Below are 144179 nucleotides of genomic sequence, written 5' to 3' on the forward strand. Positions count from 1 at the left end.
TCCTTGGAAGCCCAGTGTCTCAGCAGTATCTTACAACCGTTAACACTTTTAATTTACGCCATTATCGGCCCTGCCTGTGAGCTTAGATTACCTACAAAGGCACAAAGTAACATTCGTTTGAATTTGGCCTTTAGTGCTGGCCTGCCCCAGAGCTCTTCCTTGCATGCTGAGCGTGTAGAAAAAGCCTCGCAGGTCTTGACACTAAGTGTGGGGGAGTGGATTTGGGTGTAGTGTACCTCTAACCCAGAGTTAATGAGGACCCTCTGGGCTTTTCCCTTCATTGGTGTGAAGGGAAGTTTCTTTTAAAAAACACTGAGGAACAGCTCCATGCTACCCAGAGGGAGGAAGTGCTGGAGTGTAAAGTAGGTTTTGTATTCTTGCATGGTTCATGAGGTCATTATTGTGCAGGGCATGTTGATGCAGTTGGTGAGAATATAAACAGATGCTTGTTAATATTAGAATGATAGAAAATATATGACTGTAATAATAAATAAGGAACCAAAAAAAAAAAAAGGCAGAATAGCCATGGAATATTTTAAACTGGATAAAATTAAAACGTCACAAGAAATAGCATGTTTCCCATTTTGTTTGAAAGTGAAATATGCATGTGTGAATGTAAAGCAAATATTGACACTCCATGCCTTCCCAGTGTTTCATTTGTCACAGATGTAGAGGCAGTGGATTAGTTCAGGCAATTACTCCGGGTAGGCTGCGCCCCAGCTTTGCTCATTAATTTAGCCTAATTACCTAAACATATTTAATGGAGGGATGGGTAAGTGATAGATGGAGTAAGTGACTTCAGATCAAATGGGTCTCATTAATTGGTCCTTCCTTAGCCTCCTGTTGCATAGAGGGGTCTGCCAAGTCAAAAGCAGACATCTTTCTGAAAGACTTAATTACACTAAAGAACATTGCTTATGCTGCACCGCCTATATGAGATACAACAATGTGGTGGAGGAGAGCAAAGAAAAATAAAGGCAATGGAAAAGATTTGTGTACATTGTGTAAAATAATTAGATTTTCCTTCTTCCCGAGTGAGCACAGGAATGAGTGGTTTTATTTCTGCCCTTCCAAATAAATAATTCATTTTATGTCCAATTCTTCAGAAAGGCCCGTAAGACACTGTTTGACTTGATTTGGAAGCATTTTTTTTCTCCCTTCCCAGCAGAGCAGAGTTCCAAAACAGCACTAAAACCACCTAATAGACCTCAGTAGCACAATATATTTATTGATTTTATTTTTTTATTTATTTTTTTGCATTGACAGATTGTTCTCTTTCTGCTGAAAAACAAACCAAAATAATATACTTTGTATAATCATATAATATAATAATATAATCATAACTAATATCTTGGGCTTATTGAATATGGTAATCACTCAAAAGAATTACAAATTACAAAATAATTACAAAATAAAACGAAAAAAAATGTTTTCAATAAAAGTCGCTTAAACTCACTACAGCTGAATTTAATAGATCAAAAATACAGTAATATTGTGAAATATTATTACAATTTAAAATAACTGTTTCTGTTTTGTATGTTTTGTAAAATGTAATTTATTCCTTTGATAGGAAAGCTGAATTTTCAGCATCATTACTCCAGATTTTCTGTCTATCTATCTATCTATCTATCTATCTATCTATCTATCTATCTATCTATCTATCTATCTATCTATCTATCTATCTATCTATCCGTCCGTCCGTCCGTCCGTCCGTCCATCCATCATGCAGTTTGTTTATTGCACATACCTTCCTCATTAGTTAAGCCATATGCCACTTACTAATATAATTTTATTGTTGTTATTGTTTCAAATGACAGTTTGATATGCATCCATTTTGCAGGAACAGGTAAGTCATCTGTGATTATGTAAATCCATGCAATATCCAATATAATGTCATATGTTTGATTTAAACATCATCTTCATTTTTTCATCATGCAAATCGAGCAAAGCTTTACAAAAAACTCCTCACAGCAAGACAAGGAACAGTGTTGCGTGAGGAAGTGCAATATTGTGACTATAATCAGTGTTTATGGAAATGTGCTGACACGTATGATTAATGCAGGGTATGGATAGTGAATGCTGCGGACTAGGCATGTTTTATCTAGTATATATCTGAAATGAACACTAAGCACTTCACCTGCCCTCTGAAACCGCAGTGAGTGACACTTTTGCACTAACACACACACACATACACAACAAATCTGAATATGGATTGTGGTTTTGATTTTGAAGCAGTTTAATGGTGCTGTCAAAACTGATAAAACATTTCAGGGCAACTTTAGGCCCCCTGCTGCTCAGGCTGTGTTTGATGACAGTATTTTTCATTCTGCATTCAAGCAGCTGTTTTTTTTGTTTTTTTTTTTTTTTTTTAACATTGCTACACTCATCTTAAAGGAATAGTTCACCCCAAAATGAAAACTTGCTGAAAATCCAAACAAACCGCTGATAAAAGCATTACAATAATCCACAAGTAATGTCCTGTGAAGTGAAATGTTTGTAATAAACAAATTCATCAATAAGATGTTTTAACTTTAAACAGTGCCGAAATACCAGTCTAAAATCTATAATAATGGTTCCTCCATTGAAAAAGTCCATTCCTTGTTCTATTCTCAAATCAAAATCCACAGACAGAAATATTTAGAGCTGTTTTCGCTTGTAAATAGTGCTTGATCTGTGCATATTTCTCCCCTGGTTCAGACAAGATTACTTTTTACTGGAAGAAGCAATATTACAGATTATGGACTGATGATGGATTTATTTATTAAAAACGTGCAGCTTTTCTCTGATGCATTGGAGTCATATCGATTACTTGTAGATTATTGTTTCTATTAGTTGTTTGGACTCTCATTTTGACGGTACCCATTTACTACAGAGGATCCATTATGAGCAAGAAATGTCATGCTTCATTTCTCCAAATCTGTTCTGATGAAGAAACAAACTCATCTACATCTTGGAATGCCTGAGGGTGAGTAATAACATATAACAACAATAACAGTGCATGGTGAATCTTAATCACAGTCCCAGTAGCTTCCTAAAATAACAAAAATAAGTACAAAAAGTACATTACATTTCTCATCTATGTACTGTGTTTTTTGTACTTATTTTTCTGTTATTTTCGGGAGCTACTGGAACAGTGATACAGAAAAATACATCATGCCTGAGTCTGTAAACAGGACATTGAAGATGAGGAGAAAATACTGTAGCAGTATTAAAATGGGCCGACTTTTTCTATCAGTCCTTCTATAGGTAGATCTTGTCTTTCATAAAGGCTGAGGTCAGGGATCTTGGGCTTAAAAAAGTTTATTGAACACTGCTTTAAAGGAGGAGTTTGTCTAACTTGTGTTTTAGCTTGTTTAGCAAACTGAAAAGGTTATATAAGTTCTATATATTCAGTACAATTGAAGAAATTTTAGAAATGTTATCACTCAAACAGTGAATTTAAACATACTTTATACTTTTTCCACACCGTTAAAGTTTTTCAGGACTGGAAAGTAACAAACGCCAGGATTTGAACTTGGGATGCACTTAGTATAAATGCTTACTATAAATGATGCTTTAAGGTTCAAAACAAGGTTCTGTTTGTTTGTTTGTTTATTTATTTATTTTGAAATAAATTATTTATAGCTACTGTATATAATAACCTTTCTGTGTATATGTTTCATAAATCTAAGTAAATTAAAAAAAAAAAAATGTAAATAAACATTTTTTTGCATTTTTTTTAAATGCAAAACTATAATAACCTTGCCTGTCACATGAGAAGTGAGAGGCTTTGTTTTGTAAGTTGCTAATTCTTATTGCAGAGGTGTATTGACTAGTGCTGTGCTGTCACCTGCATCTCTGATACTGACAAGCAGTGGGTGGCAGCTCTTACGGATCTTGACTTCACTGAGATGTATTACCATCCCAGCCAGGCTCTGCCTTTCTGTGCTCCTGCTCTGTGCCAGCTTACAGGCTTTACAAGCCCTTCCTGTGCCTCGGCTCGATAATTTGCACGTCTGCCCCGTTCAGCTCAGTGCTGACACACACACTCAGCACAGCTCCTTGTGCAGTTAGACCTAAACGCTCTGGCATTACGCCCACGCCAAAATGCCATTAATGCCCGTATCCAGTTCACATAATGGACAGCTGTAGACACAAAATGGCCAAAGTAAGTCACAGGTGAAACCAAGTGGGAAAATGTCCAACAGCAGTTATAGTGCATGTTTTTAAAAGCCCTACAAAATCGCTTGATGTGTGCAGTTTTTGCTCACAAAAGCTTCACTTATTGGATACAATAAAAACTGTAATATTATAAAATACTGTTACAATTTGAAATAGCTGTTTTCTGTTTTAATATAATTTTGTAATTTTTAAAATATAATCAAGTTGAAAGGACCATTACCCCAGTCTTCAGTGTCACACGATTCTTGAAAACAACAATTATTAACAATTTTGAAAACAGCTGCTGGTAATATTGCTTAATACTTTTTGTGGAAACTGTGATTCTGGGCTGCAGCCGAAAACTTAGGCAGCTGCCTTGCTGCCTCGCTGCCTTATGAGGCAATGACTTTGCAGGCAGCATTTTTGCACGAAGGCACCTCACGAAACTGATTTCGGACAGGCTTCTGAGGCAGCGTAACGGTTTAATGATCTACAACAAAATAGAACGAGTTTTGGTGATAACTAAACGAATATTTAATTACTATAATACTAATTTCTCGCTAGAAATAACATCAAAAGTGCAAAAAGTTAATCAGAAATATACATTTACACACAAACTGACCACCAAATGCAACTTTCAGATGCCATCTTTATTTTTTAGCTCAACCGTCACGGAATGGAACGCATAGGATTGTGGGATATCAAAGGCAGCGAAGGATACATCTATGCTGCCTTCAAAAATCAATTAGATGAAGGCATCTCAGGAGACAGGAAGTGAAGCTAACTTTGGATTCGGACGTGCCTTGACGTCTTCCTACCTTGGAATGCTGCCTCCGAAGGCAGCATTTTTCAGTTTTCGGATGCAGCCCTGGATAAGAACAGCTTTTATTTGAAATAGAAATCTTTCGTAACAGTTTCTTTACTGTCACTTTTGGTCAATTTAATGTTTCCATTCTGAATTAAAGTATTAATTTCTTAAGATTATTTATTCTTAATTATTCTTATTCATTCATTCATTCATTCAACCTAAAGGGAATGGGTTTTTTTCTTGTTTTTTTTTTTTTTTTTTTTTTTATAAGGCTGATACTGATGATTATTTTTGGGAGACTTCAATGTGTGAAATAGAGTTTCACAATCATTTTCCGAAGATGCCAGATTTTAAATGGTGAATTCTTTTTTTGGTCGGTTTAATTGTGTGTATAATTTGTGTGCTAATTAATTGCTAATGTTTAGGAGTACAAGTGCAGATGGCTTTAAAGCTAACACACATTGGCTAAAAGACATACAACTCAGATTTGTATTTCACAGAGTTTTAAACCTTAAAGCACCATATTGAACCTGTTTTCAGCAGATGGGTTTGATGTGCAAGTAGCCTCAGCCTGGCATTTGAAATGGTGCATTCCCAACCCCCCAAAAAACACCTCGGTCACACTGCGCTATCAGACACAAGAGAGCGTCACTGATGTGGTATGTTGCGGATCAGAGGTATGGGGCTACAAAGGAGACAGAGATAAAGTAAATAAGAGAAAATGTGTTTAGTAAGCGGGACATGATAGGGCTTATCTCCTTGTTTCTGCACTAGATGGCTGACTCTAGTTACACGCTGATGCATCGTACATTCTTCTAGCTCACAGAGCTAAACGAACTCATGACACACACTCCTCCCATGAGGGTTAAACGCAAATCAATTATTCAGAACTGAGACCGGAACGCCCTCAGTAAGAGGACTATTGTTTTGCAGATGTCATCAGACATTTATGTGACATTACAGGTGGAGAACCAAGAGGATCTTTTCCTTCCTTCCTCTGGTTGTTACGGACAAAAATGGCTGATACCGAGATACATGTCATCCTTGTCAGCTGATATCAGCAGTGTGGGTCAGGAAACATGCATAAATGAACTCCGGCCATTTTGACCTGAAGAGGATTTTCATTTTCCGATAAATGAAAGTTAATGGTATTGCATTGGACTAAAACATACTCACAGAAGGTATACCAATACTTTTTGTACTTTTTTGTGATTGTTTCCCCCCCTACTTGTTGCACTTGTGATGCTTTGGGTTAAAAATGACCTATGGCCTATAAAAATTGCTTATAAATTTCTTATTATGCTATATTATTAACAAATATTGGATGCAATCTTTTTATCAATTTGTTTTCTTTCACTTGTTTTGCATTTCTTTTTGGATTTAATTATTCACAGGCCTCATTGATCTGACCTTATGTACTACTTTTGAGTGAACATTGCCAAAATTATCCACAAATAGTGTTATTTTCACTCAAAAACTTGAGGGCATGTTTACACTTGATATTAATATGTGTTTCGGTTGATCAGATCATAAGTAGAAGATGGAGACACGCTACCTCTTTGTCTATGGGCGGATGTATGCATGGGCTTTTTTCGATCTTTAGATCTAATATTGTGAAATAAGCTCACACAATTTACTTATGAATGCAAAAGGAGTGACAGAAAATGATACCGAGAGCAGCACGATACTTTCGTTTCTGCTCTGTTAGCCACAAAACTATGCAGAATGCTGTCGGTTTGTGTTAGAATCAGGACTGGTAAGAGAACATTGCGCTTTACGAAGTTACAAAGCACAAGTTTATATCCTGTCTGGCTAGTGTGCTTGAACAACACATCCCCGTAATGTTTAGGAATTAGGTCAGTAGGCAGAAAGGAGGTGGTATTTATGTGCCTATTTGAACGCATTCAACCACATGAGCATTTTCACTACGATAGCAATTTGGTCAAATGTGTTTTCAGCTACCTCTGGAAGAGGCTAAAAACGGACAAGCTCAAAACCTTTCAGACATCTGTATTTAGCGTTGTGCACTTGTGATTGGATTGACAAAAACACATCTTGTAAACAGGGCCTTAGATGAGTATGGCCTACCAATAAGTTCCAAAATGAAATACAAAACATGTGCTAAAGAAAACAAGTTGACAAAAAAAGACAATTCAAAATTTGGTGATAATGTTGCATAATGAGAGATTTACAAGTAATATTAAAAGGCTGGTCCTTTGTGGTCCTTGCTAGTCCCAGGAACACAAACTACAGTAGGTGAAGAGTTTTCAGCACAGAACGATTAAAGGCATGTACTGTATTAAAGGGATAGTTCATCCAAATATGAGAAGTCTGTCATTATTTAATCACCCTCTCCACACTATTTTATGTGATTTGTTATGCAATTTAAATGGGCTTCAGCACTTTTGGTCTGTCAGTATTTTAGATAGTGGATTGGCCTGATAGAGAACTGCTGATTTTTGCATATGTGTGTCAATGTAGCTTGTGTGAATGTGAATTGCCACATTACTGTATATCTTGGCTGTGTGTATCTGTCTGACTCAGCTCGATGGTTTCAGAGGGCAGATGAAGTGCTAATTAGTTCAGATATATACTGGATAAAACATGCCTAGTCCGCACCATTCACTACCCAGAATACCACTGCATTAATCACATGCGTCAGCACATATTCATAAACACTCATTAAAGCCACAACATTGCACTTCCCCACACAACACTGCTCCCTGTCAACACTAGACACAGTCTTGCAGGTTGTTTTCTGAAAAGAAAGTTCAGTCATCCAAGAAATAGATTGTCTGATGAATTCAGTATAGGAAGGTAAGTATTTAAAGTTGTGATAATCGGTTCTTAACAGATTTTTTAATTATCATAATGATAAATCATTATGTACAAATCAGATTTGATTAACAGAAGAAAGAAAAATGCTAGTGTGTGTGTATTATATCACATTCTACCTGAACCCTATATTTATTTTCACAATGTTTTTATAATAATAAAAATATTACTATTATTATTATTATTGTTGATTAGCTGAAAAATAGCATTTCATAATAGCTTTATTATCATCATCGTGTTATATTGTTGAGAAAAAAAAAATTAGTTGGGGTTCAGTTAACAAGAAAATATATAATTATCAGAATTATTTCACAGACAAAATATATAAATAAATGATGTAAAAAAAAATATGAATAAAAATACCTCTATTATGAAGATAATGTGTTTTCAGGAGCATGCTGAAGGTTGTTATGTGGCTTTGCCAGTGGAACAAATTACCTCAAAGATTGAACTGCAGGCTTTTCAGGAGATTGTAAAAAACAAAACAAAACAAAAAAAAATTCTATTTGGAGGACATAAATTGACTAGCAACATTCTAAACACTCAAAGAGAGTCAGGCCAGCAAATTATTCGAGGAGGAACAAAACCTGGATTTTAAAAGAAATGCTTAACACTTTCCAAGCAATTACACTTGAACAGAGACACAATTTATCTTCAGCTCAGCCAATCAGCACCATAATCTTCACCTGTGATTCAACATCACAACAACAAAGGTATCTGTATCTGCTTCAATCAGATAAAGAAATGCAAATCTAATAAATATTAGTTAACATAGAAATCCATATCCAAGTAAATAACCTGTGTAACCAGTCGTTTCAAAATGAATTGCTTTTGCTCCAGAGCTTCATTCTGGCAGGTCTGAAAGAATATGAAATAGACATGGAAATTACAGAGTTTGCAAAGTCTTATAGCTTATAGCTGGCAAAGAGCAAAGGCAGAGACATGCAGAGCTTGGCTTAGATGGTAAGACATCTTAGGAAAGTCTTAAAGCTCGTCACCAACGCTCGCCAATATCAGACTCGAAGGTGACTGGAAAGCCTTTAACCATTCACTTCTTCACTAAGAATTAGTAACTGGCAGCACTGGAATGCTTTCAGATTCTTGAAACATCTCTGAACATATTATCTGTGCTTTAAGATCAGACATGGCGAATACACAGATATGTTGGATAGAAATTGAGTGGACCTCAAAGTGAAAAATGCAGCTGTCACACGCTGAACCAAACACAGCCTGAACAGCAAGGGGGTCTGGATTGCTTTGTCTCTTGTTTTATCTCTTTTGACAGTGCCATTAAACTCAAGCACAGGCAAAATCTCAACTCTTATTCAGATTGGAAGTTTTACATCACACGCCTCTTGTCTCCACTCTCCAAGACATATTTAGATTTGACTGATAAAATAAATAAAAGTCGAGATAAAAGAGCGTTATCTCTTCCTCAGTATTGCTGTCTGGAGTATCAACAGGCTGCTTTATAAGGGTGTCACGTACAGTGGGAGAACAGAGTGTATGAATACACTTTGTATGCTGTAGAAACTAATTATAGCCTCTCATTTATGAAAAGGCCTCGAATTCTGCTGGAAATCAAAAAGTACTTTGTTGATATTCGAGAAGTGTATGAGCCTCAGTCTGGGTGTTTTGCGTGCAGATGTATTTCATTTCGGGGATAAAATGGAGAAATTAAATTACAAAGGATATATAACCATAACGTACAGCACAAGCTATCCATTTTTAGACTTATTTACTGAAAGGTTACTTAATTACCTTCTCGGACCGAGTTCCGTATAATGAGGCTGGATCCCAAATGGATCCTCAAAGCTATGTCGAATCTGGTTTTAACAGTGTGTGTGCAAAGATTTTTAAAAAATGTCCAATGAAGAAATTGCTCACAAATGAAAATGTCTCTTGAGATGAAGTTTGGACAAAATGACCTGATAACATCTTAACATTGTGCGATAAAGCTTATTGAGCTGGGGGATATAAAGGAAAGTGGGATGCAATCTGTTCTTTGTTTAACTAGATGGGACTGTCTCAGAGGCATATATTACTCTATATCAGTATGATATAAAAAGCTGAGACCAGCAGTCATAAAACATAATTCAGAACTGGTGGCAGACGTTGGCAAAGCTAGAATCCATCATGAATAGTTCTGCACATCCTATCAGGCAATTCCAATGATTTGACTGAAAACAGGAATATTGATGACAAAAAAATGTATTATAATGTTTAACTAATAGGGTTATTATTTTATATTAAAAGTTAACTCACATGCTAAGCTTAAAATACTTTCTCTTATTCCAGCTCAATATGCAGAGAGAGAAAGTGTTTCTATATTGTGATACTGTGGTATTTTCAAAACATTTTTTTGTTTGTTTGAATATCCTGACCTGCCTGACAACAGCAACAACTCAACCAATAGTGTGAATTTGGGGCATGGTTATTTGTTTGACTGACCAATAGAGGGGACATGTTTATGAAGCCTGTTTGGGGGAGAAAAACAAAACATCTTTTGCTGTTCTTTTTGGTGACAACAGTGACGCAAAAATTAGACATGTAAATGTATAATTATAAATGTAAATTTGAAAGAAACACAGGATAATTAGAAAATGTGCCTCTACCTAGATTCTTTGGGGAAAAAAGTACCTATATATTCAATTTACTGCAGAAGAAATAAAACAGGAATGGCAGTAAAAACCAATGACTTTTTTTGTTTGTTTGTTATTAAGATTGTACAAATAATGTTTGTTATTTGTAAATTATAAAGATTGTTTTTGAGTGGTTACTTGCATATTACTATGTTATGACCTCAAAACATGTTTACTATAGTGTGTGATTTGTAAAATAATACATTTTGTTGTGTGTGTCACATAACCAGCTCCATATGTATGGCTTTTCCGATATAGTAAACTTGCTCGGTAGCACACCTGGTACAGAATTGCATATGCAATGTGAAGCACTTGGGTACAGGTCATGATTAAAGAGCTCAATAACTTAAAGCAAACTAAAATTACATGGTTGCTTTAGCAAATTAGTTTTTATTTGCTTTTGTTAACACTATTGGTAATGGTTTAGTGTATTTGGTATGGTGTTTTCAAAAACATAATAGAGCATTAACCTTTTAGTGCCACGCGGACATTTCATTTCCAACTTGCAGCGATTCGTACCACAACCAACATCAAAAAACATTGCCAGATTCATGTTCATCTCTTTATTATAAAACTGAACATGCTTCTAGAGCCACTCGTTGGATATTAAATTGCAAAAGGTACCTGAAGCAAAATGTCAGAAATGTCTAAAAAGCCTGTGTTGATAAAACTAACTAACTCAGATGTTTTTAACTATCCTTAACTAAGGATCACATTTGCAACATGCCTTTCATTTTTTAACCATGGTGGATGTCCTCAACACACTGAGAAAACAAATGTGGAAAGCGGTAAAAATTGAAGTGGCTTTATTGATCAGGAAACAAGCACAGCATTAGCATATCTGGACCTCACAGCAGTCTACAAAGGGAGGTGACCCTTACATCAAAGCAGTGATGAGATGAAGTAGAGCTCTGCTAATTCCAGAGGTGATCAAATCACAATGGTTTATCAAAGTCATGTGACACAGCAAAAGCATCATTGCATGTCTCTGTGAAGTGCTACTCTTTTTCATTGTTCATTTCTTTGCATCTGAAGCTTACATTTGTCATTGAAATGGTCTCTCCCTGATACCAAATCCCCTCCCCGCCCAACCATAGCTAAAAATGTCATACACAAACGTATTGTACATGTAGGCTACACACACACACACACACACACACACACACACACACACACTTAACAATCACACTTCTGTCACAACATTATCCAAACCCCAGTAGGCCTTTTTGATATACAGTATCAGTGCTGTTTTTGGGGAGAATATGGTGGATGCTTTCTGCTCAGGTACATTGAGATTCAGATTCACTTTGTTTTTTTGTTAAAAGGTTGTAAGACTAAATGTAAACTGACACCTTTCATAGAATTCACACAGTTTTTTACCCCTACTTCTGTTCCCACTGAATATGACAGCACATTTTTGAAAATCACTTCAAAGCAAGAATCGCAATGTCAGTGTCTGGTGACAGGATCGTTTTTCTTACCATTTGACAACAATGACAAACCTGCCTTTTGACTTAATAGCCCCCTTAAAATATATTTTTTTCTCCCTCAAAAAGGCAGCATACTTCAAAAATATACTGTTTATATATCTATATATTCCAGATGTTTGAACAAAAGTACAATTCTTGGAACATTCACACCAAATAAGAAGAGATTACTTTGAGCATCTGGCAAAATAGAGCTGATTATTACATCACTGGATCCTTAATCTCATAAATCTTTTAGTACTATAAAGTATTGAATCATCTTTTAATGAAAAAAAGTTTGCCTGTTGATGTTTTAATGTTTTCACGGACAGATCCCCACTGATACGACATAACTTTAATGTGTTTCCATTTCCCATTAGTGCCATATTTACACAGAAAATGTTCATATTTATCATTTACTTTGCAATGGTATGCATGTAACAAGCCTAGGACACAATATATAAATCTTTTAGTTTTGAACTTTACATATATATATATATATATATATATATATATATATATATATATATATACATATATATATATATATATATATATATATATATATATATATATATATATATATATATATATATATATATATCGATGTCTATTTTGTTCATAACGTCAGTATTTGGAATGTTGATAAAAGAGTCATATGTATCTAGTGCATTTACTGAACCTGTGAATCTGGGTGAGAACATTTTTAGAAACATTCAGAACATCAAAACTCGGCATCGACCTTCTCCACACAGTGACTAGAAAATAATGAGGAGGAAAAACAAAGAGTAAGGCCACATCATTAATTGCAAACAATGATTCATATGGCGATGAACGTCCCAAAATGCTAGCTGTCCTCGGCAGGGTTTTTCTCGTGTAGAACTCCATTTAACCAGAGACCGATTGTGGCGTGACTAATAATGGTTAGTGGTATGAGCACCTCCAGGTCTTCCTCAGTCATGCAGTTCTTGTCACTCCCACTGCTTTCTCCAGAGTCTCATCATCGTTCAATTAAAGACAACACATAATAATTAACAGCTGTACTTTTGGAAAGAAAAACATTCATATTCACAGACAAAATTACACATGTGTGGGCAGTCCATTGACATTGTGAACCCACATGAAAGCCGTTTGTAAAGATCTACTTCTCCTGTTGATCCACTGGTACATTTTCATCAACTTCATCTCAACATTCTTTTCTTTTTCAAATCTGTCAAACTAAGTACAGAATGTGACTAAGAGAGCTGTCGCCCGTGACATCCACCTCACACCGTGTCGACAGGGTACAGATTTAAACTTCAAACACTTCACGTTTAAAAGAACCACGGGAAAGTAATTACTCCTGTTCGACTGGTGGACAAAAGAAGGAAAAAGATGGAACCGAAAAGGAATAATCACAATGAGAAAGCTAAAGTAGCTGTCAAAGAAGAGCGTGGCAAATCCAATAAATGGGCAGTGGGCCGGGATGGAGAATGCCTCTCAGAGATGGTGTAATCCAGTGCCAGACAACGGGTAATTCAGGCCTGATGGGTGCTGCGAGACGCCCTTTTTATGGGTGGTGTGGGCGGCAGGAAGTAGTACAGTAGACTGAAAAGCTCTGTGCCTGGGTCTTTAGTTGCAGGTCCACCAATCAGGCACCAGACTTTGGACTCAAGCGGCTAAGTACGCAATATCTGTATCTTGGCCGTACGCTCATTCGGTGTGCAATGTTCTGTTTCGACCATGGCGTGGATGCAGCAGATCTTTTCGATATGTGTCTCTGTGTTCTTTCTGTTTGGTGTTTGTCTGAAAGAAAGAAAGCTGCAGTAAAGGAGAGAGGCGTGAGTTTGGTCTGAAGATGATCATGAGGGGGTTTCCATCAGCCTTGTCCTCACTGTGCTGGCTTATGAAGCTCAGGTAGGTCTACATAGCGAGGTTTCCAAGAGCAAACAACAGACCGAGCATCAAAACATCCGATAGGGGTGGGCTTGAATTTCTGGGGTCCTCTACTCTTGTGTTAGGTGGACTGCCAGGAACCTGTCAGGAAAAAAAAACAAACAAAATAATATGATATGGAACACCAGACATTGCGCAACCGGTGAATATCATGAAAATAAGTCCAGGTCATGCTTTACAAAAACATACACAGGGATAACAAAAATTCGTAAAGTAATTTTAATGTAATACATTATTGTATTGCATTAATTGAATGAGTTATTGGGATAATAATAATAATGTATTTTATAATATTAAATGTAAATGTATTTTATTTGTACTTTTTTTACTGACATTATTTTCATGATAGTACGTATAGTAGTTGACAAATGGTACCATAATGGTTCTGAATATCTTGCATTACAGTAATATAAATTATTATTATTGGTCATGAAAGTAATGTCACGATGCAAACATATTTAATTAGTTTTTATTTTGTAACTGACATTATTTTTATTAAACTACATATAGTAGTATATAGTCGACAAATACTACCATAATGTTTCTCAATATTTTCCTTTTATATTTTATATTCACATTATTCTCAAATGTGCTAGTCATTTTGTTCTCATTACAATTACATGAATGTAATATTTTCTTACATTACAGAAATACAGATTATTATTATTATTATTATTATTTTTAATCATCATGAAAATAATGTCAAAATTTAAGATGAAAATATAAATAATGCAACATTTCTTACATATTTCTCAGTTTTGGTGTAAAATACAACCTGGAAATATTCTGGACAGGGTTTGTGAGGTTCACCTAAACCCTCTCAAGCTATTGCAGTACAAGTTGAGCAAGTGACCATACAAGGGATTTGTGTGATTACAACACATTTACAATAAAGCCGTGCAGTGGTGCTTTGTCTCTGGACGCAATATTCATCAAGCCTTTTCCCCTCATGCACAAGCAGGAGATGCTTACAGATAATGCATGAACTCACTGGCTTGGAAAGTTTCATTTTTGCACTTCTTACCTCACTTTCGCAGATGTAGTCTTTTGATGGATAGCAATCAAGTTCCTGCAAGGAAATAAGGTTATCCTTCAGATATGGAATTAAGTATAATACGATGGTGTCTTGTTTGAGAGATCTACAGTATCTCTCTGTAATGTATGTCTATCTTATCTATCATCTGACAATGAGTCTTATGTGAAGTGCTATCGGGCTCACTGATATGTTTCTTTCTTTTATAGATATTTTGGGGGTCAGAACCTCCAGAATATAACAGTCTGAGAGAAGAGTTTCTAGACAGAAAGAAGTTTTAAGAAATTCCAAAATATAATTCCAAACCGTTTGAATTAGCCTCCAAAATGTGCATATTAACACATGCAAATGCATTGTAATCCTCTAAATGTGTGAGTGTTAGTTTCTGCTCTGATGGGGCTCTTCCACAGATCTGTAAAGGGTAATAAAGGGACTGATGAGGCTCTTGCAGCAGCATGATTTATCTGAACTACAGGAATATCAATCAGAATGTCAGTCATTATGTCACTCATTTTTTCTTTTAAGCTTGCACTCAAAGAGATGTCAAACAAAAAAAAAAAATCAGAGGGAACTTTGTTGAAACTAGCTGGTAGTTGGATGTTTCAATTTGAGAACCACATGTTTATTGACTTTTTTTTTTTTTTTTGTTAATAAGCTTGTTTGAACTTAACTTCATTTAATGTCAAACATCTTAGGTTACGTATGTAACCCCAGTTCCTCGAGGGAACGAGATGCTGCGTCCAAGAACGCTAGGGGAACGCCTCCAGCGTGACCGCGCTCTGATACAAATGTAATCTGTCCAAAGAATGGGCGAGACGTCACGGGCGGGTGACGTAACGGCCAGGAAGCATAAAAGCACGTGCGGTGGAACCGACGTCAGCTTCAGGAATGAAGCAACCGCTCGTAGGGATGCCGGAAGTATGGCTTCGAGACGCAGCGTCTCGTTCCCTCGAGGAACTGGGGTTACATACGTAACCTAAGACGTTCCTCTTCAGGAACTCGAGCTGCGTCCAAGAACGCTAGGGGAACAGATCCCCACGCCGCCAGACTAACAAATCCCTGCCTAGTGTGGAGGAGCACAGCTAGGGCGAGAGAAAAAAGGCCACAGGTGGCTAAGGTGAGCGGGGCCTGCGTCCCGAAGGCCAACTTCTTTAGAGTGAGTCTTGATCCCCAAGAGGGGAGAGCAGAGGACTCGAGGCTATGGAATAGCATCCTGATCCACCACACAGCAAACGCTCTCTGGACGGAGACCTCAGCCTCTGGAGGAAACATGTACTAGGGGGTGTCTACCCACTGAAGGTCACCGAGAAGGGCGCGGTAGGCCGGTATAGCCGCCACGTAAACCCTCAGGGTGGAGTGGGTTAACCCTGCGGAGGAACAGGCCTGCACAAACTCCAGAACTGTACCAAACGGGCAGTTGGCTGGGTTGAACTGGCAACCTCTGCACCATGAAGTGACACTTCACTTCAGGGTGTACAAGTCCCTTGTGTTGTTGAGAAAACATGTAACTAGGGGGTGCCTACCCACTGAAAGGCCACAGAGAAGGGTGCGGTAGGCCGGTATAGCCGCCACGTAAACCCTCAGGGTGGAGTGGGTTAACCCTGCGGAGGAACAGGCCCGCACAAACTCCAGAACTGTACCAATCGGGCAGTTGACTGGGTCGAGCTGGCGGTCTCCGCACCAAGAAGTGAAAAGTTCCACTTCAAGGCGTATAGTTTCCTCGTTGAGGGAGCTCTGGATGGAGGAAGGTCTCAACAACCTCGGCTGGGAGACCGGAAGCTATGGGCTGTGCCCCCTCAGGGGCCACACCTACAACTTCTAAAGCTCCGGGCGGGGGTGACAGACCCCGCCAGAGAGGAGATCCCTCCTGACGGGAATCTCCCATGGAGAGCCGTCGAGGAGAGAAATCAGGTCCGAGAACCATACTCGGCCCGGCCAGAACGGTGCTACCAGAAGTAGACTGACCTCGTCCCAGCGCACTCTTGCCAGAACTCCCGGGAGCAGAGCGATAGGGGAAAAAATGTACAGATGAAGCCTCGGCCACATCTGTACCATGGCAACCAGCCCCACTGGAGCTGGATGAATTTAGAGAGTACCAGAGGGGACATGCGCTGTGTACTTACCTGAGTAGCGAAGAGGTCCACCTGAGCCTGGCCAAACACTCTCCAAACACTCTCTCACCCCCTCGGGGTGAAGCATCCATTCCCCGGGCCTCAGCCCCTGCCTCGACGGGATGTCTGCTCCCACACTGAGATGCCCAGGCATGTGAACTGCTCTCAGCGAGAGGAGTTTGTCCTGGGACAACCCAAGGATCTGGTACGCCGGCCTGTACAGGGGGCGTGAACGCAGACCTCCTCAGTAGTTGATGTAAGAGGTCACCGCTGTGTTGTCAGTGCTATCGCACCAACACCGGCGATCTCTTAGGTCTGGGAGAAAGTGTTTCGGTGAAACACCGCCAGCATCTCCAGGCAGTTGATGTGCCACATGAGACGGCGAGTACTCCACAGACAGTTGATGTGCCACATGAGACGGTGAGTACTCCACAGACCGCGGGCAGGGTGAGGGATGCGTCTGTCGCTAGCGTACGCAGCGACACGGAGCTCCCAGCACCGGGCCCTGAGACAAGAACCAAGGATGTCTCCACATGTCTAAAGCATGTAGGTACTGCCGCGTGACCTTGATCATGCGAAGCTGGTTTCCCCTTGGGGAAAACCCCTTGGTCTTGAGCCACCACTGTAGGGGTCTCATGTACAGCAGGCCAAGAGGTATCACGTTGGATGCAGCTGCAATCAGACCCAGTAGTCTGTGAAACTGCTTGACAGTGAGTGACTGGCCTTCTTTCACTCTCCTGACTGCCGTGAGGATCGACTCGATCCGAGCAGGGGACACACATGCCTGCATCGTGGTCGAATCCCACACCACACCAAGATAAGTGGTTCTCTGTAATAGAGAAAGCACACTCTTCCTGGCGTTCAGTCTTAACCCCAACACTTTCATGTGAGCAAGAACAACATCTCGATGTTGAGCCGCCATCTGCTCTGATTGAGCGAGAATCAACCAATTGTGGATATGCGGATGCCTTGTAGCCACAATGGAGCTAACGCGGCATCCACACACTTTGTTAAAGTGCAGGGTGAGTGCTAGGCCGAAGGGAAGAACCCGATATTGGTGAGCTTCGCCCTCGAAAGCAAACCTCAGGAACTCCCTGTGAGTGGGAAGGATGGAGAAATGGAAGTATGCGTCTTTTAGATAGATCGTGACAAACCCGTCCTCGGACCTGATCTGAGACACAACCTGTTTGAGCATCGTAAACTTCAGTCTGCTGACTGAGCGGTTCAACTGATGCAGATCTAAAATGGGACGCCAACCCTCCATCCTTCCTGGGAACTATGAAGTACCGGCTGTAGAACCCGGAATCTCTTTCGTGAGGAGGGACCACCTCGATGGCCTCCTTCCTCAAGAGAGTACTCTACTTCTCGTTCCATTACCAGAACCTGCTCGGGGCCCACCAGAGTGGGATTCTCCCCGTTGAAATGAGGCGGAGGAGAACCAAACTGGATTCTGTAGCCTCTTTCTACAGTATGCAGGTCCCATGGAGACACATTTGGCAGTAGTTTTCACGCTGCCAAATAGTCTACTAAGGGAACCAGTCTCTCAAGACTGGCCTCTGGTATAACCAGGGCGGCTAGCTCAGTGTCCTGGAACGGCACGCCGGCAGGAGACGGCCAAACTAGCTGCTCTAGAGACCCCTGAAGGGGGTGGCGAGCAACACAGCTCCGCTACGTTTCCGGGCGGAAGAAACTGAGATGTGTGCTCGCTGGAGATCGCTGTGCCCTGGAACACCGTACGTGGCAGGGTTGGCAGACCGATCTCCTGAGGGCACTGAGGAGAGACGGGCACCGTGTATGCCGCTCTTCCCCAGAGGGGCCGGCCCTCAGAAGTCCTGGGCCATAGGCAGCAGGATGTTTTAGCCAAAGATTATCCAGCGAGAGTGACGGTCCGCAGATCCGCCTTCTGCTAGAAGGCCTCGGCCCGGGAGTGCCTCTCTGACTCCAACATACTGGGGAGTACGAGAAGTGACGCTCCCTATATGAGGAGCTGGAACACAGTTGGGGCTGCTCCGCCCAGCAGCCCATGCTGACCACATCAACCTCCTTAGAGGAAGAGAGGTAAAACATTCTGCTCTCACTCGAGAAAATCCCAAGTTTTCTTAGGCTCCTTTTACACATACACATCTAACTTCTCCTAGTTAGATGAAATAGATCATTTAATTCCTCAAAATTAGACAAGTGAACACGGTCAAGTAAACACGGTCTGATATGACAAGGATTCATGAAACGAACGAGAATGACATAATGCACGCGTTGCAGCAGTGAGCTCTCACTCAAAGGGGGAAGAACCGCACCGCGGGCTTCCAGCCCCGAGCGAGAGCGCTAGATCTGGGGATTGCAGGTGGAGAGAGGGCGAACCCGTCTCCAACCCGTCCGCCAGATCTATGTGTGGTCCCCGCGATCTCATAGCCCTCTGAGAGTAAGCATACACAGCGACAAATGCTCACAAGCGGGCAAGACTCTGACTCTGCGTGCTCTGCTCTCAAGCAGACCACACACGGACTGTTAGTGAAAAACACACAGCCTGTAATGCAATCTGCTCTCGCCCAAGTACTAGTTTTCTCTGCACAAGTGACAAACAACACTAAATAAGACTCACAACACAGATCAACAGACACACACAGAGTAGCGGTTGCTGAATGACAAAAGCTGACGCCGGTTCCACCGCACGTGCTTTTATGCTTCCTGGCCGTTACGTCACCCGCCCATGACGTCTCGCCCATCCTTTGGACAGATTACATTTGTATCAGAGCGTGGTCACGCTGGAGGCGTTCTCCTAGCGTTCTTGGACGCAGCTCGAGTTCCTGAAGAGGAACTGGTACATTGCAATTTTTGTGAAGGAGAATTTTCAGTAAATTATAGGACGACCATGCGTAAGTAAATAATGAATGTTTTCATTTTTACTTCACCCATAATGCATTGGGTTTGATCCAACTCTTTGTAAGTGGGCATAAAATAATGCGAAAATACTGTTTGTACATTTCAGTGTTTTACTTTCAGGTATTAATGAGCATATATTTATTTTATTATTTTCATTATAACTTTCCTTTTGACTGTTATAATTTTTTTTTTTTTTTTTTACTTCAGATTTGTTTTCCCCTCACCATGTGTGTTTAATAAAAAATATATATTGAAAAAGCCCTGGAGGTGTCAAAAGATTGCATTTCTGCATTTTTATTTATTATACAAAAAAAACAACAACTCTCAGTGCAAGTAACGTGGAAAATGAATACACATTGTTAATTTAAATACAGTGGGGCAAAAAAGTATTTAGTCAGCGACCAATTGTGCAAGTTCTCCCACTTAAAAAGATGAGAGAGGCCTGTAATTTTCATCTTAGGTATACCTCAACTATGAGAGACAAAATGAGAAAAAAAAAAAAAAATCCAGAAAATCACATTGTAGGATTTTTAAAGAATTTATTTGCAAATTATGGTGGAAAATAAGTATTTGGTCAATAACAAAATTTCATCTCAATATTTTGTTATATACCCTTTGTTGGCAATGACAGAGGTCAAACGTTTTCTGTAAGTCTTCACAAGGTTTTCACACACTGTTGCTGGTATTTTGGCCCATTCCTCAATGCAGATCTCCTCTAGAGCAGTAATGTTTTGGGGCTGTCGCTGGGCAACACGGACTTTCGATGGGGTTGAGATCTGGAGACTGGCTAGGCCACTCCAGGACCTTGAAATGCTTCTTACGAAGCCACTCCTTCGTTGCCCGGGTGGTGTGTTTGGGATCATTGTCATGCTGAAAGACCCAGCCACATTTCATCTTCAATGCCCTTGCTGATGGAAGGAGGTTTTCACTCAAAATCTCACGATACATGGCCCCATTCATTCTTTCGTTTACACGGATCAGTCGTCCTGGTCCCTTTGCAGAAAAACAGCCCCAAAGCATGATGTTTCCACCCCCATGCTTCACAGTAGGTATGGTGTTCTTTGGATGCAACTCAGCATTCTTTCTCCTCCAAACATGACAAGTTGAGTTTTTACCAAAAAGTTCTATTTTGGTTTCATCTGATCCTCTTCTGGATCATCCAAATGCTCTCTAGCAAACATCGGATGGGCCCGGACATGTACTGGCTTAAGCAGGGGGACACGTCTGGCACTGCAGGATTTGAATCCCTGGTGGCGCAGTGTGTTACTGATGGTAGCCTTTGTTACTTTGGTCCCAGCTCTCTGCAGGTCATTAACTAGGTCCCCCCGTGTGGTTCTGGGATTTTTGCTCACAGTTCTTGTGATCATTTTGACCCCACGGGGTGAGATCTTGCGTGGAGCCCCAGATCGAGGGAGATTATCAGTGGTCTTGTATGTCTTCCATTTTCTAATAATTGCTCCCACAGTTGATTTCTTCACACCAAGCTGCTTACCTATTGCAGATTCAGTCTTCCCAGCCTGGTGCAGGTCTACAATTTTGTTTCTGGTGTCCTTTGACAGCTCTTTGGTCTTGGCCATGGTGGAGTTTGGAGTTGGACTGTTTGAGGTTGTGGACAGGTGTCTTTAATACTGATAACGAGTTCAAACAGATGCCATTAATACAGGTAACGAGTGGAGGACAGAGGAGCCTTTTAAAGAAGAAGTTACAGGTCCGTGAGAGCCAGAAATCTTGCTTGTTTGTAGGTGACCAAATACTTATTTTACCGAGGAATTTACCAATTAATTCTTTAAAAATCCTACAATGTGATTTTCTGGATTTGTTTTTCTCATTTTGTCTCTCATAGTTGAGGTATACCTATGATGAAAATTACAGGCCTCTCTCATCTTTTTAAGTGGGAGAACTTGCACAATTGGTGGCTGACTAAATACTTTTTTGCCCCACTGTACAATGACATTGTAACAATACAAAGCTCGTTGAAAATCTATGCTTTACCCTTTAAAAAAAACAGAAAAAAATGGCATCAGCTTTTCACTAAGACTCAGACATTTTACCATTTATTATGTCCTGCAATTGTGGTTAAATTGTGGTAAATAAACCACCAATAGTATAATACAGACAGACATCCATATAGCTTGTCCGTACATATTGTCCTATTCTAACCATCTTGTTTTATTTTAAGCCACCACTTTTGGCCACCTTCTTTTAATTGGCTGAATTCTCATAAGGCCTCATACTTCTGAAGGTCTTTACAAGGAGGTGCAAATCATTCCATTCATATTGACTCATAACCATACATTTATTCCTGCATTGCACGCTGTAAAATTCTGTTCCCCCAAACAAGGTCATCAAAGCTTGTTTGTCAAGACCTGGCTGCGGTATTGTTTATGACAAAGAAGGGTGGGATTGAACTAGTGCACTCACACAGACGCAGACTCGCCCTAATCCAATAAATCTGTTTTCAATTATGTTAGAATAAAGACTGAGACCTTTCAGCCGGGCCTGGAGTACATCCGCGTGGTCAGGTTGGCATTTGCAATAAGACCACTGAGGCTTAGAGGAGATGTAATCATCTCCAGACACCTTCAAGATAGGACAGAAGTATAGTGCATTGACAATGCCAACGCCTGGTTTCGGTGCTGAATTGTTTCTAAAGATATCAAGAACACCTCTCAGCGTTTTATAATTAAATTCTTGCAGCAACATCCTGCATCTGTTTGCCTCTCACAAAGCTGCTGGTTTAATCAGGTGCTGTAGTCCAGAAAACCCAAAGGCCACATGACACATACAATGGGCAGGAGGCAGAGACTGTATCCCATTGGGATTTAGTGCCTCAATTTGTGAGCTGCTCCCTTAGTCAGCCTTCTCTCCACACAATGCTATTTACCCGAGACTCAATCGATCTTAATCTCTCCTCCTCTGATTAAAAGGTAAAGCATGAAGGACTATTAGAATGAGTGATTCCGAGATGTTTTGAAGTAAGTGCATTATATGAGCTGTTAAAGTGTGTGGGGTATTTCACTGCAAACCCCTGTGTCTTATTTATAAACAAACTAGTTTAAGCAAGCACAAAATGTTGAGTGATCATTGTAATTCAATCATTTATAAAAAAATAAAAATCCATGTAGACATACATGGCTCCTTCTATGTAAATTCTGTTCTATTTATTTATTTAATTTGTGTATTCTTCAAAAGATGATCATATGATGGAGTTTTAACCACACGTATTTACAGATGTTTGGTATAGTTGAGTGCACATTTTCATTTTAAAGAGCCGAAAGATCTAATGAATTCACTCACAACACTGATTCCTTATGGAGGGCCAAATTACTCATAATTAAATAATTAAATAAATCTTGAAATATATAAATAAATCGTTAAATACATGATGAAATAATTAAATAAATAAATGCAGAAATAAATATATAAATATTAATTTATGTATTTATTCATTTCTTCATTCATTCATTTCTTCATTTATTTATTTACTCATTAATTTCCTCCCTCCACATTTCATTTTTAGGGTTACGGTTGTCACCTCGTCACCTTTCCAACTCGATTTCTTTGGTCTTTCTAATTTAGGCGCTTTTTTCTTGTGCTTTCATACTGGCAGCGTTGTTGCGCGCAGCTGAACCGCGGCTTGTGTACTGTAAATACAGACGAGTATAATCAATTCTGTCGTATTTTCCAGCATTCTCCTCTGAACAATGTGTCATGTGCTTAGATGTATGATATGGCCAGAATACTCTGTTGCGATGCGACATGTGCCCTGTGGCATTTTTCCTGGACGTGTCCTGGCCAGTATTTCTATATTGCCTAAAATATCTAGGGTTTGGCTTTGTTTGCGTGTGCAGACCGATTGGTGTATAACATCAAAGTACTTATGCTTTCAAAATGCTCTCGAGGTACTTTGATGTCAAACACTGATCGATCTGAGCCACACTGCTTTAAGTCAAACAGACTTAATATGTATGCGTATTTGCATCACTTTGACCGCAGATCCCACCTTCTCACACACACCATGATTGGTCCATTATGTACAATGCTTGCATGTTCTTGGTCAAACTACTTTTCAGTCATTACCCTCAGCAAGCATGAAAACAGGAAAACAAAGCCAAAACTAATCCTGGCAAGGACGTGTCCAGGAAAAATGGCATGTATGGTCACCCTACCCTCTGTCCCACACACATATGTAAATAACATGCCGTATATAGGTAATTTACATGATAAAAAGTACAAGTAACAAATGCCTCTAGTGTCATTCATTTAAACAGGCCTTTGAAGTTTGGGCAAAACCTTGTGGAAGTGATGTGTTTTCATGCATTTTATTTTTTCATATGGTGATTGTGCATCACAAATGTTTTTATTACATGAAAATTTGTTATTTTTCAAGTTAATCAGGTCCATTTTGATCAAGAACAAACACTGTGGCTTTAACCCTTTAACGCGTATGATCACACCGGTGCGATCAGTCTTGGCTGATCCAAGGAGCATACGATCATACCGGTATGATTAGAACGTTCAGTGAGTCACGTCATCAATTGCTGAATTCAAATCTGCTTTCTGGCGCGGAGCCAGATCAGACGCACGAGTGCTTGTCATATTATCACAAATATTCAGTGTTTTCAACCATATAATGCTTATTTTAGGTTTCAGACATTTAAATACACATAAGTACTAGCAAAACCATACATTTATAGTTTGTAAAATACACGCTGATGTCTATGGAAGCAGCAATAATGATCCTTACAAATATAATCTGACGACATGTTTTATTGATTTACAGATTGTGTAGATAACTTTAAAGTTTACTCTGCTCTTCTCCCAGTTTAACCGGAGACTTACTTTAACGTGTTTCGGGAGGCGAGGATGAATTTACGTGTTGTTAATCCCACAGCTCGGATTCAGCGCGAACAAACATGGCGGCGCCCATCACCCGGTATAGATCAACTAACACGATCATTATAAAAGTGTTTAAACTACCAAATACATTTACTTGCACATATTTCAGAATCGGAATATCAGATATTTCATAATATAGTGAGTATAAAAAGGAAAAACGAAATAAAAGCCATCCATGTGTCATACAGCGCTATTGTGGCTGCAGTATGTCACATGATAAGCATGATGCGTCGCCATGGAAACAATAAGGCTATACATTCTAAAATAACGGTCGCCTAATAAAACTCACGCTGGGGGCTCAGCTAGAATATTTTAAACTCACATGTGAAAGGGTTAATTCAGCGTAAGATAGACTAGGCCGAAACAATCGCGGCACTGCCGCTTCTGCATGTGGTGTGAATGGGTGCCGAAAAAAATATGCGCTGCTCATGCTCTGTTTACACATGCAGCCAACATCTCCCGGATATTTTCTACTTGAATTAAAATTGTCATAGTCAACATTTTGACTGACAACTACATCTGCAAGAGTCAACAACCTTCTGGTTACGTATGGTAACCCTTGTTCCCTGATGGAGGGAACGGAGACGTTGTGTCGAGTGTACGACACTAGGGGTCACTCTTGGGAGCCCAAACACCTCTGACATATTTGAGAAAAGGCCAAATGAAATTGGGTGTGCAGAATTTGCATAGCTGGCCACACCCGGATATCTGGGTATAAATAGGCTAGTGTAGCATCTGCTCACTCGTTCTGAGTCGAGAAGCGTCTCAACCCACTCAGAGGCAGTTTGGGGTTGTGGCAAGAAGGACACAACGTCTCTGTTCCCTCCATCAGGGAACAAGGGTTACCATACGTAACCAGATGTTCCCCTTCTGTCGTTCACTTCAACGTTGTGTCGAGTGTACGACACTAGGGGTCCCTATAGTAAACGCCACAACTGTCGAACTGCGTCATGAGACCACAGGGGGGCACAGATGTTGACAAGTCAGCGACCAAAAGCACCTCTCATCCTCGTAAACTTCCAACGCCCAAGACTTAAGACCTCACTCTCCAACATCCGGGAGAGTCGCCATAATGGCAAAGGTCCCCTCAGCCGGAGCCTTTTCCCTACAGTAATACTTACCATTATATATTCAGCTGAAAAGTCTTGGTGGTGAACGTTGGGACAGTGACTATTCCTCCATGGGGGAAAGGCACTACGGAGATCACATCCTACCCGTTGGGGAGGTAACGTGAAGATCCACCTATGGACTTACAGAGGAAGTACCACATAGGGAGGATTCTGAGGTGGGCTCCGCGTAAGGGGAGAACTACCGAAACTCAGAACCTGTTGTCAGATTGAATGTCTGTCTAGGGGAACACTGAACCTCAGGGGTTACTCAGTGGAGAATACACACAAGGGGCCGCACGAGGAGCTGCTACCTGTGGAGTACTAACCCAATACCAGAGTTCACTCAAGGGGACATTAGAATGGGTTCTAATAGCAAGTTCCTCCGCCGAACTCCGCTAAGTGGAGTGCTATATGATGGAAAGGTAATCCAGAGTTCATAAAGGAACATGAGCTGGACTGAATAAGCGCATAACCACCCTGTGGGGATTAGCGCTGGCAGCAAGCCCTACACCCTACCAATCTCTTGAGTCAAAGAACTGACGTTCAGGACTCTAAAAGAAACTGGTTCCATTCGTAGATTACAATGTCTAGCAAATGTATTAGGTGTAGCCCAACCTGCAGCTCTACAGATATCTGCTAGAGAGGCCCTGTTCGCCAAGGCTGCTGATGCAGCCATGCCCCTGGTTGAGTGAGCCCTCACTCCCAGAGGGCAGGGTAGGCCTTTGGCCCGATAGGCCGTTAGGATTGCATCCACAATCCAGTGGGAAATCCTTTGTCTGGACACAGCCCTCCCCTTCTGCTGTCCTCCAAAGCAGATAAAGAGCTGTTCAGAACGTCTGAAACTCTGAGTGCGATCTAAGTATGTACGTAGGGCTCGCACTGGGCACAACAAAGACAGGTCGGGGTCCCCTTCTTGAAAGGGAATAGCTTGCAATGTTACCACCTGGTCCCTGAAAGGAGTGGTGGGAACCTTGGGCACATATCCAGGCCGAGGTCTCAGGACAACGTGAGAGTCTGCCGGCCCAAACTCCAGGCATGATTCATTAACGGAGAGGGCTTGGAGATCCCCCACCCTCTTGACGGAAGTGAGCGAGGTCAGGAGCGCCGTCTTCATAGAGAGGACACTGAACTCAACTGACTGAAGGAGCTCAAACGGAGATAGTGAGATCCCAAGAGGGAACGAGGCATGGCCTCGGAGGGTTCAACCTCCGGGCCCCTCTGAGGAATCTGATAATCAGGTCGTGCTTCCCCACCGATTTTCCTTCCACCGTGTCGTGGTTCACCGCAATAGCGGCCATATACACTTTAAGTGTTGAGGCAGACAGGTGCCTGTCCAGGCCTCCCTGGAGGAAGGAGAGCACAGACCCAATACCACATCTCCGAGGGTCCTTCCCTTGGGAAGAACACCAATTTACGAATATGCGCCACTTCAGGTCATACAACCGCCTCGTCGAGGGGGCTCTGGCCTGAGTAATGGTATTCACCACTGCTGGTGGAAGGTCTCTGAGTTCCTCCTGGTCGCGTCCAGGGACCAAACGTGAAGGTTCCAGAGATCCGGGCGCAGATGCCAAATCGTGCCCCTCCCCTGAGAAAGAAGGTCCCTCCTCAGGGGGACTCGCCAGGGAGGAGCTAATGCCACGAGCACGAGTGTGAGCCGTTGCGGCATGCCCATCTCGGGACCCGGATACAAAGCCAGTGTTGAAGTGGTCTCATATGCATCAGACCCAGTGGCGTGACCGCGGCTGAGGATGCCATATGCCCCAGGAGTCTCTGAAAATGTTTGAGAGGGACCACTGTTTTCCATTTGCGAGCCCTCAAGCATTTCTGCATTGACTGGGCACGGTCTTGAGAAAGATGAGCAGTCATCGTAACCGAGTCCAGTTCTACACCGAGAAAAGAGATATTCTGCACAGGGGAGAGTTTGCTCTTTTCCCAGTTGACCCGAAGTCTCAATCGGGCTAGGTGGTCGAGGACCATGTCCCTGTGTGTGCAAACCAATTCCCGTGAGTGAGCTAAAATTAGCCGGTCGTCAGGGATAATTGAGAATGCGAATGCCCACTTCCCTGAGAGGGGCAAGGGTAGCTTCCGCAACTTTCGTAAAGATGCGGGGAGACAGGGACAGCCCGAAGGGAAGGACTCTGTACTGATATGCTCGTCCCTCGAAGGCAAACTGAAGAAACGGTTTGTGCCTTGGTAGGATTGAGACATGAAAGTACGCATCCTTCAGGTCTATTGCCACGAACCAATTCTGATTTCTGACACATATTAATATGTGCTTGAGGGTTAACATTCTTGTGAAGGGCCCGATTCAGAACCCTCAAATCTAGGATTGGTCTGAGCCCTCCGCCTTTCTTGGGTACAATGAAGTACGGGCTGTAAAACCCCCTCTTCATCTCGGCTAGGGGGACAGGCTCGACTGCACCCTTCTGGAGAAGGGTTGCAACCTCCGCCCGAAGGACAGAAGCACTCTCGCCTCGAACCGAGGTGAATAGAATGCCTTTGTACTTGGGCGACCGCCTGGTGAACTGAATCGCATAGCCGAATCGAATGGTTTTGAGAAGCCATCGCGAGGGATTGGAGAGGCTTAGCCAAGCATCCAGATATCCTGCCAATGGTCTCAGGGGAACCAGTTTCGACATACCTCGGGCAGGGTTGCTGTGGCTGATCGGAGTGGAAGGCACAGTGGTAGGAGGTGAAACGTCCTGTAACACACACCGTGCCTTGTCCATGGTACCTGTCACATGCGCCACCGACGAATGAGGGAACATGAGTTCGCCAGCATGCATCAAGTGGGCTAGGTGACAGATTTCCTGCATCTGAACGTGAGGAGACAGAGTGTCTGTGTCCAAGCAGGTTCTGATGCATGGTGTCAGCGTTAGGCCCTCGCACATGGGAGGGCCAATAACACTGTGTGTGTGACCCAGAGAAGAAGGTATCGACTGGCAGATGGCCAGTGTAAAGCTGGATCCACCTGCCGTCCCCCCAACGGATGTGGACCCAAGCTGGTCAGATAATCCCTCCTTCCTGGGCTGCCCGTCTCAGGAGCGCCTTGTAGCCTTACAAGGGTACTTGGTGTCCTGTTACCGAGCTGGTGGTGCCACCTTCCTGTGAGAATTAGACCATTAACTGGTCTTGACTGCAGGCCCAGGCTATTGCAGCGCCTCGGCAGTCCTCGCAAGGGGCTGTCCCTGGAGATGAGCAGACACTGTCTGCTTCTTAATCGTGGAGAACTGCTGAGCGAATTCTTCCATGATGTCGCCAAGAGACCAACCTGTGAAATGGGGGAATCAAGAAAGCGAACTTTCTCCGCATCCCTGCCAGAGAGGTCCGCGGGGATCCCCCGAAGGAACTTCTCTCGCTTCCACCTGCTCTCCCCCGGGAAGCAGTCAGGGTGACTCGTGTTCCTTAAAAAAAAAAGAACGCGAGCCACGAGCGCAACGCGCTTATGGTCATGTCCTCGCAAGCGGGACATAAACCATCTACGAGCTCTGTTTCAGCGTGAGCATAACCCAACACTTAACACAATACTCACGCCGGTCGTTTAGGAGAGATGTGAACCCGCACCAGAAGAACACGGATGGAAAGGTATGTTTGTCAACACACATAAGTCCGCCCGTGAAGCTCTTTTAGAGAAATTGCTTTTAGAAGAAATTTGCTCTTAAAGATCGCCGCTGAAGCACCCAGGGGTACTCTCACAACACTTATCTGTGTATGAAAGGGAGAGACCGCTACCTGTGCCGTAGATCCAACGACAAGGAGATCAAGAGGTGAATGAGTGCTGCTTCTCACGAAGAGACGCTGCATCGGCTCCGAAAAACAGAACGAGTGAGCAGATGCTACGCTAGCCTATTTATACCCGGATATCCGGGTGTGGCCAGCTATGCAAATTCTGCACATTTTAATAAAAATATATGTAGACAAATATTTCTATTGCTGTATATTTTGCAGTATTTAGTATTGTTAGATTGCTTCATGTTGGCTATCTTCTTTCATTTAATTTGTGAACAGTGTGGAAAAGTGTACATTTTAAATTAACTTTATTTGTTACATTTATTTTATATTATAGTATATTAACATTCTAATCTGGTGCAAAACATTTAGTTAATTATTTTATAAATTTTTTACTTTTTATGTCATTTTAGTTTCGTTTATTTGTAATTTAAAATAAATAAATAAATAAATAACTAAAAGTGTGGGAAAACATTTTGATTTATTTCAACATTCTAATTTTGCAAACAACTGTGGAAAACTTATTAAATTTTTTTGTTTAGTTCTAATTTAAAAAACAAAACAAAAACAAACAATAAAAAAAACTCTGTGTGGGAAAATTTGTTGATTTATGTTAACTTCTAATTTTGCATATAACAGATAACAGTGTGACAAATATGTTGATCATTTTATTTTATTTTATTATTTTTTTGCCCTCAGAACCGGCTTACTGTGCTAACACTGTGAGTTTAGCACAGATGTGTTTTTGCACCATTGCCTGATTTTCATAATGATTTTTATAATTCCTTTAGTGAATCGGGTGCTAAAACTACCCATGCAAATAAACAACACAATCAGCAGGTGCGATTCAATTTTAGTAAATTTTCCCTATTATGTTTATATCTTCCTGTTCATGCCCATAACTGAAAATGCACTATTCCCTTAATAGTGAGTTCAAGTGAAGGAAAAACTACTACAGTTACCAATATCTAATTATTTATCAGTGTTTGTGTATAGTACATCTATTTATTTTGTTTTATGTGTCATTTCACCTGATCTATGAATGTAGTGATTGTGTTGAATTAGCGTTAGCTCATGCAGTGAACTTTCAGTGTCTCCTGTGTAAACATGCATAATTAGATGCAGGCTTAGGCAAAAGCCAGAACTGCCAGAACTGCAGCTGGCAAAGAGAGCGAGAAAAAGAGAGAGAGAGAGAGAGGGGGACACAGACAGACAGAGCGAGGGACGAAGGGACCGAAATTGTGTGTTGACAGGCGGGGATGTTGGTGGGGGGGTGAGAGAAACAGAGGACAGTGACTAAAAGCCAATTAATTAGCAAGAGCAGTGATGTGTGTCAGCTGCCTGTTGACATCAGCCCAGATCTCTGTTCACAGCTCTGCTAATGCCCTCCTCTCTCTCCTTCGCTTCTCAACATCTCCCTCCATTTCTCTTCCACTCATTCACATCTCAGCTCTTTGCTTTAGAATTCTCACACTTTTCCTGATTACACAGAAACGCACAGAAAGACACTGATGTGTAGCCTTGCACCGCTACATACGACCCTGCTCAAACAAATCAACACACAAATACTCGCAAATATCGCAAAATCATTCCTCCTGGTACACACCTCCTTCACAGGTCTTTGTGAGAGCAAACCATGCTTCGTATCAACCTTATTTTTAATGTAAGACTGGGCATGGCCATTTCTAACTTGAATGTGTGTAATAACGAATGCCCTCAAAGGTAAGAATTTCCCAGGTGCACTGGAAGGCAGCATCATTTTGTAATTCTTTCTTGTCAATTTGACAGCATTAAAACAAATTCTTTGTCATATGCTTTTATTATGGAAGAAAGGTAACACTTTATAATAACATTAGATTAGATGATGAACTAATAATTTACAAATGATTATTAAGTATTATGCAAATAGTTTACAAATCTGTTGTATGTTATCTTAAAAAATTGCATATCATGAAATAATCAAACAGATCCTTAGTAATCATCATACCACAAGGCTGCTGAATGCTGATTCTGATTGGTTGACAAACATTCTAAGATGTGCTATTGTGGTTACACTTTCTTTCAATAGTCCACTTTAGACATAGACTGTATACATAGATCACTATTCAACTGCTCCAGGCACGTCAACGCGCCTGTCATCTTAGGACGGTCCACGTGTCGTTACTCACAGTAAAAATTAATGGAATTTCCAAAATGCCACACTATATGCAGCCACTGGTTGTAAAAACCGCAGATATTTAAATTCCCGAAGGAATGGGTAAAACATTTTGCAGGTGAGAGTGTGTTGGTTTGTGTTTTATATGTATTAACGTGTATTGACAACTTTGTCTTGTTGTATTGTGGTAGTTTAGCAAAATCATCTGCTGAAGTCTATTGCAGATATAGATATTCATACATGTGTAATTATGGTTGCAAATTAACAGTCAACTTGCTTTTGAGTGTTCACGGCCCAGCTTTGACAGTTCCAGTATGGCTTAGATGCCTATAGAAACAGCCACTAATGAGGCATCTATATCTATGACTTTAGACATTCTAACTATAAGTAATTTTGATTCTACATGTCAACTAACTCTTATTAGAATATTAGTAGACTGTTGGGTTATGGTTAGGGATATATATATAATAAGTTGATGTGCACTTGTTAAGTTATAGGCATCAAAAGAAAGTGTTAGCAGATATTAGACAGCCTACTAATACTCTAATGACTGTTCGTTGACATGTAGTTGCAAAGTTACTTAAAGTTAGTAGAATATCTAAGGTGAACTATTGAAATAGTGTTACCACTATTATTTTCCAGGAAATCCATAGCTATTATTTCAGTTATTTCAAAAGTCCTTACAACCTACAACAACAAATAAACCTGCACATAATAACTTACAAATACACTGATCAAGCAAATTATTATCACTAACAATAGGATAAAAATGACGGTTTCTTTGTTTTTCCAATGAAATTGCATTTTATTATCTATTAATTTAATTTAATTTAACTTTTGTAGCAGGAACAGTATGAATAACTAGATGAACATCTGATAATTCATCATACCAATGGAGCACTGGAAACGATTTATAGTTTTTGGTGAATAGAATCATTGCCGCAGTTGTGCCCATGAGCAAGTCTTGTCACATCTACATGTAGATTCTGTGAAGGAACATCCTTCCTGCCTCAGGCACACTTTAAGTGCTATTGGACCTGCTAGATCGAGCAAAGCGCCCCCTTTGAATTTCACCTCCAAAAATCACTGTGATGCCGAACCCTGCCTGGAATTAAAACACGGTAAACAGAGCGAGACTTTACCCATTTTCTCTCTACCTGTCAGAATGAGAAAAATGGCCCATGGCAAACTATTCATCTTTCATTTGAGTGAGACCAGAAGAAAAATATGAGTTTCAGCAATGGGGTGAATCTGTGATGCGCATCTGACACGTTTCTGAATTGCTAGAGAATGGTAAAGTTTGACAATGTTTACCCTCAGGCAGTCTCTAATTATAAACTTCCTGCTTGGGTAATGCACTAATTATCATTTTTACAATAAATTAAGCATTGCTCTACTGCTCTGCTCAGCACGTACAGACATACACACACACACACACGCAAACACATGCAGTGTAAATAGTGACATGCAGTTTTGTGGCTCCACTGGGAAATTGTGAGGACATTTTTTCTGTCTGGTCTATTTGTGCTGTTTTCAGGGGTACATTCAATCATTTTACATTTTCAACTTTGATATGTCAATTATGAACCCGTCAACATCTCTTGAGAGTATTCTGCGCTCAGGTGAAAAACTCTGCAAAGCAGTGTGTGTGTGTGTGTGTGTGTGTGTGCGCACGCGCGCAATTAACCAAACAAAGATACAAATGTCAACTAATTTATTTCTTGTCTACAGCTGTTCATAGCTTAACTATTGTCAACTAGTCCAATCAAATGTTAATTAAATGCAAAGTGGCAGTTAGCATACAATATTTCTATTTAAAAATGTTGCCGTTTTTTCACTTCAATATGTATGGCTAAAATAAATGAGTAAAGTATGTAATTGATGTTCTGTAAATGCAGCTTTGTTAGTGGTGAGATAAAAATATTTACAACGCAACATGTTCAGTATTTTAATTCATTCACACAGCTGCATCTTTTACTTTCTGCATCGGTGACTAAGACACCTCCATTTCTTTCTAAGCTTATTCTTGTTGAAAAAGTACACTTTTATATATATATATCTATATATATATATAGATATATATATATATATATATATATATATATATATATATATATATATATATATATAAAATTTAAAATAGAGCATATTGTAACGTTTTCAACACTCACTTGCATGTTGATTGCAATTAAATGAAAATGTATCATTGTTTACATTTGTTTTAAGTGCAGTAGCTGAACTTTAGATTGCTTAAGAAGAACATAGGTACAGATATATCATTAATTTCATTAATAATTCTATAGTCTTTAGTACAAATGCACCTTCAAAACAATTAAGGCACTTCTTTTTCACCATGGTATTACCGACTCAGATCTACATTATCATTAAAATTTACAATGTAAATTGACTGCTTAAAATCTGACTTACGTTCAAATTCGCACAGGATGATATGATGCAGGGCTCCTCCCCAGGTTCCACAGTTGTTTTCGGGATGTTGGCAGTGGGCTCAAGGTCAGGTTTCACTGAGCCTGTAGTGGGCTGAGGATCAGACTTGGGTAGCGACCCATAGCCGAAGGCCTGGATAGCATTTCCTGTGGGAAAAGAAAAGGAAAAACACACTGATTCAAAGCACATTTTCATAAGAGAATGTTTCCGCAGGAAGTCAGAAAGTCAGAGAGACTTTAACTCGCCGGATCCCTTGAGGAGAAAAGTAAAGTGTGTCATCTTCTCCAAGTTTGTTAGGAATGAGGCATAGTTAACTGTATTTGGGGGATCAGCAGTTCAGCTAAATGCTAATTCTGCAACGCTTGCAGATTTTGAATCAGTTAATTGCTAGAAAAACAAACAAGACACATCCACTCACCATACACACACACACATGTTCGTTTTTGTGAAAAGTGGGGACATCCCATAGGCATAATGGTTTTTATACTGTACTTACTGTATGTGCTATTGCCCTACACCAACCCTACACCTAAACCTACACCTTACAGGAGACTGTGCATTTCAACTTTCCCCAAAAAAACCTCACGCTGTATGATTTATAAGCGTTTTGAAAAGTGGGGACATGGGTCAATATCCTGAAAAGTCACCTTCACCTTTTAATACCTATGTCATACCTTTGTCATTATACAAATCTATGTCCTGACTTTTCACAAAAACGCACGCACACACACACACACACACACACACACACAGGCTATCTTAAAATTATTTGAGCTGGCTTGCTGTCTACTGCTTCCATGAGCTTGTATCTATTCTATATAAAACACAAGTTCACTAACAGGCAGACTAGTGATTTTAAAAGAGTTTCATATTAGCATGTTGCTTACATCAAATCCCAGGACATTAATTGTGTCTGCCAGTTTATTATGGATTATCATGTTCTCAGTAAGGATATGTTGTATTTGATGCTACCTTACAATTCACCTAAATTGAGGTATTGTTGATTTTTGCAACAGCTGTCACATCAAAAGCTTGCCTATAAAATCCAGTCTATGAAAGCAGCTTGCTAGGTTTGGAAAGAGAGCCATGATCTACATGAAATACATGCACATTATACTGTATTCATGCTTGTTTTTACTCGAGAAATCTCTCTCAGCCTATCTCACAGTGGGATATCGGATGAACTGTCTCCTGAGCTAATGCCTGAAGCTCTGTAGCTTATTATCTTATGTTTTCGTTTTTCCGCTTTGTTATTTATTTCACTCTCTGGAAGATATTCCTGCCAAGCAATCAAACAATTTTTGGAGGAATTTCTTAGATTCTCTTTTATTTGCCTCCTAATAATAATACTTTTATTTGCCTATCTCTAATAATGCATTTTTTTTTTTTTTATAACCACTGATATACAAAGTCTGTTTTCTAACATTATTTTCCAAAAGCTGGCCTGTTCTTGTCAACTTGGCAGGAAACCGATTCACTGTAATCTATTGGTATTTTCTTTGAGCATAACTCAGATAAACTAGATGTTTTTTCCACAGCTATGAACCATGACTTGTTACACGCTATTGCTAGGTGCTAAGGCTAGAGAGCATTTGATTGGACAAAATTGTTCTTTTTATTTCATGCAAAGTATACTACAAATACATTTCCATATTTATGTGCTTAATAAAAAATGCTCTTCCATTGTACTTTTGCTAACTGTTATACTTAAAGTCTGCTAAATTGGAACAACTAATTTTGTACTTACTGCACTTTAATTGTGCAGAAGTAGAGCTGAAGCCCTACTAAAGATATTCTTAAGTATATTTGATTGTGCTAAAGTGGAACTATTGAAAATATACTTCAGGTACACTTTAAATAGCTTGCATTTAAAGACCGACATTATTCAAAGATTATACAATCCTCATCAATAGTAACATTAAAACACATTGTAGGCTTAATATTAAGAAATGTGCATTGTGCACACTCTGAATAAAGTTTAATTATAATTTTTTATAATAAGTCTCAAGCAACATGTCAGTAACTATGTTAACAGATTTGAATTTGAAATAAATGCATTTTTAATATATTACATTTTACTAGAGAACTCACATTAGCGATTTCTGTGGACAAAAATGGTCAATTGTCTGTTTCAAACCAATTTTTGGTCTTTCAATTTTTAGATTTCTGTTGGTCAACAAGGCAAATAAACTTAACAAACTTAAAATCTTTTGCGAAATCTGCATGGTAAAATCTATCGCCCTCAAATAAAATTCCCAGCTGCTTGTATTCCTACTGAAATGGCTGGATTTCTCCCACAAAAACAATTGTCGAACAAAGGTAAATTCTTAACACATTGACTAAAAGCCACAAAACAAATTTGTATTTAATGCTAAAAAAATGAACAAGTTAAACTAAATCTAAGATATGTAAATCTAGATGATGACTGAATGAATGAATTAGATTATTATTTCAAAATAAGCCATAAAAGTCAGTTTAAATGACACATATTCACTATGAAATGCCAAAAAAGGAGTCCTGAAGCAGCACATGATATAACAAGTCAGGCTGGAAGCCTTATTTAGCCTCAGCCAACATGTTTACTTTCTGCTAACAAGCATGACATTAGTTACAAAACAATCAGACATTTATGATTCTGGAGGTGGGTAGAGCTTCCACACATGGAATGAATTTTGTAATGGAAAGTAAACACAAAACATGGCAGGTTTCAACCACTGTCACCGTAGCTGCTGCATTCAGGTAAAAAGAAAGCTATTTCGAAACAACCGCATGTTTATATAAGTACCGCATCCTCAATTACTTATCAAAAAGCTGAGTATAAATTCTGAATTGAATGCAAATGCTGAAAGCTAAGTGGTGAGTGAAGCTGGCAGGAACAGACTTTGCAGAAGAAAGGCTTTAATAACAAAAGAAGAAAGACTTACGAAGACAGGTGTTTTCTCTGAAGTCCTGTAGAAATTTCTCACACTCTTCCTCCTGATTCCCGCTGCCTCTGCAGGTACACCAGGGGGAGATGGTGAAGTTTGAGTGACCTGAGTCCATGTAGTTAGGAGTCATGTCTGTACCTAAAGGGAGAACAAATCAAACGAAACAAGTCATTGTAGGTTACTGAATAAAGTGTATCACAGTAAATTATTAAATGAATATTAGCATCAGCATTACTTTTCAGGGGTAAAATTTAGAATATTTTATATGTCTTTTTGTTATTGTCTATTTTGTCTATATTGTTATTGATTAATGAATGAGTCAAATAACACATATTTGTTCAGTTTAATTATATTCGATGTGCTCAAAATGTTTACTAAAGGTGGTGCACAAAAGTATGATAAAATACACTCTCAGAAATAAAATTACAAAAGCTGTCACTGGGGCGGTACCTTTTCAAAAGGTACACTTTTGTACCTATTAGGTTCAAATATGTACACTTTAAGTACTAATATGTACCTTTAAGGTACCAAAATGGACCCTTTAGGTACATACTTTTGAAAAGGTACCACCCCAGTGACAGCTTTTGTACCTTTATTTCTGAGAGTGTATTAATAGTACTTTTCTCATGTTCTGTTGACATTGACTTACATTTTTAATATTATGCAATTCATTGCCATTCAAAAGTCAGTCAAATTATTTGATTGTTTTTTAAAGCATTATCTTATGCTCACCAAAGCTGCATTTGTTTTATCAAAAGTACTTTAATATTGTGAAGACAATAATATTTTTTACAATTTAAAATAACTGTTTTCTATTTTAATATATTTTAAAATGTAATTTATTCCAGTGATGCAAAGCTGAATTTTCAGCATAGTTTTTAATCAATGCTCTATCAATGTTGAAAACCAACCTGGTCTCATAATTCAAATAGAAATGTCCACTGAGTGGCGCTAATTCACAGGTTCAATATGTGAACCCTGGCATGTTTTTATTACGTAGATATTGGTACGTATTGCTGTTTTTTTTTATTACGTTGCTTCAGATACGTATTGCGGCGGTTCAGAATTCAAATATCCAGGGACTGTCGCTAAAGGTTAATGCTCTATTGTGTTGGAAATATGCCCTACACCAAATCCAACCCTAAACCTACCCGATTATTAATCGCATCTCTGTACATTTGTGTGAAAGTGTTCATTTATTTTGGAAACTGCAGTGATATGTACTTATTGGTACGTATTTCATGTCACGCTAAAAAGTGCACCCAGGTACGTAAATGCCATGAGACCAGGTAGTTGAAAACAGTTGTGCTGCTTAATATTTATTTATTTATTTTGTTGTGGAAACCATAATACATTAATTTCTGAATTCTTTGATGAATGGAAAGTTCAAAAGAACAGCATTTATTTGAAATAGGAATTATTTGTTACAGGTCTTTACTTTCACCTTTGATCAGTTTAATGCATTCTTGATGAATAAAAGTATTCATCTATCAATTGATAAATATTACATATTGAGGTCAGATAGATAGATATAGATAGGTTATGAACATTCACTGCATTTATGTCTGTTGTATATCTATATCCCAAACTAAAATAAAACATTCTTCAGCTCACCAATGAGTCTGGTGTAGGATGCAAGGCAGGCCTGATAGTCATCGTTGAGGCAGCTGCTGATGGAGTGAGGGGTCATCTGACAGTTTGTGTGGAAATCAGCCAGTCGTGACCTTGGCACAAAAACACAACAGCAGCATGCCAACATGAAACTACTTTCCATGAAAAAACAAAGTGCAGTCAGTCTATAGTTTTGCCTAGGGGTGAAAAATTGGGGAAAGTTTGTGCGTATGTGTTTATGCCTGAAGAGGCCAGCTGCAATCCACAAAGGACAGAGTTTGAGTCTGTGCATGTTCAGAGGCATCTTCAGCTTCACACATCACTGCTTTTTCTTCAAGATAAGGCAAAATCATGACCATTTCTCTCTCTTTTGCTGTCTTTCATTCTTTCTCTTTCTTTTTTCCTCTGTCCATTAGTTAGTCATCATTGCTGACCGTGACCGCAGCATGTTTGTGGTTCAGAGGCATCTTGAGGGTCAGGCAGAAGACAGGACATTCTTTCTGTAGCATGAGAGAGCACAGGAGCTTCCACAAATACTTCAACTGTCTTATAGTTTAGCCTTCCAATCTCTGTATGTTTAAGGCAATAAATAAACCTCTGGCAATTTGTTGTTGCAGAGAATTTTAAACATCGGCAGACAAGTTTACAGACACCATTGATGTGCAGTATTTCTGTCCGCCTCCTACAGGATCACTAATGCGTGGCCCAACAATTGAACAGACACAACGGACATTTCTCAAGACCCACAAACATCACCGGTCCAACCACACACACAACAAATGTCATTTACATTTACAGTTATTTCCTTGCTGTTTGGTTGCTGAACAGTTTATAACAGAACTGTGCATGATCTCATTAGTAGTCATGCTGTAGGTATTGTTTGTGCCAGTCCATACATTTCCATACATTTGTCTAGAGACTAACGCATATATTATAACATATAGACAGCCTCTAAAACAACATTTTATGTATAAGTGAGTTTAGAGATGTCCAGATGTTTATAAAGCATTTTAGGTTAATAGAATATTGAATTCATGGAATTAATAGGTTGATTTTATTGCATTTCATTAATACGATTAATGAGGTCAAAAATGAGCTGTATAACAGTATACTGTAACTATGTGCACTAAAAGTGTTTTTCAAAAGTTTGTGGTTAAAATGTATACTCTATACTAAAAAGTATACTCTATACTAAAAATCTGCAGCTGTGTAAATGTAGCCAATGAGATTTTCACGTTCCAAACATTGTGTGTATGTTCTTTATTGTTTATTATAATGAAGGTCATTGAATGAGAAAATTATTTCATCATCCCTTTAGATCTGCTAAAAAGGTTTTCCTCAAGACAGAAATCCAAAGAGGCCATGTAGCTTATTTACTCCTCGTACAGTGTACCAGGAAGATATTTTTCTGTAGTTCAAAACAACAAAACCATATCTAATCATGAAAATGTTTTATGTTAAATATACAGATACGTGGGATATGATTTTTTTACCATGGAGGGTTTACAGGAGACCAAACCAACGAGCAATAAAATCACATCATGCAGCGCTTCTTATAGTCCAACTAGTTGGAGGGGGGAAAAAAAATCACACTGAAAACAAAAATTGCATAAATGATTTATCAGCCTGGCAATTGCGTCATTCATATTAAAGGTAGCGCCACAGAAGAAGAATGGTTTCTCAAACAACCAAAATCTGATTACAAAAGTTAGCTTGAATCACAGTATCATTATTGTATTTTATCTCCAGTCTTAAAAACTGCTCTTTCAAAAACCACTTGGCAAACGCTGTTGTTCAAGTGCCCTTTGTTGCACTCTAAAGTTTGAGTCAGACAGAAAATACAGTTACAAGTGGGTCTCGGTGGAATGTAGTACTACTCTAAACACAGATACGGTCCCAGCGGCATCTGGTGTGTTTTTAACTCATACACCCTCCCTCCTTTGTAAATGCACCTTTTAATTAGCATGCAGCTAAAGATCCTGCTGTGATTTACATGTCTAATTACATCTGTTCGCTGCTGGAATCAAATGGAGAAGTGCAAAAAAATATTTATGTACCAGTTGGATTCCCAACATGATATAAATACTTGAAAGGGTCTGGAAGTCATAAAACTTCACAAAACTTTCCAAGCTCCTTGTTCTAACTTTTTTTAACTATTGTGCAATATAATAAACAGGCAAGATGTTTTATATCCTGTAATACATTTACTATGTTTTTGTTTTTCAAAGCAAAACCAACAATGTCCAATGAAATATATACTTGACACAGTTTTGGCAAAAGCAAAGTTTATTCCAATGCATTCACTTATAAATAATGCAAAAGCCCATATCCTAAATAAATTATTGCAAGGGTTTCTGCGAAAAATCAAGGCTTACTCTTTGCCCTGAGAAAATACAAAACAAAAACAGTGGTACAGTCTGTTGTGAATGAATCTGTAAGTTGAAACACATTGCTCAGCAGCGGTGTGTGTTGTTAAACTTCTGAAATTCAGAGGCAAAGTTCCCTCTCAGTGTTTGTTTTATCTTCAGTCCAATGTAAATGAATTTACCAGTTACATTTGATATTTTACAAAGTTCCCAGGTACAGGTACATACACTGTTTATCTTACACTACACTCTCATAAAAAAGGTAAAGCTGTAACTGTGGTGGATTTTTTTTTATAAATCATATCAAAATTCATTGGGTAATTCATTGATTTTTTTTAATCCATGCATTTCAACATATAATCATGTGGTTTCAACATTGTGAATAAATCAACCGTCTTTATCGCATTCATGAAGTAATTACAAAAAAATCCCAATGTACTGTATTAATATGTACCTGTAGGAATTTTCCATATTCCCTTTTTTTAACAACAGATGTCGCATTTTACTTCTGCTGTGTTTCAGACTTCATTGAAATGTCCATAAAAATGAACAGATTATTCTTCTTCTTCTTTTAAAGTGTAGCCAATCACAACAATGTGGATGCACTGACTTTTTGCCTATATTCCTCAGTAAGAAAACAATGACCTCAAGGGAGGCAAAAGAGATGCAGTCTCCCTCTGAAAGAGTGTTATTTTAGAGAAAAGAGTGGTTTATACATTGTTTGATCTTTTATTTTATAATATATGTTTTATTTTTGAATTGTTGATTATTTTCCCTCTATATCCTTCTGGGAAACAACAATCCTGTTCTTCTGCTACATCTTCTGATGCTCACAGGCATAATGACAAGTGATGGACACAGTTTTCCCCCATGCGATCATGAATTGAAATTGCTGCCTGTCTTAGACTCAATCAATAGTAATATCTCTTATTCCCTCACCTACAGCTACAACATTATCAGAGGACAAAAGACTCTGAAACTGGACCTCCTTTACTTTCTACTGCATTAACCAGCTAATGAAGCAAATAATGCTTGTCTTATTTGTTCTACGTCTTATTTGTTCTCTCTCTTACGGTATTAGTTGTGCACATTGCGATTTTCCTTTTTGTATCAGTGTAATGACATTTCTCCCCCTAATTTTAGACAGACTTTTCTTCATCTTCTTATTGGTCAAATTAAGTACTCATCCTGCTAATGTGTTTCAGCCAAAAGAGGAGGGTTGTCTTGTTTTTTATGGGAGCTGTTGGTAACTGAAATGTATCTTATTAGCAGAGGAGATGCAAGTAACTACCAAACAGTTGTTTTTCATGGCAAAAGTGAGACAAGATAGACCAAGATAGAAAGGTTGTAGCGGCAAGTTTTGCCTTTCAGGTGAGGACAATATAACTGCTATAATTTACTGCTCACTTGAAGTTTAGAAAAGGCTGTCTAGGATTGTTTGGGCAGAAAGTGCTCTGGCATCAAGATAAAGCACATTTCAGTTCTCGCTAGGACTCCTCTATTATACCTGAGCGGACCACTCACTGCTCAAATTACAGCCTGTCTGCCTTCGAAGGGTTAGAAAGGTCCTTTTAGATTCTCTATTCTCTGAGAAAACCCCAAAATGAGCACCACTAACAGTTCTTTCATTAAAAAAAAAAAAAAAAAAAAGATGCTTCAAATACTATAATTTGGTCAGTTTTTGTGATAATGAATTTCGATTCAGTGCTCTTCAGGCAAATGGTTAATTAATATCTTTATAACAATACGTTTGTGGTTGCTATGGACAGCACTAAAAGAGAGGCAGTAGCATTTATCTTAGAATTCAAAGTGTACAGGAATTAAACGGAGCAGTAGTTTGTACTTATTTTTCATTTCTAGAACATGTATGTCTATTCGCTTTACTCTTGTGCTTGATGGACCTTTGTTGGATGGCATATTTAACATGAATGAAAATAAGGTTGCGAAGGACAGACGTAAATTTGCACACTGTAAATTTGCACACTGTCCAGTGTTTTGGACCCCACTGACTTTCATTGTATAGACAAAAACAGCTGAAAAATACCTCAAAATATCTAGCAGCAGTACATCCTATTGAAAAGACTGCACATACTGCATGTTTATCCCTAATAGGGTCAAACGGTACTTGTTTATCTAACAGTGAGAAGAAATTCCGTAATCTGATGGCACAGAGGCCAGGTTTTCTACCAACTTTTTGAAGTTGTTTCGCGAATAAAGATTAAAATCTGCTTTCATTGCACATGGAGTGCCTGAAGCTATGCCTCTCAATTGCCAAATGATGGAGTCACCCTGTAAGAGCACTCCTGATGCTGGTTTGAAGGACAAAGAGCTGAGCCACTTTGAGACTAATGATTGACACTGACAAACAAAAGAGCCCTGCACCTTTCGCCAAGAAAGCAATTGAAATGGTCCAATCTCTATTGAATTTCAGAATTATCGATGTTGAGGGCCATTACTGGGCCTTATTACATTAGATTCATCTTCCAGCAGCGAGGGGGGCATGTTCAGATTTATTGATTCACCCCAGAGAGAAACATTTCTCCTCATATATTGTATATAGTAAACTTGAAATATTTAACTTAAAAGGAGTGCTGCTTTTGCAGTCTAGATGATTATTGGCTTAAGAAAGTGTAGAGTAGACAGCATGTTTAATTTAAGACAAATTAAACAAGGCTATGGGGGATAGAAGTGCATTACCTCGGTGTCGACTGTTTCTTTCTCTTTCACATAAGAAGATATTATGAACAGTGTTGGGGAAAGTTACTTATAAAAGTAATGCATTACAATATTGCGTTACTACTTGAAAAAGTAACTAATTACTGTATGTTACTTGGTTACTTTTTATGGGAAGTAATGGATTGCTTTACTTTTGAGTTTTTTAAAATCTGGGCAGGGCTTGCTTGTTTGTTTTTAATATAAAAAAGTTATTATTTTACAAATGTAAAAGCCCTTTCACAACAAAAGTGAAATGAATACGCCGCAAGCTTAAGGAAATGCAAATTCACGTCTGTACAGTAGAGTATAGTACAGTACAAATTGCATGAAGAATATGACGCAGGAGAAGAGTTCAATGGAACACTCCACGTTTTTTTGGAAATAGGCTCATTCTCCAACTCCCCCAGAGTTAATAAGTTGAGTTTTACCGTTTTGGAATCTATTCAGCCGATCTCCGGGTCTGGCGATAGCACTTTTAGCATAGCTTAGCATAGATCATTGAATCCGATTAGACCAGTATCATCGCGTTCAAAAATGACCAAAGAGTTTCGATATTTGTCCTATTTAAAACTTGACTCTTCTGTAGTTATATCGTGTACTAAGTATAATGGTACGGCAGCAAAGTTCCTTGATTATTACGCCGGAATGAGAGTATAGTTCTTAATCATATCAGCCTAGAAAATCGCAACTTTTCATTTTCCGCCGGTCTTAGAACACGATATAACTACCTATTATACCTGGTCTAATCCGATTCAATGATCTATGCTAAGCTATGCTAAAAGTGCTATCACCAGATCCAGGAGATGGTCCTCACTGCAGAACACAAGATCCAGGGGGTGGAGTTGGATCTAGATCCAACTCCTCCCACCTTACATAGACCTAAACCTACCCGTCTCCACCCCCTGATCCATAAACACACCCATCCCCACCCCTAAACCTACCAATCTCCACCCCCTGGATGTGGATCCAACTCCGCCCCCTGGATCTTTGTTCTGCAGTGAGGGGCTACTGAGATCCAGACATCAGCTGAATGGATTCAAAAACGGTAAAACTCAACTTATTAACTCTGGGGGAGTTGGAGAATGAGCCTATTTCCAAAAAAAGTGGAGTGTTCCTTTAAGCCATAACAAAATGAAACACAAATTTGTCATTTTTGCTTAGTATGGTTGAATTGGATTATCGAAGGTCAGTAGCAAAGACTGGTTAATAAAATGGAATTAAATACATAAATTATATTTGTCTTATTTAACATTTAATTGTTGCAGGTTTGAATACTATACTGAGTTGTTTGCATTTGACTGTTTTGATTCATTTTGAGGAACACTGAATTTTTGTGCAGGTGAGATGAGTAAATACATGTTCATATTTAGTCTAGAACTACAATAAGCATCATGTACACACAGCGCACACAACACCTCTGCGCTTAGTCCAAATTTCTCTCAACATGGCAACACGAGAGCTGTCAAGTAAGACATGGGAAACAAAGTAACTGGCATTACTTATTTGAAAAAGTAACTCTGATATTTCCTTCTAAATTAAAAAAGTAATGTGTTACTTTACTAGTTACTTAAAAAAAGTAATCTGATTATGTAACTTGCGTTACTTGTAATGTGTTACCCCCAACTCTGTTTAAGAATGTGTCAACTCTTTCTGTCCCTAGCACAATTACAAGTTAAATAGTTTGAAAATAGTTCAACATGACAATAAAATTAACCACTGCACATCTCTGAGCAACACAGTGTTTCTGAACGAATCAGTTGAGTGAATAATTCAGCGGCTCACTCATAAAGACAGTGGCTGTGTCTGAAATTGCATGCCCCCGTATACCTCCTACTGAACAGATGCCCATTCTATTCTATTCTATTATATTCTATTCTATTCTATTCGACTAAAAGCCACAAAAATTTGCAACAAAGCCGCTTCAAAATTCAGGTTTTTACTCTACCAAAGATATCCCTGCCACTAACACATTGCTTCACTTAATCCTTTCTCTCTCCATATGACGTCCTGACCCTTACAAATATCTTGCTCATCCTAGTCAGGGTTATGTTAGAGCAAAGAAGTGGGTCAGGGTACCTGTGTTAAAATCGATCTGTTCTTTGCTTTCTCCCTGTGAGAGCCTATCCAAATCTCTCAGACAAATCAGATGCGGTGGAGGAAAAACAACAGAGTGGAGACTTCAAACATTTTGATATGTCGCATTGATCCAGCTTCACTATGCATGAAAGAGCTTCTGAGCTGAACAAGCCAAATGATTTGATGCTCAAGTGCCTCCTTTGTCTTTTGTGTCTTTTATGGGTCTTCTTACTCATCTGTTGTGATACTTTAACACAGCCTTAATGCCCAAACAGAGGTATTAGTTTAAAAAATCAGTTATTCCCTTCTGAAGTGATGAAGAATGATTATTAAATGGTCCATAGTTCTGGACATGTCTGTTTTGGTCAGTCACTCTTGATATTCATGGTGGCAGAGATATTTGTCTTGGTTTGTCTATGCTTACTCCATTATTCTATGTTTACACCAGATCACTTGCTTCTGTCATTAAATGTGCTCTGTTTCGAAACCTAGTGAGCTGCCTACAGAGGCATTTCATTTTTGGAACGTTCCCAACACAAAGGCTGTTCTAGTCATCTAGCCTAAGGTAGATACCTAGGTTTTGGAATTTTAGAATTTAAAATTTTAGGGAACCATCACACACATCTTTTGTGGAAGCAATACCAAAATGTATTGTGCCTAAAGGCCTGTTCCAAGGACAATACCAATAACTATAAAGTTTGAACAATTGTTCTAATTCTGTGGAGAATAGTAAAGTCTACAGAGGAACAATGTCAACAATATCACTTTTAGAAAGAACAATCCTATCACTTTTTCTAGTTGATGAACACAAAAAAAAAAAAAATATATATATATATATATATATATACATTATATGTGAGTTATATATAATCTGTTAACAACGCACATCATAAATCGGTATTTTTAGGCAAGTAAATGGGTGTCACGTCATGAAGTGTTTTTAATACGACGGAAATTAATGCGATCACAATAAAAACATTGTAAGTTAGGCTTATTAATTGTAATGATTTCATTTTCCCAGTGATTCAAACAACGAATAAATTATATAGAGAAAACGAACAAAGAACATTATCAACGGAGCTTTTTGAAACTCTGAGTCAGATAAACCATTGCGTCGCAAAAAATGATTCACTGTTTCGAAGCGCTTCAATCGGATTGCGTATCGCAAATCATCTGATTCAGAACGGGACTTCAAAGCGCGTTTCGTGAATCATTTGATTCAGAACGGGACTTCATAGTGTGTTTCACGAATCATTGTATCCCCACCAACGATAAAAATAATTCAGCAGAGGCAGGGATGCATAGACCAGAGGGGGGAAATCCCCTACATGCCCCCCTACAAATCGCATCCTGTATATATATTTATATATATCTACTGTATATATATATATATATATATATATTGACAGTCTGTCATAATCCATCTGACTTTAAAGCACTTGAGGAATTAAAGTGTCAGATATAACTGCACCACATGCGTCAACTACTTTAACTTTATTTATATAACAACAATGGTTGAACAATGTGCTGTCAGCCAAAATTTCAGCCATAATACCAACAACTAGGGTGAACGTACCTATTAAGCTCACCAAAATCTACATTGAGACATTTTTGTTAAAATAAAATATTAATCTCTCACACAAAAATATTTAATTTTATATTAAATGGCAAAAGCATTTCAAAAATTCAAAAAGTCTGGCTGCTTAATGGGTACATTTGTGTACCCTTTAAGCACACCGCTGTTCCCATTAAGCTCACATCATGTTTTATTTAAAAAATCTTGTTTATTTATTTAAAAAAAAAAAAAAAAGAATAATTGTAAAAATATATATTTTTGAAGGTACAAAGTCAATCACACACACACACAAAAAAACAGAACAGAACACTAAAATCAAGCAACAAGGCATTCAATTTTATCAGTTATATATTCATAATGAAGTGTCATTTAAGCACATTGCAACATCTATACTAGTCCACATTCAGCTAAGTAACACATTCAAAAATCAAATAAAACAAACCAATAAAACATTTAATTCATGGGGATGAACACAGAAACTAGCCTCATTATGAAACCTCTTTTTAAATGGATGTCAACTTATCTATAGTCTCTTAAGGCTGGAATACACTACACAATTTTTGCCCCAATATTCCACAGATTTACAGTCTGGAAAAGTTGATGATAGTTGCAAAAGATCAGAACCAGTCTGTAGATTTGAGTTGACAGAATCCATTAACCTTAACTTAAAGTGACAACCATCAGTTAATATTTAAAGTCTGTTTATGAAGTATATACATAGACATTCAATGTGGAAGAGCTTAAAGAGAGCACCCTGAGCTTAATTGGAGCAGCAACCATTTTTAATAAATTTCATGTAACATTTATTAAAATGACAGGATTTTGCTAAATAAATAGTCTAGGTCATGTATTAAATTCATAAATATTTTAATATGAACAACTATTATTAACAATATCTATGAAATTATACTTTTTCTTATTCATGTCACACTGAAGCTGTGTGATTTTCATAGTAGTGTACCCTTTAAGCTCACTTGAAAATATGAACAATTATTATTAACAATATCTATGAAATTATACTTTTTCTTATTCATGTCACACTGAAGCTGTGTAATTTTCATAGTAGTGTACCCTTTAAGCTCACCTGAAAATAATATGAAATTTATAATATTATGGATGTAAAAGTACAAGCCAGTAATGCCTGTGAAGTAATTTGTTAGCGTAGCACACAATTTTATACAGCTAGTCAGCTAACTGTGTTCTGTAGCATCTGTGCTGTGTTGCTAAAACTATCTTTTGGATCTAATGTAATTATTTCCCACATCCAAGTTCCAGGTTATAATATACAAAAGTCTGAACATTAATCTCTTAATTTTACAATAAGTAGTGAAACTTACCCAAAATAAAGGCTTAAACATTAAAACAATTTTTTTTTTAAAAATGCACATTTAAGGGGCTCCTCTTTCGTTGAAAGTTTTTAGACAGCTTTCAAAATGGCCGCCAGACAGTTTGAACACATGGAGACTCATATCTCAGTGTGCAATGATCTGATTGACTTGAAATTACAGGATGTATATAGTAACAAACACATCAATTGGTTAAGACATCAAGTAGGATAATAAATTATTTCTTTATTTTTATAATCTGATCTCAAAAATGGAAGTGTGCTTAATGGGTACATGAGCTTAATAGGTACGTTTACCCTACTCAATAAATCAGCTATGATTAAAAGTCAGATAAAATAGATATGAATAGATATGACTCTTTATAGAAATAAACATAATGTCTTGTCATCTGTTTGTGTGGATGCTAATATTGCTATCGTTATGGTTAGGCTAGTTACTGTTCTTGGTGTGAACGGGCCTCAACTCCAGTGAAGAAATAAATCCAAGATGAACGACAATTTGAGAACAATGTTGAATTAGAAATGAACATATATCACTCAAAACTGAATAGTATTAAAATACTTTTAATTAAAACAATGGCAATTTATTGTGGCTATTATACATTTTTAAGCTTGTTAGAATATAATGTTGTTAGCTTAGCAACACGCTAACATCAAACTCTACTGAAATTGTGAGTTGAGTTACATAGCTAGAACAAATTGTTCACTTATAGGTTCCCTGATGGAAGATTAATGCTGCCTTCTAAGACAGCCTTTGTAGGCAATAAGGTAGAGAGGCAGGTTATGGAACAGATATAGTCCTGTAGTGTTTCCTATCATACTTATAACAATGCTAACTAATGTCAGTCCCTTTGTCTCATGTGACCATTTCATTTGTCTTATTTGTAACCACTTAAGCATTTCAGACAAGATATAAACATGTCATACAATCTCAACCTCGACAAGGAAGCTTATTTTTCTCCCAAGGCCTTACATTCTTACTGTTTCTCCATCTGAGTTAAAGGTACAGTAGTGGCAGTAGTAGCCTCCAGGTGTGTAAAATCCCTGCATTATCACAGGTGACCTGGTTTTGTGGTGCACATTATGACAACAGCTGAATCATGTTGCTTACACAACAGAAATACCACCAGATCCTTCAATGACACTATTTTAATTCAGCTCCTTGTCCAGATTTTTATTATTCTGTGAGTGGTTTAATGCAACTCACTTCTCGCCAACAAAACTGCATTTACTACATGATCCATCAAGTGCATCTAAAACCCTTGACTTTGTTTGACTTAATAACCTCCAGTTATTTTCACATTACACCTTTACTCAAGTTTCTGCACTGGCAGCTGCTGCCAGAGTCATATTCAAGACACTGTTTTCAGCCAATGCAGTCACTGGCTTGGTGCCCTTCTACCTGCAATCCATTACCTAACTGTATACCACACTCAGACTGATGTGACTGGCTACATCCAATTTGGTCGTCTAAGTTACCTATCACTCCACATAAAAGCCGTTTCACTTGGCCAGGTCAAGAAATCTTTCCATACTTCAGCAGAATGCACTGTGATGTGCTTAGTACACATATAAATCAGAAGAAGACAGAGAAAAGTTGATTATGTAGTTCTTGGTGCCCATTTAAATCACTGTAAAAACAACACTGTTTTGATGTGGTGATTAGCATACTAAAGCACATGCAAATTAATTAATTCTACTGTACTGTGATACCAAATATATACATGTCATGGAGGTGTAAATAGAAATGACTTTATTCAGCAGTACCATATTTTAAAGACAAAAGTCTTATTTACTGTAAGTCCTACCTATAGTAAATTGTAAACAAAAAAAAAACAACAACAACAAAAAGAAAAACTTGAAAGTTTAGCTTATTTTATTCAATGTAATTTTAAACTATATTACATTTATATAATTACAATTAACATGCAATTCGGTGTCTGAAAAAATATAGTTAGCAAATATAAGGTAAACCTCTTTTTCACAAGGGCTGCGAGAGCATCACTTTTATGTTAAAGGTCCCATGGCATGAAAATTTCACTTTATGAGGTTTTTTAATTCCCCTAGCCTGCCTATGGTCCCCCAGTGGCTAGAAATGGCGATAGGTGTAAACCGAGCTCTGGGTATCCTGCTTCGCCTTTGAGAAAATGAAAGCTCAGATGGCCCAATCTGAAATCTTCCCTTTATGTCGTCATACGGGGAAAGGTTACCTCCCCTTTCTCTGCTTTGCCCGCCCATGAGAAAATGAGCTACTACCGTGCCAGGCGAGCGCAATATTTTTTTTTCCTCGAGAGACATCATGGCTTGCAAACGAGCGAAGCATGGCAGTTGCTCAGTGTTTGGATGTACAAATGAACACCAAAGTATTTTTTAGTTCCTTCATCCGAGCCTATGGCTAGCATTAGCTACATGATAATAACTGTAACAGCATACATAAACAAACCAACTAAAGTACCGTATCCAGACACAATATTTTAAACTAACCATTCGGAGACGTCCTGCTGTAGCCGCTGAGTTGCAACTTCTTCATCAGGTGCTTCTCCTGATCAGATTCTGGGTCAAACTGAAAAGCTTGAAGGACTGTGTGTCTACGAGCCATTGCGATACATCCACTGTCAACATTAGTGCATGGTAGCAAACATCCCTGTATTTAACATCGACCATATCCTGTTTTATGTCGATGGTTTAGATAATTCAATATCAGACATTGTGAATATTGTTTTCCTACTTGCTAAATATCATATACATTGTTGTAAGTGGAGAGACTCTCGCCCTTGCTTTGAACATTTCATGAACGAATTTAAACTACTCTACTCCTTACTGAGAGTACTTAAAAAGTATTGTGCCCCAAAAATATCATCGGACATGTCCAAGTTTCTTGTGTTTTAATCTTTTTTTTTTGCCTTACATGTATTGTGGATCCCCTTAAGGTTTGATGCTGACTGTTATTGTATTTGGTTTTATACTATGCTGTTACCTCTATGAGTTCTTGTATTCTATGTTTAATAATAAAAAATAAAAATAAAATTAGCGCATGGTAGCGCAAGCTGGTTAAGGCCACACACCCACCCTCCACCTTGCCCCGGCTCTCTCCTCCTCATTAGCATTTAAAGCTACAGACACAGAAATGGCACATCCTAAGGAAAGCTGATTGTGGGACTGGCTCGTAGTGGCTGAAATTCTGCACCAAGGCTGAATTTCGGGAAACAGACTTCAGATACAGTACTAGGGACCACTTAGACCTATATAAAAGCATCCAAAAAGCAGCATGTCATGGGACCTTTAAACAAGCTAAAATGTCTCAAGAACTTATGTTATTTTTATTTGGCTGTGCTGCATCTCACATTTATAAACACAAGAAAGCATTCTCTGTGAAAAGTCCCTTATGTAGACAATAGGCATCAAGGCACCTCTCTACATTTTGGCACACAGCTCATTCATGCAGTTTCTTGTGAGTCATTGTGGCATTTTAGTGTGTCAAGGATCAACACAAAAAAAAAATTACTTTGAAAATTTGTTGGTACCTCTGATATTCACTTACCTCTTGCTGCAACATGCATATTTAAGCCTTTCTCTCACATCTGGCATTACTGCGCAAAGATAAATAAACTCAGCAGTGGGACAGACTGCTCATTTGGCATGTTACCCATATTTGGAAAACACACCACATCCTACTGCACGAAAGCCTGTCAGATCCATATACTTCTCCCACCGAACCCTGACCCGGCTCCTATTGTGGAGGGATCGATAGCTAACCCTGTCAGTCTGTGCTTTATTTGCCTGTGCTGTATGCTCCAGACCAGTCTTGACTGCTCCTATATTTGGCCTCCCACCAGTCCCCATCAAAACAGATAAACAACATTCCTATACTATAAATCAGTGCTAAACATTTTTGCGTGTATTTTGGTGTGTGTGTGTGTGGGGGGGGGGTGATGACTCAAGCAAGTGCTTCAGGTCAAATGGTGCTAGAAGGATATCCTTATGCTACATTATTCATTCTAAAACAAAACAAAAAAAGTCACAATTGGTGTCTGATTCGGCTTGTCGCAACCGTCAGCACTGTAGCATCACAATAGACACAAATTCAAACATGAAATGAATGAAAATGGCAGGCTTGAAATGCTCCCAATCACAACAGCAAAGAGCAGAAGCTACAACAACAATCATCCTGAAAACAGACCTCTGAATCCATCAGAAGTGGAGGCACTGAAACATCTGACCAGACGGAATGACTTAAGCAAAGACAAACTGGTCAGACTGGTTTGGTTTGCCGGTTTTAGAGGGGTTTGGAGTACAGACCAATTTGCTAACCCAGTAACAAAAATATGGTCTAAGAATGTTCTGTTAACATTCCCATTAAGTCATGAAAACATAATTTCTGAAGATTCTCTGAATGTTCAAACCATCTTTTAAATGTTCTAAAAACATTTTTTGGAATGTTAAAGGAACATACCATTTTATCATTTTGCAGACATTATGGGAACGTTACATTTGAATGTTTTCTGGACATTCTGCAACAAGTATAATTTAAAAAAATTTTTTTTAGATGTACTGTACATACAACTTAAATGTTTAGGGGGGGGGGGCATTCCATGAACGATGTATAAATAATATTTTTGTGTTAATATTTTGAGAACATTTTAAGACCTGATAACTTTGATCAAATGTTTTATTAACATCATTGGAGAAAAGTTTGTTTATAACTAAGATAACCTTGTCAGAATATTAGTCAAAGTTCTGAGTCTGATTAGACCAATTCAAACCAGTTAAGACCAGCAGTCTTATTTTTTTCTCTCTTCAGCATGACTGTATGACTACTTTACAGATCATTTGGTCTAAAATGTACAACCATTTTGCTACTTAAAAATCAATTAAAAAGCTATCATCTATGAATTATACCTGAGGATAATAACGATAACATTAATCACAAAAATGACAGTACAGACAATAAGAGAAATATGATCTCAGCGAATCCACCGTATGCAATTCCATTGATACCTTTTTCATACAGCCTCATATTAAAATCAAAAGGCCTGTTCACACCAAGAACGAAGTCTATATTAGTGTTAAAACCAACAGATGACAACATATACAGTAAGTTGCAGTTATGTTTTATGCCACTTTAAATCCTCAAGCTCTTTAAAGTCAGGTGGTTTTGCCTTTAATAAAACCATGATAACTTGCACTGAATATTGCAGAGACTAACACTAAATAACATGGCATTGAGAATAAGGGGCAATGAGGCAGTATGTGAACATTAGAACTTAGTAAACAAATCATATCAGTAGTCATGCTGCTTATTCAGTCTCTGGAAATTAAATACGCCATGAACTTTCACTCGGCTGAACTGCTCTGAATGAAACTCCAAATAAAGAACAAGTTTTGCTAAAAAGCTCAGTTATTCTGCTGTGGAAACTATTACATAAGATAGATAATACCAGGACTAGGATTTGGGCTAAAAAAACAAATGCATTAATTTGTTGTGTCATATTGACATAAATAGGGCATGGTTAGGGGCAGTCAACTCAAGCTCAACATGCTTCATGAAAGCAAGAGAACAGACTCTCAAAAAGAGAGGAAAGACATGTAATGCCATTTAACTGACTTGGTTGATTATTATTTATTTATTTATTTTTGCCGCTATGTTAAATATACTGTTTAAGCACTATAAAATGCTTCTTTTAAAAACTGCTCACTGAAAATTCCAAAAATTGCTTTAAAAAAAAAAAAAAAAAAACTTTTTGGAGTGTATATTGCAAGTTCTTGACAAATATTATAATAATAAATTATAATACAGTGTACATCATTTTTCATTGAACATATGTATGAGTAATTATAAGTTAAGTTTCCTTCAGAGGCATATGAGGCGCAGAATCAACTAAAATCCAGATCTGGCTTGTTCCGACACAAATTAAGCCCTGAGAGAAGACAGAAAATGAGGGGAAGAAGAAAGAGGAATGAAACCAGAAACCAGATTCAAACTCATGTCACCCTAACACAATGTACATACATTTCTGATGCTCCTTGCCAAGGCCCAAAGCCACTGACCTCTGGTGACATTTGAACGGAATGAGATACCGACAGTGAATAAGGCTATTGAGATTGGCTCGAACAGTGTTGAATCAGTGAGTTCGTGGAGCCTCCTGTGGCTTTAAATAGTCAAGCCCTGTATGAGGCCGCAGTGTCATTCATTACCCAGTTCATCATGTATTCCTCTGCTCAGACAATGCCATCCCTCACAGCTCCGACCGCAGCCGCGGCCAATGAGAGATGATGTGAGGCCAATTTCCACTGCAATGGATTCAAGCCATGAGGCAAGGACGGATGGGGATTGTGGAGATGGATGGGAAGGCAGGCTTATTGTTAGTTGGCCCGGTACAGTTGAAGCACTGTATTAAGCTGACTGTGACATTCATGTGTAATAACGCCAATCCAAACAGCGATCTGTCATTCAAGATGGGAGAATTGATAAAAATGGAAAAATGTGAAATTTTGTGTGAACACACACAAATGCATAGGCTACACTGTAAAATATTATTGTGATTTTCCAGAATAGTCCTGGCTGCTAGCTGCTTTTCACAGTATAGTTTAACAGACCAGGAAATGTGTGAGCATTTCTGTCTCAAATAATAAGTTGTGCGTTTGATTTCCAGGGAATGCATGAAGTTATAAAACATATTTCTATCATGACAACTCTCTGAGAGTTTAGCATAGTAATATACATGTTAATGTGGGTCTTGGCGGAATAGATCTGCAATGCTGTGGTGGCAGAGCAAGTATCAAGACTTGCTACAGCCAATACATCCACAGACATGCTGCTGTGAGCGTGTAGGAAATTCTGCTGCTGCACATATAACATATGAAATAACCCCATATTTAACATACATGATATTACCTTTGAGCATATCTATTAGGGCTGTGTATTGGCTAGAATCGGACGATACGTATCACGATACAGGGGTTGCGATACGATGTATTGCGATACATTGCGATACTGTAAGAAAGGCGATATATTGGGATATTTCTCATTTTATGAATATGATATATTTTTAGGAAAGCTGTCATTAAGAACACACCACCATATGCAAACCTTAGCAAAAAATAAATACATAAAAATTGTTTAACCAGAACACACTGGGATCTGCATTGTAACATTCAACGTTATTGAACCACTTTTTGTGCAGTACGAGTAAACTGTTCTTGCAGGATTCTTTAGTTAAATGTATATGTAGAAAATGTATTTTATGAAAAGACCATATATATATATATATATATATATATATTATATAGTTTACAATTCTGACATACAATGTCATAACATAACATCTGCTTAATATCAATGAAAAATAAAGTGCTTGCAGGATTCCTAAAGAAAACAAAACAATTGTAAAACAATTTAAAAAATACAGATGTTGAACATTCTCAGAACCTTTCAACTTGGATTTCACAAGTTTTTCAGTTCATGTATTTATGTTCCGCATGGAATCACCGAGACCGCGACGTGAGCACCGCCCCAACTGCACAAAAAGCCCCCAACACGAGAGAAAGCTGCAGCTGCGCGGCGACCCTACTACCCCGCCGCGCCTTGCAAGAAGGATTTTCACACGGGACTCGGCAAACGGCGGAACCGAGGCAGACGTTACTAGGGTGTGGGAATGTGGAGGGTTTCTGAAGCGCGCTGCAACTGCTACAGCAAGCACTAGCCAACTATTTGAACTGATGGCAGCTGTGCCATGTGAATAATGATGTGATTATATCTCATTTAGACCTATCGGCCTGTGGTATCTAGCATTTCATGACAGAACTTTGCATATTTTAATGCAATAAGACACTTTGGATGAATGAAATATTATTACATTTAAAAGAAATGTTTATATTTGAATATATTTTAAAATGTAATTCATCCCTGTGATGGCAAAGCTGAATTTTCAGGAGCATTTATATCAGTCTGCAGCATCACATGATTGGCTACTCATTTTTTTGGTTGTGAAGACCATGCTACATTTCATTTCTGGATTCTTTGATGAATAGAAAGTTCAAAAGGACAGCATTTATTTAAAATAGAAATCTTTTGTAATGTTATGAAAGACGCATATATTGTCACATTACAAAAAAGGCTCCAAACAATTGAATAGTACAGCGTTTCCCAATCCCAGGCCTCACGTCAAAATATGCAGAACGGGGGGCACAAGGACTAGGATTGGGAACCACTGGAATAGTAGTATGCTTGGGAACACTAATTACCACAATGGTGACATCCAACAAAACCTAGCTATTTACACTCTTATCCCATAATGCACAACATTAACAGTAATGTATGATATATAAAATCCTGACAATTTTATTACACTGTAATTAGTATTTATACATATAGTTAGCAGCACTATTGGTTTGCACGGCAGTGTGAAAAAGTAAATCCTGCGATTCATCGATCCTAAACACGAAGCAGTCATCAGAGGGAAGAGATGCCTTTTCGCCTACATTATCTGTCTTTCTATTTCACATAAACACACACCCACGTCAACACCTCCACAGACGTGCCTCCACACAGAGCAAAGAAGAGATTTATGTCCATCCGTTGCAATCACACAAACATGGAGACTATATGACTGCTTGCATACATCGGGTGCAGCACAGCTTCATTACCAAAGAGCCTAATGGTACACATAGCACATTTATGCCACACAAGAACCAATCAGTCCTCTTAAAATTCCTCATTAATGCTGCTTCATATCTCCAGTTAACATATATCTCTGATCTCTCCTTCAAAGTGCTTTCATACTGCTTCAAAGTCAAAAATCAGCAAGGAAGCATGCAGTATAGATGATTCCCAGATCGAGCACTTGAAATACGCATCCACTTATTTAAAGAAACAACAGGAACAGTGTGTTCTGTCCTATAAGAAATGTGTGCATGTGTGTCCTTGCGTGATTATTTATTTTCAATCGTTCGAGGGAGTATTTGTATAATTGGTCTCCTTTAATGCTCCAGCGATTATTTGGTTATGCATATGTGTTCAATGAACCTATCAGTCACTGCTAAATGCACATTACTACCAAAGGCCATGTTAACAAGACCAAATTGTCTCAGAATTTGAAAGACATTAACGTGTATCAAATCGAATGAATAGTTTTCTTTGAAATGCAATATTCTGACATATCGGCTGTTCACACTATGTGGCTATTTCTGCTACATAGCCGAAAATTACAGATAACTGCTCGTCTACCCACATCTCCCAGCATAGCCACGGATTAAGCGTCGGGATGCTTCACGGTATCTGTAGACTAAAAGCAAATCCGTGTTCGATGCTGCTTCTATAATTTGCATATAATATGCATGACCCTTTCAGGTTTGTGAATGATCAGGCTTCTGTTCCTTTGGTGTTTCAGCACTAAATGTTGAACTAAAAGAATTTAAAATAAAATACATTTTTATGACTCCAAAACTACCTAAAATGCATAAAAATGCATACATCTCTCAAAATATAAAAGATTATTTGAGAAAAAAATAAAAAATAAAATTAATTGTGAAACCTTTACAACCAGGGTAATGGTTTTCAAAAAATGGCCGTCCTAATACTAAAACTAAAATAAATATTAAATTGAAATACTGAAATGAGAAAATACACACACAACTATAGTAATTTGTGTGTGGGCCTGATTTCTTGACAGGTATTGACAGAGTAATCCAGCAATGTTCCACTGGTAAGTGGTAGTGGATAAGCTTGTGTTAATAAAATGGTTGGCTGTTAAATCACAGGGAAACACAGTAAAAGTGATGTACTAATGTTCGGTTCAGCCTAATTGAACACTGTCTTGTCAATTAAGCAGAAAGTCTCTTCTGTTTCTAATAGAAGGTTCTTAAAATGTCTGCAATTACTTTCCTGGCAAAGGCTCAAAGCACTAATAGAATATGGTGGAGGGAAAGAGCAGGCTTTAATTTCAAAGCAACATTAAATGCATTGTGTAAAACCTTAAAATGAAATGGAAAATGAGTGCAAGGTATGTTTAAGCAAACATCAAATATAAACTTTACATTCAATTTAACAGGTATTCAAATGTAGTGTCTGTGTTCTGGGGTGTTGTAGTTGTTAAGGTCCAGAGCAGTTAACTGGAAGGCTGCTGGTTCAGCAAAGAGTGAGCCATGAGCCAACACCACCGGACCCTTGAGCACAATGCACATTACTACTAAAGCCCCTGAGCGAAGCACTTAAAGAAACAGTTAATCCAAAAAGACCTTCCACACCCATATGGCTTTCTTTCTTCCTTAAAACCTAAGAGGGCAGTTTTTTTGCACAATATACTGGACAATCTTTTTAATATCATGAAAGTGAATAAGGGCTGGGGGTGTCTCTAAAGTGTCTTTACTCCAAATCTTCTAAAGTCAATACAGCTGTTTTATGTCCTTTTGAAGCTTGAAAGAATGAGAACTGGAGCTAAAAGTTAAAAATTCAAATTAAGAGTTAAATCTGTAAGCCATCTTATGAAGCCATATGAAATAATATGATTATTATTATATATTATATAAAATAATAAGATTTTCAGTGAATAATGACTTCTTTATAAAAAAAATACTTATATAAGACATAATATCAAATATGGCACACAAGTTGCGTTACACTGTAAAATATATTTTCAGCATAAATACAACAAAGATTATTGAGGTAAAAAAAAAAATACTATTTCAGATTTTCTGCTTCAAAATGTGTTGCTTAGCATTTTGTAATTGTTCGTGAAATTTACTAGCAATTACTGAGAGAAAATTGTAAATCATTTTCAGTGTACTTTTAAAATACATTTAAAATGTAAATGTAAACGTTTATGTTTCTATGTTGCTCTGAGCTTTTTAAGCTTAAAAGCATCAGTCCTCATTCATTGTAATTGCATGTAAAAGAGCGACTAGCGTATTATTAAAAATGTCTCTTTTTGTGTTCTACAGAAGACAGAAAGTCATTCGGATTTGGATTGACATTAAGATAAGTCAATGATGACAGAAAATTCATTTTTGGATGAACTATCCATATAACCCCAGATCCAAGGGAATTTTCTCTGTAATAAGTTTGTGGTTGCTGTTCCATGGCGACTTTGTGGGAAAGCCCTGGTTATAAATAAAGATTCAAGAGTTACAGATTTATGGAAACTGTAACTTATTATGATATGGTCTTCTTAAGATGAATCACTATGGTAAGTGGTTTTAGATAAAAAGCATCTGGTAAATGAATAAATGGCAATTTATTTCAAGACTACCATGAAACGCACTGACTCGCTTACCTGCAATGCACATCAAGACGGCAAGTGCTGCGCAGTTGAAGACAGTTGGGTTTGGTCTTGTCCAGATAGGAGCAGGAGGGTACAATGGTCTGTCTCCTTCTCTCAGCACAGGCCTGGTCCTTACAGGAGCAGAAGAGCAACCCGTAGCTGTATTGTGAGTCAACACGCTCAAAGAACTGACGCAAGGCCTTGTGGCAGCGCTTTCTGTTGCAACTGTCCTGTGACTGAGGCTGCGAGGGTTGCTGGCCTTGGGTCTGCGCACGGGTGCAGGTGGAGATGTAGTTGGAGCGCTGACGCTTGCAGTTTTCATTCAGGTTGCAGGCTTTGGTGGCGTCCAGACAGGGGTTGCATGGGCGGCTGGGATCTGAGCAGTGTGGCTGGCCTTTACTTGTGCCAGAATGTATGCCTACGAGAAAAGAGCAGGACAAGATAAGTGAGATCGAACACAAGGGTGTTTGTGAGAATGATATAAAGAGAGCGAGAAGGGAATTGAGAGTGGGTGTGCATAGGAAAAAAGAGACCATGAGCTGCAATGTCCCACATACAGTCTTTGTCAGATGAATAGGACAACTCCAGCACAACAATGAACTTTTAGATCTGTTTCCAAGGCAGTGTGCCGATTGGGACGCTTTCGGAATACACACACACACAGATGTTGGTACACATATAATTATGAGGACTTTCCATAGGCGTAATGGTTCTTTATACTTAGTGAATTATATTTTCTTTCCCCTAACCATAACTCCACCCTAAACATTCTGCATTTAAACATTTTTAATAATAAAAAAGTGTTTATTTAGCTATTTGAATTGTGGGACAGCTGGATGTCCTTGAAATGTAGGGCAACTAGCCTGAAACCTAAATACATGCTATATTGTATTCACTGGCCCTCATAATGTAGGTCAAACACACACATGCACACACACACACACACACACACACACACACTCCAAGATTTTTTAAAATTGTTTTTGAAAGAAATCTCTTATGCTCAACAAGGCTGCAAAAATATAGAAAAACAGAAATATTATATAATAATTAGAAAAGTGCTATATAAATGAAATGAATTATTATTATGATAATTATTATTATATTATTATAATTTAGAATCACTGTTTTCGGTAACACTTTATTTCGATAGTCCACTTTAGACATTCTACTAACAGTAAGTAACTTTGTAACTACATGTCGACTAGCAGTCATTAGAGTATTAGTAAACTGTCTCCTTAATATCTTCTAACACTTTATTTTGATGGGTCCATAACATACAACATACTGACTCTTTTCAACATTAAAATAAATGAATAAATTACTTTTAAATTATATTAAAATAGCAGTTCTTTAATCATAATAATATTTCACAGTATTACTGTTTTTATGCTGTTCTCATTAAATAAATTCAGACATCTTTCTAATATGCTGATCTGTCAACCCCAGTGTGTATATATATAATTAACAAAATACATAATATTGCACTCAAAATCCCTCTGGCTCAAAAATGTGCAAATTCATCTTGAGGTTGCATGGGCACAGCACTTTCACTGTGGATAATCCCATGTAATCCCGACCTTTCGCAGAACGAGGTCCTGACAAAAGAATGGCTATGAATCATTAGCTGTACCCTTGCTAAATCTGAAAGATGTTTAAATGTATTATCTAAAACCCTACTGAAACCTTAGCATTACTGATCCCTCAAGTGGTGTATATACACTGTAATAGTGTATAGTGCAAACGACTGATAAATACATTCAAGATAAAGAAAAAGTGGGAAATGGGAAACAAGGGCATGTATCCAGCTGTGCGACGTCTGTAAGTGTTGCGTTGAAGGCAGCTGAATGAAGCGTTCAGGGGATTGGGGAACTATCAGCTGGAGACAGTGGGGAAGTTCTGGACCTCTAAAAGTATATGAAGGTCGGCATTGATATGTTGCCCTAATGGCGTCTCCAGCCTTGACGGCTGCTCTGGTGATTGGAGAGAGAGAGGGAGCGAGAGAAACTAATAAAACCCAGTGGGTGTTGGTATAACTTTGAGAACAGATGGTTTATCAGACCCCTTGTGGAGACTAAAAGATGAATTTCATTCCGAACGGGTTTTTGTTACTTATGAATAAAGTGCTAATGATCTAAATGTCGAAACTGTTTACTCTAAATGAGTGGAAATATAATATTTATGTAAATAAAAAGCGAGTAGGCATATAAATTACCTTGTGTTATGGCAGCTAAGGACTCAGATAAACATTAGGGATTTTTACGATGTCCTTTGAAGATATTTTGAGACTGATTGATATTAATAACTATCTTGATGTTTGTAGGGGTTATCTTGGTTTCAGAGAAGACATCATTGCTCAGAGGTTGTGTACTTACAAAGTAATGATAAATAACGCATGTTCAGATCAATATCGTTAATAAGATATGGAAATTTACATTTACATCAAACACATCCTTCCTCATTAAAGACAGGCGTCATCTGTGTTACAGATTTATATACTTTATGGAGATCTGGATCTGTCAGATGTTTTATCATGAAATAACACAGATTGCCTCCAAGCTCAAGTATCACTACACTTAAATACAGGAGGGACTCCTTCAAGGAATCAATACAATTCAGAGCAAGTGAAGCCTCCCTTCCTGGTAACCTCACTCCCTGAGCTTTTTTAGGCTTAAAAAGTTTCGCTCCCCAAAGACCAAAATCTACAGAAGTACATCTACTGATTCTCTCTGAATTTGAAATAAATTTGAAAATACAACCACCACCAAATACCTCACAAGTAACAGCAATTTATATACTTTGTTTAGATGTTTATTTTATTTTTTTAAAGGGCACCTATTAAGCCTCTATTTACAAGATGTAATAAGTTTCAGGTGTCCTCAGAATGTGTCTGTAAAGTTTCAGCTCAAAATACCCCAAAGATAATGTATTATATCATTTTGAAAATGCCTATTTTGAGTGGAAGCAGAAACATGCTGTTTTTGTGCATGTCTCTTTAAATGCAAATGAGCTGCTACTCCCCGTCCCCTTTTTCAGGATAGGGCTGTGCCTTTACAGCTTGTACCTCAGATACTCTGCTACTCTGTTTGGTTTAGATTATCATGTCTATCGCACTGAAATCATGTGTTTTAAAGCCATATTAGTTTAAACATCTGATATACGGTTTTCTGAGCACACACGTCCGAAGCATGTGCACAGAAAGCATCTACCACATGGTACGTGAGTACTAAACTACTAAGTAAGTGCTAATCTCGTTCATGTCTTATTGTGCTTAAATTGTCAAATACACACAATTTTATGTTAAAAACAAACATATAATTAATTAATTAATTAGTTAATTAATAATAAATGTATAACATATAATACGGCAGTGTACGTCAACAGCCATGGCATCACATTTTACGGATTCTGTGATTGGCTTGCTCTAAGACACTGCTTATGATTTATGGGGATTAAAAAAGGAGCGAGTGTATTTTTATCATTATAGGGTGGTTGTGTACATACACTGCCAAAACACATTTATTTTCAAATGTAAAAGAGAATTTTGCATAGGCGTTCCTTCATATATTTTTCCCAGAAAACAATACAATAAAAATATCAACTAAGAACATTATTTTGCAATGCAATCTGTGGCTATTTAGAGTGAGATGACATAATGTCGTAAAAGTATCCTGTAATTGGTGCAATCTTGTGTTTCCATAATGATAATAACCCTTTAAAAGTTCTTTCTCTCAGTCGACAAAAGCCATTTGCAACGATCTGAATGCATGGCAAGCAAAGGTTACCCGGATCTAAAAATACTGCGTGGTTTTAGAGTGTTTCTAAATTTGATTCAGTAGTCCTCAAGCTCTCTTGTTCTGTGTGTGTGAGTCTGTGTGTGTGTTGTGAGAGAGCAATTTTAGGTGTGTCTCACAGTGGAGGAAGAAGCCGTAAATGAGGTATGAAATTGGTTGGTGAGAAAGTACATTAAAAAAACGTCCAGCGTCTGGAGGTCAGAGGATGCTGCAGCACAGACTGCGCTCTGCATGCACAAATATTTGCTTGGTTAAAGAAGGGATAGGAACCAAACAGAAGCAAACAGGACAAAACCGGGAGATGTTCAGATATCCTGCAATATTTTATAGACAGAGATTCGCAGTGGCCCAAAGTCCACAACAAAAGTGGTGCAAGTGTGAATTCAGTGAAAAGGTTTCTTAAATTCAAATCAAATAACACACTGCATGTTATTTGAGAGAAATAGAGAACCATAAACCTGTTCTGGACATCTGCAGAGGACCATTTGAGTCACAAAAACTCCACAGCCAGATAAACAAAAAGTGAAAGTGACAAAGGAATAAAAAGGATTTAAAGTTTTTTTCTTTCTTTTCTTCCTCTCAGCAAGAATTCTGGATGGGGCACAGCCTGTAAAATAAATTGTGACCAATATACCCTGCTGGTAGCACACAGTTCACAATATTTGTCTGATGTAACCAGTACAATTTGATGAACTAGTGTGATTTTATAAGGCATATGGGTTTATTTAAGGTGCTAAGCATATATTATCTACTACACTGGTGTAGGATTTACTTTACACAAATAATTACAAACAAACAGCAAGTAACACATCAAATTAAACATGACATTTCAAAGTAGAAAGACTAAAATAGTATTTTAGTCTGTAAAACATACTCCATTAATCTTTTAACATTTTATATAGTGTCGGCCCAAGGCATAAGCGAACTAAGCAGCTGCTTAGGGCCCCCGTGGCCACCAGAGGGCCCCCAAGAGTAGCCTACAGTTTATTTTATTTTATTTTAATTTTTGATATATTATGTCAATGGACAGTGGTAATTATATGAAAGTGCAATATTAAATAATTAGATAATCTATACAAATAATTTGATTATTTCCATGGCGACGTGTCATGCAGGCAAGTTGATAATATGAGCTGGATGCTGCCGTGTGGATCTGTCGGATTAACATCACGTAAATTCACCTAGGCTATTTCTCCCGAAATACATGAAAGTAAGTGGCCAGTTAGCTGGTAGAAAAGCACAGTAAACTTTATAGTAACCTACACAGTGTGTATATTTGATAGGAATAAAACACGTCGTTCATTAATTGAAAGTAATATTATTGCCGCTTTGTATAGAAATCAGTGTGCAGCCTATTTAACAAACTAAATGTCTTTTTACTTAATTGAAGTGTATTTAAATGTCTGAAACCTAAAATAAACTTTATTCGGTTGAAAACACTGAACAGTTATGAAATATGAAAAGCACTGGGCACATTTTTCTTTTTTCTGAGCTCGTCTTTCTCTGGCTCAGCGCCAGCCAAAGCGTGGCAAGTCAAAGGGTTGAAATCGATCGTGTTTTGGGGGTGGAGGGAGGACAAATTCAACATGGGGGTTTTGTGGCACAAATCAGGGGTGTGTTTATCAAAACCATCGTTAGCTAACTATGGTCGTTATTTCCATTGAACTCTATTGGTAACGACAGAACTTGCGACCATAGTTTGGGAAATGCACCCCTGATCAGATCAGATCCATTAGCATAGCTTAGGTAGGGTATCTTTTTGTTTTAGGGAAGTTCATGTTTGAACATCAAAACATCAGTAAATAGACATCTTAAAATATTATAAATATAACATTTTACTTAGTTTCAAATTAAAGTTTTTGTCTTCTGCGTAAAAATAACTTTCCTTGGTATATATTTTTGTAATAAAAATAAGCTTCTGTTTCATAAACTGATAACAGCTTAACATTATTTACCTTAGCCTACATTTTGGGTCTTTGCTATTATATTCCAATATCATTATGCCTTAATTAGCTAGATATACATTAAGAGTTGTTTACATGTACAGATGCTCTCTGCTGTGTTTTATATTTATTATTTAAAAAAAGTATGATTTGTAATAAAAGTACAACTTCGATTAATATTTATGTTGTTAAAATAACATTCTGTTCTGTAAATGCATTGTCTACTGATTTATTTAGCTACTTTTCAGCATACCACATTAAGTATGCCATTTAATACTTTAAGACTTTAATGAACGTTAAAGTGCAAATTAACACCTGACCACTCTTGTAAGTTTGCAAGTGTTACAATTAAAACTCACAGAAGGGTAAAAACATGCCAGGCAGACAATGGTATGATGAACAAACAAACAAAACTGATAATGGGTGTGTTAGATTTATAGTGTGTGAATAACCAAGCTTTGACAATAAACTGTCATATTGGTGGGCACTGAGGGGCCCCCAAATAAAATTCTGCTTAGGGCCCCAAATAGGCTTGGGCCGGTCCTGGTGTATCCATATCACTCACAGGCATATAATGTGTGAATAATATGCTGTTTTGTGTAATGGACGGCTGAAGGGACAGCAGGTTCACTCTGGGTTATTCACAGCTCTTGGCACTGCCTGTGTTGATTGCAATTAGGAGAAGTGCCACAGTTTAGATGTAATCTCCTCTGAGGTGCGTGAGCTCGTTAGAAAGTCTTTAGCTTCTACTGTTGCTGCGAGGAGAACGGGAAGCCTTTCTTTACTTCTCATTACTCATTATCTCCTTCTATTATAATACTTATTGGGAGAGAGTGAAGAAGCGATAGAAAGAGAGATCCAAACTTTTTCAGTCTGCTGTACAGAATGAGTCCCTTAGGTTCACTTATAATATTAGTAAAACAATTCTGCAACAAAAACCTCATAATATGGTTTTTATGACCATTTTCTACCATCTTTTTGACCTGAGGAATTTAATAGCTTTTATAATTTTTTTATACAATTCGAAAAATGCTTAAGTACCATTTTATAATTAAGTTCAATTAGTTAACATTAGTCACTGCATTAAGGGAACAGTTCACACAAAAATGGAAATTTTAGGCCATCACAGATGTAGAAGAGTTTGTTTATTTATCATAACAGATTTGGAGAAATTTGGCATGTAATAGTACATTTAGCATAATATCTTGATATTCTAAATGGGCTCTAATCGGTGCTGCCAGAATAAAAGTTCAAACAGCTGATAAAGACATCACAATAATCCACATGCAATGTAAATAACCCACAAGTTGTGTGTTTGTAATAAACAAATCTGTCATTAAGATGTGTTTAACTTCAAATCGTTGCTTCAGGCTAAATATGAGTTCACTGCAGAGGATCAATTGGTGAGCAAGTGATGAAATGCTAAATTTCTCCAATTTTGTTCAGATGAAGAAATAAACTCATCAACATCTTGGATGGCCTAAAAGTGAGAAAATTTTCAGCAAACTTTCATTTTAAAGTGAACTATTCCTTTAACTAATTAATTAATTTGTTATTATTTTATTGTAAACATTATTGTAAAGTGTTACCAATATATGCCAATATGTGCTACACTAAAATGTTTATTTTGTGAATTAATTGTATTGCTGCCATGCCGTGAAAACAACTGTGTAAATGTTTTCTTTTTATGTGAAATTACTCTTATTTGCAAACTCTGGGTCCCTCAATAACAGTCTCAAAATCAAATACTCAGACGCCGAGCACAAATTGTGAACAGGGACCTTGTTAAAAATAAAATTTCAGTCACTCATACCTGGTTAAAGGGTACTGGGATCCTTCTGAAGAATCTGCAGAGCTATAGATGCTACACAGCGTCAAGAACAATAATAAAATCTATCCTACTTCCTCTGTATTACCTCACACTGACAGACAGAATAGGTGTTGTTGAGGTACAAATGTAGGTGATTGTGCATTCAAATGGATTCATCTGTTGCAGAAGTACAGAATGAGTTGTCTTTGTTGTGAATTTCAGTAAACTGGGAAGGTTTTTTTTTTTTTTTGAGAGAGAGAGAGAGAGGAGGCTGACTGCTGGAAGTTACAGTAATGATCTCTTTTATCCAAAAACATCTAGGACAATTTTATTTCTCATTATGTGACTCATCTGATTCTGTGTGGACACTTCTGAAGTCTAAAACCTGTTTACTTTAAAACTTTAGCCATCAGCACGGACCGCAAAGCCACCGTCTTGTTGTTGGTTTAATATTCAGCGGCTATGACCCAGGCTTGTTTGTATAACGCCGACCATATCTCATTCCCTACTGACAGGGATGCCACATGGTAAACAAAGTCTCATTACATTTCTCCCTTGAAGGGGCACAAAGGCAACAGTGAAGTATGAATTTCAAATGTGCTTTTACAGTTAATATAGCCCATAGTAAAGGGAAAAGAAACAATATATGCATAAGGTAATAGGAAGAAGAGAGAAGATAACAATGTCTTGAACTAAGGTTGCATTGGGTATGTTTAACAGTGTTTTCCTTTGAAGGAATGAAGGGTCGAGAAAGAGGGAATTGGTCTCAGTGGCTGAAGGTTACGTTTTACACTCTAACTTGTAAAAATCTTTACAGTTTTGCACAAGTTTGTCAGAACACTTGTGCTCTCATAAAACGTAATGTCCTGTAGCAATATATGCATGCTGCAAGATTGAAAATTAGAAGTGTAATACACATTTCTTCAGTTTTTTGAGGAGGTCATCAAAATATTGACTTTTCAGTCATGAAATATTAATTATTTAAATATGGTAGTCAAGAACTTCATGTAAAAGACATAATTTTGTAACAGTAGAACCCCCTTAATATATATTATAATATTTATAATAGTATTTATTAAATTATTACATTACAATATTATTGTTTTTACTGTATTTTTGATCAAATACATGTAGCCTTTGTGAGCATGGTGAGAAAAGTTTTAATTGGATTTTTAAAAATTGTAATTAATAGTATTGTAATAATACAATATTTTAATAAAATTTTTATTACAATAAAAAAGGAGATTTTTCTCACCATGCTGAAGGAGTTATTAATTTAGATTTACAGTATATAGGCTATATATATATATATATATATATATATATATGTATATGATAAATGTAAACGTGTCCAACACTGTGATTTTTTAAAAGCAAAATTATTTTGTGATTATAATTTGATTATAATCTGACTAAATGTAAGTATTTTGAGGTAATTTTAATTTTTTTTTGTTTGTTTTTTTTTTAGGAAAACATCTTCACTGGTGATATTGTCACTGATATTACAGATGTCCTTAACGGTTTCTTAATTATAAATAAATGAATGAACAAATACATACATACATGCATACATAGTTGTCCCACTACTAGTAATATAAAGTGAAAAAAAAAAAAAAAACAATTATAAACTGAATTTAAGCAACATTTTGTAAGCTGGATAGTCAACGTTTTTTTTTTTTTTATGTTTGAGCTACAGGAACTGAACATATAGTCTTTGCTAATTTCAGCCAGAAATCTCTAGAAAGCTTTTACTGCCAGGTGTGAGGAACTCTGCTATCATTGGCTCTGCATGCTGTCTCAGAGCATCGCTGCATGTAGCTATCGCTTCATCTCCCCTAAGGACTTAGCCTGGCAAATACACCCAATCATTTCCAATGCTGAACTCAGAATAGAAAAATGCTTGGGGCGATATGGACAAAGTGAATCCCAAATAATATAAGGTGTATTTAACATGTAAACTGCATTAAAATATCCAATCGCAACACAAACTTAACCACAAACCGCAATATTTAAATTTCTTGTTTACATTTTCCATTATGCATAATGTTTATTATCATAAAATCATCAATCTTACTCATGCATTGCCCCAATTCCATTTACACACATATATGGGTGTGTATTTGTGTGCACTTAGGCACTGCATGTTCTGAATATGAGCAGAAAGCTCATAAAGTCTCGCTTTTATTACTCGCACTGTTATTACCTTCTTCTTCGGCCTGTTGTGACAGTAATGGTTGGCAGTGACTATAAGAGTGGACCTCCATTATAACACAGAGCAGCGAATAAACACTACATGGAGACACTAAATGCAAGGAATGGTTATGAAAGAGACCGCCATCGTTCAACCTGTCAGTCCGAACGCTGTTTTATTGGCACAGAAGATTTGATCAGGAGCTAGTGTAAATCTAGAAGACACTATCGGTATAATAAAACTGCACGACTGTGTTATTCCGAACCTGTAGAGATTATGGCCTCATGCCACCATAATCTCTTTTCTGCTATTTTGCAACTACATGTCTTTCAAACATTCAATTTTAGGGGTTGAATGGGTAGCAAGCCGTCAAACTAAAATCCATGATGTTGGATTTGATTATGCAGGCATTTTTGAAGTGGTTTCTTAATCTAAAACACTACATTTGCTATATTTTGTGCACTGACTGAAATATCTTTCAAATGTGTGTGGCATACAAATCAGAATTGTTTGACTATGCTAATTTTGATCAAACACAGAATGCTTACCACCATTTTGTCATATGATTTGGTATTTCTTGTATATCCACAGTGGTTGTTATGCAAAACCACCTTATTTCTCTTATTAAAAATGCAACATTTTATCATTGTCTTAATCAATTCTGAATGTTCAACAAGTTTTTGTAAACACATACAGAAATAGTTTAACTATTTATTTTATTTTATTTTTATTTATTTTATTTTTATTTTTTCAGAAGACTGTGTGCACCCAACTTCAGAGAAACAAAATTTCACAAAATGGAAAGATTCCTGTTTAAACTCTGAAGCATACTGAAAGATGAAATAAATAAATAATAACAATAATAATAATTCTCACAGACCACTGTGCCTGAAAGGGTTCATTTAATTTATATTCTACTTTTTTTTCTATTCTTCTATTTTTCTGCTTTTGTTTTTCTAGTGGTTGATTCTGTTTGAAAGTGTTTCTGCTTGCCAGGCTTGAGGGATTTGTCAAAAGAAATGAAAAAGAAAGTGAACAAGTTGGAGAGAAGATTCTCCTGTTAATAGAGTCTTCATCACCACCTGAAATGACCCATGAAGAGAGTCTTATGTCATGTCATAAAAAGCTGTGTCATATTTCAGGCAGACAAATATTTTTCACCCTGGCCAGATATCTATCAAACTGAACACAGTGTGAAACACAACGTGAAGAGGCGCTGTGAGATCCTGAACTGTTGGCCTTCAACAATTCAACACAACAAAGCATTATGACAATGATACAACTGAAAATGAGTCTCTTGATCTGATTCGTTTAATAGTAATTAATTATAAAGAAGCCCGATTCTGCTAGCTGCTAAATAAATGAATAAATACGTAACTAAATGAATAAGGTAATATTAGTTCTACTAATCGTTACTTTATATCTCAGTGTGTCTTCCCAAAATTCACAATTATTAAATTCACAATTGTGAACTTATTTTTTCTTACCTGTAACTTTTTAAATCACAATACAATTTTATCTCTTGCAGCTGTGACTTTATTTGTATATTTTGATCTTATAACTCCGAATGTGATTTTAGCAAGCTAATGTGTAAAATCTCAATGTGACTTTATATTTAACGATTTTGAATTGTATTCTTGTAATTTGATTTAACATCATAAAATGTGATTCACAAACCAGTGTGTAAAAGTGCAATATGTCTTTTTACTCTCACAATAGCATTTTTTTCATGTAATTGCGACTATAAATCACAATGTAACTTTATGGGCCCTATCAGTGTTTTTTGCTTGTTTCAGCCCGACGCAGTTAACATTTTCACGTCCAGCGCCACATTGTTTAAATAGCAAATTCACTTGCGCTCATCCTGTTTGCCCATGGGTGTGCTGGTCTGAAAACAAGATGTGTTCAGGCGCATTGTTGGCGAGTTGCTATTTTGAGGCAACTGAAAACGATTGCACCATTGACCAGCTAAAACCTGGTCTAAAGTCAAAGGCGCAGTATTTTTTTATTTGTTTAAAGGGCGCATTAGTAATATGCGATTATAGGCAGGTGCACACGGGGACGGGCAGCAGCACACAAGCATGCCAATTATTAAAAATTAAAGGAAACAATGTAAAAGATTATTGTTGTGTACGCTTTAACCTCGCGCACGAGCAGATCCATTTCCTCTCTGGAGAAGCGTTCAGTCTTCAGTCAAATTCTGCCATGTAAATAGTAAATCCGTCATGGCGCAGGCACAACTGGCTTTTAAAAGGAATTGGAGATGAGACTCTGATTGACTCTGAGAATGTGTTTTTATAACAAACCAACGTGTACAATCTCAACATGACTTCATATCTTACAATGTTTTTTTTTTCCAAGTAATTGTAACTATAAATCATAATGCATCTTTCTATCTTACAATTGTGACTTTGTTTCTTGTAATTTGACTTCATATCTCAGAACGTGATTTTAACAAACCAAGTGTCTCACAATGGTTAATTTTTTTCAAGTAATTGCACCTATAAATCATAGTGCAACTTGCAATTTAGATTTTTTTTGTAATTTAACTTCATATCTGAGATTGCATTTTTTAACTAATGCACAAAATCTCAATATGATTTTGCATATCAAAAATTTTATTTGTTTCACTTATTGTGAATCACAGTGTAACTACATCTTGTAATTGTCTCTAGTAATTTGACTTCATATTTCATAACATTAATTAAAAAAAATAACAATGCACAATTCATTCTTTTTGAATTCCCCCATGTGTGTTTAAGGTTTTTTTCTTTGTCAATACTATCAACTTTCTATCAACTATAGAGAAACATCAGTAGCACTCCCAGTGTTATATGAATCCAAGGCTTTGTATTGCAGCAGCCGGACCACAAAGGGATGACAATTAATGTTGCCGGATCCTAAATATGGCACACAGGGCTGTTCCACTTCCAGATTGGGAGAGATTCCCGCCAGGGAGCGGATACGGGCTGAGTGGGTCCGCCAGCTTTACCCTCAATATGTCAGTGTTAGTGCTGCGGTCCGCTTGTTCCTCTCACCCTCTGTAGTAAATGAACAGACACAGCCGGTCTGGAATAATGACTTGGGCTGTCACATCAAATCAAAAGGTGCCATCTCAATCTGTGAGGGCTTTGAGAGAAACGCAATGAGACGTATCTCAGGCCTCCTTTTTTTCTGAAAGGATTTCAAAGGTTTCATTACAGAGAAACCACAGCCTTTGGATCACTGTCTTGATTTGATATGAAGAAATAGTTAATCCAAAAATGGTTTGGAAAAGCGTGACACTGAGTAAATGATAATAGAATGTTCATTTTTGGGTGAACTATCCCATTAAATCAGTCTTTAATTTGTCCAAAACTAATTTTCCCCTTTTATGTTGTCATATTTAATCAACTGAAGATGTGATAACCATAACAATACATACAAGTATGCAGTGCTGGGCAGTAGCGTCGCTACAAGTAGTGATGCTAGTAGTTTAACTACATTTCTCAGTAGCGTCGCTGTTTTTTGAACCAAACAGCTTTTCAGTAACTTTCAACAAAAGCTAACGTTACATTTGTCCAAAGCATTTCTGAAACTCAAGCTCAAATCAGAACACTGATCCTGGATCAGTAAGTGATGCCTCCGCCACTAAACCTCGTAACACCATTGGCTCCTCAAACTGTCAGTCAAACCTCATTATTCCTCCCGCCTCTCTCGTGAATGAAGTGCGGCGCGCAGTTTGGAGCATCAGTTTGTTTGCAGTCTGAAGGTAAATAAAGAACTGTTGATTTAATATACAGCGTTTTCTTTACTCAAAAAACACTATACTGTATTTATAAAGACTAATGTTTTTTTGTTTGTTTTTAAGTAGCAGAGAGTGTCTTAGTCTATCATTTGTTGTTGAGTCACAGCCAAATAGCTTGTGCGAAGCGCTGAATATTTTATAATATGACATTTTGACCAAATAACAGAAAAAAAAAAAAAAAAACACTGAGCGCCCACATAGCGACAGACCCTGCAAGTTCATGAAAACGTAAATGTGATGCACGTAGCCTACTGCCTCTGATATGGTGGTAATAAAGGGGAAATTTAGTTCACAATGCAGTAAACTAATGACAACAAACACAACTTTTGATTTTAAATATACATTAGTAAATGTTGAAATTAATATTAAGATTAATAAATGCTGCAGAAGTATTGATCATTCTTAGTTCATGTTAACTACACTAGTTAGCTAATGTTAATAATGAATCTTATTGCCACACTTTGTATAAATGTATCTGTATACAATAAAGCCACAATAGCCTACTTCCAGCCAACAGCAAAAATTGATTTATGAGGTAAATCCGGCCCTGTACATGATTATTTTTTTTGACAAATTGGTTTGTAACAGTTGTTGAATAAACAATTAACCAGGGGCCTGTACCACGAAGCCAGTTCAGCTGGCTAGCCAGGTAAGTTTCAGTTTAGTTTGCACCAATCCTGGGTTTTAGGTACCATGAAAGTGGCTTGTCTTTTAGCTGCGTTAATTGCCATAGTGGCCGTTTCTCAAACGGAAGGCTGTATCCTCCGGAGGTCGCATTGGCAGGCTGCATACGTCATCAAGCCTTGTTTATTTCAGTTAACTGAGCATTATATTCGCGATATAATTTTTTGCGAATTACACTTAACTAAGAATAATGGTCAAATTTATAACTGTTAATATTCTAAAATAAGATCTTCTTTATGACATATGCAGCCTACAAATGCGACCTCCGGAGGATGCAGCCTTCCGTTTGAGAAACGGCCAGTAACTTACACTCCATGGCTAACCTGCTCCGGGGCAGGTTATGTTCTGTGTTAGGGATCTCAAAGTGAAATTGGACCAATCAGATGTGAGCAAAGTGACGCATGTCTGACACACAAAAAAAAGTCACTCCCCCAGTTTATCTTCCTACAAATTAAAGGTCACTATAAAGTACCGTATACAAAATACCTTGTAAATTACAATTCACATATGACTTAGATCATTATAATATGATTTATATTATTATTAATCCATTAAAAACAAGCACTTTTAGTTTAACAATTATTATTAAGCATTTATTTTAAATTAATATTAATATATACAGATAATATGTAAAATAAATAAGTGGTAGAATCAACAGATAACACTTTTAAAATGGCTACATGTCACCTTACATGTTCAAGTCTCTATTATCAACTATATTAACTAACTTCACAGGTTTCACTTGTGGCTAGTACTTCAAGTGGAAATGCATTTAAATTCCTAATATTCTTTTTTAACAAAAAAGTTTTGAATCTCGCTGGCTCTCTCGCGAGAAGTGAATCATGCTTGTTCTGTGTTGTGTTTGGCTGTTCGCCGCTGATGTCACACATTCATGCGCACACACTCCACAAACTCAGGATCAAAGCCTGAGTTGACAAAGAAAGCTGACAATCAGCATCATGGTACCAATAAAGCCAGACTGGAGTGGTTTGGTTTTGACAAACTCAAAACTAATCCTATAACTCTGAATTTGTTCATCTGCCACCATGGTACAGGCCCCTGAACTATTATGCCTGTCTATCTGTTTGACTGACAGTTTTATTGATGACTGAGAGAGTACTGACTTGGTATGATGTTAGTTCAATATAAAAATTATTATTATTATTATTTTTTTTTTAATAGCTTAGATGTGGTAAACTACTTTTGCCATGTTGCTTTAGCTTAGCTTGCTACATTTTCCAAGTAGCTTGCCCAAGCTTCATTTAATGAAGAGTAACTGTTAGCTTAGCTCACTACATTTTCCAAGTAGCTTGCCCAACACTGCAAGTATGCAGCAAAGACATTAAATGCTACTTAACTGACCTCTTAGTGGAATTACACGATCACCTAATGTTTACACCAGCAGCTAATGGAGGCTGTTTGTGTGTCCACATTTCCCAGCTGCAATGTTTTTATGTTGTATAAAGAAAGAAGGAAAATATGCAAACTCTAAACCTCAGCTGCTACTCACAGCAGGCCTTTCAAGACACAAAAATGGTATTATGCAACAAATTGGCAAGAAGATTGATCTGACAACCCTATTGAATGCATTATTTTCTGTAGGGCGCTTGAGATTTGTCATTCACTGGCTATTTTTATTTTATTTTTTTTCAAAAATCTGAATAAAAATGAGTTATTCTGGTTGTTCCTGGCTCTGTGAGGCTTTGGTAATAGATTGGAGGCAATATTTCTGTCCTCTGCTGTCTGTAATGACTGCTGTCAGTGAATTAAACATTAAACTTAACTCATGCCAAGGTGACAAATGCCTAGAGTGGTTTTTATTTTACTGGAATAATCACTTGCTCCTGTTTCTTTTTCCTAGAAAGGAAAAAGACTAATTTATCTTCATTTCACCTTGTACATAGTTTGGAATGAGCTAAAAGCAAAAATTAGAGAAAATAAACTTATTTTTCTGCTCTTGGAACATAATAATAATTAATTTAGTGCTGGATTTATAGTTTCATATGAGAGAGGGCAATGAAAAAGAAGTTAATATCAACAACAAACAGTGCAGTGCATTGCAAAAAAATTTATACATAATACAAAAATAGATCGTAATGAAAATGTTGATGTTTACCTGAGATGATCGACGCCAGGCGAAATGCATCTGAATGTCGGTGAGGCGTCATGGGTTCGTAAGGAGACGGCTCATAAAAGTCCTCACCTAATAAACAACAACAAACAAAATCAGGATATTAAAATCATGTTCAGATTTGTACATATTCACTGTATGACCTCTGACCTTTAACCTCTTTCTGAAAAATAGTGTGTAAAACTACATGGAGATTTCCAATACAAAAGCCTCTAAAATCTCGGTCAAAAATGAGAAAACGATACTAAGTGAATGCTCTCCTCACATAGTATATGTTCATCAAGTACTTTCACTTCAAATGCGCTAAATCCCAGCCTCAACACATTCAGAAGAACCAGTACTTATATAGAAACCTATAGTATCCAGAAAGAAATGCTAATTTTAAAGAAAAAGGTCAGACGTACTTAGAGCTTTTGCATCTGAACTCTTCACATATTATACAATGGAAATAAATGCTACATGGCATTTGTATGCTACATTGTCACCTGACCTCATTATGCTGTATGTTTAGTGCAGTGATTGACATCCAATTATCAACGGGTAAAGTTTTGCATTTGATTCCAATTTAAAAACGTTTTCCGATAAAATAATGAGCCAAAAACAATAATCTTAGCTAGTATTGCTTACAGTTCATTCATCACATTGAAAATGGAAGGTCAAGTAGAGTGCATTGTATTGTGGGTTACATACTGACTTACGAGTTTATAAATTTTACAGGATAGTGTCATACCAAATGGAGAACTTGATTTTTTACTACACAAAAGCAGTTGACTTTTCTATCTGCAGGAAAAGATGTTTCAAATGCACCTCTTGTTTTGCTGGTAGCTTTAGCATGTTTAGCTACACTACTATTGAGTGTCCAACATTTCACACTTTTCCTCCCATTGAAGAAATACATCATCCAGGTACTACGCCTTTGCTCCTACTGTACAATAGTGCAAATGGAATACAATAGCGCAAAAGTATGTGAAATAGGACCCACTTATAATATTGCATGTAGAAAATATGCATACTATGCACAATATGTTCTGCAAATTGTAGAAATAAGTGGTGTCATTATATGCTGTTTTAAAAAGTCATACAACATCCCTTGTGAAAAAGAAGTACATTTTATACTTAAAACGGAGTACTTTAAATATACTTTAAAAGAATATACTTGAGTGTGAAACAGATGTAATGTTTTCAGATACTTAATTGTTAAATGTTAATTACAATTAAATAAAAATGACTTAAATAAAAATACTTAAAGGCATCTTATTATGCAATTTCATAATGACTTCTATAGTCTTTGAAATTTGTGTACTGCTAAATGTGCTGAAAAAGTTTTGGTAAACTACAATATACTTCAGTTTAGTTTTTATTCAAACTTATGTCATGTATTTAAATTAGTGCAGTCAATCGATTTAAAAAATAACCAATTAATCACACATTTTTCTGTAATTAATCGCGATTAATTGTATATTTATATAATGTATTTATATTGTCATAATTTCATATTGAATCTCCAAATTAATGTAGAAACAACATTTTAAATACATGTTTAATGCCATCTGTTTACCAAGTAGCCAATACTGCTACTGATGTCTTTATTAAATGCATTTCCCCCCTCAATTTTAGAATATAGATTAATTTTTATTCAAGCTACAAAACTAATCAGCAAAGAACAGTGAGTGACTTCTCTTTTTCTTTTGTTCTTTGATTTACATCAATGACACAGTATGCAGGAGGTTTCACTTTAAAAGCAGTGCTGTCTCTTTAAAACCGGATGCACATGACGTGGATCTGACACGTCTGATTTTCTCCCAACTCTTCACAGTCATTTAGGAATTTTTCACTGATTTAATACTGTTACTAGGTACAAGCACTATCATTATGCTTGATAGTGTGTTCAGATGTGATAGATTTGAAGCACTTTGCACTAAAAGCGCACATGCAATAAAATTAAGTGCACTTTTTTCACAAGGTTGACTATACCATATATCTGGTGAGGTAATTATGTAAAAACTGTAAAAACTTTTATCTCAAAAACTGTGAAACTGCATATTCAACTGAACCCAGTGCAGTCAAACTTTTCTGTGAATACTAGCTTTGTGACTCTTGAACTGAGTTAGAGAGAGACAGAGAAAACCCTCAGCGATGAGTGTGTGAAGCTTGCACTTGTCAAAATTAAAAATTAGCCATCCTCTGCCTGTGGTTCTCCCTTCTGACTGTCTCTTTCGGGAGCTTTAATCCAGAATTTAAAATTCACAATCATTCCATGTGATTCACACACCTGCAGACTAGCGGGGGGCACCCAGGTTCTATTTTCTGTTGGGGAATGCGGATCATTGGAGTATTTAAGCTGTGTCAGTCTCATTTTATCATACCGTGAGCTCCACTGTCACACAGCGGTTTCTGAGGCGGATGGGCTATGTGTGGACATGTGCATATGTAGAGATGTGATGCAAGATGGCATATGTCTTCAGATAGTCCCTAACTCACATTAGATCACTAACATGGAACAGTGCATACTAAACATCACTCCACCTGCTGACCGAGTGTCAAGGACTCTCTCTGCAGTTAGACAGACAGACAGCACGGCATGAATTATCCTAACTAAAATGAACAGACCACAGTATAAAATGTCTGGTACAGTTAAGTCAAAAAGCAAAAAGAGTTAGTTATACATTTAAAGACATTTGAAAAGGATTGGGAACCCTCTTAGATTTGTCATTCCAGTTATTCAAAGTCACAAGAAAGTACTGCAGATAAACTGAAAATGGGAAATATTAAAGGGTCAGTGACAAATAAAACATGTCAAGATCGTTTGACTCTAAAATGACTCTAAAAATGTCATGTTATGTAGCAACATATTAATCATTATTTTGTGAAAACACATTTTAGCCATTATTTATAAAAACAATCTGAATTTTAATTCAGAAATGAAAAACAGTATATCAAATAATTGATCAATTAATTACTATATCCAGACAAAAAGGTGTCATGTCATTGATCCTAAAGCTTAATATACAAGGGCATACCAACAATTTTATTCTGATATAAAATATTTTGGATAACTGTAATTAAACATGATCTGCAGGGTTTGAGTTGTGGCATTATTTAAAAACAGTGTCCGAAGATGGAAAATCAGTTACTTTTATATTACCAATTTATAATAGACATGAAAGGTCATAAAAAGTCATAAATATCAGCAGAGCATGGATGACTGATGACCTTTTATCATTTGTGTCAGAGACACTAATAATGATTTTAACACTCCAGAAACCACAAGAGTGAGCAACATCCCACAGGGAAGAAAAATCACAGATATCTTCTCCTTAATATCTCAATTGTTTCTCCTAGACAGTAAGATTAAATGGAGAACAAACGGAGACATTTGCTTTCTCTGACGTTTCTCCTAAAAACAAAAAACGAAATTTCACGTGTCAAGAAAACTTCAAGTCTTTAACCAAATGGCAGACTTAACATGAACTAAACAAAAATAAATAAATGATATTAGTTATGCTTTCCTGATTCATTTGATGTCTGATTACTCTTACTGCATGTCAATAATGGTCTCATTTGTGTCTATTTCTATTTCTCCCCAAGTAATTTTACGAGAAGCATCTGAGAAGCTGATACTCCAGTGTTAGATGAGAACTCCATTATATATCCTGAGTTATGACAAAGCAAACGCCAAGCGATCAGCTTTTCCTCTGGGACTCTTATTTTTTCTTCTTTGTTGTGACTGCATAGTTATGTTTGAACTTGACAACACAAAGTACAGTGTGAAGCTGTTTTAAATAGCACTTACTAAATGCACAGAACATCTGAATTAGCATATGTCCTTTCCCAAGTGACATTTCAATCTGAATAAGAGCTCCATCTTTCACTCGCTCTCCCTTTGCCGATCCTTCACCGGCAATCATCGCAATGTGAAGTGAACTCTGATGGTCATTCGGAGAGACAGCCTATTACCTGAGTCCACAGGGAGTCTGTCTCTGTTTTTCCCCTCATGTCTTTCTCCCTCTCACTCTTTCTTGTGTTCTGTCTCTTTGTCTCTGTTATGTGTCTGTCTCTTTTTGTCAGTAAGCCCAGCTCAGGAGTGCCGAGGTGACAGCTGAACAGGCAAAAGTTGTCTGACGGTTTTCTACTAGAGAACACTCAGCGTCTCACTGTAGCGTCAGGTGAGAGATGCCAAACTGCTCTCGGCTTCCACAGCTGCACGCGGCCAATCTTGGCAGGATTTTTAACACAGCATTCCACTACAGATTTGGATTTCTTCTTCAACACCGCGAGTGGACATACAAGAGTGAATGGGGCAAAAGCAGTGGTTTCTGAACATTAGCTAGTCATTCTCACATCATTTTACACTTATCCATCTTTGCCCTAGTGTCAAATGTTTTTCTGTTAAGAATATATGTTTATGTATAAATGCGCTTTATAAAGTATAAAGGCGCTTCACGATGCTATAGAAGAACATTTTTTGTCTAAATGGCTCCATAAAGATCCTTTAACATCTGAAGAAACTTTCTGTTTCACAAAAGCTTCTTTGTGGCGAAATAAGGTTCTTCAGATTGTAAAAAGGTAAGAAAGAGATGGTTCTTTAAAGTACCTTTGACTGCATGGTTCTTTGTGGAACCAAAAGTGGTTCTTCTATCGCATCGCTGTGAAGAACCCTTTAAGCACTTTTATTTTTAAGAATGTTGGTTGCACAGATGGCATTTTAGCTTAGCATAAAAAGTGACATGTTTACATGACAGTTTGCATAAGAAAAACTACTTCAGATTAATTAATTGGCACATATGGCTCTAGTGTTGGGTATCCACATTGTTTCTAACATATAATGTTTCACATTATTGTCTATAAAATCGGTCCTAACACCTCAAATTATAAATCATTATTAAAGGTAATACTTATAAATTATTACCATTGCAGATTTTCTTAATGTAAGAAAATCATTTTGAAAATTGATATGTACTTGCCAGGGACGGAATTCCAGGTATGAGGCCCCAACACAATAACTATGGGCTCTTTTACGCCTAAGCCTTATTTTGCTCGCTTGCTCACATAGTTATAGTTCATTTAGCCCGTCACAAGCAGTAATTAGTCAACCTGATGCTGTTCTAAAGCCATATTAGGCTACCTTTTTTTTTTTTTTCTGGATCACAAAATAATATTAAATGTGTGTGTGTGTGCGTTTTTGTGACAAATGAGGACATACATTTGTATAATGACATAAGTATTACAAGGAAGGTGACTTTTCAGGACATTACCCCATGTCCCCACTTTTCAAAACGCTTATAAATCACACAGAATGGAGTGTATTGAAAATCTGAAATAGCACAAAATTTCCTGTAAGGGGTAGGGTTAGGTGTAGGGTTGGTGTAGGGCAATAGCACATATAGTTTGTACAGTATAAAAACCATTACGCTTATGGGATGTCTCCACTTTTCACAAAAACAAACATGCTGTCCAAACCTGCCTGGCCCTACGTGGCAATGAGTCTTTCACATTGCTGTGGAGGAATTTTGGTCCACTCTTCTTTGCAGAATTGTTTTAATTCAGCCACTTTGGAGGGTTTGAGCATGAATGGACTGTCTAAGGTCATGCCACAGCATCTCAATCGGATTTAAGTCTGAACTTTGATTTGGCCACTCCAAAACCTTAATTTTGTTTTTCTTGAGCCATTCAGAGGTGGACTTGCTGCTGTGTTTGGAATCATTGTCCTGCTGAATAACCCAAGTGTGCTTGAGATTGAGGTCACAAACTGATGGCCGGACATTCTCCTTCAGGATTTTCTGATAGAGTTCAGAATTCATGGTTCCATCAATAATGGCAAGTCATCCAGGTCCTGAAGCTGCAAAGCAGCCTCAGGCCATCACACTACCACCACCATGTTTCACTGTTGGTATGATGTTCTTTTTATGAAATGCTGTGTTGGTTTTACGCCAGATGTAACGGGACACACACCTTCCAAAAAGTTCAACTTTTGTCTCATCAGTCCACAGAATATTTGCCCAAAAGTCTTGGGGATTATCAAGATATTTGTTGGCAAATGTGAGACGAGCCTTTGTGTTCTTTTTGGTCAGCAGTGGCTTTTGCCTTGGAACTCTCTCATGGATGCCGTTTTTGCCAAGTCTCTTTCTTATTGTTGAATCATGAACACTGACCTTAATTGAGGCAAGTGAGGCCTGCAGTTCTTTAGACGTTCTGGGTTCTTTTATGACCTCCTGGATGAGTCGTCATTGCGCTCTTGAAGTAATTTTGGTAGGCCGGCTACTCCTGGGAATGTTCACCACTCTTACAAGTTTTCTCCATTTGTGGATAATGGCTCTGACCGTGGTTCACTGGATTCCCAAAGCCTTAAAAAATGGCTTTATAACCCTTTCCAGACTGATACGTAAACTATTTTGTTTCTCATCTGTTCTTGAATTTCTTTAGATCGCGGCATGATGTGTTGCTCTTTAAGCGTGCTTCACTTCGTCAGACAGGTTCTATTTAAGTGATTTCTTGATTCAACAGGTCTGGCAGTAATCAGGCCTGGGTTTGGCTAGTGAAATTTAACTCAGTTTTCTAAAATAATGTGGTTAATCACAGTTCTTTCATGATTTAACAGGAGGGGGCAATTCGTTTTACATGTAGGGCCAGGTAGGTTTGGACAGCTTTTTTCCCTTAATAAATTAATTCATCATTTAAAAACTGCATTTTGTATTTACTTGCATTATCTTTGTGTAATATTAAATTTTGTCCGATGATCTGAATCTTTTAAGTGTGACAAATATGCAAAAAATGGGGGCAAAAAGGGGGCAAAAACCTTTTCACGGCACTGTATGTATATATATATATATATATAAGGATGCATACATAACATGATATATATAACAATACAGGTGAGGTTCATCCTGTGCTTTGGATTCCCTGTACTCTTTTGCCTTTCCTTGCTTCAAGATATGCACTGTAAACCATTAAAAAAGAGCTCAAGTCCTGAGGTGATGAAGATGAATATATAAAATCTCTCCTGCGCAGGGAGCAACCACTTTGATGGATGTTTGTTGGAAGACCATAACCATAAAGAATCATTCCTCCACAGTCTACTTTCTACCCTAGTCTGTTCGCTGTGAAAAATAAACACATAATCGATGAGCACAGTATAATGGAGGAAGTAAGCTCAAGAATCGGCTGCTCTGTTGAAAGAGGTCTTATCACAAAAATGAATATTTGAAGTCAGGCCTCAACTACGGGGTGATTCGCCTGTGTAGTTAGTCGTAAAAATACAGAGAGTGGATTTTTTAGAACGGAACAAAATGATGATGCAGTAGAGCTCCCAATCTGCAGCTAAATCACAGTGTGGTACGCTTCACTGATGCATGCTGGATAATTGCTTTCGTATAATTGTTTGTGAAGGACCAGAGAATGAGACCGCACCATTATCCTTAGACATTCAAAACATGTGTGACCTCTACGACATCTCCTGACAACATTTTCAAATAATGTCACACCATAAGACACTGCAGACCCTTTTCGTACAAATACTGTAATGAGTGTATACTAAAACAGCAGATTTGCTTGGTTCCTTGAATGTTTAGCTGTAATCCATTTATTTTCTTTTTTTCTTTTACTTCATTGGCATAAGAATGTAGTTAACGCTCTAACAGCCATCCTTAAGCAACACATTTCTCTTCAGTGCTGTCACCACCGCCTTTGTTCACAACACTGATGTTTGGAGCACAAACTGTGTCTAATAAGCCCTGGCTATCCTGTTAATACTCCATTAGGTCAGCAGGAAACATGTAATTCAAGCAAAGCAAGCACTAATGTCTCTAAAGCATCAGCCAAGTCATTCAATATCAACCTGACTGAACAAATCCTTTGATCCAGTTCCAAAACAGACACGGGATACAGAAACAGACTGAGATTCAATCCACAATGTCCAATAGTTTATTTTAGAGACATCCTGTTAGGATACTTACAAAGTTCCTGAATTTACATAAGCCGTGTTTGTGTGTGTGTGTGTTTCCTCTGGAGTACAAAAATGTGCCCTAAAGTGAGCTAAAACTGGCAAAACATCCCTGCAGGGGGTGAACATGATTTCACCAAGTGCAAAATATTCCTGGATCAACATCCATGTTGATCCTGGAACAACATTCCAATCAACCAATCAGAATTGATTTGGACTTACAGGACAGTTTAGGGGGAAGTCGTGGCCTAATGGATAGAGAGTTGGACTTGTAAACCGAAGGTCACGGGTTCAAGTCTCAGGTCTGGCAGGGATTGTAGGTGGGGGGAGTGAATGTCCAGCGTTCTCTCCACCCTCAATACCATGACTGAGGTGAGACCCTTGAGCAAGGCACCAAACCCCCAGCTGCTCCCCAGGTGCTGCAGCATTGGCTGTTCACGGTGTCTGTGTGTTTGTTCACTTCTCACTGCTGTGTGTGTGTGCACTTGGATGGGTTAAATGCAGAGCACAAATTCTGAGTATGGGTCACCATACTTGACCACTCTCCTTTCTGAAATGTCAATTTTAGCCTTACAACCAGAGTTAGGTGCTTCTACACCCTTGTTATTCAACAATGACAAATTATGTTGATTCTGGAACATGTCTTACTTGGCAAAATCACGGTGACCCCCTGGAGGGACATACAAAGATGTCATCAATTACAATACGCTATAGATATTGTATATTATTCTCAAATACAGTAAATATTTTATTATTATTATTACTATTATTATTATTATTGGAAAGCAAAATACTTAAAATAATTATAATGAAAAATATTTAGATTATATATGTATACAGTCATGGCCAAAAATATCGGCACCCTTGGTAAATATGATCAAAGAAGGCTGTGAAAATGCATCTGCAATGTTAATCCTTTTAATCTTTTATTTAACAAAAATCACAAAAATCTAACCTTTCATTGGATAATAAGAATTTAAAATGGGGAGAAATATCATCATGAAATGAATGTTTTTCTCAAATACACGTTGGACACAATTATTGGCACCCCAATAAATTCTTATGAGTAAAATACCTCTGAAGTATATTCCTATGCATATTCACAATTTTGAGCACTCCAGGGTGATTATGAAGATGAAATTATCCAGCCATGGCTTCCTGTTTCACAGAAATATAAATAGGACGGCAAACAAAGCCCAAATTTCCTTAATCATCCATCACAATGAGAAAAACCAAAGAATATATTTCTGATGTGCAGCAAAAGATAATTGAGCTTCACAAATTAGTGAAGTGGCTTTAAGAAAAGAGCTAGAGCAGTGAAAATTCCCATTTCCACAATCAGGGCAATAATTAATAATTTCCAATCAACGTAAAATGTTACGAAACTGCCTGGAAGAGGACGTGTGTCTATATCATCCTAATGCACGGTGAGAAGGAGAGTTTGAGTGGCTAAAGACTCTCCAAGGATCACAGCTGGAGAATTGCAGAAAATAGTTGTCTCGGGTCACAAAACCTTAAACAAAAAAATTGTCAAACAGCACCTACATCACCACGTTGTTTGGGAGGGTTTCAAGAAAAATTCTCCTAGCTCATCCAAAAACAAACTCCAGCATATTCAGTTATCAGACTGGAACTTCAAATGGGACTGGCCTCTATGGTCAGATGAAACTAAAAAAATTAGCTTATTAGCAGTAAACACTCAAGATGGGTTTGGTGAACACAGGGATAAAAAGTACCCCATGTGTACAATTAAATATACTGCTGTATTTTTGATGTTGTGGACCTATATTTCTGCTGGAGGTCCTGGATATTTTGTTTAGACACATGGCATCATGGATTCTATCAAATACCAACAGATAAAAAATCAATAAGTGACTGACTCTGTTATAATGGGCCATGTTTGGATCTTCCAACCGTACAATAATCAAAACACAAACTTCAAAAACAACACAAAAATGGGTCACTGAGCACAAAACCAAGCTTCTGCTATGGCCATTCCAGTCCTCTGACCTGAACCCTATAGAAAATGAGTGGGGTGAACTGAAGAGAAGAAGCTGGGAATCTAAAGGGTCTGGAGTGATTCTGGACTCTTGTCAGGTGTTCTCTAACCTCATCAGGCATTATAGGAGAAAATTTAGAGCTGTTAAACTGGCAAATGGAGGTTTCAAAAAGTATTGAATAAAAGGGTGCCGTTAATTGTGGCCAATCTGTATTAGAGAAAAACATTTATTTCATAATGATATTTCCCGCCATTTTAAATTCTTATGATCCAATGAAAGTTTAGATTTTGTGATTTTTTAAAATAAAAGATCAAAAGGATTATCAATGCAGATTAATTATCACAGCCTTCTTTGATCATATTTACCAAGGGTGCAGATATTTTTGGCCATGACTGTATATATATATATGACTATTTAATTTGCAAAAACCGATAAATCCATTTTTTTTTTTCAGAAATCACATTTTTTTTATTGCGCATTCCAAGTAATATCAATCAAACTGCAGTTGGGTAGTTTAAACAAATAGGCCTATAGGTAATTTACAAAATTAAAGTTTATTGAAAGTATGGGTTTTTTTACATATTAGAAGTATGTTTTATCGCAAAAGCAGATAACTCCAACAGTCGTTTTTTGGCAAAAGCAGATAACTCCACATTTTGTATATAGTATATTTATAGTCAAAATCTATCAGTAAGATAGTTGTGTATAGGTTTATATTGTTTTACTTCATTGTTGTATGGCTGTATTTATGTAGCACCGTGGTCCTGTGGGGCACGACATTTCGTTCCACCGTATGCCCCCACATGTAGCGGAATGACAATAAAGCTCAACTTGACTTGACTTGACTTGATTTCATGTTTTAGAGTTTAAAAAAACACTAGTTTAATCTTTGTAATCTCCTCAGATGATAATGTAGATGTCTGACAAACGTTGTTGTTGTTGTGATCATAGACTGTATGGATGCGATTACGTGCAATACACAGAGCTTTTTCTTCACCATTGTAACATGCTGCTTTTGCAAGGTTTCGTGAAAACGTTTCAGCTTTTATTTTCCTTTTTCGCCCTGAATAAAATATCACAGGTTCATCAAGTTCGTTGAAATTATCCACCATTGATCACTTTTAGTCAGCTTTGACGAAACTCCTCTCAGCTAGCAGGTTGTTTCATAGTGAAAGTAGCCTTGTCACCTGACCTGAATACAGTGCACTGATTCGCTAAAATGGACTTGTCGGCTTCTGTTCAAAAACAACAAGGGCGCTTGTCAGCTTCTGCAGTAAAACGTGAACTCGCGATGTGCGAAAGTGGACAATACCGGCTGTTTTGACAAAATGTGTTAATATGCGCTATATGTGGAGAATAATGCACGGCAATCAGCTCATTGTTTTTGAAAGTGGCGTTTATCGGTTTTTGCAAATGAACTCTTCATATTTATATGTATACACTGTGTACATATATATAGCAATTGAAGTCTATATGTGACCCTGGACCACAAAACCAGTCATAAGTGTCAATTTTTCGATTTCTACATCACCATGAAGGCTGAATAAATAAGCTTTCCATTGATGTATGGATTATTAGGATAGGACAATATTTGGCCGAGATACAACTATTTGAATATCTGGAATCTGAGGGTGCAAAAAAATCGAAATATTGAGAAAATCACCTTTAAAGTTGTCTAAATGAAGTTCTTAGCTATGTATATTCAAAAATTAAGTTTTGATATATTTACGGTAGTAAATTCACTAAATATCTTCATGGAACATGATCTTTACTTAATATCCTAATGATTTTTGGCATAAAATAAAAATGGATAATTTTGACCCATACAATGTATTTTTGGCTATTGCTACAAATATACCCCAGCGACTTAAGACTGGTTTTGTGGTCCAGGGTCACATATTATGTCCTCAATATTTAAAAGCAATTTTAAATGCAAATATCAACATTAATCTAAACATATAACAATACACACTAAAAATATACACTTTTGAAAGGAATATTTTTTTACGCAGATTTTACAATATCATAGTGAAAATTCATCTAAATTCATAAAAAAATTATCCAAATTCCAAGATGTAGAGTTTGCATGACATCCTCTCATTCTTAAAAATCATGAACAAAAGTCAGAAAACAAAAATCCCAGACTGCACTTTATAGATAAAAGGTCAAATCTGAAGCCACTAAACTGAGCTGACTAAACATAAAAGACAAGGCAGAATTTCCTCTAAATTGCACTTGTAAAATACTTGTAAGCTTATATTAATACAGACTTCAGAAAAGTCCTGTTAGACGATCGAAAGAACCACTATCACAGCTGCATTAACGCCTATTGTGTGTTGCAAAAAATCTGTACATTAATTAAAGAAGCAAACCTCTGTTTATCAAGAGCATTTAGGCACTTCAGCCAAGACTCCTCTAGGGAAATCAAGATGGTAATTAGGAGGTAAAGATCAGAGAGTTTTTGAAGAATAGTGCAGCCGCAACATTTCCACTGAAACACACAGTACAGAGTGACTCTAAAGACCTGCATCAATAAACACAACATAAACATGTGATTGATTCATACTCAGTAGTTCTAAACCATATCGTACTGCCTCTTGAGACAAGTATTCATGAATCAGAGTTATACTTCACTACGAGTAAGGCATAGCAGTGTCTTTTCAAAGGATCGCATAGTGTTTCCCAATCTTTTTGTCTTCCTAACCCAAATATCTCCATAGGGCCACCAGTAAGGCTCATGTTCCAAACTCAAATCCAAAATGTGTTCCTTTAACCCTTAATATCTATTAAAAATGGCCAGACGAGTTTACATTTATAAACAAAGCAGGCATTGTCAGGTAAAATAAGCAGGTTTTTTAATGTTATAAGAGTTATACATGAAAACACAATATACTGTATGTATCACATATATATGTAAATGTGTATCATGTATATGTATATATATACACATACATACATATATGTACATCTGTATCATTTATATGTATGTATGTATATATATATATACTTCAAAATTGTATTCATCAAACTAATTTCAAAATAATACCATTGTCTTGGTTAGTAGCGAAAATTATTATGCATTACCTTTGATCAGCTAAACCTCATTAAGGGTGCACCGCATTATGTTCAGTAATAAATGATGGATTTATGATATACCTCAACAATACGAGGGTCTTTACATTCTTCCAGAGAGATGAGAATTAAATTGGAATCTCAGCCCATTGTCCATTTTTCTGTTTGCAGCAAACAGAGGCAAATGAGAGATTTGTGAGGGGGGTGAGGACAATAATCAGTCTCTGTGCGGCTGACATGTTTGAGTTAATTTAATTTCACTGGGCCGCTCCTCCTGTTCGACCCAGTGATCATTTTTTACTCCACCCTGATTCATTCGCAGCTGGGGTATTAATCAGGCTCAAGTCAGGATTTACCGGAGATATGCCTAAGCTCACTGTAGACACCAGGAATACAAGAAAACAAAGAAGCTATTTGATCACGGGAACAAGAGAAAAAAGTCCAAAAAGTCTTTAATTGAGATGCTCACTGTTTTTGTGCCTTTCTCTTCCTGTCTTCTTTTCATGCTGTAATTTTCTTTTTTTTTCAAAATGACACACTACTGTAGGCAAATATGTCTTCTCTTAATTTTAGTTTAGGTCCAGTGTAGTTTTCTTTCTTTTTCTTTTTCTGTTTGTGTGTGTGTGTGTGTGTGTGTGGTGTACTGGCTGTTGTCAGACTCCTTGTGCAAACAAAAATCTCACTAGATTATTACAATTAATGGCAAAATGACACTACAGAAAAAGATAGAAATAACTGACTTAAAACCATTTTTTAGCTGGTGAAAATACTAGTGTTCTAATAAGTTTGGCCACCACTGTATCATAAATAATCTTTTTTTTTTTTTTTTTAAATACAAAAATGCTGTAAAATTAGTTTCCATTTTCATTTTTGTGGAAACAATTTTGCTTTGTGTTTTTGTTATTTTTACTTTTTTTGTTAACACTTTAGGGACCAATTCTCCCTTTTAAAGGGATAGTTCACCCAAACATGAAAATTCTGTCATTAATCACTTACCCCCATGTCATTTCAAACCCGTAAGATATCCTTTCATCTTCGGAACACAAATTGAGATATTTTTGATGAAATCCGAGCGTCACCCTGGCGCCATTTTGGAGAACATAACAATGCAAAGTGCTTTTCCTGAAAATAAACAACGCATGCGAATAGTGCTGCTGACGTAGAACACGCATGCACTGCACCTTGTTTACGTTCAGATAAAAGCATGCACATACGTTGTGATAATATCCAAAATGACACTAGGGTGATGCGGAGAAGAATTGTTGAATACAGTCGTTATTTGTTTTTCTTTGTGCACAAAAAAGTATTCTCGTAGCTTCATAATATTACGGTTGAACCACTGATGTCACATAGACTATTTAACTACATTTCTGTGCCTTGATCATGGTAGTACCCTTGCTGTCTACGGAGGGTCAGAGATCTCTCGGATTTCATAAAAAATATCTTAATTTGTGGTCCGAAGAAGAACGAAATTCTTATGAGTTTGGAACGACATGAGGGTGAGTAATTAATAACAGAATTTTCATTTTTGGAACAATCCCTTTAACTTGCTTATTAGCATGTGTATTACTAGTATATTGCCTGTTTATTAGTACTTAACCACACTGAGGGTTGGCAACATCATGACCATCTTGATTAACATGTTTTATTTATTCATGGTATTTTCATTTCATTATGATACGCAACTCTGGGGCATATTTAATCATGCTCTATAAGTAATGGTGTATTAAAAATGAATAATATTATGAAAGCACTCAAACGGTTATTATGAAAACAAAAACCTAGGCCCACAAATGTCAAAACAACTATTTTCAAAAAATAATGTTGTACTTCAACAGTGTTGATGGAGTTTACATGAGTTGCTCTTGTATTGACTTGAAAAACTGCATTGCAGGTATTTCTTTAGAAGGTTACTTCTAAACTAAAATCTAAAACAAGACACGCAATGTACAATTGATTTTACATGGTTCTTTTGGAAAGAGTAAATAATGGATTTGGCTGTATTTCCTGTTGTTTTTTAAAAACTCAAAACAGTTGTTGCACCATGAGACCAAGAATTTTCAGACCTTTGATATGATTGACAGCCAGTGTTTAACATTATGTTACCTGCCAAAATACAAACACTACAACTGCATAACCGCATGATTGAGACTTTTATAATGGGGACATATAAATAACAAAGAGAAAAACATAAACAATTCAGCTATTCAAATCCATAATTAGGCCACCTACTAACATCTACATTTGGCCAGCAGGTATAATTGAGTTGGGTTTCAATGCTCCTTTCAGAGCAGCATGTTCGTACACTGATTTCTCATTTGTTTACTAAACATTTTCTTTTTTTCCCACATTCTTTTTGGGAATTTTTTTTTAAAAAAGCTTGTTCAAATGGGAGTTGCATAGTGAGGTGAAGAATAACCCTCAGCATATTGCAGAATAATTGCCTTTTTCTTTCATTACATTTTCTAAGAGCACATCCATTTCCAGTTTAATGGAGCTAAAACAATCCTCTACCTGTGAGCCTATATTCCTCCCAGCAAGACTGCTTGTCCTTTTTGCCTGGCAACCATGATCACTCGTGTTGTGGTGGCATTTGTTCCTCAAACTACATCATTCCAGATGAGTGGGACTATTGAACAGCAGGAGGGAGACTCTCTGAAATGGAAAGTGCCAAAAGGCATAACTGAAATAGGAAATCTTAACTGGCAAACAAGAAGAGTTCCCATCTCATCTTTATGTTGAGGGCATGGATGGGTATATATTATTGTCATTGTTGTTTTATTCATTCAGTCGTCTCCAACTCTTCCAGTTCTTCCAGTTGAACTCCAAGTTCTTCCAGTCATCTCAGTCATTAAATATGCCACTAATGTACACTACTGAGCGTTTGTTTTGCAGCTGCATGTAAGCTAATTCCTTAAAACTGCTTTACACCAAACAGCATAAATGTTCATGAATGTGAGATTTGTCTTTGTCCACCCTGCTGAAAAGACCAGGGGCCTGTTCTTTGTATGCTGTTTTTTTTTACAGTATGTAACACATCAAGGATAATATGACGTACTGCAGATTGTATAACTGTGCTAATTCATCTCTAGATAATTAGGTTTTGATTATAGTATCTGGATTGAGTAACACACATTTTTAGGTTGAGTCTGAGATAAAGACACGTTACTCCGTTTATTGAAACAAGTACTTGAAACCATGATCACAAATGAAGCAATTGGTCAAGACCAATATAATGATAACCTTATGAAATAAAATATGTAAAAAAAATTTTTTTTAAAACACTACCCCAACACACTGCTCCAAATTTTGGGATTGGGATTTTAATAATAATCATAATAATGCAATTTTCTTGGAAAGAAGTTAGTATTTTATTTAGCAAGAATGTATTAAAGACATTTAATGTACTTTTAACCTTTCTACTCAAAAAATAACAAAACAATAGTAAGGATAACACAAAAATATGACGCATAATAATAAATGTTTATTGGGCATTAAATCAGCATATTAAGCTGATTTTTGAAGTATCATGTGAGACTAAAGACTGGAGTAATGACTGCTGAAAATTCAGATTGCATGTTTAATTTTGAAATATTAAAATGAACATAATTAATATTAAAATAAAAAATATACAGTATATATTTTAAATTGTAATAATATTTCACATTACTACTACTGGTTTTACTGTTATATATACACACACATACTGTATGTATATATATATATATATATATATATATATATACATATTAGGGGTGTGCAGCGGAGCCATTATTTGTATCTGTATCTGTATCTGTGACTATCTCAGAATTATTTGTATCTGTATCTGTATTTGGATAGATCCGGAAGTGGGCGTGGAAGTTCATCGAATTACATGAAAATGCCATTTTAAATGCAAATATGTTCGATTCGTAGTTTTCATTTAACAAATATGCCTTGTATAACTAAAGAAAGTATTCTTTTTTTTTTTTATTATAACTTTGTAAATATCTTTTATTTAAAACTTTATCAAAAAAGAAAAACAACTTTATTCTTCTTATTTTCCAGTGAAACTTTGTGTACAAATTTGACAAGAGACAAGCATCCACAATCTTAAATAAGAGCACTAGTAGAAAAAAGAAGCTGAAAGAAAAAATAAATAAAAAATAGAAATGGAAAGAAAGTGTTCAGTAGCCTACTCATAGCAGAATGATAATAAAGCTGGCTTGAACTTTAAGTAACTTAGATCATGTGTTGCAGGAGTCTGTGATCATTTACGAGTTTTTTATCAACAGAGCGCAACAAATCATTTGGACCCTCCAATAGCCTCGATCAAACATCACTTTTCTTCATCTTGTATAATTAAATGTAATGCCATTCACGAAAAGGTCTAATGTAATGCATTTTTTACAGTTGGATTTCGAAAAGGTTTGAAGTTAGTACCGTTTTTAGTATATTTTTGTCAAACTGATATAACTCCAAAGCTCTGATTTCTGATAGACGTGCATTGACCCCAACGCGGCTATTATCATTCATATAGGCTAGTTTACACTCATTCACTTTACACATCCAGGCCCATAGCCATGAGGTCCAGGCCTCCGTAATTGTTTCATGTTCAAAAATAAAATTTGAAAACATGAAAAATTATTTAAAATCATGTCGCTGAATAAATTCATGTGGCTGACTCGCAGCAGCTGTGAAACGCAGGAGTGAAGGAGCTTGGCGCAAGTGCAGACTCCGCTCCGCGATGTTGCCAGATCTGGTTACAGTTTTCCCCTGTATATAGTACGGGAACTTACTGTCAACCTATTAAAGTTTTTTTTTTTTTTTCTCCCTCATTACTGGCACCTACTGGCGTTTTAATTTAGTTTAAAAGTATAATTTCCACCATTTCTTATTTGTATATTCAAACATTTTTTTTTAAAGAATCTCATAATTTAATGTAGTTGTATTTTTCAGTGTAAATGATTTAATTTGATAATTTGATATAGATAATAACAATCACATTATTATAATTGAATTTATAGATCAAATGTAAGAATTTGAAATGAAAGTTAATGAGATTAGTGGGAAAATGCCCTCTATAAAGGTAAAAAAAAAAAAAAAAGCCAGATGAGAACATTGTATTAGAATAAATCATATTTGCAAAAAACAAAACACACACACACACACACACATTATACATATATATTTCCATTGTCCTCATTTGTAAATCGCTTTGGATAAAAGTGTCTGCTAAATTACTAAATGTAAATGTAAATATATATATATATATATATATATATATATATATATATATATATATATATATATATATATATATGCTCGATACCATAGAGCCCCCACATAACAAATCTCAATTTAACCCCTGTGTATATATATATATATATATATATATATATATATATATATATATAAAAATACACGCATAGATTACCAGTTTTAATCCTGAACATCAACTCGATCAGAACTTAATAAGAGCTAACCAGCATAGTGTGGGTAATGGTGCTGGTCTAAGCTGCTATTTTCAGCAGGGAATATAATGTGTTGTTCTATCTTTGACTGTAGTTTTGCAGCAGTTGCTGGTTTTGGATGCACAGTGCTGTACAGTCATAAGGTATTTCCCCAGTCTAAACCCTGGCATTTTCACTCCGGCTGCTCTGAGTCCTAGCCCAGCGCCCAGACTGTTTTAACATTACACCTACAGCCTCATCAATCTTACAGTTCTGTCTCGCAGCATCTCTACTTACAGTAATGGAAATCATTAAAAAGGGATTCACAAGAAGATACAAGTGCTGTGCCTGTCATCGTATTTCTTCTCCGCTGTAAACACACAAACACACACTGAAATGTTTGTAGGGAAAATGTGGGAGTGTGTGTGTGTATGTGTGTGTGTGTGTGTGTCCGTTTTTGTGACAAATGAGGACAAATTTGTATAATAACAAGGGTATAACATAGGTATTACAAGGAAAAGGTGACTTTTCAGGACATTACCTCATGTCCCCACTTTTCAAAACGCTTAGAAATCACACAGAATGGAGTGTATTGAAAATCTGAAATAGCACAAAGTTTCCTGTAAGGGGTAGGGTTAGGTGTAGGGTTGGTGTAGGGCAATAGCACATACAGTTTGTACAGTATAAAAACCATTACGCCTATGGGATGTCCCCACTTTTCACAAAAACAAACATGTGTGTGTGTGTGTGTGTGTGTGTGTGTGTGTGTGTCTATGTGTGTGTGGGTGTGTGTGTGGATGTGGGTCTACCCAGCTGGTTGGCAGTTTTAGAAACTGTCCGTGATCCAGTGTAGAGCTATTGAGCTGCCCTAGGGCCAGCACTGATGATTTAGTGGCTGTGGACGAGGGGGAGGGGGGAAGCGGGGGTCGGGGCAGAGGACAAATAGAGCAGGTGGGGGTGAGGCGTCCTATCGCCTCCCTGTGGCCAGCCTGTCCTTATGAAAGTGGATGACTGAGGTAATAGACTTTGACTGCTGCTATCGGTCATAGAGTTAATAGCTAGATTCTGGGGAAAGATACTTTGCGCTTGGCGTTAGTATCATAGCTCCAGAGAGCCTGCATACAGAGAGAGAAAAAATGCCAGAAAGCAATACATACTGTATGTTTTTTTTTTCCCCCTTTTATTTGCTATGGTCCCATTGGGAAAATCACAGACCCTCTAGGGTTTGAACTCACAAGTCTCCAGCTGTCAGGGTTCCCATACATTTTAATCAACGAATTTCCATGATTTTTTCAGCGGTCCGTGATGGATAAGGATGTTTAATAATCATTTTATAGAGACTACACTCACACAGAGCAATTTCTAGCCTATTAAATATTTTAGAGCTCAGCAAAAATAGAAAAATGTATGTTCATTATAGAGATTTCCATAACCTTCACTTAGCTTGTTAAGAATTTTATTAATTTCCAGGCCTGGAACTGGCAATTTTCAAATTATTTGATATTTCATATCTACCAGTATTTTTAAACATCATTAAAATAAGAGATATTTACTTAAGATGAAAATTTGTGCAATATAATTTAATTATCTTCCATTTCATTTCTATATATACAATGAATGATTTTTTTCTTACCCTATCTTACTTTTTTGTATAAAAAAAAAATACATAGAAAATCTGTTTTCTATGGAAGCCCATTTCCACCACAAAATAAAAAAGGTAATCGTGACTTTTTAGCTCTGACTTTTTTTCTTGCAATTGTGAGTTTATACACAATGTAAAAAAAATAAAATAAAAAAAATAAAAAAATTACTGGTAATTTTCTGCCAGGACAAAAGTCTTTATATGTGTATTTATTACATTTTATTACATTTAATACACTGAAAAAAATGTTTAAGGTAAGTGGTCGCAAACAATTTATTTTAGCTACATTTAATTAAAAAAAAAATTTGTTGAAAGTTAGTCAACTAAATTTGTTTATTTAAATGTGCTTAAAATAAATCGATTGCAACCACTTACCTTAAAAAAATTTAGTAAATTCAATTAATCATTTTTTTCAGTGTACTTTATTATTATTATTATTTGTTTTTTTACATTTATTTATTACATATTTTATTACATTTTCTTTTACTCTTTGGCGGGAAACAGGCTTCCATAATTTTCTATAAACAGGTCTCAATATCTTAATACATATTGATTTTGTTTAAATGATTTTTCAATATTGATACTCAAAACAAGATAAAGAATGCTGATAAAAAAAAACAAATGCAGTGTGACTGTAGGTACCCTATGCCATTACATTTCCATTGCAACCTGGTAACCTCGACCTTGAATGTGCACTCAATACTTGTGGCTGAACCTTGCTGCTAAACTCAGGCTTATTCACCTGCTCAGGTACCTGTCAACCTCTCAATACAGTGACCTTGAAGCAAAAGTCATCCATCTTTCACTTTCAAATTGAAATTTAAAATGAACTAGAACGTACATCTCATAAACAATATTTAGGAAGACATGAGATGTCATTCCATCTCGTCTTGGACGACCCCTGTGGCGATGGATCTATTACTCTGGACCAGTGGGTTATAGGAAATTAAAGATATTTCATTTACAAGATGTGATGCCGTCTCCTTAGATATTTAATGCATATGTAGAGAATCAAGAGTATCCATGGGAACCAGGATAAAATGAAGTCTAACACTGACATTTAAATTGAACAGAAGTCAGCTTCCATAAAATAGAAACAAAAGAACAAAGGAACATAATTATGAAATTGGAACATGATTATGGGATTCTTCCAGAACTGTATATGTCATTCAAATTAAGTATATTATGTTCATGTCATAGAGTTTAACTTTTGAGGCCCTCTGGAATCACATAATGCAATTCTTATCAATCAGTCCCTTAAAAAATGTGTATCCTAATAAATTGTATCGGTTTGTATCTGTTTGTCCAATCAATGGAAGAAAGATAAACAGCTTCCAGACAAAACTATTAGAAAGAACTGTTAGATTGCATTCTCAGAATGACACTGTAAAAATTGTCAAACATTATTTTTTGTAGCACAAGCTACATTATGAGCACTATTGTTGTGTTTAATTTACTGACTACATGATATTAACTAACCACATAACATATTATCTTATAACAGCATATTATTGACAAACTTTGACACTCATCTGTGGCTGATTTCCTGATGGTAACATTGAAACAAGCATTTTCTGTAAAGCTGATTTGTGTATTGTGAAAAGCACTATATAAACTTGAATTGAATTGAACTTTAAATCTTCACTGTTTCTCCAGTTGTCTATAGCTTCTTGGCATCTGTAAGTTTGTCACGATATATAATAATTTAATGTACCATTTGGCAGATTCTCTCTAAGGTTCTCAACTTTGAAGAACAGTACTATGATCTCAGTAACTCCCTCAACCCCATTTGCCTGTATCTTAAGACAGAATCTCCTTCAGGTATAAACTCAGATCACAAGCCTTTTCTACTGCTCAGTGGCTTTCTTTAGTTTTCCCTATGGTAAAATTACTTACAAAGTGTTTGTCTTTGGTAAGACAACCGAGGGAGCTTGTGTCAAAATCAATTAGCCTTCTGTTAAGTTAAACCTGGTTCACTGCACAACGGTTCAAAATTAATTACGACTGATTCCGTGCCATACTGACAGTGTCCACAAGTGCACAACTCAAGCAGCAGCGGGTGATAAAGCGTCACTAATGCTGTGTTAGTAAAGTACTGCAATTCAGAGAGTACGCAATCAAAATTCAGTCTTAATTAAAACGCCTCATAATGCATAATGCAATGTATTACTCTGCTTTGTCCGAGTCTTATTGTCTTACACAATGGAGCGCTGCAGTGATGTTGTATTTCTGAAGGCCAACCCAGAAGTTTGCATCAGGCTAGTTCACTCAACAAAAACTCAACAGGATTTGTCCATTGCCTTTTGGATTATTACAAATTAAAAAATAAAAATAAAAGGTCTGTGACCTACAAAAGTTTATGATTCTTACATATTTTGTTCAACATGTTAATCTTCACAAATTTGTGAAGATTAGTTGAACACAACTTGTATGACTTTTTGAAGGCTAAACACAAGGGGCAGTAAAGAAAAAGCTAAATGTTCAGTAGGCTATAAAGTAACTACACCACTGTCACATGACCAATAAGCTCCCTTTCAGTCTTTATTTAAAAAACATTTTTCCTGAGAGTTAGAATAGCTTGCAAGAGTGTGATTATAAATGCAACAAGGCTGTAATGAGGTGTGCACACCAAAAGCGAATTTAATTATTTGCGCGAGTAGATTACATACAAAGTCAATGCAAAGACGGAATAGATATGAATTCGCATCAGGTGACGTGAACTGGCTGGCATGTTTCCCGCGAATGCGCAATATTCGCCTCAATCACGTCTTCCGCACAATTTCAGAAATTTTTAACTCAAGCAGAAAATTTGCATCACGCATTGTCGCACAAGCCAATCAGAGAAGAGCTTGTTGACAGGTCCGGTTCTATCAGAAAACTGTTTTTATTGTCTTTGTGTTTTTATTCGCACGAGTGACTCGAAAAACATTACGCATGTAATCTAGAGTGAGTAACGCAATGCAAATATTCACTTCGCTTTTGGTGTGCGCACACCATAAAAGTGGAATAGTGAGTAGATGAGTCTTTCTGTTCCTGAATTTTAATGTCCTCGACAACATCTGACGTGTCATTTAGCTACTTGTTAGGAATGCCTTTTTCAAGACAAGTTGAAACTTTTAAAAAATCACAAAGGAGTATTTCTGATGTATTTTATGTTGTAGAATAAAACGTGAGAATATCTTATGTTAACCACACACCTTATTTTAGGCATTTAACCAAAATCCATTCAAAAAATCGGAAGTGCTAAAGTGCTAAAACTCATTTCTGGGTTTTGGCTTACAAATATACATCACCCATGCAGCACTCTATTTAGATGGTGAAGTAAATTTGTCTCATTGTAAGTCATTTGAAAATTGTCATTTTCAGGCCTGTAGAAAGGAATAGAAATTTTGATAATGAACATGAATATTAATAGGCTATAAATTGATCTTTGTGACTGTTAAATGCTTCTTAAAAATCCTTATCCATCATAAGCCACTTGAAAAGTCATGGAAAAATCATGGAATTTCTTAATGGCTGGTTAGCAGGAGAGAGAAGATGTTATAACTATACATTCTGGGAGCAAAAAAAAGAAAATGGCCAATGTATTCATGAAAATATCTGCACAAAACTTAAAAAAATTCACATGTTCTTCCATCGGTGAGATGAATGGGAATGCTAACAGATAGCTTTCGCTTGACTGAGTAGTTGTGTGATGCCATTAGGAGATATTTAGACCAGCTTGTTCTGGATGCAAACATCACACTCCCTTGTGTTTAAATTCAAGGTATTCATGATAAACTGCAGACATGAAGAGAACAGAGCTTGCATAACCTTACATAGCAACAGGGAGCTTTTCACCAGTACCATTGAACTGCTCACACATATTCATCCTACAGAGGATACGCAGCCTTGAAACACTGGAGCCTTTAAATGAAATCTAATACTATTCCAATATCAGGTCATGCCTCTGTACTGCTTTTCCACCTCACCGTTGCACACATTCCACAGAAAGCAATTACTCTTTGTCAACTATCTAATCTATTGTTATGATGTTGGTGGAGAATCGAATGAATTCAACTCTCAGGACCCAAAGGTAAACAGTAAACTTCCCTTTCACACCAGCACAGAGTGTTCTCATGCTTATTTAGGCTTAGCCGGTACAATGATGGATGGATGAATGGATGGATGGCTGTAAAGACGGCTACATGGAGAGTGAGTAAAACAAGTAATGAGTGAAACGTGACAAATGTGCACATATTCTTTTTAGCACTATGTTCAGACAAAGATGTTTATGGTAAAGGAACACCTCCAGGCAGCTATTTTCTATGCAGGTAACATATTTGAATTCAGCAATCAAATCTGATCAAATCAAAGTGTTAAGATTTCTCCCATTAGTTTTTCTACAAGTGGTCCATTTCCTCCCTTTAATAATGTCTCTGGTTTAGACTACATTTATTCACCCCTGTGCATAATGCTGCACCTGACTGCATTTTCAGCATGTTTCACTTGCTTTGCCCTGCTGGGAAATGTGCCTATGAAGTTATGGCAAAAAATAAGATTTATAAAATACATTCAGCAGAAAATCACCTGCTGTAATGATAACACTCAGCTACTAAGTTCTTAAGTGGGACAACAAAACTGTTTATTCAAATAATTCCAAACCGACATGGGGAATCTACAGATAAACACCCTGAACCTATAAGATTGGATTCATATGAACTACTATGAAAACATGCAGTTGTTGTACCTAAAATGACCCTTTAGTGGCGTCATCTAATGTAGTCAACTCAAATTAAACAAATTTGTTTTTTCTGTTCAAAGGTTTGGGGTCAATAATTATTTTAAAGAAATTAATAATTTTATTCAGCAAGGATGCATTCAATTGACCAAACGCACTTATTTAAAATCAAGTCTGTTCTTTAGATCACACCTTTCATTAAACTGTCCTGAAAAAAAAAAAAAAGGATCACGGTTTCCACAAAAAATATTAAGCTGCACAACTGTTTTCAACCTTGATAATAGTAAGAAATTAAGAAAATTAGAATGATTTCAGAAGGATCCTGTGACATTGAAGACTGGTGTGATGGCTGCTGAAAATTCAGCTTTGTCTTTCTACATAAACATATAGAACAATTGAAAAAAACTTATTTTAAATTGTAATAATATTTCACATTATTACTGTTTTTTTTTTTTTAAATCAAACAAATGCAGTATTGGTGAGCATACGAGACCTCATTCAAAAAATAACTAAAATAAATTTAGAATTTTATATTTTATTTTTATATTTTTATTCATTTTAGAATTATATATTCTATTTTTTATATTTTTATTCATTTTACAAATAAAAATAAATCAAATTAAACAATTTAATTGTGCAGTGTTGCCAGATGAAAAAAAATTACTGTAGATTACTTTACAAACATTTTTCTTTGTAATCATGTAATATTTTCATATCCCCATCCAAAAGATTTAGCTTAGATTTATATTGTAAGCTTGCATTGGGATATGATCTCTGATGTAATGGAATAGGACAAGAACAGTTGACAACAAGGCATTAAGGGATGCATCTTCATCTCATAAACAATCTATAACAACATCTTGTTAACAGTGTTGAGGGAGTCAAGCCAATAAGCTTGGAATGCTCTGCTCACATGGGGGTTGGTACTGTATGCACGACTGCTCAAAAGGAGGTCAATCAATCGGTTTGACTCTGCACGGTTCAGTTGGCATCAGCATGATCAGTGCAGACATAAAGAATATTCCATAACCACAGGGCACATGAGCTATACTACCAAAACAGAATGACTCTTTTTCTGTAAAAGTGCCGGTAACTGTATAACTACTCAGAGTGGCTGCAATGTTTCTTGCAATGCAGCTTTAGATCAAATGCAAGATCAATTGATGGCATTGCATTTCACATAACCAGAGGGAACGGGATCATTTTGCGTTCATCACAGTGAATGTGTGCTCAGCTAACTGTGAGTTGAGTCAGACTGCTACATCCTGGCATTGAATGACTCCTCTGTTCAGGCCCAAAATGATTTCCAAGCAGTCTTACTGCAGTGCTTTCTAATGTATGGATAGTTTGACAGTGGACAAAAAAATGAATATGTGAAAGCATAATATATTCATGAAAAAATGCATCAGTGAGAATATCGGAAACACTCTCGTGCATCAAAATCTAGCTTGACTATAAATCAGAAATTGCATTCCAGCATAACAAGTTGAGTGAATATCAAAAAAATAAAAAAGATGAAAACTAGATTGTGTTTGCTTTAGAGCTGAATAACGAGCAGCATGGCAGCATCACATTGAGGTGTTTAGCCAAAGCTGATCAAGTCATATATATTCAGCTCATGCAAACATGACACCACGATGCTGCGTCCTCACCCTCCTTCCGTTCCGCCTGCACTGCATTACTTCTGGCTGTTACTCCAGCGAGGAGTAATGTCAGTACACAAGGACAGTTTTCTCTCATTCATGGGCCTGACAGCACTACCAGCTAATGCACATCCCATCCACTGCCACTGGACTCTACTTTTCTCAAATTGCACTGTATATATGAATAGTGATGTACTTTGCACACTCTGTGACAGAGGGGAGACTGGGGTTGCTTGTCATGTGGAGACAGAGGTCGCGTTAACCGAAAATTCTCCGTCATTGACGGAATTTTCTTAGCAGTGATGGAAAAATCTGAAGGCCGTCCGTCACTTTGACAGATTACACTGAGGGTGATCTATTGTAATTAATAACTGTAATTCCCAGCCCTGTCCAGCTGGTGGCGAGTGCGCTCCAGTGTGGCAGCAGAGCAGGGGATCATCAGCTCCAGAACAAAAATAAAACTCACAAGTCTTTGCTAGGCGAGTATCGTAAAGCGAATCGCTTGATCTGAGGTGTCTACAGCGATCTATCACGCCACATTAATGAGCGCCAAAACAGTATTTATTGCTTGAATTTCCTAATAAAATGGACAGAATTTGAAATCTGAGACTGTATTTCATATCAGAAGTAACAACGCACAAAGCTTAGCCTATTGCGATTTACTGGATGGGAGGCGCACTGTATGTAGCCTACTGTGCATTCATCAAATGAAAACAGCATCGATTGGGAGTTAAGAAAAGATATTGGTTCATAAAAATAAGAATCTATTAAAATAGAGTAATCGTTGTTTTTTTTATCCAGCTCTAGCATATTTCGTTGTTTTTAGTGTCCTCCGCTGTCACTGCTGTGTTGAACATGAAAAGTGACGCAGTCTCTGTTCATCTGTTCTCTTCATAAATAAATAAATGCATAAGCCTGCTGGTCCTCTAGGTTCATTATTAAAAATGAAAACGTGAACAAAAATAAAAGCAATTAAATATGCTATTATAATTAAAATATGAAAATTAAAATGACGGGTAATAATAGATTATGACAAAATTTTTTGACCCTGTCCATCAAAATTACGGACAATGTTAAAGTCTAACGCAACCTCTGTGTGGAGACATTAGTAACTTCACAAATGTGTTTTCTCTAGCAGTGGATTCAGAAAGCTAGCTCGGAATCTTTAATAATGAGAATAATTTTGCAACTCTTATATACACACACACACATATATATATATATATACATACATAAACACACAATAATACAATTCGTAATTAATTTCAATGTATTTCAAAATGTATTTTATTTTCATGATGGCAAGAAAATATAAAGAATTATTTCTTTATTATCGATGTTGAAACATTTATGCTGATTAATATTTTTGTGTAATATATATATATATATATATATATATATATATATATATATATATATATATATATATATATATATAACTATATAACATATAACTATATAATATTTTATATGTATGGAGGGCCACATACTCAAAATTAAATAATTAAATAAATGTTGAAATATATAAATAATCATTAAATATATAGTTAAATAATAAAATGCATAAATAAATGCATAAATATTTTTAATTATTTATTTTTTTGTTTGTTCATTCATTCAGTCATTCATTCATTTATTTCCTCCACATTTCATTTTCAGGGTTACGGTTGTTGGGACGTACATAACATATTTGAATGAATGAATGAATGAACGAATGAATAAATAAATGAATAAACAAATGAATAAATGCAAGCATGAATGAATGAATGAATGAATATTTATGCATTTAATTATGTATTTACCTATTTATTTATATATTTCAACATTTATTTAATTATTTAATTTTGAGTAATTTGGCCCTCAATATATGTAGTTCTTCATAAATGTCACTTTTTAGAGAGACACGAAATAGGCTACATACCAATAAGTACATATCACTGCAGTTTCCAAAAGAAATGACCACTATGGGCAGTAAAACTCCAACGCCTTTTATTCCTTTTCACACAAAATTTGATTAATAAAGCGTAATTTTCGCACAATTACTTGAAGAATATCATGTTATGACTTCAAAACAATATTAATATGCTGGGAGATTTGAAAACTGATGCTTTTGAACATTAGCATCACACATATCCAGCTTCAAATCTATGGGTTTTCATAGACAGTAGGTTTGTTCGGTAGCTCACGGAGTACGGAGACTTGAGAGGTGAGGAGCTCCGGTTCAAATCCCGTGTAACTACAGTTTGACAAAACAGTTCAAACCTGCATATAAGGAAGTTCAACAAATGTGTTTTTTTATATCAATTTTGCATTTGTCAACACTATCAGGTAGGTTTAGGGTTGGGTTTGGTGTAGGGCATATTTCCAACACGATAGAGCATTAATTTTTAGAGACGATCCCCGGATATTTGAATTCTGAAATGCCACAATACGTACCTGAAGCAACATAATAAAAACACAGCAATACGTACCTATATCAACGTAATAAAAACATGCCAGGGTTTACGTATTAAACCCATGTTTTAGCGCCACACAGTGGACATGTCTCTATGAAACTGCAGCGAAACGTGCAGCAAGGTACGTAAAAACAGTCTCGCTAAAAAGTGCCCCCAGGTACGTTTATGCCATGAGACCAGGTTTATCATTTCTATCAGAACAATATTTATATATTCTTTTTTATTTAAAATTTCAGTGAAAACCCTATAACAGGCTACTAATTGACAACATGTCCTGTTTATTAAAGTTGGATAAATACTAAAGTTGGAAATGTTCAGTTCAGTAGCTTTGATGTAGGCAAGGTGTCTATACAGAAAATGGCCATAGAATAAATACTCTGAGAAATATTAATGTGTGACTACTAGCCTCAATCTCCCCTACTGCCTTTCTTGGATCAATCATGTGTATCTACCAGACTATTTATCCATGGATCTGTTATCTCACAGAGCTCTTACCTTCAGTCAGGCCTATGTTGATGCTCCAGTAACTCTGCAGACACTGCATTTCCTTCTTCATTCCCCTCTTGCAGCGGCAGTCGAACAGAGCCATCTCCTGCAACACTTCCAGGGCTACCTGGCAATCCCTATTGGCCAACATGGTGTTCCTGTCCTTGCCTGCCAGACACTGCCTCATGATCCTGAAGCGATGGCTGCACTTTTGGTCCTGGTTACACTTCTCGGTGGCTCTTAAACAGTCCATTGACTCTTGGTGCCCAGATTCAGATAGAGCGGAAGAGCCCGACATGGAGAACACAAGCTCATCTATGAAGGAGGGTGGAGAGGAATGGAGGTTCAGGTATTTATTTATTTATTTTGACATACTGTATGGACTGATGCCTCACTAACACTAGTCTTCAACAGAATAGCAGGATTAAAGGTTTAACAAATCTTTATCTCTGACAAATGAATCTATAAAGACATCAGTGACTGCATCCACTCATTTTGTCATTATAAAATATTATTTTAGTCGATGACTAATACAGTCAAAGAGTGCAATTTAAAGACCATCAAGCCAGTGGCAATGACCAGATGATTGTGAAACCATTTTAATGACTCACAAGGATTACTTGACAGCTCAGAATGGTGTCAAAGTATGCAAAACATGCCTCGGAGAGTAAAATATCATATACATCACACAAAAGACTTCTAATTAGCATGACATGAGTCACCAGTAAATAACAGTCTTTTTTTAGTATTTGTTAAAAATGGATTTAATTAGCAACTGGCAAATGCTCTTTATACTTTCCTCATATTAATGCTTTATTATTGTTTTTGTTTTGTTTTTTCACAATAGTAACCTTTTACATTTCTTTCTATGTGTTTGAGTGCAACATAATTTTTTTTGTACATGTATGCAAATTTATTTTTTTGGTCATGGGGTCATTATAACGGAGGTGCAACCCACCAGTGACACCTACAGGTGTAAATACATCAGCATACTTACCAATCGCTTTTTTATTTTTTTCCTAAAACTGTTCAGAGCACATCAGAACCAGAATGAAAGATTCAGACACACCCTTGGACAACGAATCACTGGCGAATGCTTTGCATATTTTTCAGAAATAAAAACACTGAGAAATACTGCAAAATGCTCTAAGAATGCAAATGTGAAAAGACGACAATCTGGAAAGTAGTTAGATAACACTTTACATTACATGTTATTATATATATTAATATTACCTACTGTAGTAATGAAATTTCACATCATCATATCTATATAACTACACTGCAACATTAAAATTAATTTAAAGCATAACTGGCGATTGAATATCTATATCAGAATGTCCGAATGGTTAATACGTTCTGCAGACTTTTTAAATATTCAGCTTAAGTTTCATCATATGGTGCGCAGAAAGGATCAAGTCTTGTCAGCATGCAATGGCCAGTGATAAATCTACAAAGTGACCTTGATGAATCTCACCTTTATTGAAACATTTTCTATACGGTAATTCATTTTCTATGCACTGGCTCTTAATGAGTGGGATTTGAACTATAGGATACTAATTAGATCACAATTAGCCGTCATGTAAAACTATAAAATAACGTGATCAGTTACCTTCATTCAGAAGGAATGAAACGCAGCTCATGTTACTTGCATTACATAATTACCATAAATTTAAATATGCGAGTTTCATGAAGTGACAAGTTCATATGTTTTCAATTCCCATCTCCATACATGAAAACGTGAAATGTAATGAATGAATATCGTTGTTTTTCTGCTCGTTATCGAACTTGACCTCACCTTAATTTCACATAACTTCATAAACTACCATGGTTTCAAATAATATAATGCAATTCCCTAATTTCATTATCGTACTCACTGGAGGAAAGTACATTTAAATAAAATTAACATAAAGATTAAATGAAATTAAATAGCATGAGGAGATTTTGCTTTCAGTTCGTCTGAAAAAAGGCTGTGAATATAAACAAAAACTTACCTAAAAAGAGCAGAAAGCCGTAGATATAGATATACATGTTTCTGTTTCTGGTAGAGAGTCCGCGTGCGTTAAAAGGTGCCGTTCGTGCTGTCATATGTTCCCTCCAAATGACTGTATTCTGCTTAGTCCTCTTAAAATACCGATGCTGCTCTAAACGCTCTATGACCTTAAAAATCCCAAATTGTATCCAGCGTTTGTCGGACCATGATTCTTTTTCCCGTCTAAATAATCCAAAGCCTCATTTAAAGAGGGAAAAGTTCTCTATTCCGCTCAGGAGGGGAACTAAACCCCAGGTTTCCGTAGGAACCGTTTATTCGTGGTGGTTTCGTGTGGACAGGCGCATATTTCCCAATGCTTATGTTATATTCTCGCAAAGGACGCAAAATTGAAACGTCTGGCTCACTATAGCAACGCTCCTCTATAGGATATTCCCGCTCCCGTTTATCTCCGAAATGAAATTCCCAAGCAACGGCTGTGAGAAACTTCAGACGACGGAGCTCTGCGGACTGACTTCTGTCTCTGGCGGAGGCAGTGCGCTCCTGAGAAGCGAGGCATAAGCGAGCGCACGTGCCCCCGTTACGCGCTCCAGCCCACATGTTAAATGATCCGGCGACGGATGAGTTAATCAAAGCGCGAACAAACAGGGTGTCGAGCTGACTCAACACACTATGGCTAATTAATAAGTTTTAGGGCAAAGGATAAATGCAACTTTTGACAAGAGGTCAGTAACTGCTCTTGCAATTGTGTAACTGCTACACAAATTGAAGGATACCGAACTGTGAGCATTCAAGAAGCATTCATGGTCTCTCTGCCTGGCTAGGCTGATGTGTGGCTGGTTTTAAAAGGGCAATTTTCAGCTCCTCAGGCTAGATTAAAATGTACCATTAAGATAAGTTATTTAGGAACAGATACTTGTCATGGGTTTGAAGATTCACAGGTCTCTGGAGAGATGTCATATCATTATCATCATCACCATCACCATCACCACAAGTTAATGCACGTAATCATCTGATTTAATTAGTCACACAGTGTGGGAAAACATCATAATTGGGCTATTTGCAAGTCTGATGTAAATATTGCTGGGAGACCAGAACCTGACGTCATGTAAAATGTGCCTTCATTTCTAGAAACAGTTGTTCATTGAATCTGGTTGCACTAACATGGATTTCACAAGTAATATGACCAAAGACAAGAGTATAGTTAGCTATTCTTTGGATGACTCGGAAGTGTTTGGTTATACTAAGGAGTCAAGGTTTCGCTGCTTAACATGGCCCTGTTAGGCCCTGTTGGTAGATAATAAATAATATTTAATAATGTGAAATGGACATTTATTATATTTATTTTTGGAAAGAATTTATTTAGAACATTCTTGGTGCCATCAACCAATCACAACTGTCATGCCGGCACTATCCCGTACCTCTAGATGCATTTGTCAGGTAGCATTTACTGTGTGGTTCAGATGATGGGCCAGATTTTTTGGCTCAAAAAAAAAAAAATCTGGCGGAAATGAGTACCTAGGAGAAAAGATGCCATATTTCAAACTGCATACTGTGCGTCTGGAGGGCCATGGACCAGCTGAGCTGGTGCCATTGAGATAAATGAGAGTGTTAATGGATGGCTTTCAACAGGTATTACTGACCTCCTTGAGTTCTAAGTCACTTATAAGGTTATAAGAGCTTTTAAAATTTCTACCGATTCTTTCTATGACATTTAAGTCAGGTAAACAAAGATGAAAGAGGTGAGAATAGAGGAGAAAAGTCAGTTAGTTTTAGTCTAAGAGTCTGGTTTTTGATGGTATGTGACACCATTATCCAATTTTATTGGACCAAATGGCCATCAATCCTTTATTGTCTTTCATAAAAAAATACCAAAATCTATGTATTTTAAGTGAAAATCCCATTTTTGTCTCTCAGATCACGGCAATTTCCTAAGGCAAGTGTCACTCTGGCAACTTTTATCCCGTGCTACCGAAATGCCGATGTTGTGACATTTTCCCCTTCAGAGGATTCCTCTTAAACTCTTACAAATCTTCAAATAGTATTGAGACAAAACACTAGTGTGTTTAGCTTCATCATATTTTAGCTTATACTGTACTAATAGAGTCAAAGCTGTTTTTTTGTTTGTTTGTTAATAGTAAGAATATAATGCACATATAGCAGTTATAGGATACTTTTATGTGTTTTTGTCAGTTTTAGAGCCTTAGTTTGGACATTCAACTCCTTTCAGGTGCCACGTACAACCAAAATGTGATTAATTAATGAGCAATAATAGAACTGTTGTTAATTTCAGTTGAACATTTTAAAGTTTATTCTTGGATAAAGTGATTAGACAAGTTTGAAATGGGAACTAGAGTGATGTTTTATAGTGGTGCCGAGTAAAAAGCACTAGTGTGCTGTTTCTTTATGAGAGTGTGTGCTCAAATTAACCTCTCCAGCAGCAGGCAGCATATGCGGTGTACTGTTAAAGTTATCGTTCATTGCCTGTTCAATTACTCCCATCACAGAGAGGAGAAGTTCACGAGAACAAACATTGGCTGAAGGATTAGATAATAATGCTAAAATACCCTCTTAATGCCCTAAAATTTCATAAGATAAGATGGAATTTCCTAGTGTTGTGGGAGGAAAGGCTGCTCATCAAAGGCTGTATAGATCACTTGGCATAATAGTCTCACTGTATGTCACTGGCTGAACACATTCCAGACCGCTCATTAATCACAGTACAGCTCTATTGAAAGACAAGACAACGGACTGGTGAAAAATGACCCGACTATAAGTTGATGATGAAGACATGTACATGTTGCTGTCAAGCCCCTTTTTCTAATACTTGAGTTGTCTTCCGAGTTCAGTCGCAAAAGTGCCATGGGTTCAGTCTGACTGATGGGCCGGCTGTCACTCTGGGATTTTGCTCTTTTCACAGATTCTAGCAATGAGAAGCTAAAGCTGGCATGGCCAGTTCTGGGTTTGGACCTGCTGCATCATCGTTCATCTGGTTTTTGATGTTAATTACTGTCTCTTTTCAATCCCTCTGGTGTCTAATCTGTCAGGCAAGCAGTGTCCTTGGTTAGGCCAATGTCCTTCATTTCAGCATGGTAAGAATCCCACCGATTTGGTGCCATTAAGCCTCTGTTGGGTCTAGTGAGCCACCGAGCCAAATTTAGACCACGCCAGCAGACTCACAAGGGGATTACACACCGCCAAGAGGGAAAGTAGATGTTCTTTGATGTTCTAGAAAACACCTTCTGGCTGTATTGCAGTATTTGTGGGGAATCAGTTTTATTATATTTCTGTGGTGTGTTTTTGGGTGTGAATGGACTTTCAGCTTAATGGCAAAGCTTGTTTACAAGCAGGCACACTCAGTGAGAATTTCCCAAAATGTAGTCGGTGCACTGGGAATAATCTGTTGTATATTAATGTTGGAACAGCTGCTAGCAGGCCAGAAACGTTAGCGATACTAGCGGCATCCCAGTCAGTGGGTTAGTTTAATCTGCAGATAAGTAGGAATTTTTTTCAAAATGCCTTTAGTTTGGATATCAAATCTGTGTTATACAAGCTTTTCAAAGCAGATAAAAATAGAGAGCATGTAAACAGACACCCGTATTCCTATGTGTATCATATTTCTTAGAAATATAATCATGTCTAAGCTGTAGACCTGCCATCATCCCAAAGTCATTTATAGAGGCCTTGTCAACTATCCATATATGGGTCAATGACATCCAAAAAGAAGACAAAAATAATTAAAAAATCTAGCTTAAAACAAGTTCCAAGTTGATAGAAGTGTACAATTTATAGTCATGTTGGAATCATGTGTTGTTTCTTTTTAAACACTTTTATACCATTTTCAAGAAAATAAATAAATTTACTTCAAAAATAGTTAAAAGTAAAATATGTCCTGTATACTTTGAACACATGTACAGTACTTCTCAAGATTTTTCTTTAAAAAAAAAAAGAACTTTAAACCATTACAAAAGATTTCTATTTATGCATATTTTCAACTTTCTATTCATCAGAGAACCTTGAAATGTATTTCCATGGTTTCCTCAATAATATGAATAAGCACAATTGTTTATAACTTTGATAACAATAAGTAATATTTCCCGAGCTGCAAATCATCATATTAGAATGATTTCTGAAGGATCATGTGACACTGAAGACTGGAGTAATGGCTGCTGAACTTTGCTGAAATTCCGCTTTGCCATCACAATAACGAATTGCATTTTAAAATAAATCAAAATAGCACATTTTAAAGAGTTCCTATTATGCTTTTTCACTTTTTGAATGTTAGTCAGTGTAATGTGTATGTTTGGGCATAAAAAGATCTACAGAGTTACAAATCTCAAAGTCCACTCCAAAGGGAGATATTTAGATATTTATTGGTCCCTTAGAATATCATTAAAATAAATCCCGCCTACAGAAATTCGAATGGTTGGCTGGTGGGGAGAAAGCTTGGTTGAGCAAATCGGTTCAAAATCGAAACCCAGTGCGGGTGTTTTTATATCACTGTATTTCTGAAGGAAACGACTGTCTTCAGAAAATTTTGGATGTCATTTTCATTTCATCTTGCATGTAATGTCTGATAAAGCAGCGTTTGTGAGCGGAGCTCTGCTTTGTGTACAGCGTTACCGGGGAAACCTCGCTCTCTCCCGCTCCATGGCAGAGGATTAATTTGCATATAAATAAATTCAACTGTATAACAGTTTCGCTGCAATTCATGTTATAATTTTAGAATTAAAGAACAATAAACATAATACATATTACCCTTGCACTTATCTGTACATAGTAAATGCAGTTATTTTTAAGCTGTTGACATCCTATCTAAAACGTGATTTAGCCCAACAAAAAAACAAAACAACAACAATAAAGTTACAACTTTAATATGTCTTGCAATATCCGTGCATGCAAAGGTTCGGCGCGATCCTCTAGTTCAATATTCTCGGGGTCTGAATTGATATGGCAATATTGACAAACTTGCTGCTTTGACAAGGGGCGGGGCAGTACTGAAACACCGTCTAAGCTGTTCGCCAATCACAACGCACTGGGACAGCTAACCAATCACAACGCATTTCGTTTTTCGGAAGGCGGGCCTTCATCAAACCCGGAAGTGATCGAGCCATTTATGCCAGGCTGGGGAGAAAGGTATTGTAATAATGTAAAGTATATGAAAATTAATGTGATTTTCGAACCACCAAGCATGAGAGCATGTTCTAGTACATCCCCAAAATAAAATCAAGACTTTGTAAAAGAGCAATAGGACCCCTTTAAACTGTAGTGTATTCTAATTTAAAATTGTAATGTAGTTTTGTTCATATAAACAGAGCCTCGGTGAGCACAAGGTAATTCTACAAAATTTGTAAAAATCTTACCAATCCCAAACTTACTCTAGTAAGTAGAAATAATCTAAACCATTATTTTCAAATGTTGTATAAAATCTTCAAAGTAAAAAGTGTTTCTTGTGTCCTGAATTATTAATTCATAAATATAATTTTTGATGAGTCATGCCACATGACATTTTACAACCTAAACTAACATTTCCTTGTCAAATTACTGTATAGCATCTGATATTTTAAGAGATGCCCAGTCAGTGGTCAATCTGCAGGGGTCCATTCAGTGATGTATTTTATAATAATAATAAAAGAGTATGCCAAACTACTTAAACTTGTCTTGAAGAAATTATTTAAGACAGAACAAAAAATGACTTGAGCCATAAGATAATCTGCATAAGCTAAAATTCACTGCATAGTATTTTTCTGACTCCAGAATGAAGCCCTCTTAACCAGTCCTGCACCAGACCAATATAATCATTTTGTAATTTCATAAAGGCAAAATGCAATCGGGTTCTCTTAAATAAGAGGAATTCGATTTGGCAGGAGACCATGATGGTGGATTAAACCAGGTTCTGCTACTGTAAATGATCTAATGTGAACATCAGGCAGCATTGTAACTAGAGAAGAGAAAGCATATGTCCTCAAGCTGTGCTAAGCTTGTTCAGAGAGAGATCCGAGTTTAATGCTCATGGCTGTACTGGAGCAAAGGATAGAATTAGTCAAATATCCAAATGAGAAACTGAGAAAACTCTCCTTCTGCAACTCTTTCTGAATTGTAATAACCTTTCACTATTCTCCCTAATTTAGAAGTGCTGCTCTCACTTTTTTTCCCCATAGGTTTAAACCTTAAGACTCCTTTTTAGAGTCATAATCACATAAACTACTGTAACACCCACCCTCTCTCCTCGACGGATAAAGAACTGTGATCCTCTCTTGAACTGTCTTCCTCTGCAGGACTGCACACGGCCAGAGCCGATACAGACAAGGTCATGTCAGGTACACAGTTTCTGCTGTATGTGCTCCTACATGGAGGACCTCTGTGATCCTGCCTATCTCTCTTTGTGTATGTGGAAGGACTCTGATGAATTCCAATTTACAATCTCTGACCTTCTTGTTATCTCTGGGAGTAAAATGAATGCACAGTTCATCTGACAGCCAGAGGGAAAATGGAGAGTCACAAACATTGTTGTTTGATCTTAGATTTTCTCGAGTCAAATAGTTTCAGTTGTTACTAAAAGACACACGGTGAAGGCAGATCAGTGTTAGGTAGTAACTGACCGTATATAATATGAATTGCGTATTCAGACAGCAAAAATAAAGTACTTGATATTAAAATATGCTGGCTACACTGAAAAACAAATTTAGCATAGAAACAGTTTATAAATTGCTAGTGAATTTCTCAAACAAAGACATGACACGGCAAGCAACACATTGAATTAAACATTACATTTTGAAGTAAAAAAAATTACAGTGTACATTTTAAAAGATTACAAATATTTGATATGCCTTATTTGATTACAAAGTCATTGTTTTTCATAGTAGTTAACAGAAATAACTTTTAATTTACTGATTGTGTTACTAAATGTTAAAAGAGTGAGTCAGAGCCTTATACATGAAATATAGTTTTGTGATTTTTTAAATTGTCCTCTATCCATTGAAAACAATTGTAATTTAATTAATTAAAACTGAATTATTTTAATGTTTAATAAATTGGTATTTAAAATAATATTTTAATCGAATCATGCAAATGGGATCATGCAATTAAAAATTGTAATATAGAAATTATCAAATGTATTCCAAATGAAATTAAATTACACTTTATTTAAGGAAGGAAGTATGATTATATGGGAATGTAATTAAAAGTGTACAGTAAAAACAACTGTCAATATAAAATACTTTATTTGAGACAAATATAACTCTGATTTGATATCACTGAATTACCCTGACTTCATTAAATTACACCAAAAAAAGAAAAGAAAAGATGTTTACGAGTCAGATCTGGTATAAATAGTTACCTGTTATCAGTTTTACTGTGTAATTCTAGAGGATCTTTTGATTGTGTTTGCTTTGAAGTGAAAGATACTCACAACATGGTTTCATCTACGTGTTGACAAATCACACAATCGAACTGGGCTGGATTGCAGGTGTTGTTATTTGTGTTTTACCTGCAGAGAAGGTTTGATCTCTAAAGTAGAACAACAAAAATCTACATATACAGGGTGCGAGATGCTTTGCAGCTTGTGTTACTTTGATCCACTGAACCGCCCAGACCTTGAATCTAAATAATCCTTTATACACATATAAAGAAGAGTAAAATGTTTATATTCAGAGATTAACAGACAAAACATGTGAAATGTTGAACTGGGAACAAAGAGAAGCTAAAATTAAACGAAAAAAAAACAACAACTTCATGTATAACAATGTCTCTAAATTTAAGCAGGTGTGTTCAGCTAAACGCAACATCCTGATCAGAAGCTATAAACACATTCAGATGTTTGTTAATATAATGTCAAAAGCTGTAGTCAAACCATCTCACAGAATGTAGTAGAGCAGAGTTGCTGTCTTGCCTATTTTTTATTTATTTATTTTTTAAGTACACATTTTACATGTATCGCACCTTCACAGGTGTTCGTTGTCTATATTCTGTCTGCCGCAGTTTACACAGTCTGTCTGTGACTCACAGCCTCTTCCCTGGTTGAATCCACATCATGGCATAAACCGAATAGACCATCTGAGGCACTCAGAGTGGCTCCCTACACAGATAATGATATCTTCTACTGTGCCTTTAGTTCAGTCCACATCAGCACAGTTCAAGTGCTCCAAATAGTTTGTGACAAGCATGAGTCCCCTTGCACAAAGACCCATCACATACCACCCAGTCCAGACCCTGTCAGTTTGCCTAATCTGTGCAGAAGCCCACACTGCCTTAAGTAGACACCTTAGGAAAACCAAACTGTTTTTGCCTGATTATATGACTCTATTCCACCTGTGCTTTTTTTGGTTTGATGTTTGGTACTAAAGCAGAGAACATGTATGATGGGTTACTGAATCAGATGGCATGATGGCATGATTTGGCTTTATATACAGTGAGGAAAATAAGTATTTGAACACCCTGCTATTTTGCAAGTTCTCCCACTTAGAAATCATGGAGGGGTCTGAAATTGTCATCGTAGGTGCATGTCCACTGTGAGAGACATAATCTAAAAAAAAATCCAGAAATCACAATGTATGATTTTTAACTATTTATTTGTATGATACAGCTGCAAATAAGTATTTGAACACCTGTCTATCAACTAGAATTCTGACACTCAAAGACATGTTAGTCTGCCTTTAAAATGTCCACCTCCACTCCATTTATTATCCTAAATTAGATGCACCTGTTTGAGGTCGTTAGCTGCATAAAGACACCTGTCCACCCCATACAATCAGTAGAATCCAACTACTAACATGGCCAAGACCAAGAGCTGTCCAAAGACACTAGAGACAAAATTGTACACCTCCACAAGGCTGGAAAGGGCTACGGGAAATTGCCAAGCAGCTTGGTGAAAAAAGGTCCACTGTTGGAGCAATCATTAGAAAATGGAAGAAGCTAAACATGACTGTCAATCTCCCTCGGACTGGGGCTCCATGCAAGATCTCACCTCGTGGGGTCTCAATGATCCTAAGAAAGGTGAGAAATCAGCCCAGAACTACACGGGAGGAGCTGGTCAATGACCTGAAAAGAGCTGGGACCACCGTTTCCAAGGTTACTGTTGGTAATACACTAAGGCGTCATGGTTTGAAATCATGCATGGCACGGAAGGTTCCCCTGCTTAAACCAGGCCTGACTTAAGTTTGCCAATGACCATTTGGATGATCCAGAGGAGTCATGGGAGAAAGTCATGTGGTCAGATGAGACCAAAATAGAACTTTTGGTCATAATTCCACTAAACGTGTTTGGAGGAAGAAGAATGATGAGTACCATCCCAAGAACACCATCCCTACTGTGAAGCATGGGGTGGTAGCATCATGCTTTGGGGTGTTTTCTGCACATGGGACAGGGCGCCTGCACTGTATTAAGGAGAGGATGACCGGGGCCATGTATTGCGAGATTTTGGGGAACAACCTCCTTCCCTCAGTTAGAGCATTGAAGATGGGTCGAGGCTGGGTCTTCCAACATGACAATGACCAAGCACACAGCCAGGATAACCAAGGAGTGGCTCTGTAAGAAGCATATCAAGGTTCTGGCGTGGCCGAGCCAGTCTCAGACCTAAACCCAATAGAGAATCTTTGGAGGAGCTCAAACTCCGTGTTTCTCAGCGACAGGCCAGAAACCTGACTGATCTAGAGAAGATCTGTGTGGAGGAGTGGGCCAAAATCCCTCCTGCAGTGTGTGCAAACCTGGTGAAAAACTACAGGAAACGTTTGACCTCTGTAATTGCAAACAAAGGCTACTGTACCAAATATTAACATTGATTTTCTCAGGTGTTCAAATACTTATTTGCAGCCGTATCATTCAAATAAATAGTTAAAAATCATACATTGTGATTTCTGGATTTTTTTTTTAGATTATGTCTCTCACAGTGGACATGCACCTCGATGACAATTTCAGACCCTCCATGATTTCTAAGTGGGAGAACTTGCAAAATAGCAGGGTGTTCAAATACTTATTTTCCTCACTGTATACTCACCCATGTGTGTGTCATCTTCTTCCTATTTGAGGGGCTATCGGAAGCAGTTAGACTCATTTGGTGCATTTGGCAAGATAAGATATAAACAAAGACATTTTGTTTCGTACATGTGTAAGATATGTTTGAATACTGGTAGAGTTTTAAATTAGTTAGCAATAAAAATCTTAAACTAAAACATACATGCAAATAATATTGATCACCATGCATTTTTGTTACATGGAAAAGAGCAACTGTGAAGTCAAATGATTTGTGGAAGGTGCAACTTGATTGGGCTGACCAAATTTACACATTTGAATATGAATTTTAAACAAACATCTTATTTATAATAATCATTTAAATTACTGTATTTATCAAATTTAAAAGTTACTAATTTACCTAAATGCAGTAGAAGTGAATTGAATTATTGTGAATAAAGTGTAATATAATATTTAAATAAAGAGAAACAGATTTTGTGACTGTGTAAAAATGTCACTGGTCACAGAAAAAAATGTGCCTGTGGTGACATTTCAGCAAAATATTGAATTGCTTATTGCAATTCGCAGCACTTTCGAAGTGATTTGGCAAGTGAGTGGTGTTAAAAGCATGTTCTGTTTTATCCAAAACAGATGAATGTGAATCTGACGTTTTATGGATGTTGTATGTATCGTGGTAGTTCAGATATTAAATGTCCGGTGCAGTGGTACTAAAAGATTAATTCTCTATTGCGTTTAAAAATCACGCATCAACTACACTAAAGGTTTAGCTACCAAGCAAGTTTACTATGTCAGAAAAGCCATACATATGGAGATGTGAAGCAGATATCAAATTACTTAAAGAGTTCTGACATCAAAATATAGAGTTGTTTAAAGAACCACGCACAAATAAATCTTTAGTAAATGATAATTTGTCCATCATAATTTTTGTGTGAAAAGGAATAAAAGTAATTGGTGTTTTACTGCAATTAGCGTTCTTTTCAGCTGGAAACTACAGTACATTTTGTCTATAGTTAAGTTTTGAAGGTATGCAAAAATGTAGTCATAAGCCTGTATTGTTTAACAGGTAACTCTAAGTTGCATTAAAATTCCACTTGGATCTAACATCTCAGCAGGCACCCATCCTATTGGTTCAAATGGACATGTTGATTTCTAATAATAATGTGTTAAAGGTGTCATAGAATGCATTAATAAAATATTTTAAATTGTTCTCTGATATCTACATAGAAGGTATGTGGCTTAGGTAAGGGCAAAAAATCTCCAGAAACGGTTTTACATGTGCATTTACAACCCTAGGATTTCTACTTAAAATGAAATGGTCTGTTATTGGCTTATTTGGAAGGGTCATGAATAATAATGTTGAGCTCTGCTCTGATTGGCTGTTTCACAGTGTGGCTCATTTCAGTAGCTCACAGCAGGAAGGAAATACAGGGAGGAAAATATATATTTCAATACTTTCTCTCGCAGTTATATCTTCGGGTAATTATACTGTACATAAAATGCGGGCATCAGGGAGCCGCTATTAATATGCGGGGCACTGAAACTGCTTTCAGGTGCACGATCGCTTTTTACTTTCACTTTTGAGATTCGCGATCGCACAAACTGTTTATACTAATGGAGCGGCAGTACTTACCACACATTTTACAAGATCAGATGCTTGTCAGTGCCCATCAGGCACCAGACGTCTATGCAACGTCAGGTTGATGTTGGACATGACGTCGGACAGACGTTGCATTTTGGTTGAAAATGAAAATCGGGCTGACGTCAATTTGACGTTGACTTAAAGTTGGATTTTGGTTGCACAACCTAAAAACAACAAAATCTCAACGTCAGCTGATGTCGATATTGGACATCAACTTAACATTGACATTAGACGTTGAATTTACGTTGAATTCTGGTCACCCGACGTCGCAACCGAAATTTAACCAAATATCAACATCTTATGAAGTTGTGTGCCTGCTGGGTGGTGCTCAGGATCTGTAAATCATTTGCCATCATCCTCAGTCATCTCTCCTTACTCTGTTTATGTGGTAAGTGAAATCTTATGTACTGTAATGTAACAGGCTATTGCTAGCAAGCAGTTAACCATGTCCCTTTAGTGGCTCGCGTTATTTTATTAGAACGCATTATTTGCTTTCCGTGCCTTTCTGATTACAGACACCAACCCATCCCTGCACTTCCAATCCCCTGCACAGCCTGGAACATAACATTTATGTTGTCCTCGCTTGTTTCTTCACAATACCTGCAGAACTTCTGATGATTCGGCTGGCGGCTGGCCTAGAACACGGGCGTGTATATGCAAATGTTGGGGGCATAACTATTAGTGATCCTGACTGTTAAGTCACAGTCGTTGTTATGTTCTGATTTGCCTATTTTTCAATGGTCTTTTTTTATTCACGAGATTTACATAAGAAGGAGGAAACAATGGTGTTTGAGGCTCACGGTATGTCATTTCCATGTAAAGAACTCTTATTATTCAACTATGCCAAGGTAAACACAGTTTTCCATTCTATGGCACCTTTAAATAGGGCAAAACATAAATAAATACAGTGAGAACATACAGTGTCATGAGGAAATGCACACAATTCCCTTGCTTGTATGATGGATGCTTAAGCTCAGGGCCTTTGTTCTAGGTCCAGCTGCAGCCGTGCCAGTGCCCCCAAATCTAGAGTTAAAAAAGCAGCCAGGGTCTAATTCTGTCCACAACCTCAGGTTACATTACAAACACACACACACACACACACACACACACACACACACTCACACTCACACACCCACACACACACACAATAACTAGCCACAGTAGGTGAGTAAAAGCTCCAATGTACGAATAAAATAAGTGCAATTGGTCTACCATGTACTGAATGAATGACAACAGTGACACTGCTTTAACCAGGGTCAGGGTCACAGCTTCACATTTCAACAATACACTTGAAGGTTATGGTAGAACAGTGAACGTCAATGAACTTACAACCAATAGCAAATACAGTCTATTGCACTGCAGAAAGCAGAGATGTACTTTACACCTCTTAGATCTTTAAGGGCCAAGTCTAAGTCAAGTCTTTTGTCAAGAGTCTCAAATCCTTTTAGTAATTTTTTTGAATGTCAGGGCTGTACGTGCACCATTCAGAAGTGAACTGAAAATGTCTTTAACGGAAATAGAATTAAAATCAAGTACAATTCAAAGAAAGTCATCCACTGCAAATGGAAGTTTTAACTATAGATTTTCAAGGCAATTTTTTGAAAGACTTTAAAAACCTGGAAGATAGTCCCTGACACACATTCTACTGACTGTAAGTAATATAAAGTATAACTTTGCAAGTACATGGCAACTTATTCTGCTAACTATAACCCTAACCCAGCAGTCCACTAATGAGAGTTCATTGACATGTAGTTGCAAAATTAGTTGCAATCAACAGAATGGACCATCAAAATAATGTTTAACCTTTTCATTTTGTCAAAATTTGTGGACATACAACTCCAGAACAGTCTCTTCTAGGATTGCCCACACCATATATCATATATCAAACTTCAGAGAACCAAGGTCAATTACATTTGACATTACTTTATATGAGTAATTCCTGTAATGGCTACTACAGATACTTTATTAAATGTTTTCTATGTCACCAAATAAATAGAATTGTGGATTAGTCCTACCACAAGCACTACTTTATTCATCTCAAAAAACCAAAAAGGGTTTGGTGATGTAGACATTCCTCGTTTTATCTGGATGAATCCAGTTATAAAAATGCATGCATGGCTTATGTCGTCTCCATTTGCGGCGTCTCAGACAGCTGCATTAGTTTTATCTTTAGATTTATGTGTTTGTTCAGATGAACCTCAAATGACCCACTGTGTTATTGCTCATTCAGAGTGGCGACTGTTTTTAAATGTTTCAGCATGCTAAAAGCAGCCTACCTTTCACGTGCCATACCAGTTGATTTGCCTCTGTTAGTAATCCAGATATGATTGTTACAAAAGCATCACTATGATTCAAACAATGCTCGAGAGTGAGGACATGAAATGCAGTGTACAATTCAAGCTGGCAATTTGCCTTTCATGTTCTCCATTGCAGTACATTGATCACTTTCTAACTGTATAAGAGAGTGTTAAAAGGGGTTATGTTTGCTATCACATTACCCACAGACATTATCTATGACCAAAAAATGCACTTCAGCAAATTCAGCTCTGCGGGCATGAGGACTTTCACCTGAAAAGTCTCAACAGTAAACAAAAGTCATCTATCTTCCCAAATGAGCCAGAGAGTGAATCTCCACAGCTATGATGTCCCTCATGCGGGAGAGAACACTTTCATTTTTCCAAGGCATCCTTGCTCTGAATTACATGTCACTTTAAATAGGTTGTTTGGCTGAGATGATGAGATGTTGGCTCAGGTGAGAGAGAGAGAGAAAGAAAGAGAAAGTTTAGGGGGAAATAGGCAGCACCAGCAGATGGTTGGGACTGTGTATAATGTCATATATTACTGGCACAAGCAGAAGGTCTGAGCTGATGCTATACTCCCAGATAAACTGACATTTGCTGTGTGGGTATGTGTGTGTTTGCATGAGCGCAATGGGAATAGAGTGTTATTATAGATCATGAGATGCATGAACAATGCAATGGGTAACCTGTTTCCCTCTGTGCAAGACCGTCAAACAAGTTTTAGTTATTTATTCATATGTTTTATCCCTTGTGGCCCTAAAAATGGGATTTGCCTTCATTTGTTGGTCTGAAGGGCCACTATCAGCCCTTACATATATATATATATATATATATATATATATATATATATATATATATATATATATATATATATATATATATTTATATATATTAATTCATATATTGACAAGGTCAGTGTAGATATTCTGTATTTTCAAAGCCTGAGTCAAAGCTATGAGACACAGTCACATAGAGTAATATGACCGGATTTCTGAAATGAGAACTTGAGACATTTATAGTTAAATGGTCAATATATCATTAAAATTTCTCACGTACTGTAAAAATATCCTGCTCAATTTATGGTAAAAAAAAAAAAAAACACACGCCAGCTGATGACCGGAAATTCACAATAATTGTGACCTTGTTTTAGGTATTACAGGATGGTATTTGGTGCCTGTATTTTTTACAACTTATGACTGTATAATTTTTGAAGCGGCAGTATACCATCTACTTGGACTACCAAAATCTGTTTTTTACCCTAAAATGTACTGATAACCACCATAATAACATAGGTGACACAACATATAAAGCCATATGATCAATCAGGTTGATCACAAGTGGCCTGTCCAAACATCCTTTCCCATTGCCGCATGGGATAGTAAAGCGTACATCATATGTGCACTCCAGAATCTCGTTGGAAGTACAAGGGAAGTACAAGCCAAGTACTTTTCACCTACTTTTTTCTTGAATACAGTGAATTTGGACGTACTACACCTTACACATACAGTACTAATTTTCGTCTACTAGTTTGGAACATGATTAGGGAAACAAAATGTATACTAAAATAATACAATAAACCTTAACTAAACATAGTTTTTGACACATATTAGCTCTTCATTGTAAAGCCCAACATAAAACAGTAAGATATTGTAAGGACAGGAATAATCGTAAGGATGTGTTGAGTGGGTGTTTTGCAGCGATTATTTGAAATTGCTTTATTTTTGTAATTTTGCTAAGTGACACTAATAGCACAGAAACAGCATACTTCACTTTTAAGCAATTAACAGCCATTGTACAGTCCAATTCTGTAAAAATCAACCTTTTACAGTATATGAATAAAAATCCAGATGTCGACCACTTTGACCATTATAAATGTAGTGCTGTAATAAACTATGGCATATTGTGTCATACTACTGTAATTTACAGTCATTAGCTTAACACTTAAGAACTTAAGAACTTTGTTACTTTAGAATGTTTGTGCAATCCGCGAGCACTTGAACTTGTAATGCAACTAACAGACCTAATAAATAATTATATAATAATTAGTGCTGTCAATCGATTAAAAAATTGAATCGCGTTAATCACAGTCATGGACTGTGATTAATCATGGTTAATCGCAAATTTAAAATACTAGGATTTACCTGTAAATGTGTTGAAAAAGAAATGCACGACAAACTAGTTTAAGGAAACAGAACCTTTCACACTCCCGCCAGGTATGAGACATAATCCTTATTATTCTTTTATCATTATTCTTTTGTTTTTATTCAGCCATTATCAGCCTTTATACTGGCAATAAAACGTTTACCAAACCACATCGCTTCAATCCCAGTATACATTTACCCAACTATTATTAAAAGTATTTCTAAATAAATACAACAAAACATTTTCTTGCGACCTTACGTGAAGTATTATGACAAAATGCATTATGAAGAAGAATTGGACCTGTTCTGCAGGTGCATAATATTAGCATCATGCTTCATAAGACAATTTATGAGATTAATAGTACACTTTTACTCAGAACTCACTTCAAACCACCATCGAGTGTTTGTAATAACTTCCTTTTTCAATCACATGTGGAATTTGGTCGTTTACTGTTGTTAAAATATGCTATTTATAGCCTTTTATATCGCTGCACAAATTAGCATTTCAGATGCACACATTCTCAAGAAAATCACATACAAACCATATGCTATCGTAATCGTGTGTTTATTATCTTATATAATCTATAGTGGCTGTTGTCATGTTTATTTCTGCTGTGTAAAAGACATGTATGCTCTGCAGAAACTCATGTTGTTTGATGTTACAACCATAGATATCATATAGAGACTAGATACCCTATTGGCCGCTGGGCGCCGAGAAATACGGCCACCATCTTGAACCGGTCGTACTCCTAGTTTCGTTGCGTAGCAGCAGTTAAGATGCCAGAGCACTGTGGAGCATTTTCTTGTTCTAATCGGCGAACCATCGCAAATAGGGTCAAGGGGATTACTTTTCACAAGTAAGTTTCAACATTTACCGCACTATTGGTTGTATTTTGTGAATAGAATACTACCAGATAAATGAGAAGGAGCAAGGATCTTTGACATTACTACTGGAATCGTAGTCAGCTAACGTTAGCTAGGCTATGTTTACTGCACTGGCATGGAGAGGTGGGGTAAAGTAATAATTACAAGAACATCTCGGTTATCAGATACAAGCATTCAACGGCCTTGTACGTTAGTATAAATATATATTGGTAATTTAATTTGTGTTTGTGCACGTGATTTCAGGAAGCATTGTAATACACACATGACGACGATACGCAAATCGAGTTACCCCTCCCACTTCTGCTAGTTTTATTGAGATATCTTATCCCGTGTGAATTGGCCATTAATATTACAGAGGTCCTGTGGTAAAATTACATTATTACTCCATCTACCCTTGTAAAGTTAATCCCGTCCGAATAGGGCTTTAGATTAAAATCAACACAATAATTCTATGTAGATTTTTTTTTATTATTATTGGTATATTAACATTGGCCAGTGAATTTTACACAAGTGTCATAGACTGTATTATCAGTGTTGGGCAGTCACTACTTGTAGCTTAGCTAGTAACTTAGTATTTTGTTGTTAGCCTCTATTTACTGAATCAAGTAACTTTTCAGTAGCTTAATTCCTTTATTTCAAAATAGGAGTTTTGTTGAAGAAAGGTTCTAAGAAATGTGAAGGAAGAAAATAAGCTTGACCTCCTTTGTGAAATGTTTTTGTGTACGTTAGACTCTCCAAAATCTTCCGTTTTCATTTTGAAGGTTTCCCAAGGACAAAGATGTGAGGAAGAAGTGGGAAGTGGCTTTGAGGAGAGAAGGATTCCATGCAAGTGATTCATCAGTGCTTTGCTCTCAACATTTTAAGCAGGGGGATTTTGATAGGACGGGTCAGATTGTCAGACTCCGAGATGGTGTTATTCCATCCGTCTTCAGCTTCCTGGTTCACCTCCAAAGAGTAGGTGTATCCTCATAAGGCTATTGGTATTCATAAATGTAAATATTATATTATCAATCACGGGGCAGGGTAAGATACTTATCCCTTTATACATATTTCAATATGTATTACGCTATGAGAGCGAGTGTGTGTGTGTGAGAGCGAGTGTGTGTGTGTGTGTGTGTGTGTGTGTGAGAGCGAGTGTGTGTGTGTGTGTGTGTGTGTGTGAGAGCGAGTGTGTGTGTGTGAGAGAGAGTGTGTGTGTGAGAGAGAGTGTGTGTGTGTGAGAGAGAGAGTGTGTGTGTGTGTGAGAGAGAGAGAGAGAGAGTGTGTGAGAGAGAGAATGTGTGAGGGAGAGATAGTGTGTGTTTGTGTGTGTGAGACAAATCATAATAAATTGTTTCTTAAACTTATTAAAATACCTTACTTTACTGTAACTATCTGTTTTGCTTCTTTATCATATTTATAGTGTGTGATTTATAAAATACCTTATATCCTACATCACATATTTTGATTTTGGACGTCTGGTCACTTTATATCTTATATCAGAATGTTATATTACTGTTAAGTATATTAAATGAATATTAATTCCTGCTATGAATATTAAAATATGCCGAACCATGTGTCCTGTATCATAGCTACATATTTGACCTTTGCAGAAAAAAACCCGCGTAAAAAATCAGTTCGGTTTTAAGTGAGGTATGATTAATTAAATGTGCTGACAGCTCATTGCACCAGCCAAACACATTACAGTGAATGGAGCGGGTGACCGGTTTAAGATGGCGGCCCCACCGCTCGTCAGCGCCAATAGGCAGTAGCGGTCGATAGGGCGTCTATCTAATATGATGTCTATGGTTACAACCGCCTCTCCGTTCTTAAATTGCCAGGGATACATTCCAAGTATAATACACATTAGTAAAAGGATCTATTTAAATTTCTATTTGTCTATACACTTTGGGCGGCCGCGGTACATTATAAAAGTAGCCCAAAAAAACGCAATCTATGGCTCTGTAATTTTTTTTCCGCAACTGTATTTTCAAAATAGCCCACTTGCGCCACTAACGTTACCCTGGCAACACTGATTCGCTGCACCCTCGTCACACAATGATAGATAACCTTCCGCGCTGCGATGACGGGAAGAAGTTGGGGTCAAACCTTATCAAACGATTAATTTGCGTTAAAAAAATATTAACGCGTTAAATTTTTTTGATTAATCACATGCGTTAACGTGTTAACATTGACACCCCTAATAATAATATAACACTACTAGCAAGTATGTGCGCTACTGGCCCAGTTCTCAATAGCAAATCTAGCATTAATTACCCAGATAGCAAAATTTGTCTGGCCCACCTCTGGGCTACAACCTTGCTTAGCTTTTGGCCCAGTTCTGGCTGGGTCCCCGGCCCAAAGCTGTCACACACACTGAAAACATACTCAAACAATTTCCTCTGGCCCAGATGCAGCCCACGCCCTGTAAAATGACTCTTATTTATTGACGTGGCCCAGATCTGGCCCGCATACTGTAGAGTGACTTCTATTATTTTATGTGGCCCAGGTCTGGCCCAGACACTTTACGCCAGATCTGGCTGAGACTCGGCTTGGTCCCCGGGCCGAATGTGGCCCAGAAACTGCTAAATGTAATTCAGCAGTGAAACACAAATACAACCATTTAAAAACATTAAAAAGGCTTTAATTATAAAATTACCAAATACTTTAATATAAATATATATGAACAAATGCACTACAGTATAAACATTCACACTTTTTAAACCACAAAGTAACAAGTAAATTATATTTACTGTATATATATATATATATATATATATATATATATGAAGAGTTCATTTGCAGGAACAGATAACTTCGTTTTAACAATTTTTAAAATTGTTTTTCATTGTGCATTCCAATTAATCTCAATCAAACTGCATTCAGGTTATTTTGATTAGGTAAAGAATAACTAATAAATACTAGCCAACTAACACGAAACAATAAAAACAAAAAACATGTTATCTGTTTTTGTAAATAAACTCTTCATATATAAAACATTGTGTGTCATAATTCAGTTCAGTTCTTATCAAATGGTGTCAGTGCAGTCAAGTCAATAATATTGCTGAATATTAGGTGTCTTCAACCAAGCAAGACAAAAGGCAAGGAACCCAAACCCAAACAAGACCCGGCTCAGTCAGGAAACCAGTTCTCGTCTGGCCAAACGAATGAACGTGGTGTGATTATTCCAGGCTGCATCACAAGTCAGATTGTGGATTGATATCATTCAGAATATTTCATCCAACTTCTTCTGCATGAAGTAATATCACGCTAGCAGGTGAAGCTGGTAAAAAGGGTCTGTGCAGAGGGCTTGTCTGGTTCTCGTAGTCTTTGCTGAGGATCTGTGCTGGAGCCATCAATGAGGTCTTCACAGGGACCTGTCATCTAGCTGACATGGTCTCCGCTGACATTCAGGGATGTGTTGTGGTCATTCCTGGGTGCAGGTCCACCGTCTGGTCTGGATACCGACTGGATCAGCTGATTACTGTAACCTAGGAATAAGGGTAAGACAGTATATAAGCAACTAATATAAGCATTGATGTCATTCTTCTTACAAATTAACAAGTACATTAGATATTATAGGAAGTGTTGCCAAGTGTTGCTTCTTACCCTAATTGGTGCAGCATAAAAATCCTTTAAGAGATTTGAATTATAGAAATGTGATAGTGTGTCATGTGTATGGGAGGTTAAAGAGATAGGTCTTTTAAACTCACAGTGTGTCTGCCTCCTGAAGTCCACCCTTTTGATCTGCTGGAGCCACCTCTTCATAGTCCCCTTGACCTCCATTTCAGCAGCATTAGCTTGAACGTTTTTTCCAAATTGCAGCCTTGAAATATGTACAAATATATATTGTAAGGTAATTATTTAATCTTAAGCATTACAGCTTTTTACAATCATTAGGACCAGACCCAGATTTCGCACCTTATATGTTTGATGAATGTTCATGCAGCAGCTCAGAATTTCTGTAAAAATAAATAAATAAATGTCAGATTACACATATATAGTGTTCAGATTCAACTTTTTAAGTTTGTTTGCTCATAATAATCCTCACCACAGTAAAATAAGTATAATTTTAATCACATCATACGGCATATCTATGCTTCAAAAGTTTTCATTCACTCTAAAAACTGAACCTGCTCAAGTGCAGCAGACAGATTAGGCCTCCATTCAAGAACAAAAGATGATGCACTTACATTTTACGGCTCCCTCTTACGTATCTATAATGTTTTCTCTGTCAGAGCTTCCCACATGGCAGTGTTACCACAAAATAAATATTATTATTAAATTCAGATTGCACATATTGAATTGTCTTGGCAGGTGTAATGCTACAACAGCGTGCTCAGTTTGATTCACAAACAAATGACCCATTTGAATGGTTAAGTGAATCGAATCAGAGAGTCACTCGTATGATGTTTATGGCGCCAGCAGCGCGGTCCGACTCCTTTGATTCAATAACGATCACTCCTTGAAAAAGACGAATCGAATGAATTCTAGCAAACAAAATAGAATTTAACTCATTAAAATTTAATTACCTAACATTATCGTGCACTGGATACAGCTCATCGGTTTTCATATTAAAAATTACATATTGTTTTCCTAAAGAGACCGCCTGACAGTTAGGCCTAACGTTACTCATCAACACTTAATATACGTTATCCGGGACCAAATTATTTTTCTGACGCTATGTTATCATCGCAAACCTAACAGAAATCATCTAAAAACTATACTCTTCCTGGCATTTAAACATCAAACAACTCTAGATTGATCATTAAATAACTTAACTTACCTTTTTGCAGCTGAAGTATTCCTCTTGAGAACTGTGCCCGCCGAAATCCTCAGGATTACGTTAACCGCCAAATCTTTCTCTCAGCGGCTGATCTCCTTCATTCTAGCAGCGGCCCACCAGCGACAAAACCAACTCGGGCCGAAGGTAAATTCACGCAACTACACCGAGTGCGGATCTGCCGCACCTACAACAGCTTTCAGCCGAGATCGGCCCAGAGAGAAAAAGCCGTCTGTCAGCCAGAAGTGTTTTGTAGAGTCGGCGCGGCTCTGGCCCATTATCTTCTCACCGATGTCGTGACTGAGCCGACAGTGCCGCATTTCAGCCAGAATCGGCCCGAGTGTGCTTGCTATCTGGGTATAAGACCAGCAATAAGATGAATGGAGTAGTGAGTAACCACTGCCACTGTTCATCAAAACAAACTGCTGCTCAACCTTCCTTGCCACAGATATTATTTCACTTTGCAGGTTGTTTTGAATTCAAAGTAAAAAACTGGAAAATTTTAGAGAACAACTCCAGCCAAGCAAAGGAATACATAACAAAATCGACCTAATTTCTTTGAAACCCTTTTTCTTCCATTGTACAAGGAAATATATTTAGCTATGGAAGCCCATTTCTACGACGGCGTTTCAGTGCCTTGTTAATTATAATTTTTTTAAATCTAAATCTAAGGTTACGAGATTAAGTCGAATAAAGTCTAAAAATACAAGAATAAAGTTGAAATATTACGAGAATAAAGTCGAAATACTACGAGAATAAAGTTGAAATGTTTCAAGAATAATGTCAAAATATTACGAGAATAAAGTCGAAATGTTTCGAGAATAAAGTCGAAATGTTTCAAGAATAAAGTCAAAATACTACTAGAATAAAGTAGAAATATTACGAGAAATGTTTCGAGAATAAAATCGAAATGTTTCGAGAATTTAAACCGTAGAAATTAAAGTTATAATATTTTTAAAGTATAGCCTATATTGCGCATGCAAATGGCCAGCATTGAGAGCACCGGAGAAGTTGCCAGGCCAACGGAATTTATTTGAATATTGTTGCGCCCGAGCGGCCGCATAATCTTACTGGGATGTCAATTTTAAGGATTCGCGGAAACAGCTTAATATCAAGAATATGATATTTATTAACAGACTGAACAGGAACAACTGTTTATCTTAACATCCGCTCACACACTCAATCAACATTCCTTTGGGGGGGCGCTGTAGCTCTCTTATTTAACCCTTTTTTAATACACTACAAATATATGTGGGATTATTAGCAGAAATCATACCATGTGTCATACTCGTGGGGACAGTATGCTTATACATGAAATAATAATATTTCATGTCTTCCATTGCATTCGTTATTTGTAGTGCACCAGCCACCCAATAGCAATAGCTTATAAGCTTTGTGCTTTTAGTGCTTTTAATATAAAACAAAGTCTCAGCTTTCAAAATCAGTTTTATAGCGAAACACAAATTATGTGTCTTACAATAATGTGATTTTCAAGCTCTTTAATGTGGCGTGACAGATCGCTGTATTTATGTGAATCAATTCATTAAATTATTATAAAAATTCCACCACCTACTCCGCAAAAACGTCTGTGGCGTCCAAACTTTAATTCCTCACATAGCCTGTTTAATTAAACAGTGATAAAACGCTCTAAAGGTTGAAGTGGACTCAAATTTGTTAACATACGTTGTTGCCTTTTCTGCTGTAAACTTTAAGTGACGATTCACAAACTGTTTTATTCATGGTATACTGTAAATGAGGACATAATATTTAACGTCTTCCATTCATTATTTGTAGCGTGCCAGCCAACCAGTAATTGCAACAATTTTGTGCTTTGTTGCTTTTACACACAGCTCAGCTTTCAAATTCTGTCAGTTTTATAACGAAATACAAATTATAAATGTGTTTTTGCTCTTTATTTCAAGTTTATAGGAAGATATAAAGTGAAGGAACATCATAAGGCATGAAAAAAAAAAACAGTTTAGCCTAATTTATAATAAAAATAATGTCTCGTCGTTTGTTATTGTAATCGGAAAGATGATTGACTCACGTGCCGCTTGACAAACACATTATTGCAATATAGCCTACATATTGTTTGTATTTCGCTATAAAACTGACAGATTTTGAAAACTGAGATTTGGAATATCTCCTGGTGCTCCCAATTTGGGCCATTTGCATGTGCATAACTATAATCTTTATTCTCGAAACATTTCGACTTTAATCTCGAAACAGTTCTTTATTCTTAAAACATTTCGACTTTATTCTCGAAACATTTCGACTTTATTCTCGTAGTATTTCGACTTAATTCTCGAAACATTTCAACTTTATTCTCGTAGTATTTCGGCTTTATTCTCATTATATTTCGACTTTATTCTCGTAATTTCGACTTTATTCTCAAAATATTACGACTTTAATCTCATAATTGAAAAAAAAAAAAAATTTTTAACATTGCACTAAAACGCCGTCGTAAATTTCCGCCACTGAATTAAAAAACAAACAAAAAAAACCCCTCACAATTCTGACTTTTTTTTTCTCAAAATTGATATAAACTCGCAATTGCAAGAAAAAAAACTGAGAATTATGCAATTTAAACTTGCAATTCTGCGAAAAATCAGTCTGTATTCCCTTCTGAATTAGATGTTATAACTCGCAATTGCAAGTTTATGTCTCACAACTCTGACTTTATATCTCACAATAGTAAATTTATATGACACAATTCTGAAAAAAATCAGTCTTTATTCCCCTCTGAATTAGACTTTATAACTCAGAATTGCAAGTTTATACAGTATCTTACAATTCTGACTTCCTTTTTTCCCCCTTTTTTTGGGGTGAATTGCAAGTTTATATCTTACAATGCTGAGAACAATCTTAAAAAAAAAGATGAGTTGTGAGAAAAAAAAGTGAGAATTGTGAGATAAAAAGTCGAAATTACCATTTTTTATTATTATTCAGTGGCAGAAACGGGGCTTCCATATTTACTAATGTCCAAGCTACTTTTTATTTACTAGCTGGTGACCAATAACTTTTTTGAAAACCATTGCCTACTGTATTTATCTAGTATGAAAAAGATCAACTTAGATATTTTGCTAAATATCTCCTTTCGTGTACCACATCATAAGGTTGATTAGATGGAATCATTTTCATTTTTCGATGAACTCTCACTCAAATATTTATTGCAGATGAATGTTTCTAACAAGTGTTACCCAATATTTCTGTATCATGTCAAATGCATAATTCAGCAGCATATTAATTTCAACATTCTCCTCCCATTGGACAGTCAGGGTGTTTCTTTGCATGTCAGTGTAATAATGATTTCTTTAATATCACCGGTGTTGTACAGATCCAGTGTGATGGTGAGGTCTGCAGCAGGTGGTCTCTCTCTCTCTCTCTCTCTCTCTCTCCACTGTGCCTGTCATGCCACACAATGACCCGGTCCCAGGTTGCATTTGAGTTGTCTCGTATCAGGCAGCTGATCAAAGCCGCTCTCTCTGCAGAAGCAACCAGCACCCTCCACCTCCCATGGATCTATATTACTCAGATAAGCCATTAATAAAACACTATCAGAATCAACAGCCCTTTGATTAATGATCTAAAGCTTGGTGCTGCGTGATCTGATAGCGAATGTTCATCCAAACTCCTCCCACCCGCTGTGCGACGCTGTTTGACCTCTGTGACATACACTGTAAAAAATAGCTGTACAAATACAGGAATTTTCCTACAGTAAGGTACTGTTCTTCGTAAATACAGTTGAATACTGTGAATGATGATACCTTTGTGGAACTAATTATTAATCACAAACTACTGTTTAATTTTACGGTATAAAACAGTATTTTTTAAGTCTAGTCACGTGTGCGACGCTGAGACCGTTCATAACTCCTCAGAGCAAAAACCACGCATCATGATTTTTTTTACCCCATCTGAGCAAAATAACAACGGATCAAGTGTAATATTTAAGAAATATTTAAGAGTTCAAGAAGATAATTTTTTCGCCCTGTCTGTGAGCTGCCAGCACCACCAAACTGAACGACTTATTCCTGAGTTCTCCTCGTCGTCTACTTAAGGTAAATGCAATTTTATCATTGTCATTGTTACCCTGTGGTAGTATTTACAAAATTTGATATCTTATGTGAGTGTTTATAGAATAGAATAGAGGGACTGATACTCCGTGCTGATGTACGTTTTATTTATTTTTATTTATTTATACTTGCTACGACTGGTCACACAATTTCATTCATAATTTGAATACCTTTGTCTATGTTCTAGATGTCTGCCACTGCAGCAGATGTTGAGCCCTCCTTGCCACTCCATGGCTGATACTGTTGTGTAAGTGTCAGATAAGCAAGGCTCTCCCATGGATTTAGCTCATCAATGTTGTTTTAGCCATGCCAAGTTATGAAATGTACTGATCTGCAGCAGTTTTGATACTTATTGTAAATGGAGAGACAATATATTGCTCAAAACTGTATTGAAAATGAATGGATAGGGTGCTGATAATAATATTTGATACTGTTTCAGGATATTAACTATAATTTTTGTCTGTATCAGTTGCTGGTGATGAAGCCACAATTGGAGGAAGGATGAGCAGCATCGAAAAGCATGTCATCAGTGAAGGTGTCCGCCAAAGCTTCATCACAGGGCTGGCTACAATTTTCGACACTTACTACGTCTTCAACTTACAGTACCAAGAGGAAGCCTCAAGGACACTGGAGTTTGTTCAAAGATAAATATTGTTTTGATATTGTGCCCCTCTTCCCAGCTCTGTTCAGAAATGGCCATTTACTATAAGCTGTGCTGTATATTAGTAGATCTCTCTTGTTCCTATATCAGCTTTATAATTACAGTTGTTTAGTTTGATCGTGAATTGACGTTTAAGCTGTGCATTCAACTGGGTTTAAACTGAATGTGTCATCTCACTGCATGTTCTTGAATAGAGTATACAGTAGGCAGAACATTTATCTTTTTTAAAAGATAGTTCAGGCCAAAATGTAAACTCCATCATATCTACATTTCATTTCTTTTCCAATTTTGTGTTCCACGAAAAATGTAATAGCATACAGGTTTGGAACAATATGAAGGTGAGTAAATATGACACTGTGAACATACTGTTCCTTTAAGGGCAAAGAATGTAAACTGTGCAATTTCTTTTGGACCACCAAATCTGAGTTAAATGTATTTTAGATCACAGGAGGGGGCTTTTCATCTCATAAAGATCCTTTCTTTGCACATCAAGCATATGTTTAAGATGATAAAGGAAGGCTCCTGTCAAATTCTGTATGGTTTAGGGCACACATGCATGCTAAGCATAGCATATCATTGTGCTTACAGTGTGAATGAGATTCACTCGACGCTTTTCGAATTCAAACATAAACACAGCCTTTAAATAGCCTTTATAACATAGCCATTTGTATAGCTTTTAAATTATTGCGATACAAATTATTCAGGGTAAAAACAAAGACGGTAAAACATACAAAAAGATAAATGTGATTATGTTTCAAATAATAAAGCCTTATTATGAGATATAAAGTATTAATTGTAAGATATAAAGTAAAAAATAATGAGCTACATTAAAAGATATAAAATCACAGTCAAATAAAAAAATTGCGAGAAACAAAGCCACTAATATGAAAAACAAAGTTGCAATTACAAGATTTAAAGTCACACCATAGATATGTTTTATTATTATGGGTTTTTTTTTTTACGCTGACAAAACAGTTTGCTATAGACTACTGTTTGAGACCATAAAGAATTTTTTGTTTGTAAAAAAAAATCATACTTTTATTCAGCAGTTACGCATTTATTTGACCCATACTAAAAGTAAAGGTGTTTATAATCTTACAGAATATTTATATTTCAAATACTGTAAATGCTGCTTTTTTTTTCTTTTCTTTTCTTTTTTTTAAATTTTCTATTCATCAATGAATCCTGAAAAAATATCATGGTTTCCACAAAAACATAAAGCAGCACAACTGTTTTCATCATTGATAATAATAAGAAATGGTTCTTGAGCAACAAATCAGCATATTAGAGTACACCATATTATTTTTTTCTGAGGAATTTTGTGACACTGAAGACTGGAGTAGCGATGTGAAAATTCAGCTTTGTCATCATAGAAATGAACTACATTTTAAAATATATTAAATTACATAATGGTTATTTTAAGTTGTAATATTATCTGTCTACTACCGTTTTTATTGTACTGTTTTTAATGCTTTTATTGTAATTTTAGTCAAATAAATCCGGCATTGGCAAGCATAAGAGACTTTCTTTCAAAAAGTGCATGATAAATGTCTAAATGTATGACAAAAAGTGCATTAGAAGTGCATGATAAATTATGTCACCTTATTATAAAATCACACCATGAGATATATACTGTCACAGTATCAGATATAAAGTCGTAATTACAAGAAAAATGTAGCAAATACAAGATTTAAAGTCACATTGCGAGATATAAAATCACATTGCCACATATAAAGTCTCAGGTACTAGAAACACAGCTGCAATCACAAGTTTTTTTTTTTTTTTTTTTTATTCTGAGAATCAAATACAATCTTGCCTTACAATCACTGCAGATTGTTGCATTATACTGTATGCAATTTACATTATATTCTGGAGTCACACAAGATGAAAACTTGCTGCTAAATAGCCTATAACTCATTCTGAATGGGAGTAGTAACCTCACACAAATCCAAATACATGATCCGCTTCCCTCATACACACCCACATATTATTTATTTTTTATTTTTTGGAGATAATCAATAGTCATGCCAATTACATTTCAATAAAAATACTTTTCAGCTCGTTCCCAAACCTCTGATCACAGCCAAATCCAAGCAGCAAGACACATCATGTCAGGACATGAAGACATGATAGCAGTTAACAAAACATCAACAAAAGGACTGTGATTATGGTGGTGATAGGAGCAGAGAGTGTCACTCCACATAACTCCACATGTACGCAGCTTACACAAACATGACAGCATGATAGAAATTGGGGGCGTTTGCCTCTGGGGTCCTATTGACTTTCAATGCGCCGTATGTCACATGGAGAGAAGTGTGAGAGATAATTTATCACAATAAAAGACAAATCAATGGACTTTGCAGGGCTCTGGCTAATTATGTGCTCTATTGAAATTTTCCCAATGATGGAATGTGCACGTGCGTGTGTGTGCGTGTGTGTGTGTGTATATGTGTGTCAACATGTGTCAGGGTTTCAACAAGTCTGTTTCTTGAGCATATTAGAGTGATTTCTGAAGTATCATGTGACACTGAAGGCTGGAGTAATGATGCTGAAAATTCAGATTTGTATAACAGGAATAAATTACATTTAACATATATTAAAACAGAAAACAGTTATTTTAAATTGTAATAATATTTCACAGTATTTCTGTTTTACTGTATTTTGATTACAAACGCAGTCTTGGGAGCACTAGAGATTTCTTTCAAAAACATTACAAAATCTTACAGAATCTTACCTTCTGAATGGAATGTATTCTGGTGTGATAAAATTAATTTTGGGGTAGTCACGAAGATTATAATTGCTTATTGTATTCATCATATTCTCATCAAGAATTAATAAATGCCTTATGACAAAAGCTTTAAAAATCCAAACAGTTATTGTTACACCACCCTTGTAATTTTACAAATTTAGCTGTACCATTAGTGTCAGCAGCGTTATTACTTCAATATAACTCTGAATTCCACATAAATCCATTCATGTCAAAATGAACATATTAATTGATGGCTCTTGTAAATATTTCTTCTCTTTCATCGCAAGTCTAAAAAAAAAAAAAAATTGGCTGATCTAACATTTTAACCATATGAAACTCCCTTTACTCCTCTCTGTCTGCGAAGATGATAAATTGTGACCATTATTTTCTATAATGGAGCCTGTAATTGCTTGCAATTAGGCCCCATTATGTGAGAGGCATATGACCTGGCTACGGATAGACTATACCGCCTGAAAAATTCAGAAAAATCTGTGTTATCAGGAGAATTTTTGTAGCTCTCTGTGAATGATCATAATTTTGACATTTTATTGTCGTACACACCAGCCTTCATTCCATTGTGTTTAGATGAAGGATCATTAGATAAGCACATGAAGGAAAGATCTCGGTCACTGTATGTTCGCTTACATTCTGCATTTCACAAAGACAGCTTTGCATCTGCTAAAATGATCATAGTGTTTATTTTCAATTAGACTGATGATACAGTCAATAGAGAATCTTCAATTAATTCTTAAAACCTATAGCACGGAGAAGAAGTGCAATATCTATGGATATCTTTCTGTAATCAGATTCATTGCACAACATTCATGGGTTCAGTTCATCCACATGAAGTTAACAGATAAATGCTCTTAACACAGAAATACATAAAAAAGAATCCAAAAGCCTCAGGTGAAATATTCTAAGAGAAAATGAGCTGGATCTAAGCTAATAGTTTATTTTTTCATTGTGTCTGTTTTTCATTGAGCACATTCAGAGTGACAGTAAATGTTGTCCTTCATCTCTTGAAAGTGATTTCAAATGTTTCTTTTTTTTTTTTTTTTTTTTTTTTTGTAGATACGCTTTCTATATGCATTACACTGACAATGTGGGAATATATTCTGTAAAACTGATTTTCGCTTGTTGCAACATCCTCAGGCTATATATTTTAACTCTTTTTTTTTTTCTCCTTCATTATATTATATTTTCTTCACAGCAGTGTATACTGTTCTCTTGAAGAAACACATATTCACCACAGGGCAAGTAATTCAAATATTAAAAGCAATATAGAAAAAGCTTTTGAGCTTAGCACAAATATTACTATATTTTTCATTAATATATAAATATGTGTGTACGGTTTTCATGTCTCAAGATGACTTGCATCAGTCTAGGCTACATTATTTGTACAACTATCTATCTATCTATCTATCTATCTATCTATCTATCTATCTATCTATCTATCTGTCTGTTTATTTATTTGTATTATTAGTGGTAGTACATTGTTGTAACTTTGAATTTTATTATAATTATATTATTGATGTTTTTGTATTATATTTTTTTATAATATTGTTGTACATACAATTGAGATGTGTTGTACACAACAGTAAATATGTACATTTTGATGCACAGAGTGCCTGTAGGTAACATATGAATTTATGTTTCCCTTTTAGTTTGTTTACAAAACTGATTCATTTAACAGTCAAAGAAGTAAAAACTGTACCAAGGGAACTCTCACGCAAGCTAAATGCAAAGCGTACTTTCTTGTGAATCTTTGATGGCTGTCTTCTACAAGTCATTCTTGCGTTTTCCCTCCAAATAGCCCATAACACAGGAGTATTGATTTTTAACTACTGAAATATCAAAAGCTTCATGATTACACATCATTGCATCTGTTCTGCTCAAAAGAGGTCTCTCATCGACCCAGTCATTGATCTGAATGTTCACAGTACAAGCTAAACTCAATAGAATAAAAGGCTTTATAATTCCTTGGCCACAACTGACAGCTGAACGGATTCTGACAGTACACCATGTTTATATAATGAGACATTCATCAGTAAGGACAGATTGTTTTTATGTTTGAATCTTCTTACCTTTACTTGATTTAGGAATTTAAAAAATAATTTGTAAAAAAAAAAAAAAAAAAAACAAGTTACACAAAAGACAGCTGGTTCACTGTGTAATAGGACACCTAGTTGTCACAAACATTGCATGGTATGTCAGTAACTTTGAGGTATTGAGACAAAACTTAATTACTTACTGTAAGTATTTTCTCTAACAGTGGTTTTGTATGTCAGTTTCTATGGAAGCTTATTTCTGCCATGGATTAAAAAAAAAAAAAAAAGAAAGAAAAAAGAAAAAGGGTAGGCTAATTAAAAAAAGGAAATTTGACTTATGAGTGATTTCAGGTGAATTTTTGACTTTTGAGTTTATATTTCAGAATTCAGACTTGTGAGTTTCTATCTCTTTATATCCTAGAATTCTGAGTTAACATTTCGCAATTCTGAGTTTATATCTCACAATTTAGAGTTTATATCTCATCATTTAGTTTACTCATAATTCTGAGAAAAAAAAGACAGACTTGTGAGATATAAACTCGCAATTGAATAAAAAAATGAACATTGTTTCTGCTACTTATATATAGATAGATAGATACTGCTAGACTATATTAATTAAAACTATAGCCTAATTATAGTCACTCTCTCTCTCTCTCTCTCTCTCTCTCTCTATATATATATGTGTAAAGTCAGGGCAAGTTGCACGTTTATATAACTATTAATTACATTTGTTTTGTTTTGTTTTGTTTTTGGGGGTTGTTTTATGAATTGATTTGTGTTTTTAATTGTTCAAATTTGGCTGAAATGCATATAAAAGGGTGTTTAATCCCCTTAAGCACAACCTAAAAATATATTTACTGTACCACAGACTACTGTGACAACTAGCCCCGTTCTCATTTGACAGATAAGGCACTATAGACATCTCTGTCTAAATACCTTCCTCATTATCCCATCCATTCCAAAATATTTCCCAATCCATCCAGATCACAAGCCAAAAGGCTGCAGGAGTTGTCAGGCATCAGAAAGTGGGAAACGTCACATACTCCCTACATACAATATGCATGACTACAGGTCCAGGCAATGAATCAGTGTGACATTTTAACACCGACATCACATTACTTGTATTTCTTTTCCGCCAGACATTTTCTGCAGCTAATTTGCTCAACTGATTGGCAGTTTTTTCTCTTCTCTTTTTCTTTATCTGTCCTTGTGGAAAAAGTATCTGTTTCTTCCCATAGTAGTTAGAGAGTCTCCATTCCCTAGCGTGCCCGGTGATAAATGACATGTCTGCCGCCGTTTTTCAGGCAGATCTTGTGATCTAACGTATGAATTCTCATCTCACACCTTCTTTTCCCTCTTCCGCTTTCATCCCCCCAGCCTCCAAACATAGGGAACAGAGGAACGTAATGTATCTGTGAGGTAATTTTCCACTCATCAGGGAAGTGAAGTAAAAAGGGAGAGAAGCACAAAGGCAGAGTGAGTAGAAGAGAGAGAGAGTAAGGAAAACTGAGAGAGAACTGAAAAAAAAAAAAGAATGTGGTTTCTACCTATAGGGCTTCTCAACTAGTTTCATTTCAGGGCCCAGATTTTAGACTGGACATCAAAACATTGCACTTCACAAGAATATTACCCTCAAATGCCTCTCATGTTTTATTCAAGTCAAAAAACTTGATTTAATGTCTCTGAATCAACTATATTAGTTACAAGAACAATAGTTAGTTTGAAAGGGTTAGATGAGGTAACAGCTACATTTGACATGGTTGGCTGAATAGGAAAATGGACAATTTGGTTTCTTTCTTGAATTTCTTTCCTTTTTATGTTTATTGTTTCATGCTCCCAGGAGCCAATAATTCACCACACAAAACAACTTTTAGTGTGCACAAATGTATGCGTGTTTTAGGTAAACCTGTGTTTAATGCAATTTGTCCCCCTCTTTCTTCTTTCTTTCTTCACTCTAAAAAAAAAAATTGGGCACAATATACTGTATAAATTGAAGGACTATTTCCGTATTTATTTTTACCAGTATTTTTAATTTTACACTTCATTGCATTGCTTTAGAGTTAACAGAAATGTCCGTAAAATGAATGGATAATGTCATGTTTAATGAGCTGCCAGTACTTTTTCTGTTATTTAAGGGATTTATTTTTTACAGTGTTTATTTTTTCTTTTATTATTATTTTTTTAGAGGGCATGAAGCTCCTTTTGGCTACCAAACTCAAACAACAGGTGTATTTACCTCCATTTTAAAAGTTGGTATTTAAATATATTTTGATCTTTTTGCTTATTACCACGAACTTGTTATTCCATTAGTAACTTTGTGTGTGAAGGTTGTTAGTACTATACATTTAAACATAAAAAGCAGCCTTGTTTGTTTGTGTGTGTGTGTGTGTGTGACCATATCTATGACCCATTTCTGTGCAGTGACCCACCAGTCATGAACTACTAATCTACATGGAAAGAACAGACATTCACCCTCAGCTGAAATAGGGCGTGTATTTGCTACACCCTGAAGTCTGAGAGGGGAATGAACACACAGTAAATGTGACACAGCAAACTCCATACTCATCCACCCACCACTTACTGCTGGCCTTGGAAAGGCAGAAAAATGGAAAAGTTTGCCATGTTATTGCTTGTTTTTGTTTGAAGGAAGGCTAATGGGTTTGGGATGTCAACAAAACAAATCATTTTGTCCAAATGGATAAATCAAATTTAAAACATTTTAGCCAACCTAAAGTCTGGTTTCAATACCATGATAATTGATACTTTAGCTGAACAACAAGAGACATTTCAACAATAACCATTATTGTATCCCTCTTCTGTTGAATCTACAATCTCCAGCAAGAGCCATATGTAATATTTCCTCACATGTTTATTCTGGGCTTGGCAATTGATTAAAATGTTTAATTAAATGACATGCTAATTAATTCATGGAATTTATTGGCACATAGGTGTTTCTTTAACTTTAGGCACACAGAGTTGGTTTTTAAATGTATGTTTTATTTCATTCTTTAGGTTTACTAACATTATTGTTTTCGTTATATGAAGGTCACATAAAACAGTTTTACAATGACTTTATAATTTATTTTTGCTTCTTTTCAAATGCAATGCATCTTTTTATGTACTGTTTTCATTTGAATCTTTCAGTCTTATACTACTGTATGAAAATCTAACATAAAAATATGAATCTGAACAAAGACTGAAATAAACATTCAATGTCAAATCATATCAATGTTGATTGTGCAAAAAAAAAAATATATATATATATATTTTTCAAAAATCACAACTGTCCAACAACTGGCCACCATAACAATCAATTATGCCACTAGTGTGCTTGTTTACAAAGTAGACAACCATCTCAGTGAAGAGCTTGAGATGAAATATCTGATGTGTAAAGGAAAAACTTAACTTGTCATTTCTAATCAAGCTATAATTGTCAAACTATACAAAATGTGTGGAAATGATTATTTATTAGTTAAATTTAGAATACATGAAATGCTAGCTATAAATTTAGCATTAGCAAGATACAGGAGTCAGACATTTTAGTCCAAAAATGTATGTCATTTTCAGCACGGAATACATACAGTAGTGTTTTAAGAGAGCTTATTTTCTGAAAGTCCACAGGGCCAAAAGTACGCACAGTTGAAGAAAAACCCTGCTATCAATATTTACTCAAATGGAACCATGTTAAGCTTAAACTGGATTTTCCAGCAGGGATAAACCTGTAAAATTAACTGCAGGTCTTTTTTTACGGTACTAATTTTGTTTTTGGGTAGTGAAACCAAGCGTCTCAGAATGCTATTTATATTCTGCCAGTGTTCCAAATGATTCTATCATAACAAGTCATCTGTGGTCCTGATTCTGTTGAGAAAAACAGAGCATGAGATCTTTCTAGGCACAGAAATGATTCTGAGAAATAGAAACAGAGCCACGGGGCATAGTATCCCCCGAGCGCTGTGTGTGTTTCACAGTCTGTTTTTCTTTCTCTCAGAGTAAGTTAGTTAGGGTGTAGTTTGCCATGCAGCTGGATTCGTATTACAGGCGTTTGCTTTCATTTTGGATGTTGAGATTCTCTTCACCTCACATGCACTTCAAATGGCTTTTACATGCAATCTTTCAGAAAGGTTCAGAGCTTGTGATATAGATGTGCTTCCTCATCCACCAGAACAGATTTGGAGAAATTCAGCATTACATTACTTGCTCAACAATGGACATTCTGCAGTGAAAGGGTGCCGTCAGAATGCAAAGAGAGCAAAGAGCTGATAAAAACATCAAAATAATCTACAATAAGTAATCTGCAAAATTCCAGTCTATCAATTAATGCCTTAAAAAGGAAAAGACAGTTTGTTTGTAAGAAACAAATACTTTATTAAGGCATTTTAATTTTAAACCATCCATAATCCATAAAAAAATTCCTCCTTCCTGGAAAAGTCCATCCTCTGTTATCCTCTTACATCAAAATCCACTGAAATATTAGTTTAGAACTGTTTTAATCTGTACTTGATCTCTGCATATTTCTCTCCTGATTCAGATGAGATGACTTTTTCTCTGGAGAAAGCAATATTATGGATATTATGGATACTCGTATTTTAGCCGGAAGCAGTGGTTTGAAGTTAAAAACGTATTAATGATAGATTTGTTTATTAAACACATGCAGCTTTTCACTTCGCAAGCTGTTCAGTGATGGACTGGAGTCACGTGGATTACTTGTGGATTATTGTGATGTTTTTATCAGATGTTTGCACTCTCATTCTGACGGCACCCATTCACTACAGAGGATTCATTGTTGAGCAAGTGATGAAATGCTAAATTTTTGTTAAAAATCTGTTCTGATGAAGAAAAACTTATCTACGTCTTGAATAGCCTGAGGGTGAGTACATTTCCAGCAAATTTTCATTTTTGGGCGAACTATTCCTTTACCAGCATCCCTACAATACCTTCCGATTCTGAAACGCTAACTTTGAGATGAACATCCTTTTGATAAAGTCTGCTGCGAGAGGGTAACAAAAGCATGATGATTTGCATTGTCATTGCAGATCGATGCCTGCTTCTGAATTACTCACATTAGCACGCAAAGTGTACTGCATTTCCCACAAATCATTCCCTGCTCCGTTCAGATGACTTTTATCCAATAGCGTGCAATAACACGGCCACCGTGGCATCTGCTGGTCTTCTCA

The 144179-nt window shown here is 36.7% G+C and overlaps 1 protein-coding gene across 2 annotated transcripts; it reads right to left on the reverse strand.

The window, feature by feature from the left end:
* Window positions 1-12500: 12500 nt before the first annotated feature.
* gfra2a (GDNF family receptor alpha 2a) lies at window positions 12501-108313 on the reverse strand. Of its 2 annotated transcripts, XM_058784954.1 has the most exons (9): window positions 107783-108313; window positions 105801-106106; window positions 76387-76473; window positions 60074-60479; window positions 38729-38838; window positions 37112-37252; window positions 34170-34333; window positions 14851-14895; window positions 12501-13907 (listed from the first exon to the last, which is right to left on the reverse strand). In XM_058784954.1, exons 1-9 carry the CDS (start codon window positions 107874-107876, stop codon window positions 13794-13796), a joined length of 1467 nt encoding a protein of 488 aa, XP_058640937.1. In that variant the 5' UTR covers window positions 107877-108313; the 3' UTR covers window positions 12501-13793. The 2 variants fall into 2 exon arrangements, with proteins under 2 accessions (XP_058640937.1, XP_058640938.1); XM_058784955.1 differs by lacking the exon at window positions 14851-14895.
* Between the last annotated feature and the right edge of the window lie 35866 nt (window positions 108314-144179).

This window comes from Onychostoma macrolepis, chromosome 08 (assembly GCF_012432095.1).
Source record: "Onychostoma macrolepis isolate SWU-2019 chromosome 08, ASM1243209v1, whole genome shotgun sequence".
Lineage (NCBI taxonomy): Eukaryota > Metazoa > Chordata > Actinopteri > Cypriniformes > Cyprinidae > Onychostoma > Onychostoma macrolepis.

Excerpts from the sequence above, each read along its gene's own strand:
- gfra2a (XM_058784954.1), bottom strand. The coding sequence starts at position 107,876 with ATGACAGCACGAACGGCACCTTTTAACGCACGCGGACTCTCTACCAGA. Across the intron at positions 76,474-105,800 it reads CAACATAGGCCTGACTGAAG|GTGAGGACTTTTATGAGCCG; the intron begins GTAAGAGCTCTG and ends GTTGTTTATTAG. Across the intron at positions 14,896-34,169 it reads CATCCTGTGCGAATTTGAAC|GAACTTGATTGCTATCCATC; the intron begins GTAAGTCAGATT and ends ATTTCCTTGCAG.